At 42.1% G+C, this 144179-nt stretch overlaps 1 protein-coding gene and 2 pseudogenes across 1 annotated transcript; 1 reads left to right on the top strand and 2 right to left on the bottom strand.

Annotated features, from left to right (window-relative positions):
- Window positions 1-16132: 16132 nt before the first annotated feature.
- LOC126274922 (U2 spliceosomal RNA) lies at window positions 16133-16299 on the bottom strand (annotated as a pseudogene).
- A 3518-nt stretch (window positions 16300-19817) lies between these two features.
- LOC126272823 (cytochrome P450 6k1-like) lies at window positions 19818-93067 on the bottom strand. The gene is made up of 8 exons (XM_049976019.1): window positions 93016-93067; window positions 82650-82879; window positions 67094-67332; window positions 62001-62263; window positions 52221-52411; window positions 35364-35585; window positions 28921-29172; window positions 19818-20749 (listed from the first exon to the last, which is right to left on the bottom strand). Exons 2-8 carry the CDS (start codon window positions 82867-82869, stop codon window positions 20577-20579), a joined length of 1560 nt encoding a protein of 519 aa, XP_049831976.1. The 5' UTR covers window positions 82870-82879; window positions 93016-93067; the 3' UTR covers window positions 19818-20576.
- Window positions 54467-54584, top strand: LOC126274370 (5S ribosomal RNA; annotated as a pseudogene).
- Window positions 93068-144179: the final 51112 nt, after the last annotated feature.

Below are 144179 nucleotides of genomic sequence, written 5' to 3' on the forward strand. Positions count from 1 at the left end.
AGGTTTTTTAAATTAAAGTACAGAATGTAGGTACGTTTGAACACTTTATTTCGGTTGTTCCAACGTGATACATGTACCTTTGTGGACGTATAATTTCTGAGAACGCATGCTGTTACAGCGTGATTACCTGTAAATACCACATTAATGCAATAAATGCTCAAAATGATGTCCATCAACCTCAATGCATTTGGAAATACGTGTAACGACATTCCTCTCAACAGCGTATAGTTCGCCTTCCGTAATGTTCGCACATGCATTGACAATGCGCTGACGCATGTTGTCAGGCGTTGTCGATGGATCACGACAGCAAATATCGTTCTACTTTCCCCACAGAAAGAAATCCGGGAATGTCAGATCCGGTGAACGCGCGGGCCATGCTATGGTGCTTCAAAAAATGGTTCAAATGGCTCTGAGCTTTATGGGACTTAACTGCTGTGGTCATCAGTCTCCTAGAACTTAGAACTACTTAAACATAACTAACCTAAGGACATCACACACATCCATGCCCGAGGCAGGATTCGAACTTGCGACCGTAGCGGTCGCGCGGTTCCAGACTGTAGCGCCTAGAACCGCTCGGCCACTCCGGCCGGCTATAGTGCTTCGACGACCAATGAAATATGCTATTCAATACCGCTTCAACCGCACGCTAGCTATGTGCCGGACATCCATCATGTTGGAAGTACATAGCCAATCTGTCATGCAGTGAAACATCTTGTAGTAACATCGGTAGTACATTACATAGGAAATCAGGATCATTGCACCATTTAGATTTTCTGAAATAATTCATGAGAAGCTTTAAACGTGAAAACCCCTTCCAGCGGAGGCAACAGTTACTGTCAAGTTTAGCAAAATTCTGTAGGCAAAACATATGTTGGTAAATGGATTTCCAAAGTCATTCAAGTATTTGAATAATAAAATGCCGTGTGGCTAGGGCCTCCCGACGGGTAGACCGGTCGCCTGGTGCAAGTCTTTCGAGTTGACGCAACTTCGGCGACTTGCGTGTCGATGAGGATCAAATGATGTTGATAAGGACAACACAACACCCAGTCCCTGAGCGGAGAAAATCTTCAACCCAGCCGGGAATCCAACCCGGGCCGATAAGCATGACATTCCGTCGCGCTGACCACTCAGCTGCCAGGGATGGACTTTTGAATAATAAAATAGGTTTTTTCACGTTCTCGGTCGCCATACCTCTGAACACTTTGATTTCTGTCAAAAGGTCTGACGCAACAATGTCTTTCGAACATTCTCCATTTATGTTTACACTTAGCTCTTTCTCAAGGTGTTTACATAGCATTCTCTAACTATTTTAAACTTTCTGGAGAAAACAAAAAGCCGAATATTATGGAATACTTAGCCATTTGACCAAACCTTTCTTTCAAACTTTTTAACACTGTCTCAACGACAGGATAGCAAAAATCGATTTCTCCTCTGAAGGTTGAGCTCTGCAAACCATGTCTCCTTCAAAATATTCCGCTTTCTAGCCAGTTCTCTTTCCTCCAAATTTTGGTTCAATCTGTAAACTTTCAGCTATCTCTTTCGCTGTAATCTGCGCATTAATGAAACCTTCTTCACGGAAATTCTCAATAAACTTCATCAGATTTTCGAGGGATTTGGTTGCTATTTTCGAGTGCATGTTTTCAGCTTGAAGTGCCTTACTTGCTGAGTAAATGGCAAAGAGGACGTCATACCGTATGACAACGACTAGAATAAACTCGAAGCTTTCTAATTCGTTCAGAGCAAGCGAGAGTGCTTCGCTCTGTGTTTTAGGTTTAACAGTGCTGTTGCGCACCTCAAGAAAGACGTCTCTTGTCTGGTACCTTATAGCTTTGACACTCTCCACCCTAATCTCCCATCGAGTATCTGAAAGCTACTTCATTCTTTTAAAGTTGGTACCCTGTTCAATAAAATTTCCCATCTCTGAGTGGATGCACTGAAAATAATGTATATTCTTTGATTTACACAAAAAGTGTAACTGCTTTTACTGTAGATCTTTCTCTCATCTGGTAACACAAGATTAAGACTGTGGCTGGCACATGGCATATAAAATTCCCTTGGATTGCACTTCAGGATTTTGGCTTGAATACTACTTCGATAACCTTTCGTATCAGCGCCATTATCGTAACTTTCGCCTCTGCAGTCATGAATGTTGAGTCCTAGCTGATCTAGTTTCGACAAAAGGGTTTCAGTGAAACTTTCCCCTGTTGCTGAAATTATGTTCAGCAAGTCGAGGATGTGACCTTCTACAGTCACTGCGTCTTCCGATAAATTTACAAACATAACAATCAGTCTCATTTCTTCATTGTGGCTTGTGTCAGGTATGCTGTGTTTTACTTTGTTGACAAGCAAGTTTATGAGTTCATTTTGAATGTTTTTCGCAGGATAATGAGCATGAATTTATTGAGTTTTTACCCGCTTGAAATGTTCCTGCAAAACAGGGTCAAATTCTGCTATTATTTTGATCAAACCATGAAAATTATTATTTCTTGATAGAGCTTGTCGCGCCCCTTAAGGCCGTATTATGTTGAACTGGGTACCTGACGGTGAGTATAATTCTTTTTAGAACCGGACGCCAGTGTTCCTTCTCTTTTTACAGCGGTTCCAGGTCAATTTGGTCAACACCACTTTTTTGTTTCAAATGTAGCTCACACTTTATCCACTTTTGTACACTTTAGTTGGTTAAATGATTGTTCATGCTCTTTAAGCAGATTTTCCAAATGAACCCAGTCACAGAGTCCATCATTTGACTACTTGTTAGGAGGAGATCCTAAAAGTTCACAACAAAAACAAAAGAACTTTGTCGTTTAGGTTTCGAATATACAACCCACTTAAGAGCCATTTTTTCTCCATTTGGTTAAGTTCTTAAATAAAAACGAGCTGAAAATTTTCTTCTGTTCTCATTTAAGGGATACGCAAAATATGCAATTTCTGTAGAGCCTTTCTGTACAATTACATTTATCGTGGAGGGTGTTAAAGTATTAGGCCAAGTGCCTGGGTGATTACTTCACAACTGCTACTACTAGGTCGACCTGAATGTGGGGCAGCAGGAGGACCGCACTCAAGTCCTTTATGTCCACTTGTAACTAAAGCGCCACATGATGAGAGGGTATTTTTAATTCCACGTCCTTTAAGCACACTTTAGTCTCACTATCTGAAGTTGTTGGCCGAAGAAAATTTTCGAAAGCGCCTTTTTGTGGGTTCAAAAACTGTTTGTGCTGTAGCTTTTTCTTGATCTTTTGAGCACCTGAATTTTCCAAATTTGTCCCTTTCTAGAGACATTTCCCTGTTGGCTCTTTGAACTTCACAGGACAGACAAAAACATTGCATCTTCAAAAAAATGGCTCTGAGCACTATGGGACTCAACATCTGTGGTCATCAGTCCCCTAGAACTTAGAACTACTTAAACCTAACTAACCTAAGGACATCACACACATCCATGCCCGAGGCAGGATTCGAACCTGCGACCGTAGCAGTCGCGCGGTTCCGGACTGCGCGCCTAGAACCGCGAGACCACCGCGGCCGGCCATTGCATCTTCACACAGAGTGCACACAGAACACGGGAAACGACGTGACTGAAAAAGTACCATACGTTTAAATTGACGACAATTAGCAAATAATTCTGCGGCAAAAATCTGCTGATGGAGGAATGTAATGCTCGATTGCTAGCAACACCAGTGAGTAGAAAGGGTTCCGAGAGGTACTGAGAAAAATGAATCGCGTACCTCTTGATTTACTCATGAACAGTAGTCATGTGTTGACAATATGTGGTGTCACCGCCAGACACCACAGTTGCTAGGTGGTAGCCTTTAAATCGTCCGCGGTCCGGTAGTATACGTCGGACCCGCGTGTCGCCACTATCAGTGATTGCAGACCGAGCCCCGCCACACGGCAGGTCTAGAGAGACTTCCTAGCACTCGCCCCAGTTGTACAGCCGACTTTGCTAGCGATGGTTCACTGACTTCTACGCTCTCATTTGCCGAGGCGATAGTTAGCCTAGTCTTCAGCTACGTTATTTGCTACGACCTAGCAAGGCGCCAGTATCCGTACTATTGATATTGTGAATCATGTACCATAAAGAGCGACGTTCGTCATTAATGGATTAAAGTTAAGTATACCACCAGCTACGTCCGTTTTGCTCAGTTCTAATTCCCTTGTCATGTTCCAGACCTCACGCCAGCCTGCGTGAGCTAAGACGCGTGCATTTCGGCCTCCTTTAACCATACGGTTGGCTCTCCTGCCAACCACAACACAATAGACGTTGCTATAGCACATCAGTACTATAGCCCCTGGTTCCCTCGACTCTGATGCAGGCGTAATTTTCTGAGACGCATTCCTGTGGCCACAGTCGTGTCACAACGGGTATATAACTGAATTACATTATATTAAAAATTATCTTAGAAACACCTTCCTTCATTTTTTAAATTTATGTGTGATGAGAAAATTTTGGGTGACAGTTTTCAAACAAACTTTCAATATTCAGTGCGGGTCACCTAGAAGTGTGGGGCCGCTAGAAGCATGGGGCCCTGTGCGGATGCACCGTTTGCACATGGCTAACGCCGGCCCTGCTGGTTGTGTATGAGGTCAGTTCAAATTACATTGATGGAGACGGTTACAGAAATACAGAAATGCATTTTCGCACCGTAGTTGTAAGGTGTCAGGCAAATCCAACACCTTACATGAAAACCCTGACATAATAAGCAAATCTACTAGTATGTCACATAGCTCCGAATAAATCGTGACATTAAATTAACCAAAGTAATACAAGTAACGAGTGAGCAAATGGAATACCACAGACTAACACAAGAATGCCTAAATGCATGTCGTACCTTCCCACCGTGAGGCAGACGCAGTTCCGAGGGGAGAAACGAGGACAGAAGCCGAGAGCAGAACCGTGTTAAGCTAGAAGGCCCTACGATAACGGACGGAGGGACGGACACCCACGTCTCCAGCTAACCACTAGGGCTCACCACCCGCACGTTTTAGCGTGAGACTTTTTCGCGTCTCAGGTACGTCAAGGACAACCCCCAGCCCATGTTAAAAGCTAGAGCCCTCCAGAAAAACAGTATAGATCTTACGATAACACAAAAAGGCTCACTACCACCCGCAAGTTTTAGCGTGAGCCTTTTCGCGTGTCTGTTACATTAGGATCACTCCCCAGCCATGTTGAAAGATAGAGCCCTGCACAAGAGCAGTATAGATCTTACGATAACGCTAAAAGGACCACACTAGCTGCAAGTTTTAGCGTGAGACTCTTTAGCGTCTCTGTTACGTTGCAAACTTTCAAAAACATTGCCCCACCACGAAAAGTATAACGTTTCTCATTGGATAGACAGAATTTTTGTAGGCGGAGCTTAAGGTTAACATTGAGACCCTGATTGGTCAGATGAAAACACAGCCAGATAGTTTTTTTAAACCAACTTCGGTAAATTGTAGTAACGAGAAGTTAGAGTAGAGTTGGTTCCGAGACGGCGAGCTGGATGGCAGCTGCGCCGGCCGCTGCCGCCCTGACGCTGCTTAAACACCGACAAGGTAATGAACGCACGCGATGCCGCATTTTTGAGCGCATAAGGCTTCACTCAGAACTGCAGAAGTCTCATCTGTTACATCCCGTTTTTTGCGTAATACTAGTGTCGATCGTTAATTAAAACTCATGGTGTTCACATTTGCCACTTGAAGAACAGATCTGAAACGCGATGATTTTTCTTTTATATAGTTATTGAGAAGCCACATCAGCCACTGTAATTTACGACAAGTTAGATAAGTTATTAAAGATAATTGAGGGTCACTGTAGACCAATTTGATAGTTCTCTCTCTTGTGAAACTTAAATTAAACCTTGATTATAGATGTGATATGGCATAGGTCATCCTTCGATCGATTGTAGAACTTGGAAAACCACTCAGGGAATATTCGTTCACATTTTTGTTGAACGCAGTTGGTTTTTACCATCCTGTATTGAAACATTTCCTTTTATCTATATTGCAATTTATAAACGATGTTTTGTGAGTAGAATAAAATTTCCAATGGTAAACTTAACTGCTTTTTCGACGTTATTTTACCAGCTAACTAAAAATAGGAAAGCCTTGACCCTTTCCACTAAATTTAGTTAGTATTAAGATTCTTTTACAGGGAGTGCAGTGGAGCTGACGCTGAGATCATTTAATATTTGGTTATATCATCGCTAGTCTCACTGAATTCTACATGTCATGTGTGGTCTGGCGTCTCCTTACCAGCAACAGGTCCCAGGTTCAAACTAGTTAATTCCCTAAAAAAACACGCTCAGAGCGTCGTTGCGCGAAAGTGGTAGGGAGAGACGATATAGTACAATCAGACACCACCATGGATGTTTAGAAAGTGTTCAATCCTCGTTAGTCGCTTTCATGTCGTCTCGCTGCCTCTGCAGAGCTGTACCATGGAAATCAAGGTGAGTATGTTGTTCGGTAGCAGGTATCCTCGTTCATTAACACAAACTGCAGGCAATTATTAACTGGGTTCTTTGTTAAGGGGACCACACCGTGGTTCAGATCCAAAAAAAATCGATTTTCGGTTTTCATCATAGTTCGATAGATTAAGGTTTTATTTAAGTACTCTGAAAAGAATTTTGCTGAAAAAAAATTTTTTCGAGCATTAAACAGCATTTTCCTGCAACGTTTGTTTATGTGCCACGCACACTTTTCTGTCACCCACTTTTCCGCATATATTTTAGATCTTTATATCCCTTACATTGCACGTTAGGGACTTTTTTACTCCTGAGTGTGCTGGCTATCCTTGGAATCCAGCGTCGGTATTCTTTTGTTTCTGCTGTTTGTAAACAACACGCGGTTAGTTTTGTTCAAGTGTGATTGCGAGTAGTTGTTACAGAAAACTTGCAGGTATACTATGGGCAGAAAATCTGGAGGCAATGAAGAGAGATGTTTGGGCTATATTTTTCCATAAGTCCTCTACTGATGATAAGCCATGTCATGGATTGTGTCCATCAGGAGAAAATTCGTGGTGCAAATACAATAGGGCTTAGGCAACTGGAGAATCTTATTTTCACCAGCATTCTCTTCCTGCTGCTGTTATTGCACCAATTAAACCTGTCTGCAGAGACTAGGTTCATCCTGACCTTCTAAGGAAATGTCTGCATGGGCAGACACAGAACCCAAATTAATGTTTCAACAGCATAATTTGGAACCGCCTTCCTAAAACTGTATTTGTAGGCATGCATACAATGAAAGAAGGAGTTCATGATGCTGTTATTACCTTCAGTTGTGGTAATATAGGAAAGTGTTGGGAACTGAAAAAGCTGGGAATTAATCCTGGTGAAAATATGATCATTGGGCTCTTCATAATATAAGAAGCCACTTCTGGTACTACATTCATTAATATTCTCCCATTAGGAAGTCCACAAAAAAAATATTTTCTGCAGAAAAAACTTAATATTTTTTGCTAAACAATTTAAAAAAGTATTTATTAAAAACTATAAAGTGGATAAAGTAGATTTTAGGACAGTTGACTCCATTAGCATCATGTAATATACAGTAAAAATATTAAGGTCCTGCATCAAATAGATTTTTCAGAAATGGGTCAAATACTTGCCTAAATTAACATGGGTTAGATAGGAAGGATGTGGTCGCCATCGTTGGTTGGTTGGTTGGTTTGGGGAAGGAGACCAGACAGCGTGGTCATCGGTCTCATTGGATTAGGGAAGGACGGGGAAGGAAGTCGGCCATGCCCTTTGAAAGGAACCATCCCGGCATTTGCCTGGAGCAATTTAGGGAAATCTCAGAAAACCTAAATCAGGATGGTCGGACAAGGGATTGAACCGTCGTCCTCCCGAATGCGAGTCCAGTGTGTGGTCGCCTTAATATAAGCAAGAGCTACTTGACTTAAACTTCCATGTGATGTGGTACAAGCTCTCTTCTGTATAGTCCACGTAGCCTGAATGCTGTTGAAGTAGAAGTCTGCTACGTTCACTACTACGTTCGCTATGTGCTGCCTTATTCTAAGGCCCTTGTTATACTAGGCCGCCAGGCGACGCAGCCAGCCACGCCACCCGTGGCGCTGCTCGTCATTGGTAATAGATTGTTATGGGGCTTATTAGCCAGAAGATGGCTGCCTTGCCCCGCCGCAATGTCGGCCGCCATTGGACGCGGAGAGTCTCGGCGGTGCATTGTGTCAGAGCCTATTACGAGGTGCATTCAAGTTGTAAGGCCTCCGATTTTTTTTCTCCGGACTGGAAAGAGATAGAAAGATGCTCATTGTTTTAAAATGAGGCCGCGTTCATTGTCAATACGTCCCAGAGATGGCAACACCGTACGGCAGATGAAATTTTACCGCCAGCGGCGAGAATGAGAACTGTTTTAAATACTTAAAATGGCGACGTTTCCGTACTTGAACAGCGTGCAGTCATTCGTTTTCTGAATTTGCGTCGTGTGAAACCAATTGAAATTCATCGACAGTTGAAGGAGACATGTGGTGATGGAGTTATGGATTTGTTGAAAGTGCGTTAGTGGGTGCGACAGATAATGAAGGCAGAACACCGTGTGACAACAAACCGAAACAACCTCGGGCTCGCACAAGCCGGTCTGACGACATGATCGAGAAAGTGGAGAGAATTGTTTTGTGGGATCGCCGAATGACTGTTGAACAGACCGCCTCCAGAGTTGGCATTTCAGTGGGTTCTGTGCACACAATCCTGCATGACGACCTGAAAATGCGAAAAGTGCCATCCAGGTGGGCGCCACGAATGCTGACGGACGACCACACGGCTGCCTGTGTGGCATGTTGCCAAGCAATGTTGACGCGCAACGACATCATGAATGGGACTTTCTTTTCGTCGGTTGTGACAATGGATGAGACGTGGATGCCAGTTTTCAATCCAGAAACAAAGCGCCAGTCAGCTCAATGGTAGCACACACATTCACCGCCACCAAAAAAATTTCGGGTAACCGCCAGTGCTGAAAAAATGATGGTGTCCATGTTCTGGGACAGCGAGGGCGTAATCCTTACCCATTGCGTACCAAAGGGCACTATGGTAACAGGTGCATCCTACGAAAATGTTTTGAAGAACAAATTCCTTCCTGCACTGCAACAAAAACGTCCGGGAAGGGCTGCGCGTGTGCTGTTTCACCAAGACAACGCACCAGCACATCGAGCTAACCTTACGCAACAGTTTCTTCGTGATAACTTTGAAGTGATTCGTCATGCTCGCTACTCACCTGACCTGGCTCCTAGTGACTTTTGGCTTTTTCCAACAATGAGAGACACTCTCCGTGGCCGCACATTCACCAGCCGTGCTGCTATTGCCTCAGCGATTTTGCAGTGGTCAAAACAGACTCCTACAGAAGCCTTCGCTGCTGCCGTGGAATCATGGCGTCAGCGTAGCGAAAAATGTGTACGTCTGCAGGGCGATTACGTCGAGAAGTAACGCCAGTTTCATCGATTTCGGGTGAGTAGTTAATTAGAAAAAAAATCGGAGGCCTTAGATCTTGAATGCACCTCGTACACTGGATCGCCAGTCCTGCCACCACCACTCGGTTTGGTCACCATGCCGTCAGTTAGCTGTGCACTAGAGACCAGGGAACATGCCAGACAACAGCTATACATACATGATGCTCCTAGTACTTTTAATGAAAAGGGGAAGGCACAGGAAGAGAAATATGCATGTACATCCTATGTTATCGTTAAGTAAATCTAAAGGGCTGTATTACACTCTTTTTGATGAGCTGTGTTTAGACGACAACAAGTGTTTTAATTACCTAGTAATGTCTAAATCGCCTTTCTTTGAGTTATTGTCGTTAATAAAGGCTGATATTACCGGGGAAGAAACGAAAACCAGAAAGTGTGTCTCACCAAAAGGATAACTCGTAGTCATTTTGAGACAAGTAAACTGATAAATTGTATTGAAAATTATTGAATTTACTGCTTCAGGAAATACTAATTGCTTTTTAAAACGGTAACCATTTTCAAATATATGAATATTTTAGTTCAAAATCTTTATCTTATTATGTCAAAACGAAATTGATTCAAACTATGACTAAAAGTATAACATTAATTAGAACATTTATTTCCATAGGTTTTGTACATTGTATATGTTGAATATTTGTGTATACACACTACGTATTGAAGTGCAAAGGTTCACTCATTTTACTATCAGAATCTTCATTTGGTACGACTGAAGAATCTGCACATGGCGGAGATTGCAAGCGCACGTTTGCATTTGGGCATTGTTGAAACTGAGTCTGCAAAAACTGAACTTTTGCTTGTTGATCCTATAGTCATGGCTGAGACGTTGTTTTCTGTTGCATAGGATGTTGTTCCATCGGCCGTTGTGGCATGCAGTGTATTTGCATAGGCTGTGGTTGTATGGGATACTGTACTACTGATGGTGATGGCAGATGAGGGAAGTGTCCAACATAACCCATTTGCTGCCATTCTTACTGTACAGGTTTTTGGGCAGCAGCGACGAGGGAAATCATATCTGCCCAGAATTTTAATTTTTTTCACTAGGTACTTTATGAATCTCAGTTAACATAGACAGGAGAAACAGCTTATCCTCGTCTGTTTCATCGAAAGTGGGAGGTTACTCTTCCGATGCAGTCTTTTTCTTTAGAACTTCAATTAGCTCAGTCTTTGCTGGTTATTTTCATAGATTTGTGCTGAGAGATCCTACATGTAGGTCCATTATCATACGAAATAGAAGTTTCATTTTCTTCTTCATTCACATTCTGCGTCCAGATGTGTTGTTTATTTTTTCATCGCAGTTTCTAGAAAACGTAGTTGTTCAAAATAGGTGTACTGTTTTTTACTGGTTGCAGCTGAATCACGTTTGACATCCTTTACCCGAAGAACATGGGCGGATAGATTTCCTCTTCTTCTGAATGAGTGTCACTGAAAACTAAGTACAGTAGAAGGTGAGAGAGAGAATAGTCGCTAAGTGCTCTCACTTTTAGTTATTGGGTGCATCAATCTGGGTATTTTCGCGCGGTGGCATCTCATTGTTTAGGACATCATATATCCTCAATAATGTGTCGTATTTCAATTTTTTGGTTAGAGACTTTCGCAGGCATACAGAGAACAACTCAGCAAAATTTTATCGCAGTTGGATGAATGGTTTAGGAAAGCGTAGAGGACAAACACACATACATTCACTTTCATATATAGAGATGTTAAAGTGATTGAACTGCTTTCTTAATTTTGTTTCAGATATCTGGGAACGGGAATTTCGAAATAAAATCTACATTACCAATACAAAATAAATCAGTCTACAATCTCAGTGTTTGTAAGACAGGTTTTAGATGCCATTCGGGAAAAACGTTAGACGAAAATGCTTTCCATACCTCATCACGGATTTTTGGCTTAAGACAGCTGCTTATTTTTCCGAAAAAACCAACTTCCCACACTGCATTGGAGTCATTGGCGGAAAACATGTACGAGTGATCAAGCCAACTGGAAGTCGTTCATTGTATTATAATTACAAAAACTTTCTCTCAGTCATGCTGCTCGCTTTGTGTGATGCCAACTACAAATTCATTTTCGTGGATGTGGGTGCATATGGTAGGTCTGCTGATCCTTCGATGTTTAAGGACAGTGTTTTTAGAGAAAACTAGATGAGGTCTCCTTAAATATTCTTTAAGCTCTATCTTCTTTCCAGGGTTTCAATGAACCTTGCCCTTTGTGGTTGTGGGGATAAAGGTTCCTGTTTGACAACAAAGCTACTTAGACCTTATGCAGGTACATGTTTGAGCATAAAAAAATTCATGCATATAACTACCGATGTAGGAGAACACGAAGGAATATAGAGTGTACGTTTGGAATCTTAGCCTATAAATGGAGAGTTTTCCACCCACCATTGAATGTTGACCTTCATTTGGGTGAATCCATAATACGAAGTTTTGTTTTGCACAACTTTGTCAGAGAACGTGATGGTTTCAAAGTTGAAGATACCTTGTCAGTCGAAGGTTTATATGAATGGACTGAAGACCGTCAACCGCCAACAAATAAAGCAACACAGTTTAGAGACAAGTTTTGTGATTATTTTGTCTGTGAAGCAGGAGCTGTACCTTAGCAAATTAACAGAATCTAAATAAATGAACTCAACGGCATGACCGCTGAAGCGAGAACGTGTACCTACTATTTATCATAATTATAGTTTAGTGGATGTAGTCTGTTTAGTGTTTTAACACCCATGTGAATATTAGCAAAAAAGTAAATAAGTGGCAGCTATTTTAAAAATTCATAACCTTTTGAATTTTTTTCCTGTTATAGAGAAAAACGACGGTTATTCTTCCAAGCTTAATGTAGAAGAATAAGGTTATTATTTAAAAAAGTAGAAGTACAAGCATTCAGTTTTCTCTGTAGTCGTAGTGGTAACATTATACTTGCTAGGATTTACGAATAAATGTGTTGTTCTTTTTGTGGTCTTCAGTCCTGAGACTGGTTTGATGCAGCTCTCCATGCTACTCTATCCTGTGCAAGCTTCTTCATCTCCCAGTACCTACTGCAACCTACATCTTCCTGAATCTGCTTGGTGTATTCATCTCTTGGCATCCCTCTACGATTTTTACCCTCCACGCTGCCCTTCCAATCCTAAATTGGTGATCCCTTAATGCCTCAGAACAAGTCCTACCAACAGATCCCTTCTTCTAGTCAAGTTGTGCCAGAAATTTCTCTTCTCCCCAGTTCTATTCAGTACCTCCTCGTTAGTTATGTGATCTACCCATCTAATCTTCAGCATTCTCCTGTAGCACCACATTTCGAAAGCTTCTATTCTCTTCTTGACCAAACTATTTATCGTCCATGTTTCACTTCCATACATGGATACACTCCATACAAATGCTATCAGAAACGATTCCTGACACTTAAATCTATACTCGATGTTAACAAATTTCTCTTCTTCAGAAACGATTTCCTTTCCATTGCCAGTCTACATTTTATATCCTCCCTACTTCGTTCATCATCAGTTATTTTGCTCCCCAAATAGCAAAACTTCTTTACTACTTTAAGTGTCTCATTTCCTAATCTAATTCCCTCAGCATCACTCAACTTAATTCCACTACATTCCATTATCCTCGTTTTGCTTTTGTTGATGTTCATGTTATATCCTTCTTTCAAGACACTGTCCATTCCGTTCAAAGTCCTTTGCTGTCTCTGACATAATTACAATCACATCGGAGAACCTCAAAGTTTTTATTTCTTCTCCATGGATTTTAATACCTACCCGAATTTTTCTTTTGTTTCCCGTAGAGCTTGCTCGATATACAGATTGAGTAACATTGGGGAGAGGCTACAACCCTGTCTCACTCCCTTCCCAACCACTGCTTCCCTTTCATGCCCCTCGACTCTTGTAACTGCCATCTGCTTTCTGTACAAATTGTAAATAGCCTTTCGCTCCCTGTATTTTACCGCTGCCACCTTCAGAATTTGAAAGAGAGTATTCCAGCCAACATTGCCAAAAGCTTTTTCTAAGTCTACAAATGCTAGATACGTAGGTTTGCCTTTCCTTAATCTGCGAATAAATATAATATTGCTTAAATACTTACAAAGGTTATTCCTCATAACCAAGGACTGCTGCTCAAAATCCGGTCGGAGTGAACAAATAATTTCACTCCAAGCATTTAGTTTTAACTGCTAAGTACTGTAAGCTTCAGAACTGGTGTCCCAAACTGCTGGATGTTGTTCAGCTGCACAAATGTAAACTTCAGTATTCACTTGCATGTCCAATAACTTCTAGCATTCTTTCAGTGCTTCTTCCAGCTTCATGTTTTTATCCATTTTCTCGTGTCCACACTTTCACTCGAAAGGCACACACAAGGCCACTTCTGTCTCTAGGATAAGGTCCACTGACAGACATACCTAGTGCACATTGTCTTTCTTTCCAGCCCTACCTGCCTGTTGGAGCTCCTGATACATGTAAAACCCTCTCCAGGTGTGTCTGCTTGGACCCTACTGAAGGAGCGGCCCCCCTTTCCACTCACAGGGGGAATGGGCGTGGTGGCCAGGTGACCAGTCTCCACGTTGGTCATCCGCCTCGAGTGACGCGAAAAAATACCACCCGCCACTCACCCTGCAGTGAGGGTGATCCACCGCATTGAATACACACAGAGGTGACTCAGAAGCAGAGCCTGTGGGGCTCACCTGAGGTGTCCCAGATTCTACACCACCGCTACACCCGAGGCAGCAGCCTGAAGGTGACTGACCATAGCAAAAAGCACATTGAGGTATTTGTGAACTGTGGCCAAATCTTCCTGCGTCTGCACACAGCATGGACACATCCAGCTTAACAAGATTAACTGAAGAAGTGAGGTATAAAAGTATACTATTCGAGATATATAACTTGAATTAATTTCGAAATGAGATCAGCTTATGATGAAAATAGAGCCCAAACAGCAAAGCAGTGCAATTAGACATCTGTAACATAGCTAAAAAAGGTATGTCAGGGCCATTTAAGTAAATTTCTACTGTGTGTGTGGGGCTTCCTCCCATCATTACCAAATATGCTATTAAAACTAGTCTTCCACGGTGTATACATGCATATAAATCTCCTTCTGATTTCGAAATGTAATTTTCTTAGGAAGAAGAAAAGATACCTAGTGACCCCGAGGTGCAATGACACGAGATGCACACTACCAAGAAGGTAGGTTTCCAACGAGATGGTGAGTAGATGTTTGAAATTCTAAGAATATAAGCATAAGCTATAGGAAAAAGAACTGGTAGCTACTGCGATTTTCCAGACAGCTGCTCCATAAGAATAGCATTTTTTAACGTCAGCCATTTGCAACATATATGGTTTGACTTCGAGTCTTTAGATGCTTTGCTTCTACCACATTTTACATGCGGTGGAATTTAATAGTTCAGGAGCTACAACGACAGTCAGAGGTTCACTTTTTCTGGCGTGCTATTCATACGCGACATTCCTACTACTTATTCGAAGCATGCTATTTCTGACTTACATCTACCCCCATCACGCTCCCCACATGGTCTTTACGTGTAAAGGATGTTGGCGGCGGTAGAATCCTTCTGGTGTCAGCTTCAAATGCCTGTTATCTAAATTTTTTCAATACTGTTGCTCGAATAGAACATTACCTTCCCTCCAAGGATTCTCACTTGAGTTTTCAAAGCATCCACTCTCACGAATTTGACAGGAACCAATAGGAATGCTTTTGCAGGGCTGCAGTTTGAGGGAAACCCAGGTGTGCAGGCTCACACTCGTTTCGGATAGGCTGGACAGCAGCCAAATATTTTGCCATTGTTCATTGGGTCGGCCTTTCCCACATGTTCGATTTGCAGATGGGAGGAGGGGAAGCATATTGTTCGATATAGTGATGTTTACGCCAGTGACATTTAAGTGTTTAGCCTTATGTGAAGGATAAGACTACTTTTGTGAGTCTGGAATCGTTAACAGCTGTCCGGCATGGTGAGCAGTGTGTTGTCCATGATCAGTACAGCACTGACGTGTGGGCGGAGGTCTGCGACACAATGGTGACAGTGGCTGCTCTTCGCATGTGGACTGGTGCTGGCGGCGGGGATGGAGGCCGAGGCATTGCAAGGGTGGAGAAGAGAGTGAAACATCCTGCTCCACCCATAGACCGACAGATATTTGCAGGATTATTTCGGCAGCAGTATACAAGAATTCTAAGTGACTTACTTCCACAAGGCAACCGACAGACAGTACGTAATTACCATTGGATATCTTCAGCGATTTGACGACGGCTACCGCCCATTTTGACATTGGAGGAAGTGACCACCCAGCCTGTGAGAAGACCCCAAAGATGTCACAGAGATGTCTCTAAAGGTTTTCTGGCGAGTGTGATCCTACTGCCGAAAAAAGTTACGCGCCATGCAGAGGGACTCTCAAGATCAATGTAACTAATTAGTCAATCAATCTGATATCAATGATGTGTCACCAAGCGGATGGGAGAGAGGGTGAGAGTGCCACAGATATGATTCGCGAATTGGCGCAGTAATCAGGCGTTTTCTCGTTGAAGCGAGATCTTTTAACGAAATTTCAATATCTCACAGGGAGAGATGACCATTTCAATAAAATGAGCTATATTACCGAATATACAAAGTGATACGTAGTATCAACCAGATATTTACACCTCAAGAGACTTCAAAAATGATGAGGCATTTTGCTACTTTAACAGAGTTCAAGAGTGGGGAGATATCCTGTGACAGATGTAGAACATGCTCTTAGCACTCTGTCATGAGTCAAAAATGAGTTTAATATTCTAGTCCTGAGATACAGGACTAAACGGATATTAAGCTGATGAGAACCGATTATTTTTACCTGATGAGGGAATACTTAGAGGAAATATAGCCTGCGCCATACTGTTGCACAGTATTTTCACAACAAGTAACGATACTTTAGCGTTGTGTAAATGCGTGTATACTCTGATTTCTTCTGTCTTCGAAAATCACTCGTATAAAAGGCTCGAATCTACATGTCGCATGAGAAATTCGAGGTGTATGGACAACAACATCTCCATTTCATACTGGGTAAAGTGGATTTTTTGAACTGGGAACCTACGTCGGGGGTGCAATTGTAGTTAGAACTATATGTTCAAGCTGTACCTTCTTCTATTGCAATGTGTTGCAGCAAGTGACATGAGTTATCGCGAGGCTTTGGCATACCAAAAACTGCGCCTTAGCTTCGCGTGAGTGGTAGATACAAATCGCCTGCGACTGTGTGCGATTAGAAGGCTTTTTGGCCAGATATGTTTAATGTAAAGTGGAAATGTTATGACGGAGGACAGTGCTTGTACTCTCAAACATCAATGCATACAATACCTCACATATAAAAAACACTACGAATTATATGTGACGGAGATTTAATTACTTCATTTTCAATGTATGTGTGTGATCCTCAACTGTAGAAAATGTGTTTTATTACGAAGAAGAATCATTGTAAGGTGTTGGTGAATGTTTTCAGCAATCTATTTGACTTACACCTTCCGGAGTTTTTCCCCTACCTTGTCTCCCATAAAATTTTAAACAATTAATTCGATAGGGTAGTACAATTTTTGATATCACAATTGTGCCAGCACCCACTTTGTCCCCAACATTAGGCAATAGGAACACAGTATTCTGAGGAGGGATGAAAAACTCGGTCTGTGTTTTTGGACACATTGGTTCATGCAGCAGGTGTTCACACATACAGGAAGTCACCACTTCAGAGAGGAAGGATGCTAACCTGGAATGTGCAAGTTATGCCTCCTCCTAATGCTTTGCCCTGGGGCCTGCAAGAACAAACTGATGTCCCTTCGGCAGGTAGACACACAAGAAAACGAACCAGTATCAGTACACGTGGTTCCTAGTGGCTGATGTGGGCTATATGGTCTCCAAGAGCAGTTTATCTGTGGTGTGCTGTACAGACCCCAAGAGTGGTTTCTCTGCATGCAGTCGGTATGGAGTACAGGAACCTAGCACATACACAGTCTCGCTGCAGTTCCACCGGCCATCGTGGAGCTGTCAGCATTTGGTGATCCACCCAGTGCTGGTTGTGCCCAGCTGGCAGATGTGGACGACAGGGCCCCTGGTGCCTGGCTGGTTGACACAACCATGGGCAACCCAAAACTGCACCTGTTCCCATTCTTTGGTGCTTACAGTTATTACATCATGGGAAGTGCAGGAGGGGAGGAAAGGGGAGGAACCCTGTCTCCAACAAACTGATTAAGGAGAGAATATGCAAATTGAGTCGAACATATATATTATTACATCAGTTGACACTGATTTCAATTTCATACTTTCAGATCCTTCCACACCAAGAGCTCAGGACTGCTGAGTCTTTTTCCTTCCAATTTCCAGGTGGGGAGGGCAGAGGGAGTGGGGGAGGGGAGAGGAGGGTTGGAGGATTTCCCAGCAGGATAAAAATGGTTCAGAACTGAACTGTAAGGGGAGACAAAAAGTATTGTCCCATTTCCCAGGGGGGTGGGGGAGGACAAGGGAGAGGGGATGGAGTGGGTGGTTTCTCCGAAGGACAGATTATTCTCAGGAGACAGAAATCAACACCCAAGGGGTCATAAATCAGTCCCAGGGGATCATAAACCACTTAGCAGAACAATAGGTTAAGGTAGGGGGAAGGAGATAATTTTTCCATTACTGTATACTTGCCCCTGGATGTATGCAACATGCACAAACAAAATGCACCAGGTCCTTTGCCCTACCACTATCACCCATCAGCTATTAACTGACGCAGGGTTTAAGTCGTCACATGTCACGCCATCAAACAACAGATCTGTTCGCTTCATGTTGACAGGAGTTTGAATAAAATACCTCGACTTTCTCCACCTCTGAATGTAGGAACATTTTCTCATTACTTTCAGCTGTTCCACAAGATATTACCATCCATAAGCTCCAGTTGGCTGATCCCAATGATGCAGAGCACTAGTGCCCTACAGAAATTCTTATAGGTGCAGACCAGTACTGGAAAATAATAAAGGACTACACACCAATATGCCTAACTGGTTCAGCATTTATTTGTTTAAGATTTGGTTGTATTCTTAGTGAGTGCAGGTCGGGTACTATTCTCATACGTTATTAACCATGTGAACCTCATCAAAATTTCTTAGACATGAACCGGCCGGGGTGGCCGAGCGGTTCTATTCGCTACAGTCTGGAACCAGGTGACAACTATGGTCGCAGGTTTGAATTCTGCCTCAGGTATGGATGTGTGTGATATACTTAGGTTAGTTAGATTTAAGTAATTCTAAGTTCTAGGGGACTGATGACCCGAGAAGTTAAGTCCAATAGTGCTCCCATTTGAACAATTTTTCTTAGACTAGAGTCACTTCTGGAACTTAGAAATGATGACGATAAAATAACAATAAGAACGATTGCTCTCTCCAAAACATGGCTGTTTTACAGAACTTTAGTAACGCATTTCAAATGGCGGAGGGCTGGACGGTAGTTCCAGAAGTAAGAAAGATATCCAGGAAATTTAACGTCATAGCAGGGGCGACACTACCCAACCACAACCAATCGGGAAGATTTGCTGTCATGCGAAACATCAATAAAGAGAAAAAGACTCTGCCATTCTGTATTCCTGCTTTAGTGGGATTATTTTTGTTTTATATATCTTATTCCAGTTATTCTTTGTATTGTGAAATACTCTGGAGGAAGTGTTAGTAGTGCTCCAGTTTCGCATCAACGTTTGTATACCATTGCACTTAATTGTTTTTCTGTCCAATAAACAGTTTTACACAAAAAATAGCCAGGTAGGTTACAAGCAGCTTCCTGGGAGGTACCCCGCTACTGCATGGAATTTACCTAGTAGGTGAGAGACAAGAACCAGTGTGCCAATCAGTCTGGGATCGATTTTTAGGCAGTTTCTCATATCTGACTAGGTGAATACCAGACTGGTACCCATGTTGCGCGTAGTTTACGCACTTCACAAATATTTCGAAAACATTCTCACACTTCCACATGGATAAAGCTACGTAGGTGGAGACGTATGGGATACACAAATTCCATCCCTGGAGGGATGAGGTGGCGACAAGAAAGGTATTTGTCTAGCCTTTACCACTAAATAATCCAAATTCAGTTCACCACGCTGAAAACATGGGATAAGCCCAGGGAAAGAAAGAAGAGGAAGACATTGTGCAATAAGAGAATTACCTATACCCAAATTGTGACCTATTGAAATCTATTTCCTTGTATATTTTGAAGTATATGTTATGGTTTTAATGTACTGGATGATAATAACTCTGAACGATAGATTGCTCTGCTGTTTTCCATGAATACTTCTTCACTTATTGTGTTCCTCTGGGGCTCTTTGTATATAACATGAAATTTTTATATGCTTTAAGATTCTAAAGGAAATGAAATGTAAAACAACTTTATATGGTTCTACATTGCTTTTATTAATTCTGTCCAGTCTGTCTTCCAGAAAATGGAGCAAAATTACTCACTACAAAACTTATTTTAGAATATTAATAAAAACTCTTTTAAACATCTAAACTGAAGCAAAATTTATACTACTCAGTACGATGATACATTGCATGAGAATGATGATAGTAATGGTGAAAGTAATGACACTCATAATTGTCTATGGTACATGTCATGTAGGTTTTGAGATTTAATGGTTGGTAAGCTGTGATCAAGAGTGGAAATGAAAGTAGTGGCTAAAATAATGATCTTCAGAGGCAGTTTTACTGCTTTGCTACCAATTTATCACATTCTTATATCAAGAGATGTAATGATGCTATATGAGAAGACCTCTATATCTTAAGAAGATTGAAACAAGTGATATCAAACGAAAAGTCATGGAAAAGATGGTTGACATAATTTTATTGTAATTAAATTTAGAAACTGTGGATGACATATTCTGCCCTTAGTACTCATTTCAAAATAGCCTCTAGTAGAATTTCGTACATGTGCTTGTTCAGTCACCTATGTAATTGTGATATCATGTCTGGACTATGAGTTATTATGGCACAATTATTCATTACAACAGTTGGTTGTCTCTCATTCTATCCTACACATTAGAAAGAATATGACAACAAACACAGCGAAATATCTATTACACAATATGTACAGTTTTGAAGGTTTTTAAATTACAATGATTAGTCAAACGTTCTATCATAGTAGATGAACACTATACTTTGTTCCTCTTGCTCAGTCTCAATTGGATACCACCCTTTGGCGTAAGGATAAACGCTCTGGATTCGAAGGAGAGATTTCGAATGGTCTTCTCGCATGGTTCTATGTTATACTTCGCGAGAATGTGCGTAAGCCCAACTTTCGTTTGCAACAGGCCAAATCTCATCCCTGAAACAAGAAAAAAGTTGTTACTCTTCACTAATATACTCCCTTATACTGAGATAAGAAACAAAGACGAGAACTAGGATGAGACTTAACAACCTGTTATGCAAACTTATCATACTTTCGGAGGTATTAGAGCATACACTAATATTCAATAAGTTTTTAATTTTGTTTTAAATATCTCATATAAATCTGTAAAATTTTTGTAGCATTTTCTTGCTTTTGAACAAGATATGACATCTGAAACTGTTCTTGTTGAATTTTCATTTTTACACTAGCTCAATTTTTTTTCAAATTTTCTATTCAACCACGTGTCTTTCTTTTATATACGTTGTTCTTTCTTTATTTTGATATTAATTACAGTATTTTACCACCCAACACTCTTTCCCATTTATTACGCATAAGATTACAGCAGTTCATCAATCATCCATCAAAAACTGTTGACTACGAGAATGTAGAGTTTTCTGTTCAGCTCTAGATAAAGGTAATGGAACCCACAAGAGCTAGTGTTCATTAATCAATAACATAAGAACAAACTGTGAAAAACAGAGGTACTTCCATAAAAGAAATGTAGACACTGAGAAATTCCTCTGACAACGTCAAGTTGCGGTTTTGAGATTTTTCTGTCGCTAATAACAGTCAACAGATGTTAGGTAAACTTCTTTATTACATTATATACACATCAAAAAACGTTTTACATCACCCCAGTCCCCAGAACTCCTGAAGATAGACGTTGATTGTGGATATCGTATCACAGACGCAATCCATTTGACTGTTCAGAGATGTCACTAAACCCGCCCAAAGATGTAAATAACCATGCATGAGCAGCGCCAATTAGACGGGGGGAAGGGGGTGGGGGTGGGCCGACAGCCGATAAGTTCCAGCCGTTCCACCAGGAAAGAGATACAAAGCTCGTGTTGTCTGTAGTTCAACCATGCCTAGATGCGTAGACAGTCAATATCGCGGTCCGATCGCGTCCGCATTGTTACTTTGTGCCTGAAAGGGCTCTCAACAACGGAAGTGTCCAAGCGTCTCGGGGTGAATCAAAGCGATGTTGTTCGGACATGGAGGAGATACAGAGAGACAGGAACTGTCAATTACATGCCTCGCTCAGGCATTAGTACTGCAATGGTTAACCGCTACCTACGGATTATGGCTCGGAGGAACTCTGACAGCAACGCCACCATGTTGAATAATGCTTTTCGAGCGGCCACAGGACGCCGTGTTACGACTCAAACTGTGCGCAATAGGCTGCATGATGCGCAACTCCACTCCTGACGTCCACGACGAGGTCAGTCTTTGCAACCACGACACCATGCAGCGCGTGCAGATGGGCTCAAAAACATGCCGAATGGACCCCTCAGGATTGGCATAACGTTCACTTCACCGATGAGTGTCGCATATACCTTCAACCAGACAATCGTCGGAGTGTTTGGAGGTAACCCGGTCAGGCTGAACCCCTTAGACACACTGCACAGACAGCGAAGCAAGGTGGAGGTTCCCTGCTGTTTTGGGGTGGCATTATGTGGGGCCGACGTACGCCGCTGGTGGTCATGGAAGACGCCGTAACGGATGTACGATACGTGACTGCCATCCTCCGACTGATAGTGCAACCATATCGGGAACATATTGGCGAGGCATTCGTCTTCATGGGCGATAATTCGCGCCCCATCGTGTAGATCTTGTGAATGACGTCCTTCAGGATAATGACATCGCTCGACTAGAGTGGCCAGCATGTTCTCCAGACATGAACCCTACAGACCACGCCTGGGATAAATTCAAAAGGGCTGTTTACTGACTAAGTGACCCACCAATCACTCTGAGGGATCTACGCCGAATCGCCATTGAGAAATGGGACGATCTGTACCAACAGTCCCTTGATGAACTTGTGGATACTATGCCACGACGAATACAGACATGCATCAGTGCAAGAGGACGCGCAGCTGGGAATTAGGGGTACTGGTCTAAACAGCAATCTGGACTACCATCTTGAAGGTCTCGCTGTATTGTGATACGACATGCAATGTGTGGTTTTCATGAGTAATAAAAAGGGCGGAATGTTGCTGATGTTCATCTTTATTCCAGTTTTCTGTACAGGTTCCGGAACTCGGAACCGAGGTGATGCAAAACTTTTTTTGATGTGTGTACATTTAGGGTATACCCCATAGCAGATGATCTAACAAAAAATATTTTACAGAACTATCATAAGAACATGATAATCCAGATCAAGTCGTGATTCAGAAATACATGTCACACATTACAATGTAGGTAGTAAAATGACACATACCAAGTAAAATAATTGACGAAATAACATCACGAACAAAATCATAATTTTAAGCTACTAGTGCTAAGTGAACAAGAACAACGTCAATACAGATTTGAAGGAAATAATGCAGTTTTCATTTCTTCTGAATAGCCAGGTATCATTAAGACATCAACGTCCATTGGTGACATATCAAGAGGGTAGTAAGCTGCTCTGCTCTCACAGATTACTTCTTCATTTACTCTTGCTAGCATGGGTAGGATGTGTGCATGTTCTGTGTGGACGAAGGAGAAGCTGGCTGCAGTTCGCGAACAGGTGAATGCACTTTTGGCTACTGTCACTCACCTTCAGGCTGCTGCCTTGGGGAGTAGCGGTGTTGGAGAATATGGTGCATCGCATGGTACACTCCAGGTGTCGCTTGTTTCGCCCAGAGGCTCTGCTTCTAAGACCACTCCTAGTGTACCAGACGCAGTGGAACTGCACCCACAGCAGAGCGAGTGGCAGGTGGTAATGCGTTAGCGTCGCTCGAGACGGAGGTCAACGTGAAGACCGACCGTCTGGCCTTGCCCATTCGCTCTGTGAGTGAGCAAGTGGACGTTCCTTTAGCAGGATACGAGCACACATACCAGCAGAGGGGTTTACTAGTTATTAGAACTCCAACATCAGGTGCGTTATGGGGCCCTTTAGGCAGATAGGGCTGGAAAGAAAGCCAATGTGCACTAAGTGTGTCTGCCGGTGGACATCATACGAGAGATAGAAGTAGCCTTGCCTATGGCTATTGAGCGTTCAGGGTGCAGTCGCCTGCACGTTTTGGCTCATGTTGGCACCAACGACGCCTATTGCACTGGTTCTGAGGTCATATCAGTTTCTAAGGAGGCTGGTGGAGGTGGTGAAGGCAGCTGGCCTCAAGTGCAGGGTGCAGACAGAGTTCGGAATTTGCAGCATTGTTCCCAGAGTTGATAGGTGTCCTTTTATTTGGAGCCGAGTGGAGGGTCTCAACCGACTGTGACGGTCTTGCCAGCAGATTTGTAGACCTCTGTTATTGAGTGGGAATTTGTAGGTCAGGGCTGCACTACACGAAGGAAGCAGCTACTCAGGTAGGAGCGCACTTTTGGAATGAGCATGGGGGTTTCTTAGGCTAGGCGGTAGTCTGAAGTATACTGTGGAACGCCGCGCGGGATTAGCCGAGTGGTCTCAGGCGCCGCAGTCATGGACTGTGATGCTGGTCCGGGCGGAGGTTCGAGTCCTCCCTCGGGCATGTATGTGTATGTCTGTCCTTAGCATAATTTAGGTTAAGTAGTGTGTAAGCTTAGGGACTGATGACCTTAGCAGTTAAGTCTCATAAGACACACATTTGAACATTTTGAACTCTGAGGAACGCTCACCAATCGATATGCGGAAAGGGAAGTCAGATCACGGTTAGAGTAAAGACTCCTCCACTTTCAAACTTTTATCAGTAAGTTGTTGAGGTATTCATAGCGAAGCTCCCAAATCTACTGCTCTCCAGGAAAGCACTCGCGCTCAAATTATTCTTGGGACCAAGAGCTGGCGGAAACCTGAACTAAAAGGATCTGAGCTGTTTATAGAGTCATGGAACGTATATCTGAAAGACAGATTAGACACCATAGGAGGGGGAGGGCTCATTGGGGCTGGAAAAATATTGTCTGCGTTGAAGTTGGAAATGAAAGTGACAGTGAAATTATCTGGATGCGTATGACAGGTCTAGAAGAAACCAAGTTAATTTTTTGATGTTTCTACCCGCCACCCGATTTCACAGTGACATTTCTAGAACCATTCAAAGGAAGTTTTTGGTCAGAAGTGAGTATACAGGTAGGAGCTACTCAGGTCGGAGAGCACTTTTGTAGTGTACATGAGGGTTTTTAGGCTAGGGCAGATCATGACCCAGATCATGCAATACTAGTTGGAGGCGACTTTAACCTACTGGGTATGGAGTGGGAGGTCTATGGATTCATTGCAGGGAGTACACACAGACAGTCTTACGAAGCATTTTCGAATACGTTTTCTGGAAACTGTCTTAAGCAGCTAGTTTGGCAGCACACACGCTATAGAAATATCTTTGACTTTGTAGCTACAAACAGACAGGTCCTTAGCGAGAGCATCAGTATAGAGACGGGGATTAGAGATAATGATGTCGTTGTAAGTCGAAAGTTAATAAATTCATCAAGAGCAGAGAAGCAGTTGTTAGTATCTCACTTAGGCAGTGAATTGAATCTCTTAGATCCAGTAAGATCTAGTTTATCACAAGCTGGGAAACTATGTGCCTAATAATTCGATTAAGGACGGAAAAGACCCACCGCAGTTTAACTACGAAATTCGGAAAATGCTGAGGAAGCAAAAACTGTTGCACTCCTGGTTCCAAAGCGAACGCGCAAACGTCGACAGGCAGAGGTTAATTGAGGTCCACGCCTCTGTAAAAAGATCTATGCGTGAAGCATAAAACAACTACAACCCTCATAACTCAGCAAAAAATCCAGTCAAGTGACGAAAAAATTCTGGTCCTGAGTAAAATCGCTTAGCGAGTCTAAGGCTTCCATTCAGTCACTCATAGACCAGCTTCGTGTGGCAGTAGAACATAGCAAAACTATAACCGAAGTTTTAAGTTTCACATTTAAGAAATCTTTGACACAGAAGAATCGTGCAAACATACAGGTATTCGAGCATTGCATAGATGCCCGTGTGGAGAACACAGTAACAAGCATCCATGGCGTAGAGAAACAATTGAAAGAGTTGAAGACAAATAAATCACCAGGTCCGGATGGAGTCCCAATTCAGTTTCACAGAAGTACTGTACGGCATTGTCCTCTTACCTAGCTTACATTTATCGCGAATCCCTTGCCCAGCGCAAAGTCCCAAGGGACTGGAAAAAAGCGCAGGTGGCTCCAGTATATAAGAAAGGTAAAAGTACGGGCCAGCAAAATTACAGAACAATATCCCTGCTGCAGAATCCTTGAACATATTCTCAGTTAGAATATAATAAACTTGCTTGGGACTGAGAAGCTTATATGCACGAATCAGCATGGTTTTAGTAAGTATCGTTCGTGCAAAACTTGGCTTGCCCCCTTTTGCGAATTATGAATGGAGGCCAACAGGCAGTTTTTATACTTCTACATTTCCAGAAAGTATTTGACAGTGTCCCATTGCAGACTGTTAACAAAGGTATGAGCAATGGAATAGTTTCCCAGACATGTGAGTGGCTCGAAAACTTCTTAAGTAATAGAACCCAGTATGTTGTCGTCGACGGCGAGTATTCACGAGAGATAATGATATCGGCAGGTGCCCACTAGGGAATTGTATTTTCTGTATACATAAATGATCTGACAGACAGGGTGGGTAGCAATCTGCGGCTGTTTATTGTTAATGCTGTGGTGTAGAGGAAGATCTCGAATTTGAGTGACTATGTGGTTACAAGATGGCTTAGAGAAAAGTCAATGACTCGTAGTTCCCAATGTAAAAAAAAAAAAAATGTAAGTTAATGCAGATGAGAAGGAAAAACAGACGCCTAATGCTCGGAAACACCATTAGTAGTGTTCTGCTTGACGCAGTCACGTCGTTTAAATATCTAGATACGACACTCGCAAAGCAATATGAAATGGAATAAGCATGTGAGAATTGTGGTAGGGAAGGTGAATGTCAGACTTCGGTAAGGACTGCGAGAAATTAGGGCTCATACGGAAGTATATAGACATTCGTTTTTCCTCTTGCTCTACTTGCGAGTGGAACAGGAAGTAAAATGAGTGGTAGTGATACAATGTATACTCTGCCACGCACCGTACGCAGCTTTTGGAGTACATATATAGATGTAGGTGTAGATAAACTACCGAATTGGCTCGGCGGTGAGCGTAAATTGTCCTAAACTCTCTTCAGACGGGGAGAGATTTAGCAACACGATTCAGAGAGCGCACTTACAAAAGCTATAGTGCACTTGTTTTCCATTTGAGGGTGAATGGTCATCTTTTGCTTCTCATCAATGATGATTTGGACATTGTGCATGATGAACCTCTTTATTCTCGAGAAATTGTAAATTTATGTGCATCGCCAACCCGGTCCGGAAAGTGTTATCAATGAGGAATTCGCAAGTGGCATGCACTGGCTTTCCCAACATTTTTCACGATTTGATGGTTCATTAACCTGTCTCCTTTCGCGCTTACTTACTTTTTTTCTTTACATCGAATAATAATTTTATTTCATTTTTATTCATCTTTCGTTTCCATTACAAGTAAAATAAAATATTTGACTATTGTATTAGCTTGTTTGGAAACCGATTGCATTTGTTATTATTAATATTTCTTTTAGAATGTATTTAGAATGTATTTGCATCAATCACTATTGTTTCTGGAATTCTGAATGTAGATAGCAGATCTGTTTACCTTTAGCGCATCTCTGTGCATTTGTGGAAGTGACACATGACTGCGTTCATTTATGTTTTAGAAGATTCCTGTTGTTTCATCGATTTTATAACTTTGTATCATTTTGTAATACATTTTTACATTTTGTACTTGGTCATAAGGCTTTGACACCATCTGGTTTTTATTATTTTAGTTACTTTTCTCATTTTTACTATTTTAGTTGCATTTTTCATCTATTTGTTGTTTGCCACACATTCTTTCATGTTTTTTTCTTAGTTTCTTTATAATTAATCATGGCATTGTGACATCGAACGTGACGAATAATCTAAATAAAAACAAAAAAGTTTCTCTCGTGGGCTTAAGTAGTCCAATGGTCAGCATGTCATCTGGCGTGTTCAGTTGTTAATTTTTGGATGCATTATTTCCTTCAAATGTCTGTTGACGTTGCCACTGGTAACTTACAGTTGTGACTTTGAACGTGCCGCACTGACTACATTTAAAATTATTTCATCAACTATGTTACTTGGTATGTATCATCTGGCATCAAGTCTTGATCTGGATTACCATGTGTTAATGATTGTTTTGTAAAATATTTTTTGAGAGGTCATCTGATGTTGAACTACACCCCAAACATAAGGTCAACTAACATCTTTAGACTGTTATTAATGACGTAATAACATTGGTTGTAATTTTCACATGGTATGGAGAAGGCTAGAGCTTTTTACCAATGGCACTTAACAATAAGCTGAAAGAAGGTAGAGAAATTATGTAAACTTGCTTGTGTAGCAGTAATAGTAAGCTCAGTTTCATGTTAAAAATAGGCAAATCGTAAGTTCTAAATATTACAATTACTCCAAACCTAGAAGGGTAAAGACCCATTGTCTCCTAGAGGATTACGATATTGGGAGAACACATCACCACAGCTCCATTTAAAAAAAAGTGAAGTTTATACCGACGTCTCTGTAATTATGGCTATTGGTCTGTGAGAAATTTCTCAGAAATAATTTGGGCGAAAACAGAATAAAGATAATGTAAATGGGTCGGTAAATATTTGTGGTAAACTCTTTATGTGAATCATATCAAGTTAATAATATCTAATACCTTATTTCTGTATGTTATGTACGCTGTATAAACAACATAAACAGTTTTTTGTACTATCCTTGATTCCAGTACATTAAGAATTGTCTTGAGCACATTAGTATGTATACATTTAAGTGACTGTGATATGATTTGAAAGAAATTGTAACTGAACATGTATTTTTGTCTCTTATTCCACTTTTTTAAGTGTCTGTGTAGAGAAATACAAGTGTATTATATATATTCTGAAATGCATTACACAGTTTTGTTTTTATGAAATGTTCCATATCCTCGACATTTCCTCCTTGTACATAAGTTTGTCCAAGCTTAACTTTGAGGAGCATTTTTTGTTAATATGTGTGATACTACTGAAACAGGTCAAAGTTGAAAGGAATAAAAAAAATAGTGGTGAGGTGGTTTCAAGAAAGAAAACGAGATACGACGACATGCGCAACAGTTCTCTCACTCACCTATGCAGATGCGTGGTCCTTCTCCAAACGGCAAGTAAACGTAGGGGTGCCTCTGGGCCTTCTGCTCCTCAGAGAACCTCTCAGGGTCGAAGCGTTCTGGGTCTGGAAAGTACTCTGGGTCATGGTGGAGACCATACGCAGGTATCAAGATCTTAGTACCTTTCTCCAGGACTATATCAGTGCCAGGGATCTTATACTCAGTATTGTTTTCCCTGTTGAGTATAACAACTGGTGGATATTTTCTCAGCGTCTCTGTAACACGAACAGTGAAACGATTTTCTTTCAATATTCAATTACGTAGTGTTATCATTTCAGGTTGTAGAATCATTGTAAAGTATATTTCTGTGTTTTTTAAGTAGACTGTTGGATTTTATGGAAGAATTCTATAGACATGCCAAATGAAATACCAGCTGTGAATTTTCTTGAATATAACTAATGTAGTTCATAACATAGAATGAATTTCGTGTCAGGGAATAAGTATCGATTTTTATACAGTTCTGACATGAGTAATGAATACGTTAGTATTACCCAGACAACTGTTCTGTGTAACATAATGTCAAGAATTTAATAAACTGATGAAATTCAAAATCCCACTAAAAAAATTGAAATACATAACTTGTCAAAAATGTCTATATAACAAGACATAGTGTGTTTCATACTTTTATATGTCATTTTAAGATAATTTAGGTCTACATATGGCCCACAGTACCAAGGTAGTGGTTATGTCGCTGACGCTATTATGGTGTTACAGCAGGGTCACACTAAAATTACAACCTGTGAGTGAAAATTGCACTGTGGTCTTATTAGAAATTCAGGAGAAATTCCAGTAGCTCAGGCTGAGGGATGAAACCTTGAAATGTGGTATGATTTTAGTGAAATTACTTGTGATTATTATTTTGCCCCTCACTAACTGTCAAAATAAACTTAGCAACGACATCATTATTATTTGCGACTGTTGACCTATTTCAAATTATTTTTTACACACTTGCTTCATGCATTGGCAGAACGCCAAACCTCAAAAATCTACTTTCAAATGACCACATTCTATTGTTGTTATATGTAGTTTCTAAAATATTTTGTAGCTATAAATCGTTATATGCATTTCAACTTCCAACGAAAACGTACATGACAAATTAATGACTGAGTGTTTAAATGCTATTTGCTTTCTTTCATTTAGGAAGGGTTAGAGCATTACATTAAGAATTCCAAACCACTGTTCATGAGTGATAACGAATTACAAAGAGCTGTTTTCAATTTAATCCCCTGTCCTCAATAATTATTTCATTTGTTACATATCGATGTTATTAACTCTCTCTCTTTCCCCCAGCCATATACTCACTTGCACGTAAAACAAGAAAATGGCACATTTCGGCTGATGTCTAAAAATAAGCCCGCGTTCCATAAAATTTGAATTGGACGCTGATACTAAAATTCATCAGACTGCGGCCTTCTCTGTCAACCTTTCCTAAGTAACTTTATCTAGTGCCCTCTTTCATAACAAATATATTGTATATTCTTGTGTGAGAAACTTCGTTCTGGGGAAAATATTTAGTGTTGGACCCATACCTAGTCGGCAAATAAATAAACTACTCTAGTGGTGAATAACTGTGCAATGTGAAAATAATTGTTTTTGGAAACAGAATCGATATACATATATCAATAGACTGGTATCACTCGTACAAAGTTCAATATCGAAGAATGGATCTTAATATACACGGAATGTTGAAACTAGTAGCATGAGGGATTCAGTTTCATTTCCTCTACCATGAAGCTGCAGTCATCAATATACACTAAGGGCGCAATTGGATGTGCCTAAAAGTTCATAATACCTGCATGACGCCACATGTCCCATATCAAGGACCCGTCGCAGAGCAAGATACTAATTAAATGCAGTAATAAAATTTTGTTAGAACAGGCTGGGACAGCGCTGAGTGGAACACTTCCGCTATGTACATAACGGTGGCATAAGACAGGTCAACACTCGGTACAACCATAGAGTACAAATATCTATGGAGTGAGCATAGCCTACTGCGCATGTTCTCAACATCAAACCGGGCTAATCGCGTGGTAATGGAACGTCGCTGCTACTCTGCAATTTGTGGTAACAGCGAAACTTTAATATTGCACAGTTACACATATTCACCTATTTTTACATACGTTTCTACACGTTTTAGTATTAATAACAGCCATGGTGCAGTATCGTTGTTGCTACGGATGTAAAGAGAAGTACGAGAAAGAAGGACCAGTTACTTTTCATAGTTACGTGCAACAAATATCTAATAGTGAATATCATATTAATGTGAGGCGCTTTATATGTTTAAAAAGAAAGAGACGCGGTATTATAATGTCTTGTATCGTAGAGCAAATTTCGGCGATTCTTTTTTTTCCCCATGTGTTTACGAGAGAAATGCTAGATAAATTTGCAAGTCCGTTCACGCTGCCAGTCAGTGTTTACGTATTCGTTCAAATGGCTCTGACCGAGCGAGGTGGCGCAGTGGTTAGCACACTGGATTCGCATTCGGGAGGACGACGGTTCAATCCCGCGTCCGGCCATCCTGATTTAGGTTTTCCGTGATTTCCCTAAACCGCTTCAGGAAAATGCCGGGATGGTTCCTTAGAAAGGGCACGGCCGATTTCCTTCCCCTTCCTTCCCTAATCCGAGCTTGTGCTCCGTCTCTAATGACCTCGTTGTCGACGGGACGTTAAACAGTACTCTCCCCCCCCCCCCCCCTCAAATGGCTCTGAGCCTATAGGACTTAACATCTGAGGTCATCAGTCCCCTCGAACGTAGAACTACTTAAACCTAACTAACCTAAGGACATCACACACATCCATGCCCAAGGCAGGATTCGAACCTGAGACCGTAGCGGACTGAAGCGCCTAGAACCGTTCGGCCACATCAGCTGGCTTCGTATTCGTGCTACGTTCATCCGCAGAAAAAAATTTATATAAGACAGCGTGATTAATTTCCTCCAGTTTATTCAGGTCCTGAAACCATTGTGTGTATCTAAAAGCTAATGCATGACACACTTTCCGGCATATAATTTTTGTATTTCTAGTTTCCCGAAAGATGAACAGAGATTCGACAGCATGAATAAGTCCAATAGAAAACCTAAAAGGGTGTTGTGGCTACCATTGTTTTCCCCTGCCCGAAAAAACGTAAGTAAAGTGGAACTGAGCTATGATACTGTGCCGAAAAGCACAATACTCTTCCTCTTCACAGCTTTAAAACTATTTCAACTCCAGGTATAAAATTGTTAACATGTCTATAAAACGCATATACAAAGTTTCAGGATACTTCCAAAGGTAATCTATCTGTTCTAGAGAAGTAATACCACTCAAAATACGCTAAACGCTGCACGGACTAACACGCGCCGGCCCAATATCACGTGACTTGAGCAGCAGCAGATGTTGCGCACAGATTTCGTTCTGCGCATCCGAATACTCACTCCATAGTATTTATACTCCATGGGTAGAACTGAGGTGCAAACAGATTGAGAGCTTACTGCCTCATAGTCTGCGAGAGAAGACGCCAGGAACCGTCGATTCATCACATAGACAACAGTGCAGAGCAGAGACAACACTCTTCAGTAACAGGGCTACGTGTTTTAACTCCACCTAGGGATGACATAAGAATGGCTTTTAGCCTGCAAACTTTGCATGAAGGAACGCTCTGAAGGCCTGAAGTTAAACATTAGGCCAACCAAGAGCGCTGACTAGTTCAGAAAACGGGAGCACATATAGTCACCCGTATGGGTGGAGTCACGTGATTGACTGCTATAAAATGCTCTTCTTACTTCCACTCAGAGTTTGGCCATTCCATGTACGTCACGGATAGCGATGGAAGGTCGGCCCTCCTAGCTGCAGGAAGCCCTGGTGAATACGACTAAGTGTCTATAGCGACCACCGACTTGGGTTCACTGAGATGAGTCCACAGTTACCTGGCTGTGGAGAGAACTTCGACTCTGGGAGCTGCACTTCTGCCGGTCATGGTGGCGCTAGCAGCAGTCCAAATACGCAGAGGTGTGTTGGTGCATGTCAGCGTACGGTGCAGCGAGTCAGTGTGCAGACGTTTTCAGACATGCTAATGGTGACTGTGTCGAAAATGGCTCAAAGAACACATATTGGTGACGTTTTGAGGTGTAGAATACTAGGGTGTCTGGAGGCTGGTCAAACACAGCATGTCATAGCACGGGCCCTCCGCTTGCCACAAAGTGTGATCTCAAGATTATCGCAACGATTTCAGCAGACAGGAAACGTTTCCAGGTGCTGCAGCTAGCAGAGCCGACCTTCCATCGCTATCTGTGATGTACATGGAATGGCCTATCTCAGAGAGCGAGTGGAAGGAAGACGAGCATTTTATAGCAGTCAATCGTGTGACTCCACCCATACGGGTGACCACATGTGCTCCCGTTTTCTGAACTAGTCAGCGCTCTTGGCTGGATAGTTCAGACTGGTTCACAATAATGCATTAATCTTGAATGCAACACATTGTGATTTATCATGTGAATTATTTGATATACCTAGTGTATTGCCAACTACATTTCATGCAACTGGACATTTGCCATTAACGAAAATGTTATCTGTTTATTACTTGTACAATGATCCATACATATTAACATATGGAAAGCATTCCTTATCAAGTTTTTCTGAAGTACTCAGCACTCCGCCTTCAGGCAACAAGTGGCCCTTAGGGATCATCCGACCGCCGTGTCATCCTCAGTTGAGGATGCGGATACGAGGCGCGTGTGGTCAGCACACTGCTCTCACGGTCACTATGGTGGTTTTCTTTGACCAGAGCCGCTACTATCCGATCGAGTAGCTCCTCAGTTGGCATCACAAGGCTGAGTGCACCCTGAAAAATGGCAACAGCTCGTGGCGACCTGGATGGTCACCCATCCAAGTGCCGGCCCCACCCGACAGCGCGTAACTTCGGTGATCTGACGGGAACCGGTATATCCACTGCTGCAAGTCTGTTGTCAAGTTCTTCTGAAGACAATGATTTAATTAAGGATATCCATGAAAAGGATATTTCTTCCAATAATGAGTTAAACTTAATTGAAGCAGCAAATAGAATTAAGTCCTTCGATTCATCCAGTGATGTTAATCCATACTTGATTGTCAGTACTGAGTTTTTATTGCTTTTATTAATTTGTCTTTTGCCAACAGCATTTGTCATGTATGAAACTGTCATCTTGAAGGCATGCTTCTCTTTACCGAGTATTACTGTGTCTGCAGATGAAATACGTGTTGCAATGCTTTCTGATGCCACAAATGGCGAAGTAGATTCATAACACCCAGGACATCGTTATGAGCCTCCTATGGTTGCTCTTTTTCTCTGGAGAGAGTGATGTAAGGGTCTACAGGTTGCATGCAGCCGTATAGTACGTAACACGCGCTCGCCAGCCGACCTGTCTGGAATGCTGACAATTTGCTTGGTCAGCACACGCGCACCCGGTCACATTGCAACAAAGGTAGTAAGCATCTATCTGCCGTCTGCAGCACACCGTATTAACTATCATGGCCTCGGGCGCGAATATGTCTCTTTTCTTAGCTCATCATGGAGCCTTTCGATACGACCGTAATTAGGATCTGAGACACAGTGATGATGAGCGGTGCGTGTAGTGTGTGTGTTTTATAATCAGCCTTTGTTAATAAAACTGCATAAACTTACTTCTCGTGTACTCGTATTGCCGTACTTCAACGACCCACTGCTTATAAATCCTCACAAATATTTTGTCTAGTTATCATCCGGGGCAACAACACAAACAACCCCCTTATATTTATCAGAATCATGGGATACTTCATTTGTGGCTTGAGTGTCACATAATTAGACAATGAAAGGTATATTGCTTTCACAGGCTCTTGCTGGAGGTTGAGCACTTTTCTGTTGGCAAAAACTGTTTTAGACAAAGAGATGTTGACTGCCATAGGAGATGCGAACGTCATGCTGTGTATGGCAAAATAGGGTACACGAACAATGTCTGGAGAAGTTTTAACAAGATATCTAAATACAAGAACGCGAATTAAAGTAGGAACGCCATTATTGAAACAAATTCCTGAGGAATTGTTAAAAAACTAAAACGCTGCACAATAAACTGTAGTAAAATATTTCTTTCAAGTTGAAAGGGAAAGAAGCTTTGGTAAATAACATTTAATTTGAAGACAGTTTTGCACTATTCTTCAAAGACAAAAGCAACCAAAAATTTACGATTAGGTTCGATTCGTACTTAATGGGTTTTTCCCTCTTTATTTCCTCTTTTAATTTTGTCTGTAAGATGAATAATATTTACTACGATCGTTTCCTTTCCATTAGAATTGGAAACAATAAACACAATTCTTTCATTGACTTCGAATTTAAAGTAGGGTTTCTTCACATACATGAATGACAGTCTAAATTGTGAATAAAATATCAGGGCACGAAACTATATGTTCGTATATACCTGAGACTACTTTATCGAGGTAGTGCATACTGTTGATCACATCGTAGGTGATTTGTCCATCACTTTGCTTCAGAACTGAGTCGATCTCCTCCTGGAGACGTTTCTGGATGTCACTGTGATGAGCCAGCTCGTGAAGAGCGAAGCTTATCGTGGTTGATGAGGTCTCGAAGCCCGCTACGAAGAAGACAAACGCCTGGGCAGCGACGTCATCAATTGACAACTCTGAAAAAGATAGCTGGCTCTTATATTTCCTCCATGATTGATCGGAGTACCCACCAAAATCTGTTACGCAATAATATTTTAAGACAGAATTTTGTTTCCATACACAATTTTCTGATACTGTCAACAAATACGTCACACGGATCACTGCTGAAAACTATTTTTTCTTTTTTTTTGGTACATGGTACTGTACAAGTGTCGAATTTTTAGAGATAAACAAGTACCAAACGATAGTGACTCATATCCACAGAAAGCACTAATTTCATAAAACTCTCTATGACGAAGATAATACACTGAGGTGACAAAAGTCATGAGATAGCGATATGCACATATACAGATGGTAGTAATATCGTGTACGCAAGGTATAAAAGGGCAGTGCATTGGCGGACCTGTCATTTGTTCAAAATGGTTCAAATGGCTTTGAGCACTATGGGACATAACTTCTGTGGTCATCAGTCCCCTATAACTTAGAACTACTTAAACCTAACTAGCCTAAGGACACCACACACATCCATGCCCGAGGCAGGATTCGAACCTGCGACCGTAGCGATCGCGCGGTTCCAGACTGTAGCGCGTAGAACCGATCGGCCACCCTGGCCGGCTGTCATTTGTATTCAGGTGCTTCATGTGATAGTTTCCGAAATGGTTATGGCCGCACGATGGGAATTAACAGACAATTCATTTCTGAAACCGTTAAAAAATTCAGTATTCCGAGATCCACGATGTCAAGAGTGCGTCGAGAATAAAAAATTTCGGGCATTAGCTCTCAGCAAGGACAACGCTGTGGCCATAGACCTTCGGTTATGGACCAAGAGCAGCGGCGTTTGCACAGAGTTATCAGTGCTAACAGACAAGCAACACCGAGTGAAATTGCATCTGAAATCAATGTGGGACGCGTGCCAAAAGAATCCGTTAGGATAGTGCGTTGAAATCTGGCGATACGGACTGACCACCGACGCGAGTGCCTTTGCTAAGAGCATGGCATCGCCTGCAGCACCTGTCCTTGGATCGTGACTATGTCAGTTGGACCCTAGACGATTGGAGAACCTTGCCCTGGTCAGATGAGTCCCGATTTCAGTTGATAAGAGCTGATGGTAGGGTTCGAGTGCGGCGCAGACCCACCAACTCATGGACTCATGTTGATGGCAGTGTGCAAGCTGATGGTGACTCCATAATGCTGTGGGCTGTGTTTACATGGAATGGACTGGGGCCTCTGGTACATGTGAACCGATCATTAACTGGAAATGGTTGTATTCGGATATTTTGAGACCATTTTCACCAGTTCAATGATGTTACTCCCGACTAGTTTTGAAAAACGTTCTGGACAATTCGAGCAAATGATTTGGCCACCAAGAACGCCCACCCCTGAATTCCATCGAACTTCTATGGAACTTAATCGAGAGCTCAGTTCGTGCACAAAATCGTACATTTGCCACACTTTCTCAATTATGGACAGCTGTAGATGCTACACGGCTCAATTTTTCTGCAGAGGACTTCCAAAGACTGGTTGATCATGTTATGTCTAGTTACTGTACTATTCCAGGCAAAACGAAGTTCGACACAATATTCCATGACTTTTGTCACCTCGGTGTATAAGTAAAACAGAATTCCAATGCCAGGTAATATCGCTGTCGTCCATTTTGTTTCAATGACTTGGGATGGTTTCATGGACACTGGTCTGTCAGAGGTCAGTGGTGTTGGTTGGAACATCTTTGATCAGGAGGCTGGTAGACACGGTTCAGTGGCATGTACTGTGCCTTACAGTGTGACATTCTTACCATGTTTCAGTTAAACCCGGTGACCAGTATTAGAGTCAAAGCAGATAAAATTATATATTTAAACGAACTACATGTATACGCTATTGTAAAGTATTTAGCGACATGTACTTTAATATGTTCCTCAGATATTAGCTGCAGTGTTTCATGTTTTTATAGTGTCCTCCCTGGAACTGAGAGCTGTTCAACATGTTCACTATTTCGGTATTTGATTCAAGAGTGTAATGAACCACAAGTTGAGTCGATGATACCCTCTTCAGATCTCTGAGAGCACGTCTACACATTCCTTACATAACACTTCATGTATGATATCTCACTGACCGTTGTTGGAACATTATATTAATTGTTGATAAGATTTTAACATAACTATCTAATACATATTTGAGCACACAGTTCAAAGACGGTCATGATCGATTGAAACTGATCATTATTACAGTCGATGATCAAATACCAGAATTAAAAAAAAAAACATTTTTAGGCTGTAGCTGTTAGAATAGTATGGATATCCATCAATATAAGTGCTGTTATTTCAAAATATAGTGATGCAGTGAACAACCACAATGTCTGTTGCAGCTCTAAAGGTCGGTTACAGGGAACGGCTCAACTTAGTCTGTAGGAAGGAACGGAATGTCTGCTGCATAAGTCAATTGTTTTAGTGCCCTCAGCGATAATGACCCAGAAGACTGAGGTCAGGGAAACGTGAAAGCCAAGAAACTGATCCTCGCCTACCTATTCATCTGCCATGGCAGGTATCATCAGTTGTATCTCCTGTAAGATATGCTGAAGAACGTATGGACTTGACAGGCAGCCGCCCACAGTTCCATTCTACGTGTTGCTCATACAATGCTGCTTGGGTTGTTGCATCAACAGTATTACAAAGCTATTAAACCGCTTACAAGTATTGCGGAACTGCATACATGTGTAAAAGCAAGCATACGATCTTAGTGCATTTTGAACATTTGCTGTGAGTTTATGACTTCAGAACGTTCTAAACTGTTCTGATATTGACTTATCTTCTTTTTCTGCTCTGAGGAATCTGTCCACAAAATGTGAAACGTATTTCTGATACACACTGTCTACACAATCTGATGGAAACTATCCAGACTGCTCTATATTATGCGTAACTGACCACTAGACGGCACGAGAGACGGATCCACCAGCATAAAAGGAGACTGGGAGTATTGTGATGTGAGTGGAGATGCAGTAACAACAGAATGGATTGATCAGGAGAGCTCAGAGACTTCGAATGGGGCTAGTCATTGGATGACACATGAATAAGATATGTGTCAGGGGCATTACAACCCTCTAAATCTGCCCAAAGTCGACTGTTGGTGATGTGATAGTGATATGGAAACGCGAAGGAACCACCACAGCTAAACAAAGACCACGCAGACCTCATGTACTGGCGGAAAGGGACCGTCAAGCTTTGAGGAAGGTGGTTATAATTATTTGTTGTTGTTAAAGTACAGGGAATCATTTGAAACAGTAATTTAGGTGAGCAAAAGCGCCACCAACAGCTCATCTAGGGCAATGGCTTATATATAGTGAGTCGCTACAGGTCCAAAGAGCGACGCCACTGGACAATGGATGACTGGAATGAGCAATCTGGCGTGATGAATCACACTGTGTCCTGTGGCAATCCGATGGAAGGCTATTATATGGAGCGCCAGCAATGGAATATGGTCCGGCCTGATAGCTGAGTGGTCAGTGTGACGGATTGCCGTCCTACGGGCCCGGGTTCGTTTCCCGGCTGGGTGCTGTGTTGTCTTCATCATCATTTCATCCCCATCCGGCGCGCAGGTAACCCAATGCTGCGTCGAATGTAGACCTGCACCAAGGCGGTCGGACCTGCCCCGTAATGGGTCTCCCAGCCAATGACGGCAAACGCTCGTTTCATTTCCAATGAAGTACGGAGGAGGTGGTTGTTGGCTTCTCTACTGATTATTTTATTTTAACTTGGTGCATTCGCCCAACATCACACACGACCTAACCTTCGTGACATATGGTAAATGCTAATGTGGTTGTGATAATGTGAAAATTCACATTATCACTGTGATACTTAACTTATACACTGTGTGATCAAAAGTATCCGTAGGAGAGATTTCCACAATCCTAAACTCTCCTAGGTCCACAGTTTCCCATGTGATAGTGAAGTGGAAACGTGAAGGGACACGTACAGCACAAAACTGTACAGGCCGACCTCATCTGTTGACTGACAGAGACCGCCGACAGTTGAAGAGGGCCGTAATGTGTATTAGGCAGACATCTATCTATCCAGACTATCACACAGGAATTCCAAACTGCGTCAGGATCCACTGCAAGTGCTATGACAGTTGAGGGGCGAGGTGAGAAAACTTGGATTTCATGGCCGAGCGGCTGCTCATAAGCCACACATCACGCCGGTAAATGCCAGACGACGCCTCGCTTGGTGTCAGAATCGTAAACATTGGACGATTGAACAGTGGAAAAACGTTGTGTGGAGTGACGAATCACAGTACACAATGTGGCGATCCGATGGCAGTGTGTCGGTATGGCGAATGCCCGGTAAAAGCCATGTGACAGCGTGTGTAGTGCTAACAGTAAAATTAGGAGGCGGTGGTGTTATGTTGTGATGATGGTTTTCATGGAGGGGGCTTGCACCACTTGTTGTTTTGCGTGGCACTATTATTACAGCACAGGCCTATATTGATGTTTTAAGCACCTTCTTGCTTCCCACTGTCGAAGAGCAATTCAGGGATGGCGATTGCATCTTTCAACACGATCCAGCACCTGTTCATAATGCACAGCCTGTTACGGAGTGGTTACACGACAATAACATCCCTGCTATGGACTGGCCTGCACAATATTTTGAACTGTTGCGCTCTTGTTATTGGACTTCCACAGCAGCGAACCTCTCTGACCTTAGTTATCTCTACCTAACCAGACTGAAATTTAAAAAAAAAAACTAAATCCACTTTGCCTGAAAATTACGCATTTTATTATTCTTTCTGTAAATCTATTACGCATATTTGAATGAATTTGATTTTGCTATAAAAACGAGAAAAACTCTGAGGTTTCCGTACCAAATAATATATTTCTGTGAATCGTTAGTGGTTATTTCATTAATAAACCTTTTCTGAATATGATAAGACAAATTGTTCTAAATTTACTTTTTTCATTTTTATTTCTTCTGGTTAAACAAGATTATAATCGGCAAGCAAACTATCTTCATTAATATTTTCTTCCTACATTTGATTGTAAAAGTAAAAGCGTTAGATTTCTCTTTTACTTTCAATTGTAGAATGAGCCCAAACTACAATTATCTGCCCACATTGCCGAAACGTTTCGGTGATAAACAGCCAAGGTTGCTATCTTCATTTTAAGTAGTCGTATTATATATTTCAAACCAAAAATACGTATTTATACTTCCGTGGCAGCCATACCACAGAAATGCATGGGCGACAGAAGTACAGTTACAGCCAGCCCACCCAGCATCCGCCGGCGCGTAGATTTACCGTTAGGCATAATTCTGGCAAAGGTGTGGCGGCCACGGGAGCGAAGAAAACAAAGCAGTTCAACCTTGGCAGCGGTACCGTACAGACACATGTTGCGCAGTCTGATCTGGTAGCCGTGGACCTTGTGGGTCGAGTTTAACATGCAATGATGAACACTCATTGGTGTGAGTGTCCCGAAATCGTGAGTGGATTAACACTTACCTCTTGGACGAATAGTGCCTGGTTAGTGGACAAACCATTGATTTTTTTTTCTTTTATACGATTATTTATCTTTTTTGTGTGCTTCACTCGAGAAATTTCTAGTGTTATCTTTTGTGTATTATATTATTTTTGGTATTTGTTTTCCCCCTTGCATGAGAACTTTATTGTAAAGGAAGATGTCGACCTTGGAGCGGTCTAAGGCGCTGCACACATGGACTGTGCGGCGGAGGTTCGAGTCCTCCCTCGGGCATGGGTGTGGGTGTTTGTCCTTAGGATAATTTTGGTTAAGTAGTGTGTAAGCTTAGGGACTGATGACCTTAGCAGTTAAGTCCCATAAGATTTCACACATATTTGAAGAGACCTGCTAGTGAGCAATCAGAGGCTGGCGAGCGAGTTCCAGGCACATCCCGTATGCACGAACTCTGTCCACCCGGAGCCAATTAAAAAAACTGCTACAGACAAGGTGTCGCTGTACTGATACTTCCTACTATTGCTGGAGTTGCGACAAGTAGAGGACGGGTGTTTGTTATGCTGCCACCTTTTTGGCCCATGACCCATGCATGTGGAGGCGGTTTCCCTGAACAGTAACTTCACCTGCGATCCAGCAAAATTTGGACATGTTATGAGCCAGGTTGATCAAACTACACTGCCAAAGTGTGGGACATAACCACTGCCCCGCACACCCAGTCCACATGCAAAAGGCTGAAGAAGAAATTATCTGGAGGATCTCATCATCAAAGCATCAATACATGCTTCACTTGCTGTGCCAAGAGGAGTGTAGCGACAGGAGGCCAAGTCAGTTCATGCACCATCTGCAGAGCCTCACAGAGTCCAATATGGTTCTTGACTCTCTGTTGCATGTTATTTTAGTGCACAGACACCCTTCCCATGTGCAGGTGGTCATTGCAGCACAGACAGAAGCGCATCCAGACACCACTGCACACTCAGCCGATCAGGCGCATATGTGCTAGCGATCGTGCCCAATGACAAACTGGCCACGGTGACACATGCCTTCTGCACCTCCCACCTTGGCCAGCAACCTGCACCACCTAGCCCAGAATCTGGCCACTGCGATGGCAGCATTAAACTTGCAAGTCGATAAGTTGGAACACTCATGGACAGAGAGCACCAGGCACTATGGCAGCAGCAGATACAGCCACTGGCGGCCCAACTCATGCAACTGGCAATGCTGCACAAGCGTTCTAAAAGTGCTGTGCCAACATTAGAGCAGCTACCAAACTGGTTTTGCTGGTACGATATCCACTTTGTCAACAAACGCACAAAGTGCTATCTGTCCTATGTGAACCCAGACATCAGCTGTAACTGAGCCCAGACCAACCTGACTACACTGTTATACGAATGTGCCTCTTCATGGCAGAACGGGCTGGCAGTGTCAAGTACATTGTTGACACAGGTTCTGATCTGTCACTATTCCTACAAGCTGTGCTGGGGTACTGCCGGCACACTGTCTCTTACAGCTGCAAATAGTTTCACCACATATGACACACGTCTCGAGACTTTGGACCTTGAACTATACCACACATTTGCATGGACATTCATTGTTGCTGACCTCAAAAAGCCAATCCTGTGTGAAGATTACCTCAGGCATTACAAGCTGCTACCTGATACAAACACCCAGCTGATGGACTCAATAAGACTGAAAATAGTGTGACAGTGACAGCAGGCCACTTTCTTTAGAGCAAAAACTGTGAAGTGCCCTGAACCATATGCAGACATTCTGAACAAATAAAACCAGTCTATCTTGCAATTAATGAGTGTGGCATTCCGGCTGGTCGATGAATTGTAAAAGTAATATTGCAACAGCCCTTTTTATAGCTTTTTATTTAGGCAGTGTGTGATACTGCTCGTGAAGTCTTCAACGGAAACCAGGCAAACTCATTGGTTTGCTGTTACATATACATACTGGATGATTTTTGTCATTCACGATGCTGGGTCTGAAGATGACACTATTGAGGAGTGGAAACTGGTATCCTAAATAAAAAGCAAATTGCAGGAGCTTACTCACCCACCTGGTGTTCCAAGGTATGTCAACCATTTGATGGTCCATCAAATCATAACTACACCTGGTTCACCCACCTCAAGGCCTCCACATCAACTAGCACCCTATAGACTAAGTGCAGCAAAGGCCGAGTTTGAGGCCATTCTGCGACAGGTCATCGTTCGACCATCGAGCAGGCCCTGGTCTTCTGCCTTGCACAAACTCCCGAAGAAAGACAATTTTTGGTACCTATGTAGGGACTATCATGCCTTAAATGCATGAACGGTACCAGACCAATGACTAGAACTGCACATACAGGATTTCTGCGACTCCTTGGCAGGCTCAGTTACGTTCAGAAAAATCTATTGAATGAAGGCACTCACGCGGATTCCTGGGGTGGCTGAAGACATACATAAAACGCCCAAAATCACGCCCTTCGGCGTTCATGATGATTGGCCTTTTGAATGCCGGACTTAGTAATGTTTGACTGCACACTGCACACTGTTGACACAAGTCGCCCATATGTGTGGGGTGTGTTGCGTATGACTTTGTAAACGATGGTAAGGTCAGGCTGGCTGCAGAGTGGTGCAGTAACTGTTGTCATAGGAAACCTGTACGGGAGGAGGTGTAATTAGTGATAAAGTTAATCACAGTAAACAGAATATTTACTTAACTTGTATATCTCGAAATGAACGAAGGCTTATGACAACTAATGCAGCAAGAATTAGAGTCCAGGCTCATACAATAGCGACCAGAATGAGGCTCGCCGTTCTAAACATTAATGATGGTGTCATAGTGGAGAGGCTCTAAGCGCAAGTAGCTGAGTGGCTGGCACCAGCCATCCCACATTGTGGCAGCAGAGGGCACTCATAGCCCAGAGCCACTGCAGGCGTGGCTGAGCAGGCACAACACTGGATCTGCCAGAACGTGCTCAACCTCTACTGGCATCGGAAAGAAACTTGTTATTCCGTTGCCAACTGGAAGCCTGTGGGGTGGTATCGATATGTGACACCACAGTTTGCAGTTGCACAGAACTACTAACTGCCACCTGCTGCCTAACAGCATGGTCAAGCACCTCCAAAGGACGCTGAAATTCTTCCTAACATACCACGAAAACACCTCGACTGAAGCACTTCCAGTAGTACTTCTCAGACTGTGAGTGACACCAAAGGAAGAGATCAGGGCTTCGCCTACCAATCTCTTTCTACAGACAACCTCTTGCCATCGCTGGTGATTTTGGGAGGAAGTAACACTGCCTCTTGACAACTTGGTCCCACCACTGACAGAATGACTACACACCCACATGGCCAGCCTTTAACCACACACACCATCTTGGTACAGCGCTGACAAAGTACTTGTACACACCAATCTACAGTGGTGTGCATACCTAATGTTGTACACAGATGCAGTACAACAACAGCCACTCTACTTGGATCCTCACAGTGTCATCCTTGTGGCAACAGAATACTCATTGTCGAGTTCAATTGTGAACCAGCCATAGTCTGAATTGATCGAGTCAAGCTGGCCTTCATTCTGACCGCTCCAGCTGCCATTCATTTCTTTGATCCAGTGAAAGACCTTCCAATGGACAATGCTTCCTCTGACACCGGTCAGGCAGGGCCTGCAAGTGGAGCCACGAATGATGTAAGCAGCAGCTGTCATCGTACTGCAATGTGCAACTAAGAGCCATCTCACCCAGCCACAGCTGCCCAGACAGCATCCACCACAGATACTCAGGCCACCCTCAGCAAAGCCGTCAGCAGGCCATGCCATGCACACCAGTCATCATGACCACTTCTAATGCCCATGCTACGTCATAACAGCTTCCTGCCTTCTGATGCAACTCGCATCCACCGCAGCTAGAATCTGGCACACCAGCCACCAGATGCTGTAGAGACCATGTCTCCAGCAGGTTGGATAATCAGCTAATCATCTCCAGTCGAGCTCTGGACATCACCTATCACATCACCAGTTGCTTGTCCATTGCAGTTCTTGGGCTCGCATTCGCGTTACGATATCTCCACCGAATCTGGCATTGAGGCAGGTTCGACATCTGAGCTGGGCTCCATGTTGTTCTCCATTGGAGTCTGATGACCCACTCGGGCCACTGGGCTTGTCTATCTCATTTCTGGGATCTGTGTTCGAGTCATTATGGCACTGTACTTGCATTAGCACAGACTCACTCATCCAGCCTTAAGCAATGACTTCAGAGTCCGCGCATGACAATCGTGTATAAAAGGAGATGTAATGAGAGAGAGAATCAGATGCGCCAGCAGTCGCAGCATGTTGACGTTACCTGAAAAGGCGCTTTTAGTGAAGCTGTATTATCAAAATGGGGAACGTGTTAGTTCAGCGCTACGATCCAGTCGCCATAGGAAGGGGATTCGAACGGGTAAAGGTCCGTTGACGCAGCTGTGGCGAGAATGATTTCGAAGTTCGAAGCCAGAGGTTGTTTAGACGATAGACCCCGTAGTGGCCGCCCGAGCACAATGGCCTAATGCTGCTGAGACAGTTCAGGAAGAAATGCAGACTAGAGCGGGTTCGTCTATGCACGGGGAAGTCATCGCTCGTGCAGTCGCACGTCGCACCGGCATTCCATACACTAATATTTGGTTGGCACTGAGGCGTACTCTCCGATGTTATCCGTACAAAATCCATCGGCATCATGAACTGTTACCTGGCGATTTAGTGAAGCGGTGTGGGCGGTGTGGTCGTTTCAAAAGATGGTGGAAGATGACGATTGGTTGAGTAACGTGTTGTGGACCGCCGAAGCTCATTTCACGCTCCGAGGGTCTGTCAACGCCCACAACTGCAGAATTTGGGCTGCCAAAAATCCTAGAACTGTCGTGGAAACTCCATTGCACGACGAAAAAGTCACGGTATGGGTTGGATTTACCACATTTACCGTTATCGGGCCCTTTTTCTTCGAGGAAATGGATGATTCTGGTTTTGTAACTCCTACGGTGACGGGTGAGAGGTACGCCGATATGTTACAGAATCGCATCATTCCCTGCCTGGCTGATAAATGCCTGCTGGAACGTACGACGTTTATGCAGGATGGCGCTCCACCCCATATTGCTAGACGCGTGAAAGATCTCTTGCGAGCGTCGTTTGGTGATGATCGTGTGCTCAGCCGCCTCCCAGGTCCCCAGACCTCAGTCCGTGCGATTATTGGCTTAGGGTTTACCTGAAGTCGCAAGTGGACCGTGACCGACCGACATCTCTAGGGATGCTGAAAGACAACAACATCCGACGACAATGCCTCACCATAACTCCGCACATGCTTTACAGTGCTGTTCACAACATTATTCCTCGACTACAGCCATTGTTGAGGAATGATGGTGGACATTTCCTGTAAAGAATATCATCTTTGCTTTGTCTTACTTTGTCACGCTAATTATTGCTATTTTGATCAGATGAAGCGCCATCTGTCGGAATTTTTCTGAACTTTTGTAGCCGGCCGCGGTGGTCTCGCGGTTCTAGGCGCGCAGTCCGGAACCGTGCGACTGCTACGGTCGCAGGTTCGAATCCTGCCTCGGGCATGGATGTGTGTGATGTCCTTAGGTTAGTTAGGTTTAAGTAGTTCTAAGTTCTAGGGGACTGATGACCACAGCAGTTGAGTCCCATAGTGCTCAGAGCCATTTTTTTGAACTTTTGTATTTTTTTGGTTCTAATAAAACCCCATATCATTCCAGGCATGTGTGTCAATTTTTACCTCTCTATCTACATTATTCCGTGATTTATTCAGTTTTTAAATTTATACTTTCTTTTTGATCACCCAGTATATGAGGGATGGAACTTAAATAATGACAATTATTTATTCACAGCCGATACAAAAGAGTTGTTTCCACCTGTTACTGTCCTTCAGAGTAGTCATCAGCATTGTATAGAACCCGTTGCCAGCGATGTGGAAGGCGTAGTATACCGTTAGCAGAGCCTGTTCTGTTGATGATGCGAATGGAGAAAGCTACTGCTTGTCGAATCTCTGGAACAGTTCTGAAGCGAATGCCACGAAGTGGTTCCTTCATCTTCGGAATCAAATCAAAGTCACAACTACTTAAGTCCGGGGAGTATGGTGGATGGTACAGTACTTCCCAGTCCCATCGACCGAACAGAGCAGCCACAGCTTGCGCTGTATGCGTTCGCGCACTGTTGTGCAAAATGATGGGTGGGTTGTGCAGAAAGTGTCGCCGCTTCTTTCACAAAGCTGGTCGTAGGTGATGCTCCAAAAACGAACAGTAATACTGTGCATTGACGGTCTGCCTAGGAGGAACGTAATGCGTTAGGATAACACCATCACAGTCGTACACGAGAATCACCATAACTTTCACCAAACCGGAGCTCTGAGGCACTTTGACTTTAGTGGCGACCCATAATGACGCCATTCGTTGGGACGCTGGAACGATGTGGCCCATGTCTCACCCAGTGTTACGATACGGCGTAAGAAAACCTCTCCTTCGCGCTCATAGCGCTCCAAGTCCTTCTAAGCACCGTCGTAACGCGTCCATTTCTACATTTCCGTCAAGTCATGTGGAACCCATAGTGATGAAATCTTTCGCAAGCCCAGACGTTCCTTCAGGATGCGAAGCACAGTCCATTTTCGTGTGCGAGCTCACGTATCGTATAGCGTCGATCACTGTCCACTAACGCGGCAGCAGCATGCACTTCTTATTCAGAGACGCTAGGACGACCTGCCCGATACACGTGTGCCACAGTTTGCCGACTTTCGTTGAAGGTTTTTACCCAACATGCCACTGTACTGTACGGCAATCCCTTTTGAAGACCTTGATGACACTGTCGTGCTGTACAACATTTGGCATATTCAATCTCGATCCAACTCCGTTGTTCCTGTTTCGAAAACATAGTGATTCCGTTACGTTAAACCGCTCACTCACACGTGACCTTGTTTCCCTCGACTGTGCTCACGCCGGTGACGTGAGACGGGTGAGTCTATTTGTTCGGAGGTAAGGTAGGTACACTCCTGGAAATGGAAAAAAGAACACATTGACACCGGTGTGTCAGACCCACCATACTTGCTCCGGACACTGCGAGAGGGCTGTACAAGCAATGATCACATGCATGGCACAGCGGACACACCAGGAACCGCGGTGTTGGCCGACGAATGGCGCTAGCTGCGCAGCATTTGTGCACCTCCGCCGTCAGTGTCAGCCAGTTTGCCGTGGCTTACGGAGCTCCATCGCAGTCTTTAACACTGGTAGCATGCCGCGACAGCGTGGACGTGAACCGTATGTGCAGTTCACGGACTTTGAGCAAGGGCGTATAGTGGGCATGCGGGAAGCCGGGTGGTCGTACCGCCGAATTGCTCAACACGTGGGGCGTGATGTTGTCGCCAGTGGTCGGCGGAAGGTGCACGTGCCCGTCGACCTGGGACCGGACCGCAGCGACGCACGGATGCACGCCAAGACCGTAGGATCCTACCCAGTGCCGTAGGGGACCGCACCGCCATTTCCCAGCAAATTAGGGACACTGTTGCTCCTGGGGTATCGGCGAGGACCATTCGCAACCGTCTCAATGAAGCTGGGCTACGGTCCCGCACACCGTTAGGCCGTCTTCCGCTCACGCCCCAACATCGTGCAGCCCGCCTCCAGTGGTGTCGCGACAGGCGTGAATGGAGGGACGAATGGAGACGTGTCGTCTTCAGCGATGAGAGTCGCTTCTGCCATGGTGCCAATGATGGTCGTATGCGTGTTTGGCGCCGTGCAGGTGAGCGCCACAATCAGGACTGCATACGACCGAGGCACACAGGCCCAACACCCGGCATCATGGTGTGGGGAGCGATCTCCTACACTGGCCGTACACCTCTGGTGATCGTCGAGGGGACACTGAATAGTGCATGGTACATCCAAACCGTCATCGAACCCATCGTTCTACCATTCCTAGACCGGCAAGGGAACTTGCTGTTCCAACAGGACAATGCACGTCCGCATGTATCCCGTGCCACCCAACATGCTCTAGAAGGTGTAAGTCAACTATCCTGGCCAGCAAGATCTCCAGATCTGTGCCCCATTGAGTATGTTTGGGACTGGATGAAGCGTCGTCTCACGCGGTCTGCACGTCCAGCACGAACGCTGGTCCAACTGAGGCGCCAGGTGGAAATGGCATGGCAAGCCGTTCCACAGGACTACATCCAGCATCTCTACGATCGTCTCCATGGGAGAATAGCAGCCGGCATTGCTGCGAAAGGTGGATATACACTGTACTAGTGCCGACATTGTGCATGCTCTGTTGCCTGTGTCTATGTGCCTGTGGTTCTGTCAGTGTGATCATGTGATGTATCTGACCCCAGGAATGTGTCAATAAAGTTTTCCCTTCCTGGGACAATGAATTCACGGTGTTCTTATTTCAATTTCCAGGAGTGTATGTCAACAACTTGTGCTATCAGCGACAATAGTAGATTACATTGACTAGTGTCTCCACAGCAGTGTTGCCACTATTTAAGTTCCAACTTACGTACAATCAAAGGTGAAAAGAATATAAGTTTTGAATAATGCAACTTTTATTGAAGAGAAGAAGTTTGAGGCAAGACTGCAGCACTGCGGACCTAATTTGTAGAAATTATTGTTGGCAGCTAGTTAACTTTGTTCATTTGCTCACCACCCCATTTCCCTGAGTCATGCATTAGCATATTATCTGATTAAGCTGCTTGGTTTTTATAGAAATTCTCTGTTAAAACTGTACCCTTTTTAAAGCCCGCCCGGTTGGCCGTGTGGTCTAACGCACTGCTTTCCAGGCGGGGATCGGCCCGGCGGATGTGTGTCGAGGTCCGGTGAACCGGCCAGTCTGTGGATGGTTTTTAGGCGGTTTTCCATCTGTCTCGGCGAATGCAGGCTGGTTCCCCTTATTCCGTCTGAGTTACACTACGTCGGCGATTGCTGTGCAAACAAGTTATCCACGTACGCGTACACCATTATCACTCTACCACGCAAAATAGGGGTTACACTCGTCTGGTGTGAGACGTTCACTGGGGCTTCCGCCGGGAGACGGACCCGCACAATAACCCTGGCTTGGGGCGTGGGGCGGCGGAGGGGTGAAGTGGACTGCGGCAGTCGCCGTGGGGTTGTGGACCATTGCGGCTGCGGCGGGGACGGAGCCTCTCCGTCATTTCTAGGTCCCCGGTTAACATACATACATAACCTTTTTTAATCATTGTTAAGCTTAGTATTTTTCAGACCGATGTTATGTGTGAAGTTCACGCGAAGTTTTACTCTGTCTCTTTGTATGCATACATTGTTCTAAAATTGTTGTCTTGGAATATCATTTCATAGGAATAGTTACTCTCCCCACCCCACTTTTTATCATTACGGATTACCACATTTCACTATGTGTATACAACAGTTTGAATATAGTTTGGAAATTTTATTTAGAAATAGAAATCTAGCTTATCCTCTGTCTGCTTCCTGTTTGCTGTTGTGCTTTCGGTGATGGTTGGTTTGTGGGGCGCTTAACTGCGCGGCATCAGCGCACGTACAAATTCCCAATCCGTACACAGTCCAATCTAGTCACATTCACGAATGATGATGGGATGATGAGGACAACACAAACACCCAGTCCCCGGGCAAAGAATATCACCAATCCGGCCGGGAATCGAACCTGGGACCCTGTGATCCAGAGGTAGCAATGCTAGCCCCTCGACCACGAGCTGAGGACTTGAGCTTTCGATGAATCTGCAATAATGTTTCCAGAATGAGATTTTCACTCTGCAGCGGAGTGTGTGGTGATATGAAACTTCCTGGCAGATTAAAACTGCGTGCCGGACCGAAACTCGAACTCAGGACCTTTACCTTTCGCGGGCAAGTGCCCTACCAACTGAGCTACCCAAGCACGACTCACGCCCCGTCCTCACAGCTGTACTTCTGCCAGTGCCTCGTCTCCTACCTTCCAAACTTTACAGAAGCTCTCCCGCGAACCTTGCAGAACTAGCACTCCTGAAAGAAAGGATATTGCAGAGACATGGCTTAGTCACAGTCTGCGCTAAACCATGACTCCGCAATATCCTTTCTTTCAAGAGTGCTAGTTCTGCCAGGTTCGCAGGAGAGCTTCTGTAAAGTTTGGAAGGTAGGAGACGAGGCACTGGCAGAAGTACAGCTGTGAGGACGGGCGTGAGTCGTGCTTGGGTAGTTCAGTGGCTGGGAGTTGTGGTGCACTCCTGTAATCCTTGCGACTCGGAGGCCGTTGTGTGGGAGACTTCCTGGAACCAGCAACAAAATGGTCGTTTCGTACTTGCTGATATCCATCATAAAGAACTAATTATGCTTCTGTAATGATTGGAGCTCATGTAATTCAAAGTGCAGATTTTACTTCTTCAGGTTAAAGTTTGAATGTCTTTTTAAAAAAAATTTCTTGATGTTTAGCTTGATTCTTTCTGGTAATTTAGTCAGTAACACAATCTTCTGTTGTCTTTCCTTAACGTTAGCGTAATTGAAATGATCAAACCGTTCTGTTTAAATAATTTCATGTATGTATGACTTAGTATGTATTTGGAATGTGTAACATTGTTTTTTTAATAAATGTTTTTATAAAAAAAGTTGGTAGGGCACTTGCCCGCACAAGCTAAAGGTCCCGAGTTCGAGTCTCGGTCCGGCAAGCAGTTTTAATCTGCCAGGAAGTTGCAATAATGTTGTCAAGGCGCGAGGTAAGTGGAAATTTTTATTAGGGCCTGATAATTGTTTTACTTCAATTGTGCATTTAATATAAAGACAAGTTACATTAGGGCCAATTTCAGTCCAATTCAAATTAGGTTCTGTCTAGGCAAACGTTAGTATACGAGTTTAAGTCGGATAACAGTTTGTGGGTACATAGTTTTGGTAATACGTAATCTTTTATAGGGTGGGAGGTAAAGTTGGCCTAAACTCCATACAGAAACAAATATGGTGGGAAGGTTGCAACGTCCCACAGTAATGTCTACTAACTGGTGTCCAGACCCTTTTGATCAGACGGTGCACATCGCTCCCCAGGAGTATTACAGTTGGTTCGGACGGCACAAGTGAGTGCTGACATTATGCTAACAAATTCTTATATGAGTGGTGTATCTGAGTTGCATTTTTTTTTAAATACAGTGCGGTCCATGTGTCAATAACGTGGTTGTGAATTTGGTTAATTTAATTTTTCACTGGCGCGAACATTAACAGGAACAGCCGTGGCTACTCACTCCATGTGTCGTCTTCATCGTGCTCTTTCTGCACCCCCGGCTTGTCACTGTCCACACACCCCTTGTTCTTCAGCTGGATGAGCAGCTGCATGAAGTCATTCCTCGTTACGTTGTTCTCCTCCCTGTACGCCACCGTGTCCCTCACCATCTTGCGGAAATAATGCGATATCTCTGTTGCGTTGCTGCGTAGCCTGCACAGAGGTAGACCGACCAGCCTGAATGCAGTGCAGTTTTTTTTTTATTTTCATGTAGAAAATGCTAGGTTAGTCTCCAATCTCTGCCTCATAAAATGCAATACACAAGCAGTTAAAATACGATAACACACAGAACAAAGAGTAAACAAAGAGTACACGATTCACAGACATATGGAGCTCACGACTTCTCTTCCTCAGGTTGAATGACGACTACGGCAACTGGAAGAACCTCCGGCAACAAAGCTGAAATTAAATGAATTTGCCAAATTATGACTACGTACTATGGTATAGACGCTGGATAATACAGAGAGCGAACGTAATGTGATCTTTACCTGTCGCAGATGTATTAAGCGAAGCTGGCCGCTGTGGTCAAGCGGTTCTAGGCGCTTCAGTCCGGAACCGCGTGACTGCTACAGTCGCAGGTTCGAATCTTGCCTCTGGCATGGATGTGTGTGATGTCCTTAGGTTAGTTAGGTTTAAGTAGTTCTAAGTTCTAGGGGACTGATGACCCCAGATGTTAAGTCCCATAGCGCTCAGAGCCATTTGAACCATTTTTGTGAAGTGAAAAGTAGCAACACCCACTCACATTCGAGACTCGTTGTACAAAGTGGGCTGCCGCAGTGTCTGTAGTTTCCAGCAGCAGGCAGAATGTCCTCGTCAGTGTTCAAATAGCAACTACATTGCGTGCTTATGCAAGATAAATATTGTAATATTATTTGGTCGATCGTACGATAACCTAAATTCTCATATCGGAACACAAAAAGCGCAAGAAAAAGGAATCTAAACATCATTCGCACAAATCCCATGTAAATCTAATGATTTTGAATAAGGGCACCTGTGTGAAGGAGTGTAAAAAGATAATATTTTCTGAGATGATTCATATCAATGGCGAAAGGTTGTTTTTATTGTTTTTGTTGTTGTTACTGAGATCTTTAGTGTAAAAACTGGTTTAATGCAATTCTCCACTCTAATCTGTCCTCTGCAAGCCTCTTCATCTCCGTGTAATTACTGCAACTTTCACTGAAGGGAAAAAATGGCAACACCAAAACATAAATAATGTAGAGTAATGAAAATACATTTGCCTAGGTAACACATTTAATTGTTTAACGTCGAAAGATCACAGATTAATGTAAGCGCGAGATAAGTCATTAATAACAGGTGTAACCGCCAGAATGTTAATGCAATTATGCAGACATGCTTGTATTGCGTTGTACGAGTACCGGATGTCTGTGGGATGGAATTCCATGACTGTTGCTCGTGGTCGGTCAATATAGGGACGATTACTGCTGGTTGTGGATGACGCTAGAGTTGTCGTCCGATGATGTCCCATACGTGCTCCATTGGAGACATATCTTGTGCTCGAGCAGACCAAGGCAAAGTGTCGACATCCTATAGAGCATGTTGGGCCACAACAGCGGTATGTAGCCCAGCGTTATTCTGTTGGAAGACACCACTTGGAATGCTGTTCATGAATGAGATCACAGCAGGTCGAATCACCAGACTGTCGTACAGATTCGAGGTCAGACTGCGTGGGATAGCCACGTATACGAAATCGCACCCGAGACCATAACTTCAAGTGTAGACCCAGTGTGCCCGGAACGCAGACAGGTTGGTTGCAGGCCCTAAAATGGCCTCCTTCTATCCAACACCCAGCCATCACTGGCACCAAGACAGAAATAGCTTTCAAAAAAATGGTTCAAATGGCTCTGAGCACTATGGAACTGAACATCTGAGGACATCAGTCCACTCGAACTTAAACCTAACTAAGCTAAGGTCATCACACACATCCATGCCCGAGGCAGGATTCGAACCTGCGACCGTAGCCGTCGCGCGGGTCCAAACTGAATCGCCTATAACCGCTCCGCCACTGCGGAAACAGCTTTCATCAGAAAACACGACAGACCTCCACCCTGCCCACCAATAAGCTCTCGCTTGACATCACTGAAGTCGCAAGTGGCGGTAGTTTGGTGTCGGTGAAATGCAAGCTACAGGGTGCCAGGTTCGGAGCTGTCTTTCAAGTAACTGATTTATAACAGTTGGCTGTATCACTTTGGCAACGGCCTTTCCGCAGTGGATACACCGGTCCCCGTCAGATCACCGAAGTTAAGCGCTGTCGGACGTGGCCAGCACTTGGATGGGTGACCATCCCGGCCATCATGCGCTGTTGCCATTTTTCGGGGTGCACTCAGCCTCGTGATGCCAACTGAGGAGCTACTGGACCGAATAGTAGCGGCTCCGGTCAAAGAAAACCACCATAACGACCGGGAGACCAGTGTACTGACCACACGCCCCTCATGTCCGCATCCTTACATGAGGATGACACGGCGGTCGGATGGGCCTGATGGGCCATTTGTGGCCTGAAGACGGAGTGTTTGTATCACTTTGGCTCTAACTGCTGCTCAGATTGCTGCTGACGCAGTACTACGCGCCAGAGCCACACTCTGAACACAATGGTCTTCCCTCTCAGTACTGCCACGTGGTTGTCCGAAGCCCAGTCTTCTTCCATCGTACATGCACCTGACCACTGCCGCCGCCAATCATGTACAGTGGCTACATTCCTGCCATGTCTTTCTGTAATATCGCAGAAGCAACATCCAGCTTCTCGTAGCCATCGTTAAAACTCAGTGAAGTGTTCATAATGGCCTCTTTGTCGCCTTAAAGACATTCTTGACTAACACCACGTCCTCTCCCAAAGGTAACTAAGGCCCACGACCGTTACAGCGTGCATTTAAAGCAAACCTGATTTGAATGCTCATAGTGAGGCTACTACCGCCACTCTTATGCCAATGGTGCAAAATTTGAATAGACGTCATCTTTCAGATGTAGAAATACTCCCAACAACTTCCATTTACGTCGCGCTATGTGCTTGCTATAGTGAAGGCTTGGTCTCCCTCTGCAATTTCTAAACTCCACGGTTCCCACCATTACCAAATTTACGATTCTTTTCGTTAGGTTATACCTTAAATTTCTTATCTCTCCAAACACTTTCAATACCTCTTCAGTAGTTTTGATACACCCATCTAATGTTCAGCATTCTCCTGTAGCACAACGTTTCAAAAGTTTCTGTTCTCCTGTCGTCTGAATTGTTTATTGTCCGTGTATCACTTCTGTACAAGGTCTCCCTCTACACCAAAACTTTGAAATGAGACTTCGTAACACTTAAATTTATATTCAGGGTCGACAAAGTTTCTTGCTGATGCAAGTCTGCATTTTGTATCCTCTCTACTCTGGCTGTTGTTGTTATTGTCTTCAGCCCTGAGACTGGTTTTATGCAGCTCTCCATGCTACTCTATCCTGTGCAAGCTTCTTCATCTGCCAGTACCTACTGCAACCTACATCCTTCTGAATCTGCTTACTGTATTCATCTCTTGGTCTCCCTCTGTGATTTCTACCCTCCACGCTGCCCTCCAATGCTAAATTTGTTATCTCTTGATGCCTCAGAACATGTCCTACCCACCGGTCCCTTCGTCTAGTCAAGTTGTGCCACAAACTCCTCTCCTCCCCAATTATATTCAGTACCTCCTCATTACTTATGTGATCTACCCATCTAAACTTCAGCATTCTTCTGTAGCAACGCATTTCAAAAGCTTCTATTCTCTTCTTGTCCAAACTATTTATCGTCCATGTTTCACTTCCATACATAGCTACACTCCATACAAATACTTTCAGAAACGACTTCCTGACACTTAAATCTATACTCGATGTTAACAAATTTCTCTTCTTCAGAAACGCTTTCCTTGCCATTGCCAGTCTACATTTTATATCCTCTCTACTTCGACCATCATCAGTTGTTTTTCTCCCCAAACAGCAAAACTCCTTTACTACTTTAAGTGCCTCATTTCCCAATCCGACTCCCGCAGCATCACCCGACTTAATCCGACTACATTCCGATACCCTCGTTTTGCTTTTGTTGATGTTCATCTTATATCCTCATTTCAAGACACTGTCCATTCCGTTCAACTGCTCTTCCAAGTCCTTTGCTGTCTCTGACAGAATTACAATGCCATCGGAGAAACTCAAAGTTTTTATTTCTTTTCGTTGGAGTTTAATACCTACTCCGAATTTTTCTTTTGTTTCTTTTACTGCTTGCTCAATATCGGGGAGAGGCTACAACCCTGTCTCACTCCCTTCCCAACCGCTGTTTCCCTTTCATGCCCCTCGACTCTTATAACTGCCACCTGGTTTCTGTACAAATTGTAAATAGCCTTTCGCTCCCTGTATTTTACCGCTGCCACCTTCCTATCGCCAGTTATTTTGCTATCCATTTACTACTTTTAGTGTCTCATTTCCGAAACTTATTCCCTCAGCTTCGCCTGATTTGATTCGCATTCATTCTGTTGCCTTATTTTACTTATGTTGATTTTCATGTCACAACCTCTTTTCAAGACTCTGACCATTCCATTCCACTCATTTTCCAAGTCCTTTACCATCTCTGCAAGAACTACAGTATCATCGGCAAACAACAAAGTTCTAATTTGTTCTCCTGAACTTTAATTCCCTTTCTTGGCTTCTTTTACTGCTTGATCAGTGTTCACACTGTATAACACTGAGGATAGGAAACAACTCTGTCACGCTCATTTCTCAACTATTGCTTTCCTTTCATGTTCTAAGAGCTAACGGCCTTGCCATAGTGTTAACACCCTCAGATCACCGAAGTTAAGCGCTGTCGGGCTGGGCTAGCACTTGGATGGGTGACCATCCAGTTTGCCGAGTGCTGTTGGCAAGCGGGGTGCACTCAGGCCTTGTGAGGCAAACTGAGGAGCTACTTTATTGAGAAGTAGCGGCTCCGGTCTCGGAAACTCACATAGGGCCAGGAGAGCGGTGTGCTAACCACATGCCCCTCCATATCCGCATCCAGTGACGCCTATAAACTGAGGATGACACGATGGCCGGTCGGTACCGTTAGGCCATCCAAGGCCTGTTTCGGACGTTTAGTAGAGTTTCATGTCCTATGACTCCTACAACTGCAGTCTAGTTTGAGTAGAACGTGTATATAAGCTTCTCTGCATTTTCTACCCGCAACTTTCAGAATTAAAAAAAATTTTAATCAATTGAAATTTATAGAAATGTTTTGTAATTCTACAAACGTTGTAAGTGTACATTTGCCTTCTTTCAGTGTATCATCTAACAAAGAACCCCTTTCCTTGAGGGCGAGATCGCAAGTTCGATCTTTAGTAAGACACATTTGAAAGCGTTATGTTAACAATCATGACAAGAAAAATATTAGCTGCTAATGACTCGCCGTGTGTACCCGGAGGGCGACATAAAATGAGTGTCCGGGAGATGCAGAGACCAATCTTCCATGAGATATATGTATTACACTTCTCGAAATGGACATCGTCGACATTCAAGAAATATTCAGAACGGACCGGTAACTTGCACTTGAACACCAAATGAAAAGTGGCTCTACTCAGTGGTCACAAAGGTTTGCACCATGAAGATATAAGGCGACCATCTTGGGAGCTCCACACCTTGCAGGACCTTCAGCTATATACCCACTCTTACAGAGTGCATGTAGAATAGTGTTGGTGTAGTGAGAACTGATGGAATGTGATGGCACGCAGCAGAATGCGGTACAGTCTGTCGTCGAGCTCATCGTGAAACTGGCTATCCCTTAAGGCGTAGCTGCAGATAGTGCGATACTATTTTTTATAGGTACGGAAAAAACAAATATCGAGAGACTGATTTTGTCCAATGGTTCCAGGTGGTACAGGTGGTATGAACTGCCATATCACACACTTTTCGGGGAGGGATAGTTTTCACTAAAAGAGCATGATTTTAATATGTAAGTAGGCTGTTTAGGATTTTTTATTGGTAACGCCGCCGCCACGTAGCGCTCTGTATGAAAATCACTGGTTGTGCTGTGCGCAGTCTGTGTTTAGTTTGCATTGTTGTCTGCCATTGTAGTGTTGAGCAGCGGCAGCTGGATGCTAACAGCGCGTAGCGTTGCGCAGTTGGAGGTGAGCCGCCAGCAGTGGTGGACGTGGGGAGAGAGATGGCGGAGTTTTGAAATTTGTAAGAATTGGTGTCATGAACTGCTATATATATTATGACTAGTTAGGTAAATACATTGTTTGTTCTCTATTAAATTCTTTCATTTGCTAACTATGCCTATCAGTAGTTAGTGCCTTCAGTAGTTTGAATCTTTTATTTAGCTGGCAGTAGTGGCGCTCGCTGTATTGCAGTAGCTTGAGTAACGAAGATTTTTGTGAGGTAAGTGATTTGTGAAACGTATAGGTTAATGTTAGTCAGGGCCATTCTTTTGTAGGGATTATTGAAAGTCAGATTGCGTTGCGCTAAAAACTATTATGTGTCAGTTTAAGCACAGTCGTGTAAAATTTTTCTAAGGGGACGTTTCATATAGACCAGTCTTATATAATTGTTCTAAGGGGACGTTTCAAATACGCAGACCAGGAAGCAAGCAAAAACAAGTTATTTTAGCCTGCTTTTGGGCGAAAGCAATGCTTATACCATATTCGTACTTCTCTTACGCCCGCTTTACCGTCCTTGCTTGCTGTGACGTAAATATTCCCTACTACTCTCGGAAGACCACGCACACGATAAAGAATCGTAGGGAACAGAGCACCTCCTACTTCTCGCAGCACTATAAATAACTCTTCACAGGATTTACCTTCCAAATAACAGTCGGCATAATTGTATAAGAATGCGTTAAAGCACTGGTGTTAGTTGATATTGTCCCAATTCTCTTGCTACCTCTGATTGCCAGGGCTCCTTTCATATGTATTTCCCATTGAAAGCCTAAATGGTCGGAGTTGGAAACAAATTCCTTGCTGAACGGAGGGATACGTTTGTTTATTTTCTCTATAAATTTTAGAGTCGATTCCGTAATTTGGTGTGCATCGTCTAGTTGGCACTTTCTTTGGAATTTCTTTATCTTACGTCTTCCAAAACTTTAGCACTTGCTGAAGTAATGCAATCATCCACTAGTTCCCTTGAAATCACTGTAATCTATGTGGGGCGCTGTTTGATGGGCATAACTATCATGCCCACTCTGAAGATTGTATAGAGAATCCTTGAAACGCTGAAACACTAGTTTTTGTAACAAGTGTGCCTTGTCCTTCACTGAATATCCGTAATTATTCTTATATATTACATCGTCATATTGCTCAGGACTTACTCGAAATCCGTTCACAATTTTTTTTTTACTATGCTGCTGATGATCTTCCAGGTACGTAAATATGTCAAGTACCCGCTCCTTGGACAAGGATTCTCCTTTACTACGTTTCTCTGGATGATGATGATGTTTGGTTTGTGGGGCGCTCAACTGCGCGGTTATCAGCGCCCGTACAAATTCCCAACCTTTGCTCAGTCCAGTCTCGCCACTTTCATGAATGATGATGAAATGATGAGGACGACACAAACACCCAGTCATCTCGAGGCAGGTGAAAATCCTCGACCCCGCCGGGAATCGAACCCGGGACCCCGTGTTCGGGAAGCGAGAATGCGACCGCGAGACCATGAGCTGCGAACCGTTTCACTCCAGAGGGGCTTTGTGGCTCCCTGCCCGACATCGATGATGATCCATGGCTCTACACCTGTTTCAACATCGCTTTGACTTGTGAAGCACATGTCGTCGTCAATGTATCTTCCGCACAGTCGAGGATATACGACACCACACACTCCATAGACTCACCTTGCAGAAACGCTAATACACTCCTGGAAATTGAAAAAAGAACACATTGACACCGGTGTGTCAGACCCACCATACTTGCTCCGGACACTGCGAGAGAGCTGTACAAGCAATGATCACACGCACGGCACAGCGGACACACCAGGAACCTCGGTGTTGGCCATCGAATGGCGCTAGCTGCGCAGCATTTGTGCACCGCCGCCGTCAGTGTCAGCCAGTTTGCCGTGGCATACGGAGCTCCATCGCAGTCTTTAACACTGGTAGCATGCCGCGACAGCGTGGACGTGAACCGTATGTGCAGTTGACGGACTTTGAGCGAGGGCGTATAGTGGGCATGCGGGAGGCCGGGTGGACGTACCGCCGAATTGCTCAACACGTGGGGCGTGAGGTCTCCACAGTACATCGATGTTGTCGCCAGTGGTCGGCGGAAGGTGCACGTGCCCGTCGACCTGGGACCGGACCGCAGCGACGCACGGATGCACGCCAAGACCGTAGGATCCTACGCAGTGCCGTAGGGGACCGCACCGCCACTTCCCAGCAAATTAGGGACACTGTTGCTCCTGGGGTATCGGCGAGGACCATTCGCAACCGTCTCCATGAAGCTGGGGTACGGTCCCGCACACCGTTAGGCCGTCTTCCGCTCACGCCCCAACATCGTGCAGCCCGCCTCCAGTGGTGTCGCGACAGGCGTGAATGGAGGGACGAATGGAGACGTGTCGTCTTCAGCGATGAGAGTCGCTTCTGCCATGGTGCCAATGATGGTCGTATGCGTGTTTGGCGCCGTGCAGGTGAGCGCCACAATCAGGACTGCATACGACCGAGGCACACAGGGCCAACACCCGGCATCATGGTGTGGGGAGCGATCTCCTACACTGGCCGTACACCTCTGGTGATCGTCGAGGGGACACTGAATAGTGCACGGTACATCCAAACCGTCATCGAACCCATCGTTCTACCATTCCTAGACCGGCAAGGGAACTTGCTGTTCCAACAGGACAATGCACGTCCGCATGTATCCCGTGCCACCCAACGTGCTCTAGAAGGTGTAAGTCAACTACCCTGGTCAGCAAGATCTCCGAATCTGTCCCCCATTGAGCATGTTTGGGACTGGATGAAGCGTCATCTCACGCGGTCTGCACGTCCAGCACGAACGCTGGTCCAACTGAGGCGCCAGGTGGAAATGGCATGGCAAGCCGTTCCACAGGACTACATCCAGCATCTCTACGATCGTCTCCATGGGAGAATAGCAGCCTGCATTGCTGCGAAAGGTGGATATACACTGTACTAGTGCCGACATTGTGCATGCTCTGTTGCCTGTGTCTATGTGCCTGTGGTTCTGTCAGTGTGATCATGTGATGTATCTGACCCCAGGAATGTGTCAATAAAGTTTCCCCTTCCTGGGACAATGAATTCACGGTGTTCTTATTTCAATTTCCAGGAGTGTATTTCATGTGCCATTTCTTTCTCACTCTGCGAAACTCCCTGGGTTCCTTTATGGCGAAATGTCAACTTCGGCAACTGTTGTAGATATACTGCAATGTTTGCATTGTTCATCGTTGCCATTGTTCTGCTTTGTATCAACACCACTAGCACCGTAGCGTTGCGAGTTACTCGTCGTCGAAGCAGTTCAACCGTTGGATAACTACTGTCCTGCCCCCTCTTGCCATTAGCAGCCAATATTAGGTTGCATGGTAGGCAATATGTGGGGCGTCGAATACCGTAAACAACATTGGCCTTGTCAAGGGTTTCCTTGTAAAATAAGCCGTAACGTCAGTATTGCCTTGCGATTTTCTAAATTTCTCCGGCACGCAAACCTATCTTCCCGCTCAGGCCGCTCTTTCCATTCTTGCGAAAATAATTCGTGATTTATTAAACTGATAGTTCTGTAATAAGCGAATACGTGACATAAGAGACTTCTGCCGGTCGCGTACTTACTTGAAAAACGAAATTAGCCTGGGATTTATAGCGTTGACGAGTGCGTTAATGGTGGCCTGGAGACTCGGCTGGAAGATCTTGCGCCCCCACTGTCTGAAGGCGGCCTCCGGGTTCCGCTGGCAGTTTACCTCGATGCCGAAGGCGACGGATGCGATGATGTCCGTGGCGTAGCGCGCGCCTATCTCTCGCATCTCCATCACCTCTCCTCGTGACGCAGGCTCCTCCAGAATGTCCGCCATCTCACGGCCACAGTCCACCATAGTCTGGAAACGAAACACAATACAGCTCTAGTGCCTCGACTGCTGCGGAGCCTTATCATAGGATGCAAAGTCAGCTTAATAATATTTAACAGGGATGTAGTGATCGATTTCTAAATAAGCTGTCCGTCTAAGTAGGTAGAGTAGAAAGAGGAAACCACTGCTGTTATCTGTATTGGGACTCAAGTGTTAATAGTAAGTAAAGACCTAATCAGCCCGTCCGGTTGGTCGTGCGGTCTAAGGCACGGCTTTCCTGGCGGGAAGGAGCGTCTGGTCCACGACAAGAATCCTCCCGGCGGACTGGTGTCGAGGTCTGGTGAGCCGGCCAGTCTGTGGATGGCTTTTAGGCGGTTTTCCATCTGCCTCGGAGAATGCGGGCTGGTTCCCCTTATTCGGCATCGGCTACACTATGTCGGCGATTGCTGCCCAAACGAGTTCCTCACGTACGCGTCCACCACCATAACTCTACCACGCAAACATAGGGGTTACACTCGTCTGGTGTGAGACGTTCCCTGGGGGGGTTCATCGGGGGCCGAACCGCACAATAACCCTGTGTTCGGTGTCGGGCGGCGGAGTGGTGAAGTGGACTGCGGTAGTCGTCGTGGGGTTGTGGACCACTGCGGCTGCGGCGGGGACGTAGCCTCTCCGTCGTTTCTAGGACCCCGGTTAACATACAATACAATACAATACAAAGACCTAATCAGACAATATTTCAAAGAATATACTGGTTCCTATATTTATTACAGATGTCAGTAACTCTGAATATGCATTATCTATTTCTCATGATTGAGCTCCAATCAGTCAGTGCCCTGTCAAACTAAGCACGTTCCGACTCTCCAGGCGTCTTTAGCTGATATGGTCAATGGCTTTTGTATGGTACTGACAGCTAGTAACATTATTCTTTATTGAAACATAATGGGTCTCGAGGCCTAAAGCCGCGTCGTCAGGTGCAATCTACGGGTTGAAGAGGAAAGTACAGTGATTCCGTACATATTCCCATAGTCTCATATCTTTATGCTCTTCATAAAAATGCTGCCGGATATGATCGTCTTCACTGCTAAGTATTTCAGCCATCTATCTGGCCGCCATCTTCACGTGCGACCGCCATGTACTCAATCATGCTGGAACAATATGGACATTACAAACGGCGGTTACTTTATACCCCGAGTCCAGGCTACTGCGCCTGCGCGAGAAGCGGAAGAGCTGCCCCCTCCGGAGCGAAGAATTGCAGCGCCGCCGGCGGTAGAAACTCGCGAAAGTGATAAATAGCAAATTAAGATATAGCGGGCCGATAGCCAGACCGTTGTTGTTTTATATCAGATAAAATAGAGTTCCACGCCTTGCTTAAAGGAAAGCCTTTATCTCTATTAATAACGTCATCAGATAATCGTATTTCGATGGATTCCTTGAGCACACAATCCCAGTAACGAGAAGCTGGAGTAATAATTTGCGTCTCTTTAAACGACATGCTACGCCCTTTGTTGAGACAATGTTTGGCGACGGCAGATTTTTCAGGCTGGAGCAAACTTATGTGACGCTGATGTTCCACACATCGGTCATGAACAGAGCGAATAGTCTGTCCAATATAGGCCTTTCCACAATGACAGGGAATTTTATAAACTCCAGGCTTTGTCAATCCCAAATCATCTTTAACAGATCCAAACAGGATACTAATCTTGGCCAAAGGCAAAAGAACTTTTAATATCATATTTCCAGAGATTTCTAGAAATTTTTTGAAGAAATACTTCCAGCGTTGGGTAGGAAAGCAACTTTTTATTAGTGTCCGGCGCTGGTTCACTTAATGGTCCAAACTGAAAAGCACGATTACTTTGATGATCGGTATATCCGTTGAACTTGAAGACAGCCTTAAGATGATCCAGTTCCTATGCCAAATATTCGGAATCAGAAATGGTATAAGTTCTCTTGGCCATTGTGCACAGAACTCCCATGCGCTGATGTGTATGACAGCTCGTAGAATGAAGACAGTGGTCCGTATGCGAGGGTTTATCGTATACGTCATGTCCCAAGGTACCATTTTCTTTTTTATGTACCAGAACATCCAAAGAAGGTAATTTGCCATCTTTCTTCAATTGGCATCGAAAATTTGATGCTTGGATGAAGACAGTTAAAATGGCCTAACACCGATTAAGACCTTCGATTCCATGTGGCAAAACAATGTAAATATGATGCACGTATCTCCAGAAACATGTAGGTTGAAGAGAAGAAGACCTGAGTGCGATATCTTCATAATCTTTCATAAAAAGATTGACGACAATAGCGGAAAGAGGCCTCCCCATAGCCACACCGTCAGTTTGTTCAAAAAATGCGTCATTAAATAAAACATATGCCGATGTCATCACATGGCGACACAGCTCAGTAATTTTATCATCCAAAAGTTGACCAATTAACAACATGGACTCTTCCAAAGGTACCTCGGTGAAAAGAGAAAGCACATCAAAACTAACTAAAAGGTCAGATGTTCCAATGTATAAACGCTTCAACCGTTGAATAAAATGAGTCGAATTGGATAAATGATATGTATAAAGCCGTGCACAACAGAATGTACTCTAATTAAATCAGATGCTGCTGCCATAATTGGATCTGAAAATGAGGCACTGAACGTACTCGATAAGTTTTGCTGTTTGGGAAGTAAAATAACTGATAATGGCCGAATTAGAGAAGATGTAAAATACAGAATGGCAACAGCAAGAAAAGCGTTTCTCAAAAAAAGAAATTTGTTAATATCGAATAAAAATTTAAGTGTTAGGAACTCGTTTCTGAAGGTATTTGTCTGGATTGTAGCGGTGTTCCGAAGTGAAACGTGAATGATAAGTGCTTCAGACAGCAAAAGTTTTTGAAATGTGGTGCTACAGAAGAAGATTGAAAATTAGATTGGGATCGAATAATTAAAGAAAAGGTATTGAATCGAACTGGTGAAAAATTAATTTGTGGCACAAATTGAATAAAAGTAGATATAGTTTAATAGGACACATCCTGAAAGAAAGTGCAGAGGTATTGAAGCTTGAATACAAAAAGCAGATGCAAACTGATGTAGGGTGTGACAAGTGTGGAGAGATGAAGACACTTGCCCGGGGTAGACTAGTATGGAGAGCTGAAGTAAAACAGGTTTAGAACTCAAGACCACAACGACATATCGCACTATAGCTAATATTTCACCTTATGGTGGCATAACTAAAGGCGAAGTTTCATCAACTGCTGCTCACAGCTTAGCCATCATTCTGTCCAAAGTCATTTCCATAAACGTCGCACTCGCAAGACTTATTCGTCATAAATTCTTTTTAGCTATCATAGAATTCTGGTATGTTTTTGAGCTAATACGAGGGTCACTCCAAAAGAAATGCAGACTATTTTTTTTTAAATCCATCTTTTATTCTACATGTTTGAAAGTTTTACAGTGAGTAGATACATTATGTAGAAACGATATTTTCATTTCTCCATACGATTTCCATCCCTCTCAACTGCCTTACGCCATCTTGGAATCAGCGCCTGTATACCTGCACAGTAAAATTCTGGACCAAACTGTTGGAGCCACTGTTTGGCAGTGTGCACAAGGGACGCATCATCTTCAGACTTTGTTCCACGAAGAGAGTCTTTCAGTTTCCCAAAGAGTTGATAGTCACATGGAGCCAGGTCAGGACTTTAAGGCGGATGTTACAGTGTTGTCCATTTGAGTTCTGTGATCGCTTCTATAGTTTTTTGACTGACATGTGGCCGTCTATTGTCGTGCAACAGCAAAACATCCTACTTTTGCCGATGTGGTCGAACACGACTCAGTCGAACTTGAAGTTTCTTCAGTAACATCACATATGCATCAGAATTTATGGTGATTCCACTTGGCATGATGTCCACAAGCAAGAACCATAACTTTTCCAGCAGAAGGATGGTTTTGAATTTTTTTTCTTTGGTGAATTTGCACGATGTCACTCCATTGATTGCCTCTTCATCTCTGGTGAAAAATGATGGAGCCTTGTTTCATCACCTCTGACAATTCTTCCAAGAAATTCATCTCCACCATTCTTGTACTGTTCCAAAAGTTCGCTGCATACCGTTTTTCTTGTTTCTTTGTAGGCCACTATCAACATCCTGGGAACCCCCCTGGCACAAACCTTTTTTAACGCCAACACTTTCAGTATTCTGCAAACACTTCCTTCCCCTATCCCAACGTAGCGTGACAATTCGTTCGCTGTGACGCGTCTGTCAGCAGTCACCAATTCGTTAACTCTCTGCACAGTGTATGGAGTTTGTGCCGTACGAGGCCTGCCGCTGTGAGGATAACCCTCAATATTGCCGTGCTCGCTTTCATCACGTAATCTGCTTGCCCACCGACTAACTGTACTGCGATCGTGAGCAGCATCTCCATACACCTTTTTCAACGTCTTGTCGATGTTTCCCACCGTCTCGTTTTCACAGCACAGGAATTCTGATACAGCACGTAGCGTCTGAAAAAATTCAAGTGTAGCAGCCATCTTGAAGACATGTTGTGACGGCGCCACTCACGGGAACAGGTTGAACTAAGTTTGAAAACAAGCGGGAAGGATGTATGTACACACTGTAAAATTTTCACACATACAGAATGGAAACTGTATTTTTACAAAAATAGGGTGCATTTATTTTGGAGTGACCCTCGTATATGCGTTAATACACGTGTTTCGGAAAACAGGCAGAAGTTCATTGGAACTATCATTAATAAAATTAGATACTGTAACTAAATTTCAATTAACTTCTGCCTGCCATGTAAAAGTGAGCTGTTGTCCCTGAAGTAGAGTAAACAGTGCTTTGGACGTGCTTTTGCGGTTAGTAATCCGGTCAGCTCACCTGGAACATCATCCTCATCTTCCCAGACGTGAAGGTCGGCGTCAGCTTAACGCGCAGTCTCCGCCACTTGTTGCCACCCAGGAAGAAAAGGTGCCTGGCCAGAGGCTCCGACTCGTCCACCTGTATACCTCTATCCTGGAACTTCCAGAAGTCCTTAACCAGGATGGTGCGGATCAAATCGGGATCCACTATCAACAGACTCGGCCGATTGAAGAAGTACATTCCGCCGAAACGATTCCCTAGAACAAATGAACTCATTTTTTACAAGTACTCTCTCATATTAGAGTTATTGCGTGATACATTCAAAATTTAATACCAAAGGAGTTTGATAAAGTACAAGTTATTGGAACTGAAATTCACACTTTTAAATTTTGACGGTATTGGGGATAAAATACAGGAGGCGAAAGGTTGTACACAGCTTGCACAGAAACCGGGCCACAGGTACACTAATAACCAAACTGGTACACCTTGTAAGTAGGCTGTTTAGGTTTTTTTATTGGTAACGCCACGTAGCGCTCCGTATGAAAATCACTGGCTGTGCTGTGTGCAGTCAGTGGCTGGTTGGCAATTGTTATAATACTCGTAATTGTAGTGTTGGGCAGCTGGACGTTATCAGCGCGTAGCGTTGCGCAGTTGGAGGTGAGCCGCCAGCAGTGGTGGATGTGGGCAGAGAGATGGCGGAGTTTTGAAATTTGTAAGAATGGATGTCTTGAACTGCTATATATATTATGACTATTAAGGTAAATACATTGTTTCTTCTGTATTAAAATCTTTCATTTGCTAACTATCCCTATCAGTAGTTAGTGCCTTCAGTAGTTTGAATCTTTTATTTAGCTGGCAGTAGTGGTGCTCGCTGTATTGCAGTAGTTCGAGTAACGAAGATTTTTGGTAAGGTAAGTGATTTGTGAGAGGTATAGGTTAATGTTAGTCAGGGCCATCCTTTTGTAGGGATTTTTGAAAGTCAGATTGCGTTGCGCTAAAAATATTGTGTGTCAGTTTAAGCACAGTTATGTATAATTTTTCTAAGGGGACGTTTCATATGTCGACCTTTAGCCGAGGATACCTCACTGGAATCTTCTAATTTTTTTCTTGTAGTTTGTGTAATTAGTGTAGCTTTTGTTTATTGCTAGCGCGTAATTATAGAGAAAATTTCCTTTGTAGTTGTAGTTTTTCATTGTTGTACAGTAAAACAGTTCTGGCATGCATGTAGATTTTTTAGCAAGTATTTCGCAGTTGCGCTTGCAATTAACGAGATATTATTTTCAGTGCTACGTTAATGTGTTCTCTCATTTTTGCTCTTAAAATTGCGCTTTTCTGTGTTACCGTGTGAAATATTGTGACAATAATGGCGTGTGAAAAACGTAACAATAGGCTCCAAAGTAAACTGGGAAATAATAGTGACGACGAGCGTAGCTTTTCAGCACCACTGTGTAATGAATTAACAGACATTCAAAGTAGTAATTTGGTAGTTGTGCATAGAGAAATGGAGCGGGCTGCAAATAATGGTGTAGGCAGTGAAACAATTAGTGAACAGGGAAGCATTATCGATCAATCGGTCGGCAACAGCTCGCCTCAGGATTCCGAAATGACAGGACACAATCTTGCAAATACTGTAGATTCAGATTTTGCGTCCTCACCATTTCCTCAAATAAATCAAGACACATTTTCTGCTTTTCAAATGCGAATATTGGCGGTTAAAATGCACTGCCGAATAGCACTGGGGAACATGTTTCAGACACCAGTGCGCTGTTATTACAGTTAATGGAACAACTGGGACAAAGGCTACGAAAGTTAGACACAACGCTTGAACAAAATCAGAAACAAATGGGATAAAATCTTCAAAAGTTAGAGACAATGGAACAAAATCAGAGACAAACACAGCAACAGTTAGACACAATGGAACAAAATCTTCGGAAGTTAGACACCACACTTGAACAAACACGTGAAGATTTAACTACTGAGTTACATAACATTGAATCTAAATGTCAAAAAATCTGTAATGACGTAAAAACACAAATTTGTGAGAATTTTCAACCTATTTTTTCGCGGCATGAAAATGCATTACAGAATCACGAAGCAGCCATAAAAGAACTGCAAACTATTGTTCGTGAAAATCACGACACCTTGCAAGCTAAAATGGACCCAGTTGCATCCACCGATTCGTTTACGTAACTTGCAAGAACTCAGGAAAACTTAAAGGACACAGTAGATTCGATTTCAACACAAATGGACACTCTGAAACTTGTTTCAGAAAAACACACTGAGGAAATGTGTTCACTATCGAAGAAAGTAGCCGAACTTTCGGATCAGTTCACTAATTTATCTGCAAAGGTAGATGATGATCTGAAGACACAAGACCTGTAGCCATCACTGACACAGAAGAGTATGAACAAATTAAGAAATTCAAACAAAATCTGAATCAAATCAATACGCAACACCAAAGAGATATCCGGGAAGTACAAGATCAGCTGACACCGGTAATACAAAATTACGTATTTCAGAGGACACTCGCGCTCCAATACGGGAAGAGGGACATAGAAATACGGAACTGCCACAAAATAATAACAAAGGGCACTTCGGAAATTATGAAAGAAATTTGCAAGGTACACCGAATTTTGAGATGGAACCGCCGAAACGACGTAACAATGACCGACATGCGACTCGCCGACATGATGATTTTGACTATAAGCTTTTCATTACTACACGTAAGTTCAAAACATTTAAGAATTCTGGCAACGACATTCATCCACAAGCGTGGCTTCATCAATTCTCTCATTGTCCCCCCCCCCCAACTGGTCATTAGAGCACAGATTAGAATTTATGTGTGGCTACTTAGAGAATGAACCAGCTGTAAGAATGCGATCGGTAATTCACGATTGCCACAGTGAAGGAGAATTTTTCCATGCCTTCCTCTCAGCATATTGGTCTCAAGCCACACAAGACCGAGTAAAACATGGCATCATAATGATGAAACATTTCGAACAATCTGAATTTTCCAGTCTTGTGAAATATTTTGAAGACATGTTGCACAAGAATCAGTACCTGTCAAACCCATACAGCCCCTCAGAACTCATCCGCATTTGCTTAATCAAATTACCTGAACATATACGACAGATTATTTTAGCAGGACGATGCAAAGACGACATTGAAGCTTTTCAGGGGCTGTTACAAGAACTGGAAATTGACACTGACAATCGCGGAGCGCGAAAACAGTAGCACAACAATTACAGGTCACATCTGTCACAATTCCGCGATGACAGAAATAATACACGACATGGCTATTCGTACAACGTAAATCGTGACCAAAACAGACACCATCTGTATGACAACCATTGGCAGAATAGTAATTATTACAGGGAAAGATCACCTCTCCGCGGTAATGACTATCACAGAGACAATCAGAGAAACAGACAATATGGAAACCAAAATAATTATTATCAAGGGAGACAGAATAACTTAAGACGCAACGGTCCAGCGCGCAGTTACGATTCAGGGAGAAATTCTCCACCACGTGACCGACAAGAAAGAAACTATGGAATCTACTGACATGACGACAGACGTTATGATCGTAACGACAGACCTGAATTGCAGCAGAACTGGCGGGATTCAAACAGAGCAGGGCCCTCTCGTCAAGGTGAATTTGTAGAAGTTAGGTCTCCAAATCCCAATAACGACGCGCGCCAACAAAGACACAATAGGCAATGACTCATACCGCTGGCAGCCACAAAACGTACTTACGAAACTGACGACGCAGCTGCCATAGCTAGTAATTACGTAAAAATGGAAGACATTAGGGACATCTTACTCCAGGAACACGACGTAAAACATAACAGCATTGCATATCTTGTGATTCACATTACTGTAAATGACGTAAAATTTACGGCAGTACTTGACTCAGGCAGTCCCATTTCAGTAATTAGTGAAACAGCTTTTAGCAAATGCAACAAATCGAACGATTGCCCCATACTTCCGTTACGCAAGATTAAATTACAAGGAGCAGTCATTGGAAAAAGTGTAGATGTACGCCAACAAACCAACTTAGAATTCTTTTGCCAAAGCCACAACTTCTCTATGAACTTTCTCATTGTTCTATTATTGTCGGCGGAAATTATATTGGGAGTAGACTTTTTGAATGAATACAAAGCAATCTTAAACTCTCACGATGCTGAAATAAGTTTAGAGAAAGAAGGTAAGTCAATAGCTTTGAAATTTGAAGATTGGTTCTCAAACCATGACGAGGAAATTAATCGGCTTTACCTTCTGTTAGACAACAGTTCGGAATTTTCTACGGAACTAGACACTAGCAATCACTATGCAAGTACTGACAGGGATGATATCGACGACATATTTGATACTAATGAGTTAATTCAGAATAAAATTCGAACAATTGAGAATTGTAATGACACTGATAGGCAAGACCTTTTTGAGATTTTACAAGCACATTCCACAGTTTTTACTCACAAAACAGGAACAATCAAGGGATTTCAATATCAATTTCGTGTTCGTGAGCATACTAAATTTTGTGTTAGACCATACGTAATTCCAGCACATTATAGGGACCGTGTTAGAACAGAAATACAATCTATGCTTGACGAGGGCATTATTGAGCTTGCAGTAAGCTCATATAACAATCCACTACATGTTGTTGAGAAGAAAAATGGATCGATCAGGCTTGTCTTAGATTCGAGGCAAATCAATACTATCATTATTCCTGAAACAGACAGGCCGCAAACGTTGGAAGAACTTCTCCAAAATTTTAATGGTGTAAAAGTGTTGTCTTCCATTGATCTCAGATCCAGCTTTTATCAGATCGAATTTCATCCAGAATGTAGAAAATACACAGCTTTCCTTTGTATCGGCGTTTGTCATTAGTTTCGGAAACTTCCTTTTGGTTTAAACATTTCTTCGGCAGCATTCATTCGTGGACTAAATTCCATATTACCTGAGTTCTTAAAACGTAACATCACCTTATATGTGGACGATATTCTGATAGCAGAAGCCTCATGGGAACAACATAATCGCATCCTCAACAGCGTGTTACATATTTTTGCAGAATTTGGAATTACAGTTAACTTGGAAACGTCTGAATTCGGTAGGACAAAGGCGAAGTTTTCGGGACATATTATTTCTTCTGAAGGCATTCAGCCGGATTCTGAAAAGTTAGAAGCAATCAGAGCCATTCCAGTTCCATCCACAAAAAAACAAGTCCGAAGTTTTCTAGGTCTCGTTTTCTGAATATGAAAATTCTAGTTACACCAAAACTTTGTTCTCTCACTGAAAAAAATACTATTTGGAACTGGGACGAACAAGCACAGTTGGAATTCAATTTTTTGAAGAATCGCTACTTAACGCGCCAATACTAGCTCATCCAGATCTGTCACAAGATTTCTGCCTTAGCACGGATTCTTCTAAAGTCGGTCTTGGTCCCCATTTATTTCAAGAAGCCATAGAAAATGACACTACCGTTCTGAAAACCATTGCTTTTGCTAGCCGAGTGCTAACAAAATCTGAAAAGAATTATTCCGTTACTGAATTAGAAGCTTTAGCTATCGTTTGGGCATTTAACAAATTCCGTTTCTTTCTTTATGGTAAGCACGTAAAAGTATACAGTGATCATCGTGCATTACAATTTCTTATGTCTTCAAAATTAAATCATGACAGGTTAAAACGTTGGGCATTGTTCCTGCAAGAATTTCGCTTCACAATAGTCTACATTCCCGGCAAGGAGAACATTGTTGCGGACGCACTGTCACGCTCACCGGCTGGGCTTGAGAAAAGTAACACAGAAGGCAACCTCGAGAAAAATTTCAGTATTCTTTACATTCAGAAAGTCGCCTTTGAAAACTTCATCACCACATCTTTAAAGGACATCGCTCATGAACAAGATAAAGATCCGATTTGGAAAGACAATAAAAGTAAATGGCACGAAAAGCCGCACACTCAGATTCGGCATTATTATCTGGTTAGAAACAACATACTCTTCCAACGCTGCACTGTTAATGACAAGCTATAGGTACTTTGCATTCCAGACGATTTTGTTAATAAGCTCATTTGGTACATTCATTTCAGCTACGCCCATTTTGGTCTTCGAGCGACTTGCTACTTTAACAATATGGAAAAGAGAATTCGAAGAGTCTTGTCTATTTGTAAACTCTGTCAAAAGGCGAAACCATCTACTATTTCACATCGTGCTCCGTTGTTTCCTATCATCCCTTCTAAATTAAAAGAATTTGCTGCTGTTGATCTCTTGGGACCTCTTGTCAGAACATCGAATGGATTTTCGTACGTTCTAGTCGATGTTGAACTTACTTCAAAATTTGTTTCTTTCACTCCGTTACGTAAAGCCACTGGACGGTCTATATCCAACGCCTTTGTTAAAAATTTCTTACGTGAAGTTGGACACATTAGTAAAGTCATTTCAGATAATGGACCGCAATTCAGATCTGCTGTTTGGTCACGCATGCTTCGGAATCATAAAATCAAACCTGTTTTTATTTCATTGTACTCACCACATTGTAACCCGTCTGAACGGATTATGAAAGAAATCTATAAGCTTTGCAGACTTTATTGTCACAGAAAGCATCAGCATTGGGACAGATATTTACACTTATTTCAAAACGTGCTGAATTAAATGCCTCACAACTCCACTGCATTACCACCTACTCTTGTGCTAAAGAATGAAGAACCACCGAACAGAATCAGAGAGCTTGTACCTTTTCCGAATACACGTAAACTTCGACACAAAGACATAATTGATTTAGCTATTAAAAATATAAAATCTGCAGCAGACAAAAGGAGAAAACTACACGACAAAGCAAATGCAAAGAAATTATATACTGGTCAGAAAGTTCTAATTAAAGCTCATTCATTGTCACATAAGAAGAAACACTTGAGTCACAAATTCATTCTAGTTTACAATGGACCTTACAGAATCCGACGTATACCACATGATAATTGCGTTGAAGTTGAAACTCTGCGTACTAGGAAGAGTAAAGGTTTACACCACATTTCACATGTAAAACCGTTTATTGAAAGATAATTTGCTTTTTAACTTTGTCTTTGGCATAAAACTTTTCACTTCACATTTCTAGTATGCTTCGTCAGACATAAGAAATTGTTAACATGCAACAATGTTTGAAGTTAAATATCCAGTCTAGAACCTAGGGAACACTTTTAAACAGAAATTACGAATGCATTGTTTTAGTGAACAGACGACACACTGTTGTTATTTGTGCATTCTTGCTTGTTAGTTGTACGATTACGTAACGACTATAAGGCTTACATACTTAGAACATATACTGTTAATGAGATTTTAATGCAACATTTTGGTTTAGTTGAAAAGACATCCTTTATTAGAAGTACTTTCTGTGAGATCAAAGATGACTTAGCATTTGGTTTCTTTGATAGCTACACGATTATATCACGACGCTACTAATATGTGACACAATTTACAATGTTGCTTTTGAGGTGTTTCTGTTTTATATCTGCACAGTTTTTCTGAATTATTCTGGAAAGTAAAAAATGTTTTAGTAGTAACTTTTGTGGTATAGCTACAATGAGACAGCCTTCTCCGTAGCACAACAATACGGTACAGCACAGCACTTCCTTCATCACGGCAATAAGCATAATAACTAAAATATCTATACGCAAAGCAATTCACTTCGTTTATTACAAGGGAAGTACATTGACTTCAGCAGAACTTTGCTTACAGAGGACGATAACTACGACACTTCCACAGAATTATCTTACAACAAGACGCACATTTAGCGCTACAGGACACGCATTTGAGTGATTAATTTTGTACTTGAACCATTTATTTCTCAAGATTTTTAAATTACAAAGGTTTTCCGTGATACATTTCATTCCATTGCTGCAATCTGTAACACCTGAGGGTATAATTACATTATACTTTGTGTACCATGTATTTGGCAAGCACAAGGAGCCCTAACTAATATGGTATTTGCTTATACAACTTTACATATCGGTACCATATTTCTCTAACACAGAATTACACAGCTATCTGATTATTTAACTAAGAAACAATTTTTTTTCTACATCAGTGACACATGTTTACCCCATTACACAGTTGGATTACTTCACACATACGAAATTGTATTTTGTCTGTGCTTTGTGAACTGTTCATATTTTTTCAGAACCATTGTGATACTATGAGAGCTTTGAATGATGTATTTGGTATGGGATCATGATTTTTAAAGTACGTTTGAGGTAGATGACACTTTTGACATGAGCACAGAATTTTTTTTTAGGTTTTGAAATTATTGAAGGGAGCTGCGAAGATTTTGAGATTCGGCTGAGGTTTTATGATGTTATCATGACGATGTGTATTACGTTGTTGCGGTATGTTTATGATCAATAAGCTGATGCTATATGAGTTATTTGATTATGCTACGTATCTGTTATGATGAAATATTGAAGAAGTGTCGACGAATAAGGTAAGGAATAATGAGTAATGGTTAGGGACTCTGGTTTGTGAAAAAGGTTGCTGGAAACCAAGAATCGTACTTTAAGAGTTATGAAATGTATGTAAACGCGTGAATGTATTACAATGACGACGAAAATTTTTTGGACACTGTTATATCAATAGGATTTTGTTTCTACAGATGTGTAACGCAAATTCTTGGCTTGTGAAATTTTTTATAAGAGATTGCCACTGTAGCGGAAACTGGTGTCATAAATATTTCGGTAAGAAAGTTAAGTGACCACCTGCACGTAATGCGTCGTGGGCACCCAGCTGCGCGACAGCCACCTAACAAAAGAAAGCCATTAGGCGGACAAAAAAAAAAAGAGGCCATTATCCTCGCTATTGAAATTTCTTTGTCGAAAGCATCGCAAATACGACACGCTGAAACTTCAAAACATATTATTACACTGTGGAGCTCTTAATTTATAATATTTACTAAAATTCCTAATGAAATGATGAGAAACATTTTACATCTATTGTCTTTGCAGTTGACAGATTGCTCATTTTGTTTAATATCTTGTTTCTAGGTGCACTGCAGCATTGTTTAAAAATAAAGTTTAATATATGTACTAATATAAATATTTTATGCCTACAGATCCAGTAAATAATAATTTTATTATAACTTCCAAAAAACCGAGGGAGCACAAAAAGACATTTCCACTTCACAGGAATTGCATACATAATTTTTGTCAGTGACTTGATAAATTATCTGCTAGCATAAGTTCTCGTGATGCATCACCCTAGTGTTAAGATGTGACATAGGTATTAAACATATTTTTTCTGCTTGAGCTTTGTCATGTTTAGATATAAATTATTGCATTTGCTGCTGCTGTTTGCCAGGCATAGTGCTACTGAATTTCACTTTGTATTACTCTGTCAAGCTAGTTTTACTACTGATTTATTTTTCTTGTTGCTGCAGATAGGCTCATATTAGTGATAATGTTGCATTTTCTTTGCTAACTTATGTATATGTATATATTGCTACGTGCTTTGGCAATTTCATTTTTTTTATTGCTGTTTGTATCAACTGTTTTGTGCTGCTGCATTGCCTCGTCCTTTAGTTTAGCATCTGAGCTCAGTAGATGTAAGTTAGCTTAAGAGGGGGTAGACTACATAAGAGAATGAGTTGCGATGAATTGGAAGAAATCCATTGAGAAGTTATACGAAAAAAGTACAGAAAGCAGGTATAGATAGGACTTTTTGGCAATAATGAAGAACGAAGGGAGATCTCCAACAAGTAAAGAAAGTTTTGTTTGCAAAATACTGCAGTAAAACAAACGCTGTCCTTTCCTTGTGTTATCCCACTATGTGTTTGTGTACCCTTGGGTATTTGTGTTCTTCCTGTCTTTATGTGTGTATCTGATGAGAGTTACATTGTAGAATTTTTCTGATAACATGTTATTTACTTTGTAAAGATGTTTAGACATTATTTATCTGTTCTGTTTTGTTGCTCATATGTGAAGTTGATGTTTAAAAGTTATTCTGATCTTTTATGTATGTACTTATGTCATAATTTTTGTAACACTGATGTATTTGTTATTTCGATTCTTTTGTAAAGGCTGTATTACTGCAAATGTTATCTGTACTATTATGTTCTTCAATTATATATTTTGTACCTTTGTTATTGTATTCTCATGTTATAAAATTGTAATTGGCACCATTTCATCAAATTAAGTAACTTGTAAATTACATTTCACTGCACACGTTTCTGTTCAGCAAGGGACTGGATAAGAGCCTTGCTGGTTCTAAGGACATTTCAAACAAATTCTTTGTGAGTGGACAAGTGGTGGTTTATGGACTTGCTATATTCTCTGCAAGACTTTTCGATGGTGATTGTGCACCTGCACAGTTGCAACAGATGGCTGCTGGCCGTCTCTACCAGGACTACAGTGGGTCTGCTCTGTGATGACCAACCTACCAATGTTCTTCAAGACTTCGATTGCTCTGTTGTGACCCATTACCTGTCTGTATGTCAAGAGTCAGCACTGTCTTTCCGTTGGAAAGACAACTCTACTTCAAGACTGCATGGAAATCCACTACTTCCGTGTGCATTTTCTTTTACTGCTCAGACATTGAGAAAAACACTGCTATTTTATGGTGATGAATGATCAGGACTGTCTTTATGGACTGTGAGAAAATTTTAGCTTTTGACCAACATTGTATCAATAAGTGTGAGCATTTCATATCTTTGTTATTGTAATAATGAATTTTTTTTTCAAATCTGTATTGGCCACTGCCCAAAACAATTTGTAAAATTTTTTGTGGGGAGCGTGGGGCTATGTAAGTAGGCTGTTTAGGTTTTCTTATTGGTAACGCCACGTAGCGCTCCGTATGAAAATAACTGGCTGTGTGCAGTCAGTGGCTGGTTGGCATTGTTATAATACTCGCCATTGTAGTGTTGGGCAGCTGGACGTTAACAGCGCGTAGCGTTGCACAGTTGGAGGTGAGCCGCCAGCAGTGGTGGATGTGGGCAGAGAGATGGCGGAGTTTTGAAATTTGTAAGAATGGATGTCATAAACTGCTATATATATTATGACTATTAAGGTAAATACATTGTTTGTTCTGTATTAAAATCTTTCATTTGCTAACTATCCCTATCAGTAGTTAGTGCCTTCCATAGTTTGAATCTTTTATTTATCTGGCAATAGTGGCGCTCGCTGTATTGCAGTAGTTCGAGTAACGAAGATTTTTGGTAAGGTAAGTGATTCGTGAAAGGTATAGGTTAATGTTAGTCAGGGCCATTCCTTTGTAGGGATTTTTGAAAGTCAGATTGCGTTGCGCTAAAAATATTGTGTGTCAGTTTAAGCACAGTCATATATAATTTTTCTAAGGGGATGTTTCAACCTGCCTAATATCGTATAAGGCCCCTGCGAGCACGCAGAAGCGCCGTAAAATGATGTGTCATAGACTCGACTAATGCCTGAGGTAGTGGTGGAGGGAACTGACACCATGAATCCTGCAGGGCTGTCTGTAAATCTCTAAAAGTACAAGGGGGGGGGGGGGGGTGGGAGAGGAGAGATCATTTCTGGACAGCATGTTGCGAGGGATCCTAGATAAGCTCAGTAATGTTCATGTCTGGTGTAACACCTACAGCGCCTCTCGGTGTTGAAAAAACAAAAATAGCTCCCAAATTAGCTCCCATGTCCTTAAAATATCAATTCACAAAATGACCCAAGTCCCTCCACAACTAGTAATTACGAAAAATAAATAAAAAACAAATAGAGGGAAATATCTAGTATAGAAAGCAAAAGAAAAGAAAAAGAAAATTTAACTATAAATTTTAGAAACATGGGAAGGGGGAAAGACAATAGAAAATATTGGAAAAATAGTTATTTCAATACGTAAGAAAATCAATATTATAGTCATAGAACGTAGGTCTGGGACACCAAAGATAGTGTTTATTAAAGTATAAGTAGCCATACGTTGTAATTAGTATACTCCAGTATCTAGTCTGTTCTAGTTAGGAAGTTGTTTAGGACGTACAGTTTTAGAGAACAACAATTGGGACTTTATTACACTGGGATCAAGAATAGATCGTGATGAGAATGTTTTTGAGGATTGTCAGTTCAAGACTTTAATTTGGACATTTATCAGATTAGATCAACAGGAATGTGAATAGTAATCTCTTTGGCTTTAATCTCAATTCGTGTGAATATTCAAACGCTTTACTGAATTGAGAATTTTAAACGGATTCGGACTTTGAATTGTGATAGTGGGAAACTTAACTTCACGCGACTAGCTATCATATTTAATGACAGTTTGCGGATATTAAATAGAAATAAAATATTTACCGAAAGTGAGAGGATATTATCTAACATCTCTGATGCTAGCGGGAATCCTACTTAGACATCTAATTAAAGAACGTCTTTGAATGAGATCGTATGAGTGAACCTATTTATTAATAATTCTTGTCAATAAACTGACGTTGTTAATTTGAAACATAATACAACTCTTGAACATTAATTTAACTTAGATTAATAAACGTTAAGGTTACGTGATCTCTGCCAAGAACAAACTAGCGATTCCTAACTAAAACAATTGAACGAATGGTTAAAGTATCGTCGTCTGTAAACATTGGTAGTAAAGCTACTAAAGATTTTTTTCTCTCAGAGTTGGGAAGACTATACGTGTAGTGACCCACGTTTAACATTGGGTTTTAGAAGTAATCAAACTGATACTTAGCCGGGACATTATTAAATAAAAGTAAAACTCTTCAATGACAGTCAATGTGTAAAAAATAAAATCAAACTTTCACCTGTTAGACGAAGAAGCGAAAACAGAAAAAGGGCAGCTACACTGGGAAGTATGGTGCACAGCGTAAGTGTTTAAACTCAGAAGAGTGTTCCTTGAGCCATTCTGTAGCAACTCTCGATGTATGGGGTGTTGCATTGTCGTGCTGGAATTTCCAAACTCCGTCGGAATGCACAATGGACAATAACGCATTCAGGTGATCAGACAGGATGCTTACGTACGTGTCAGATGTCAGAGTCATATCTAGACGAATTAGGGGTCCCATATCACTCCAACAGCACACGCCGCACACCAGTACAGAGCCTCGACTAGCTTGAACAGACTCCTGCTGACATGCAGGGTACATGGATTAATGAGGTTGTCTCAATACACGTACACGTCTACCCACTCGACACAATTAGAAACGAGACTCCTACCGCGCAACATGTTTCCAATCATCAACAGTCCACTGTCGATGTAGACGGGCACAGGCGAAGAGTAAAGCTTTCTGCTGTGCAGTCATCACGGTTACACGCATGGGCCTTCGGTTCCGAAAGCTCATATCGATGATGTCTGGTTGAATGGTTCACACGCTGACACTTCTTGATGGCCCAGCTTTGAAATCTGCAGCAATTTGGCCGCGCGGGATTAGCCAAGCGATTAGCCGGCAAGGTAACTCATCGTGTTCGGTCAGAGGGTTAACTACCCTCTCTTATAAAAAAACGGAGTTAAATGGATCAACGACGAACTGAAACGGGTGTCTTGCGACGTCCGCCCCAAACGAACGAAAACGAACAAAATGAGAATTAAAAAAAAATCGGTCTAGGGCGCTGCGGCTGGTCCGGGCAGAGGTTCGAGTCCTCTCTCGGGCATGGGTGTGTGTGTTTGTCCTTAGGATAATTTAGGTTAAGTAGTGTGTAAGCTTAGGGACTGATGACCTTACCAGTTAAGCCTCATAAGATTTCACACACATTTGAACATTTTTTTGCAGCAGTTGGTGGAAGGATTACACTTCTGTCATGTTGAACGATTCTTTCCAGTCGTCTTTGGTCCCGGTCAATCAAGACCTTTTCTCGTCCGTAGCGATGTCGGAGATTTGATGTTTTACTGCAGTCTCGATATTGACGGTACATTCGTGATAACCTGCCATTGTGGTAGCAGTAACTGATCTAACAACTGCGCCAGGCACTTGTTGTCTTATATAGGCGTTGCCGACCGCAGCGCCGTATTCTGTTTACATAAACGTATCTCTGGCTTTCAATAGGCATGGCTATACCATTTTCTTTTGCGGTTCAGTGTATAAGAGTAGAAGAACATGAAAGGGAAGTAGTAACGGAGTAGACAGTGAAAAAACGTCGCAGGCGTAGCCTATAACGGATGTTATTCAATCCTCACATTTGGCAAGCAGTAAAGGAGACCAAGGCGAAATTTAGAGAGGGCATTAACCCTCTGACTAATAATTTCACGTCAAACACATTAATGTAAGGTTATTTAAATTAATGGAAATGTGCATTTGGCGTTATTGGCTGGGAAGGTCCAGCCACCGTGGTGCACGTCTTCTTTCATTCGACGCCACAATGGACGACCTGCGCGCCAGGTGGGGATGAAATGATGATGAAGACAGCACAACACCCAGTCCCTGAGCGGAGAAAATCCCCAACCCAGCCGGGAATAGAACCCGAGCCCGTAGGACGGCAATCCATCATGTTGACCACTCAGCTATCAGCGCGGACAGTTAAACTAATGTCTTTGTCAGAAGTAACAGTAAGAGAAGAATATTTCGTTTTACAAGGGTTTTGGGAGTGGAGAATAGGATATACAGTATTGTTCATAAGCACATCCATGTGCCGTTCTGAATCATTGATTGTTCACTCCTTTGAAAGATTCAACTCTATGAATCAGTTCAGGAGCGGATCCCCCATCTCTAGTACACAGACAGCATTCATCTGCTCAGCTGAGATCTCAGAATCTACACAGAGTTCTACGTAAATACTTGCACCAAGACTCCAACAATCCTAAAACCAATCACTGTGGAACAACAAGGAGAAGTCACAAGTCGACACACACAGAGTTTCCATAAGCAGCCGGTGAACAAATACACTTCTTCCAATGAGACGACCGATCGAACAACCAACTAAGGTCGCTCCCAACTCAAGTTATGTGTGTTGGCAACAGTCGAGCGAATCATGGCTGTCCGGAGCTCACTGCAGCTCCATCCCGACTCCCTTGATGTCCATTCGGAACTCAGAGACACGGCGACCCGGGCACACTGGCTCGGACCCAACCTTGCAGAGATAACTCTTGCCCATTGGCCACGACATCTCTGCAGAAGGAAGATACTGACCCATGTCCGGGAAGATGACCAACTGACGAGGCCCAGAAACGGTCAAAAGACCAAATAAACGTCGGCCATTGAGACGACCAACAGAGTGACCACCAGCGGTCGTTCCCGCTCCAGTCTCCTTCCGTCGGACAGTTCATGTGTGTGACCAGCGGTCGGCAAGTACTGGCTGTCTGCACCTTATTGGCACTCCGTCCCCCGACTGCCGCTCCATCCCCGACCGAACTGATGACACACCGTGACCCGGAAATACCAGCGGTCACTCCAGAGATAATACAACAGTGCACTATCGATACGCGCAGCTGATGCCACCCACGGGCAAGCAAAGCAGCAATTTAGTGACACCAGTAAATCGAATAAGGAGGACGCCACAGTACCGTAAAGACAAGGTGACAAGCAATAAACGACATGAACACGAGCCGCGCACGGCTCAGTAATGTTTTAATAAAAGTGATTTTTTTTGCATCCATTGTCTGTTAAGTGTTGTTTATATTTTGACTTACCTTTCAGCTTCCGGTATGCGTCAGTGACATCCATTGGCATAGACCGCTTGCCCACAAAACTTTCGTATACATTGCCAAAGGGGAACTGAGGTTCCAGGTAAGGCACTCCCTTCTTCTGCCAGTACTTGTACGAGTGGGAGAACCAGACGTACACTGCCACCACTGCCAGCGACACGACGACGAAAAGCTCGGTGAGCCACGATTCCGCGTACAAGCCCATGCTGATGGACCTGAAACACCAAAAAAACGGGCTCGCGTGAGTGCCACGAGCTGCTGGATGATTCTCATTACTACTTGCTACAGTGCATGGGCGATCTGTGACCTCTACGCCTTCCCCGCTCCCTATCTCTTTGTCACTATCTCTCTTTCAGCCCATCACTTTCTCTCACTCTCGCCAGTGCACCCTGAACCCCATTCCGTGGGCGATATCCTCTGCCGACGACCAAACATTTTAGCAACACTTACGTGGAATACTGTGATTCCCAGACAGTTTCATTGAAGATTCAGTATCTGAAAGCATCCCTGAGTCATTCATACACTTGAGATGTAATCGTTGGTGAAAGTAAAAGTTTTGGGAATGATGTCAAAGAAAACCGTCATTCTCAGACAAACAGGCATCAGTACCAGTAAGAGATACCTAATGTTTGATGATCCGAGGAACATGAACTGACATGGTTTTGATCAAGTTCTGCAAGGATATTCTATATTGAAAATGAACAGACACGTGTCGCTAGACACTCCCTAATTTTTGAATAAAACGAGGCCACAGATATTTTGGAAAAACATATTTTCAACGCTATACATAGAAATATGGTCTAAAAACAAAGATTTTTATTGACATAATGTCCGCAGCTCGTGGTCGTGCGGCAGCGTTCTCGCTTTCCGCGCCCGGGTTCCCGGGTTCGATTCCCGGTGGGGTCAGGGATTTTCTCTGCCTTGTGATGACTGGGTGTTGTGTGATGTCGTTAGGTTAGTTCTAGGGGACTGATGACCATAGTGCTCAGAGCCATTTGAACTATTTATTTACATAGTATTGGGTCCAAAGTTCATAATGATCAAGTTATTAACGTTTTTGTGTTTTCATGCTGTACCTTGAGTACCCGTCATTCGTCGGCGGTGGAGCGGTAAAAACACAAGACTACCAATGACTGGTCCGTATTAGAGTGTTGGTCGTTGTGTTTTTTCATTCGATCTTTTTGGTGTACCTTGTAATATTCTCATAATCAGAATACTTTTCTTTGCCTTTTTTTAAATTAAACTTATGGAAATATCATTAATAATCACCTAATTATAAGTAATGTATTGCCAATTTTTTCATAGCGAAGTTGTTGTTGTGGTCTTCAGTCCAAAGACTGGTTTGACGCAGCACTACATGCTAACCTATCTTGTGCAAAATTCTCTATCTCCTAGAAACTGCTGCACCCTACATCCTTCTGAATCTGCTGAGTGTATTCATCTCTTAGTCTCCCTCTACGATGTTTACCCTCTACGCTGCCCAATACTAACTTGGTGATCCCTTGATGCCTCAGAACATGCCCTACCAACCGATCCCTTCGTCTAGTCAAGTTGTGCCCCAAATTCTTCTTCTCCCCAATTCTATTCAATACCTCCTCATTAGTTATGTGATCTACCCATCTAAACTTCAGCATTCTTCTATAGCACCACATTGCAAAAGCTTCTATTCTCTTCTTGTCCAAACTAGTTATCGTCCCTGTTTCACTAACCATACAAGGCTACACTCCATACAAATACTTTCAGAAACTACTTCGTGGCACTTAAATCTGTACTCGATCTTAACAAATTTCTCTTCTTCAGAAACGCTTTCTTTGCCATTGCCGCTCTACGTCTTATATCCTCTCTATTCCGACCATCATCAGTTATTTTTGCTCTCCAAACAGCAAAGCTCATTTAGTACTTTAAGTGTCTTATTTCTTAATCCAATACCCTCAGAATCACCTTACTTAATTCGACTACATTCCATTATCCTCGTTTTGCTTTTGTTGATTTTCATCTTGTATCCTCCTTTCAAGACACTGTCCATTCTGTTCAACTGCTCTTCCAGATCCTTTGCTGTCTCTGACAGAATTACAATGTCATCAGCGAACCTTGAAGGTTTTATTTATTCTCCATGGATTTTAATACCCACTCTGAATTTTTCTTTTGTTTCCTTTACTGCTTGCTCAATATACAGATCGAATAACATTGGGGATAGGCTACAACCCTATCTCACTCCCTTCCCAACCACTGCTTCCCTTTCATGCCCCTCGACTCTTGCAACTGGCATCTGTTTCTGTATAAATTGTAAATAGCCTTTCGCTCCCTCTATTTTACCCCTGCCACCTTTAGGCTTTGAAAGAGGGTATTCCAATCAACATTGTCAAAAGCTTTCTCTAAGTGTACAAATGCTAGAAACGTAGGTTTGCCTTTCCTTAATCTTTCTTCTAAGATAAGTCGTAAGGTCAGTATTGCCTCACGTGTTCCAGTATTTCTACGGAATCCAAACTGATCTTCCCCGAGGTCGCCTTCTACTAGTTTTTCCATTCGTCTGTAAAGAATTCGTGTTAGTATTTTGCAGCTGTGGCTTATTAAACTGATAGTTCGGTAATTTTCACATCTGTCAACACCTGCTTTCTTTGGGATTGGAATTATTATATTCTTCTTGCAGGTATTTCGCCTGTCTCATACATCTTGCTCACCAGATGGTAGAGTTTTGTCAGGACTGGCTCTCCCAAGGCCGTCAGTAGTTCCAATGGAATGTTGTCTACTCCGGGGGCGTTGTTTCGACTCAGGTCTTTCAGCGCTTTGTCAAACTCTTCACGCAGGATCTTATCTCCCATTTCATCTTCATCTACATCCTCTTTCATTTCCATAATATTGTCCTCAAGTACATCGCCCTTGTATAAACCCTCTATATACTCCTTCCACGTTTCTGCCTTCCCTTCTTTGCTTAGAACTGGGTTCCCATCTGAGCTCTTAATATTCATACAAGTGGTTCTCTTATCTCCAAAGGTCTCTCTAATTTTCCTGTAGGCAGTATGTATCTTACTCCGAGTGAGGTAAGCCTCTACATCCTTACATTTGTCCCCTAGCCATCCCTGCCACTTGTGAAGAAGGCTATACAACTGGCAGAGAGAAATGACAATGAACGTCTTTTCAACGGCGAAATTGCTGGGAAAATGTGGATTAGTCTTTCTCTTAAACGTCACAAAACCAAACTGTCGGAGAGAAAGTCTCCAGGAACATCATATAACAGGGCTCTTGGGCTCAGGAAAGGAAATACAGAGAAATTCTGTAACCTCATGGAAGATGTTATGTCACACCTACTTTAAAACTAGGTTATGCTTTCTCTGATGTGATACCTTTTACTAATACTTTTAGTGTTATTTTAATTGTTTTTACAAGGCAGCCAATTTTCTCAGCTATTTTTGAAACTTGCTAAATATGAAGTTCCTTTTGAAAATAAATTTTTTCATAATAACTTTTCGTTACATTATCTGTTGCTGAAATGGTGCATAGCATTACATGCTTTTAAACTGTAATTTATTATAGTTTACTGTTTCTTTAGAAGCCAAAGGCGTTATGGAGGTCTGCTTTTAGTCATTTTCCTCTATAAATTTGTTGTAAAATTGTGGAACATGTTTTTTACTCAAGAATTAAGACATTTTTAGAAAATGAACATATCCTCTAAAAAGTCAACATGGATTTCGCAAACAGAGATCCTGCGAAACTCAGCCGCTCTGTTCCTCCATGAGATTCATAGCATACCGCACGGGGTAGCCGCGTGGTCTGGGCGCTTTGCCACGGTTCGTACTCGTCGGTGGTTCGAGTCGTCCCTCGGGCAAGGGTGTGTGTGTTGTCCTTAGAGTAAGTTAGTTTAAGTTAGATTAATTAGTGTGTAAGCCTAGGAACCGATAACCTCAGCTGTTTGGTCCCATAGGAACTTACCACAAATTTCCAAAATTCTACAGCGCAGTGGACAATGGCGCTCAGGCTGATGCCGTGTTCCTTGATTTCAGTAAGGTATTTGACGCCGTCCCGCACTGTCATTTAATGAAAACACTACGAGCTTACAGGGTATCGGAGCAGACTTGCGATTGGATTCAAGACTTCCTTGCAGATAGAACTCAACACGTCGCTCTTAACGGAACAAAATCGATAAATGTAAAGGTAATATCCGGAGTACCACAGGGAAGTGTGATAGGACCGTTGCTGTTTACAATATATATAACGATCTAGTAGAAAGCGTCGGATGCTTTTCAAAGACTATTCGCAGATGATGCAGTTGTCTATACCAAACTAACAACGCCAGAAGATAGTAAGAATTTGCAGAACGACTTGCAGATAATTGATGAATGGTGCAGACTCTGGCAGCTGACCCTGAACATAAATAAATGTAACACATTGCGCATACATAGGAAAAGGAATCCACTCTTGTACAGCTACACTACTGATGACAAACAGCTAGAGACAGCGTCTGCCATAAAATATCTAGGAATAACTATCTAGAGAGACCTTAAGTAGAATGACCACATAAAGCAGATAATGGGAAAAGCAGACAACAGGCTCAGATCCACGTAACTCATCCACGAAAGAAGTGGCTTATAATTCGCTTGTTCGTCAGATTCTTGAGTATTGCTCATCTATCTAGGATCCCTATCAGGTACGACTCATAGAGGAGATAGAGAAGATCCAATGAAGAGCGTCGCGTTTCATCACGTGATCGTTTAGCTGGCGAAAGAGTGTTTCGGAGACGCTAAAGAAACTCCACTGGCAAATGTTGTAAGAGAGGCTTTGTGCATCACGGAATGATTTACTACTGAAATTTCGGGACAGCACATTTCAGGGGGAGTCGGACAACATATACATTCCGCCACATACATCTCGCTTATTGATCACGAGGAAAAACTTCGAGAAATTAGAGCCAATACATAGGTGTACCGACAAGCATTCTTCCCATGCACTGTTCGCGAGCGGAACAGTGTTGGAGTAATCAGATAGTGGTACTGAAAGTACCCTCCACCACACACCATTAGGTGGCTTGAGGAGTATAATGTAGATGTAGATGAAGGATGTCATTAGTGCTCATCCACCCACAGCAATTTAAGCTGTACTCTTTGGTTCCTGCCTAAACACGCCCAAGGAAAGTGCGATATACTCGGCAAAAGGTAAAATATTTCAAATATTTGTGAAAGTAAGAAGAGAAATAACCATTGCTGGTCTCAGTACTCGTCAAAAACTAGAAGATAATACAAGTCACGTAACTGTTTCCCTTAACACGGCTTCAGTGAAAAGTGCAGACGTAACATATTTATTGATAACGTGAGGACCTCCCGATTACTTTTATTGTTGATGCATCGTTACCTGATATTTACGAGGTGCATTCAAGTTCTAAAGACTCCGATATTTTTTCTCCGGACTGGAAAGAGATAGAAAGATGCGCATTGTTTTAAAATGAGGCCGCGTTCATTGTCAATACGTCCCAGAGATGGCAGCACCGTACGGCAGATGGAATTTTACCGCCAGCGGCGAGAATGAGAACTGTTTTAAATACTTACAATGGCGACGTTTTCCGTACTTGAACAGCGTGCAGTCATTCGTTCTCTGAATTTGCGTCGTGTGAAACCAATTGAAATTCATCGATAGTTGAAGGAGACATGTGGTGATGGAGTTATGGATTTGTCGAAAGTGCGTTCGTGGGTGCGACAGTTTAATGAAGGCAGAACATCGTGTGACAACAAACCGAAACAACCTCGGGCTCGCACAAGCCGGTCTGACGACATGATCGAGAAAGTGAAGAGAATTGTTTTGGGGGATCGCCGAATGACTGTTGAAACAGATCGCCTCCAGAGTTGGCATTTCTGTGGGTTCTGTGCACACAATCCTACATGACGACCTGAAAATGCGAAAAGTGTCATCCAGGTGGGTGCCACGAATGCTGACGGACGACCACATGGCTGCCCGTGTGGCATGTTGCCAAGCAATGTTGACGTGCAACGACAGCATGAATGGGGCTTCTTTTTCGTCGGTTGTGACAATGGATGAGACGTGGATGTCAATTTTCATTCCAGAAACAAAGCCCCAGTCAGCTCAATGAAAGCACACAGATTAGCCGCCACCAAAAAAATTTCGGGTAACCGCCAGTGCTGAAAAAATGATGGTGTCCATGTTCTGGGACAGCGAGGGCGTAATCCTTACCCATTGCGTTCCAAAGGGCACTACGGTAACAGGTGCATCCTACGAAAATGTATTGAAGAACAAATTCCTTCCTGCACTGCAACAAAAACGACCGGGAAGGGCTGCGCGTGTGCTGTTTCACCAAGACAACGCACCCGTACATCGAGCTAACGTTACGCAACAGTTTCTTCGTGATAACAACTTTGAAGTGATTCCTCATGCTCCCTACTCACCTGACCTGGCTCCTAGTGACTTTTGGCTTTTTCCAACAATGAATGACACTCTCCGTGGCCGCACATTCATCAGCCGTGCTGCTATTGCCTCAGCGATTTTCCAATGGTCAAAACAGACTCCTAAAGAAGCCTTCGCCGCTGCCATGGAATCATGGCGTCAGCGTTGTGAAAAATGTGTACGTCTGCAGGGCATTTACGTCGAGAAGTAACGCCAGTTTCATCTGTTTCGAGCGAGTAGTTGATTAGAAAAAAAATCGGAGGCCTTAGAACTTGAATGCACCTTGTACTTGTAAGGAATCCTACGCAGGGTGACATGTTTGTGATAAATCGTCACGGAGCCAAAAATTACTTTGGCTAGGAGACGAACATAAACCTGCGCACGGATAAAACATAGCGCTTTTCGACTGGCCTTCCAGTTCTGACTTTTCACTGCTTGCTTGTTCAGAGCTCAGACGGCTTGGTGGGGATATGCTGGACCCTGTGTTGTTTCCGTTCTGGCAAACGAGAGCCTGTGTAGAGCACGCGCACCGCTACTCTTCACCAGTCAATAGTCAGTTGATGCTGATTTTAGTAACTCGTGTGTATGCATTGCCCGGTTAACATGTTTAGGTATGGATAAGTTTTGATTAAAATGAAAATTGTTGAAGATGACTCAGTGACAGAAACAAATAGCAGGAACAAAAGTGAGAACGAACAGACTCCAAACGTAAATCTCACGAAAGCAGTGTAACCTATTGGAACATTACATAAGTATCAAGAGAACTACTGAAACTTTGGATTTACGTTCAATGGACCTGAAAACTGTCCGTTGCCAGACTGTGTCGTTGGGTAGAAAAGATAAGCAATGGAATACTTTTCTTCGAGGAGATGATATGCAGACATGTAAGGAATAACTGTCTTTGCATTGCTGTAAGCACTGAAGAAAAGACGTTTTGGTACAAAAAGACAACGTAACATGCATTATACGAACCACGCTGCTTTCTGAGTTCCAAGCACAAAGTTCTGAATGTAGAGCACACAGGAATAAATTGGCCACACAGTTCCCACTAAGAACAGGTCGTCCGAAAAACTCCGTCTTCGCTCCACTTACGTACTTCGCGCGTCACGTAGTACATAAAATGATGTTGGCAGCAATATGCAAAAGAAGTCTATTTCGTGTCATGGACGTTCAGAGAAAGGCATTCAAAAGGACAGAGCGAGTCTAAAATTGCTTCTGTTTTCTCGGTAATTATGAAGGCATGAAATTTAACGAGAACTAAACTTCATAGGAAACAAACAAAACTTTCTATACCCCAAAAGGGTTTAGAGTTATCCACTCAATACTTATTATAGGTGCAGTACTTGATGATTAAAATGTATACATGATTTGTGTAGAACATCCTTTTATATTTTTAAAATGATTGCGAACTCTTTTTTTTTAATTTAACAATCTGAAATTTTATCCTCGTATACTTAAATCCTGGAAGTGTCTAACTAAATGACGACCAGTAAGTTAAGAAATAAGTCTAGAAAATGATCGGAAAAGATACAGGACGATTAAAAAATAAAGAACAGATTTCAGTTGTTTATTACAGAAACTCTGGAAGGTAGAAACATACTGGGCATGTCACTCTTCGCATTTGAAATTACTGTAGGACAACACTGGAACCGCCGCTTCGCCACCAGAAATTACATGAGTTCCCTTGAAAAGGCTCGCAACCAAACAAGCCTAAGTTATGCACTGACTTCTAAAGCCACCGTATTCGCTTGGTCCATAAGTTCCGTTATGTTTTAATTTTGCATGTTGGTATTCCGGTTGCTAAGGGTTTATTTATCGATAGTCATTTTTTATTTGTAGTTCACTGTGATATTGGCATTTTGTCATTGGGAGGGAGGGCGTGAGCTGTGGACGTTAGGAAATGGAGTGCCAAGTGGAGAAATCTGTACATTTCCGACATACTCTTCCGTTTGAGGTCAATAGACGAGTGAATGCAGCGGAGGCAGCCAGAAACGTTTGCGTTGTGTATGGGGATAGTGCCATTGGACAGAGCACGGCAAGAAAATGCTTTTCTCGTTTGAAAGAATGTCGTTTTGACGTTAGTGACTCCACACGTTCAGGAAGACATTCGGGGTTTAATGAAGATCGTTTACACGCAGTAATCCAGAATGATCCATGTCAGTGTACTCCAGAACTGGCACCTGGTGGTGAACTGTGATAATTCCACCATGGTGCGACATTTGTATGCAATGAGGAAGGTTCAAAAATCGGAGGTATGAGCACCGCATCCTCTAAGCCAACATTACAAAAATCAGCCGGTAGCTACGTGCACAGCTCTGCTTGCTCATCATTAACTGGTTCGTGAATAACACCGACCATTCCGATCCTCTATCGTTACTGGTGACGGAATTGGTGTCTTTATGCTAACACAAGGAAAAGAAAGCAATGATTGAGCCCAGATAAGGCAGCAACTCGCCATATAAGCACTGAACGCTCTCATAAGAGATAATGTTATGCATCTGAGGAACGACGTTGTGAAGTACTATGAATCGCTTTCCTGAGGTGTAACCATCACTGCTGAACGTTGGGAAGTTGTGGTACGTTCCTATGGGACCAAACGGCTAAGGTCATCGGTCCCTAGGCTTACACACAACTTAATCTAACTTAAACTAACTTTCGCTAAGGACAACACACATCCCATGCTAGCGAGAGGAGTCACAACAGTCGCAGTCGACGAACAACGACCAGAAGACTGCGTGAAGCAGTGGTACTTAACGATAACACCCGCCCGCATTCTGCTAGATGGATAGATATTCAGCCATCACAGGCCCTGCAGACCACGCGCTGCTTCCACAAACTGCCTGTTTTGTGCCCGGTTCCTCCAGGTGTCTTCAATCCCCAGGGCTGCTAGGTCCTTCGCCAGGTCTAACATTCTGCAAGACTGACAATAAACGCTATACAGGAGTTGGGTTGGGAAGCTATTCCACACCTGCCTTATTCACGTGATCGCACAACCTCAGACTTCCACCTTTTCCACTATCAATCGAACAAACTTCAAGGAACTTCTTTTCCCGATGAAAATGCGGTCCGAACACGGCTGGACGAGTTCTTCACGCCAAGACCACGTGATTTCTACAGTCGCGGAATGGAAAAGTTACCCCAGTGTTAGCAGACTGTTGTAAATGGAGAAGGAGAATAATAAGTAGAATAATATTATTGATGACTAAAGTCTTTCTTATGCGTATATGTTTTGTTTCTTAAACCGCATATTTTCCAGTCAGGCTCGGTTACGGACGAATGCAAGAAAGACTGACTTAAACTTGGGTTCACTATCACCAGAGACAAACATTTGCAGACAGGCCAGAATAAGATTTTCACTCATTCTGGAAACATTCACCAGGCTGTGGCTAAGCTATGTCTCCGCTAGTTCTGCAAGGTACGCAGAAGAGCTTCTGTAAAGTTTGGAAGGTAGGAGACGAGGTACTGGCAGAAATACAGCTGTGAGGACGGGGCGTGACTCGTGCTAGGGTAGCTCAGTCGGTAGGCAAAGGCAAAGGTCCCGAGTTCGAGTCTAGGTCCGGCACACAGTTCTAGTCTGCCAGGAAGTTTCATTTGTAAACATGCATTATAATTCTGTAAGGAATAAAAAACCTAGACTCACAATTTAATGGTCGAGTGGAAAGGGCAAAGAGGAGGGAGGAATACACAGCCCTTTTGGATATCTGTGCTCTATGTTACATGCTTTATGTAGCTTAATGTTAAGTTATCAGTCCACTGCCTTCTTATCCAGGAGATAAAGCGTGTGCACTACTTAGCAGAAACTGCACTGATCCTGCATACATTCCCAAGGTAATTCCATCGTGAAAGGGCTGTTAATCTTCGCTCACAGGTCGTCTTCACGTCGACAAAATCAGTACCTTAACAATAGATGAAGAAAGGGGGGACAGAAAGCAGAAGCGTTTGCAGGCAGCAGCAGACTTACCGGTTCTCTGACGCTCACCAACTGTTTATGACTGATGTTCACGTCTGTATATAAGAGGGCGCGCTCTTTATATCTCAGTGACTAAGGGAAACCTTATCAGGCGCATGAGTCTAACGCACTCTGCTTAATGATAGATAATATTTATCTCGGGGGAACTCCACAGAACACGTAGTAGTCACAAGACATCTCACACGTCAGTTACTTGTAACCTGCAGTGTTACTAATGGAAATAAGCTTTCCGCATTGTATAATAAATAGTTGGACACTAACTGAACTTTGTAATGAAGGTTCTTACCCGATCAGGCGCAATATTAGAACGTTGATGTGGAAGGGGCGTAGAAAGACACAGAAGGTTTATTGATGCCAGTATTCCCTCTATTGTATAATGTACCTTACCTCCATAAACGAAGGAAATGAAACGCTTCGTCTTTTTTTACTGCTTGGCTACATTGAAATCGTGAGCAATCATACTCACAGTGTAGAAAAACTAGCCGATAAAGCTATTAGAGCACATCAGACAGAACAGGGATTTTAAAAGCAACAACTACTGACAAGTAGAATGAAAAGTCAAATGCAACATAAATGAATCTCAGTAAATGTCGAAGTGTAGAAACATATTTTACATTTAATAATAATGCAAGCAGGTATATTTTGAGTACATTTATTAATCATTCATTGTTTCAACAATAATTAGTCAGTGGTTACCTCTCAGTATTCAACTTCAGCACCAAGGTTCGGTGGGCAACCAACTTTGCCGCTCTCGCAGCTAACGCCTCATGATCTGACAGTGCATGCACGCCGCCAGCAGTCCTGGCCTGGCCTCATGCCTCGGAGACTTCCTCGCTGCTCTGTCACGACCGACTGACCACCCCACACACCACCATCACCCGTAAATATTAGTGGTCACACCAAAGATAGTACGACAGTACTAGTATCGATAAGCGCTGCTGCTGCCACTCAAGGAGGCAAGCCAGAAACTTCGTTACGGCAGTAAGTAAGGAAGAAACAAGACTCCACTCAATGTGACAACATGCCAAAGTACAAACGGCATGAATGTGAGCCGCGTACGGCTCAGTATTCATGAATGAACATGAGCATTGGAGTAATGTACTTGTATGTCATGGGGCACTTTGATTAATGGCTTTTAATGCCAATGAGGTACCTCAATCAAGGTCAAGGTCAAGGTCACCTTCCCTCCCACACCCCCTCTACCACCCCTCCTTCCCCACCACCACCCCTTCTCCCCACTGACTTCACCCACCACCTGTCCCATAACCTCTCCTCCCTGCCCCCTTTTCAGGCAACTGATTAAGCTCAGTTTTGTCCTGCTCTCATTGGTGTGAGGTCAGAAGCATTATCATGATGGTCATTGCCCAATTACAGGCTAATAATTGTCAATGACTACCTTATTACTATGATTCATTCCCAGTTACAGTGCAATAAGTACCAATGATTCATTGTCACTACCATTCTATAACGATTAAAAATGAGGTGTGCGCTGTCATGTTATAACGATTCGGAAATGCTCTTCCACGATGGTTGAGTATACATGACATATCACAGTCACCATTCATTCAGTATTTAAATAAATATTGTCGAAAATAGACCATTTGTAGTATTCCTACTGAGTAAATGCAACAGACATGGTTTTACTACCCCAAAATGATTTCTACTTCGAAATAAAAACGACTCATAATAACTGGAAATATCACTAAGAGGTTAAGAAAACTCGACCCTCAGAAACTGAGTCACATTTTACATAAATAATAACACAGGAAACACTCCGGTTCACTATATTACGAGTAGTTTGAAACCATAAACACGTCATATTTCGCATCATAATAACAGACAAAGTCGCTGACAGTATAAAATATGCGTCCCCCCCCCAAAAAAAACCACGTCATTTCGGCGTAAATAAGAACACAGAAAACATTCCTGTTCTCTTTGTTACGTCTAGTTTTAAATTAAAAACGCGTCATATTTCGCATCACAATAACTGGCAAAATCACTGGCAGGTTAAAAAAACGCGTCCCTTCCAAAACCGCGTCATATTTCGTGTAAACAGTAACAGATGGCTCTAAGCACTATGGGACTTAACATCTGACGTCATCAGTCCCCTAGAACATAGAACTACTTAAACCTAACTAACTCCAGGGTTCGATTTCCGGCGGGGTCAGGGATTTTCTTTGCCTCGTGATGACTGGATGTTGTGTGATGTCCTTAGGTTAGTTAGGTTTAAGTAGTTCTAAGTTCTAGGGTACTGATGACAATAGCTGTTAAGTCCCATGGTGCTCAGAGCCAAACCTAAGTAACGTAAGGGCATCACACACATCCAAGCCCGAGGCAGGATTCGACCCTGCGACCGTAGCAGCAGCGCGGTTCCGGACTGAAACGTCTGGAACCGCTCTTCCACAGCGGCCGGCTAAACAGTAACACAGAAAACACCCCTGTTTATTAAATTACCAGCAGACCCGCCTCGGACATCACTGCTGGGAAAAAACGCATCATGATAACATTCTCTTATGAAAATTTCGTAGTAAAACACGTCTGACACGGTCTCCTGCAACACTGGACTTGGCAGAGCATATCCTTGCCTCTTTCACAACTACTGAAGTTATGGCATGCACTGTCCATTCTAAGTAGACTGCAAATAATAATACTACAGCAAACAAGATGACGTCTCAAGATGGTAGGATGGCAAACGGCGACAGGCCGTGGCAGAAAAATGACAAGTGAATGACAGAAAAAACTGTCAGTGAAACGACTGAAATGCGAAATCGCACTGTTACATGGCACTCAGTTTGCTAGTCAGGCACAAATCAGGGAATTTATATGCTGAATCACACGCACAGCTGACATTTTCCAATTATCTCTCATCTGCAAATGCCTGAGAACTGTATTTCAGTGAATGAGATATTTGACACAGAAAAAATAGGCAATATCAAATGGGGTAAGCACACTGGCTGCATGTTTTGCAAACATTTTCAAAGCGAGAATTTTAGTGACATTGTGAATGATTTCAATATTAGTTCTGTAAAGATATCTACAATATTTTATTGTAAGTGTATGTTCAGATACCAATTACATTCATGTGGGAAGGATCCTCTTAGATTAAAACGTGAGCTTGGTACTAGCAATACAGCCATTTGTGCTGGCCACAGTTGTGATCTACTTCAATTTTACATCTGTGGAATGTTAATATTTCAGAGAGAGTAAGGCAGGGCAATGTAGACTTTGACCCCCATTCATTTCTGTAATTCGAAGTGACAGCCTCATGCAATTTGGTTAGTCTCGACCAATTGCTTTCATCTCAACCAAAAGGCTCAGACAAGCGCCAATTTAAGCTCCTAAAATATGACACAGCTGCACTGTGGAACTTAGACTACCAGCTAAAACTGTAGAAATATGACGGCCTCATGTGATGATGAGAGCAGTGATAATAGTAAACGCTGTAGATTGGCAGATATTTTTTAAAGATTGTATGTACTGCGTTTGGGATAGAATCATAGTAAACGCTGTAGATTGGCAGACTTGTTTTATAGATTGTATGTAATACGTTTGGGGTAGGATCAAGCAGTATTCTAAAACACGCTTTCAACACGACCTGATCTAATAACCAATCACAAGCAGGCTTTCACTTCACTGCGTGTGTGTAACCTGTACCAACCATTGCCCATATGGTTGTATAAATTATGAGGCCTACTTCAGGAAAGATGGATTAATGTACAACTCACATGAGGCTGACATTACTATGTAACTGCCTCAATAGTGACAGCTACTGGATTGTGAGACTGCACGTAGTTTACATTTTAAAACAACTAAACTGTTTCGCGAAGTGTATATGATGCTGCGTATTTCACCATAGAGAAGAAATATAGAAATCATCGGACAGTATAACAATAACATGAAGTTCATGTAGGTGCTGAACACGATCACACACATACAGAATTTAATTTATGGTTTAGGAGGGTAACCTTGTAGTAGCTCGGTGACAGGCATTTAAAAATAATATGTAGGCTGCATGTTTCTACAACCTAGTTTATAAAGGTCAAAACTATTTCTTATTTCCACTCAACATGTCCGGAATGATTGTAGCATGTGTTTCCACTAGTAATGTTCATACAATTCCTAAATCTAAATGGAGGCTATGCGCATGTACCAGTCTGGTAAAAGCATCTCACATCTTCTCCTCAAGTCTTCAGACTCCATCTTAGGAAGAGACCATAGTGTCTAACTCAAGTGGAAGAACACAGAAAAGACTGCATAAAACAAAATGACCCACAGACTGTGGTAAGCATGGAAGCATTCATTTGCGACATCCATGAACGCAAGTAAAGAGCTGGAAGACATGAGAAAACCGATGTATGGGCTCACTAAAGCATGTAGAAATTTCATTAATCGTAAAAAAATGTCATACTGACAAAAATTAAGCTATCTCTTAGATGTAGTCAAATGTGTGATGAAATCTAGAGAAGACTGCAAACATTCGCAGTGTAAACAATATAACGTATTTACGCGAAAATGCTCACAGGCGCAAGTTCTCACCATGAGCTGTATTTGTCACTGTTGCGCAGACGTAGCTCCAGCACCCTGCTCGCTTGAAGGATGTGTGTTATCAGTCACTTCCACGCAATCATGCCTCCAAACTCTGGACCATTTCGATTATCAGTAATTCAGTGACAAGCAAGTTAAACTAACGCTATTCATCCAGAAGGCAAACAGTTCGATCAGAGACAACAATCCACCGCAGAAAAGATAGCAAAATCACTCCCCACCACATCTGGGAATATCAGAATACTACACTGAAGCGCCAAAGAAACTGGTATAGGCATGGGTATTTAAATACAAAGATGTTGAAATCGGCAGAATACGGCGCTGCAGTTGGCAACGCATATATGAGACAACAAGTATCTGGCGCAGCTGTTAGATCGGTTACTGCTGCTACAAAATAGCAGCTTATCAAGACGGTTCAAATGGCTCTGTGCACTATGGGACTTAACACCTGAGGTCATCAGTCCCCTAGAAATTAGACCTACTTAAACCTAACTAACCTAAGGACATCACACACATCCATGCCCGAGGCAGGATTCGTTCCTGCGACCGTAGCAGCAGCGCGGTTCCAGACTTAAGCGCCTAGAACCGCTTGGCCACAAGAGCGGCAGCTTATCAAGATTTAAGTGAGTTTGGACGTGGTGTTACAGTCGGCGAACGAGCGATGGGACACAGCATCTCCGAGGTAGCGATGAAGTGGTGATTTTCCCGTATGACCATTTCACGAGTGTACCGTGAATATCAGGAATTCGCAAAACATCAAATCTCCAACATCGCTGTGACCTGAAGAAGATCTTGCAAGAGCGGGACCAACGACGACTGAAGAAGTGCAACGCCTCCGCAAATTACTACAGATTTCAAAGCTGAGCCATCAACAAGTGTCAGCGTGCGAACCATTCAACATAACGTCATTGATATGGGATTTCGGAGCCAAAGACCCACTCGTGCACCCTTGACGACTACACGACACTAAGCTTTACGCCTAACTGAGCCCGTCAACACCGACATTGAACTGTTGATGACTGGATACATGTTGACTGGTTGGACGAGTATCCTTTCAAATGTATCAAGCGGATGGATGTGTACGGGTATGGAGACAACCTCATGAATCCATGGAGCAGGGGATTGCTCAAGCTGGCGGACACACTGTAATGGTGTGGGGCGTGTCCAGGTGGAGTGATATGGGACCCCTGATACGTCTAGACACGACTCTGACAGGTGACACGTACGTAAGCACCCTGCCCGATCATCTGCATCCATTCAAGTCCATTGTGCATTCCGACAGACTTGGGTAATTCCAGCAGGATAATGCGACACTCCAAACGTGCAGAATTGCTACAGAGTGGCTTCAGGAACACTCTTCTTAATTTAAACACTTCCGCTGAGTACCATACTCCCAAAAAAAGAACATTATTGAGCATATCTGGGATGCCTTGCAGCATGCTGTTCGGAAGAGAGCTTCACCCCCTCGTACTCCTTGGGATTTATGGATATCCCAGCAGGATTCATGGTGCAATTTCCCTCCAGCACTACTTAGACGTTAGTCGATTCCATGCCACGTCGTGTTGCGGCACTTCAAATGGCTCCGAGCTCTATGGGACTTAACATCTGAGGTCATCAGTCCCCACGATATTAGGCAGGTGTACCAGTTTCTTTGGCTCTTCAGTGTATAATGGGGTGCCTTGTAACACCATTAGACAGAAATATCAGGAATGACAGAGCAGATAATTTTTTAAAGTTTCCTCATCTAATATTATGCCAAATGAGGGACCACTGAGATAATGGATCTGCAGTTCATTAACAGGCAGCTAAAAATAACTTATAGGCAGCATTTTCTACCCATCCAGATAATGGGCAGTTCTAATTAGAGCTAGCATTTCTTGCAGAAACCAATCCTGCAATATCTGTAAATGTCATAATACTGTAATGGATGGATTCATAAATACCATTAGTGTCAACATGTCAGGAAATGTGCGAGAGCAGATAACTTTTAAAAACAATTTCGATTTAGCAGTTTTACTGGTGAGGGGCATCTGAGATAATATTTAGCAGTCCAGTGACTGGCGGCTAAAAATAACAGGTGGCATCTGCTTACCCTCCAGAAGGAGCAGAATCCGATATGACATTACATACGTTTTCGCTTCTTGGAATTGCCAGTGGCGGCCCGTTCGCATGGCAATACCTGTGATGGATGCTGGAGATAATTACAACAGTCGATGACAGAAGCTTCATCAGGTCTCGAGCTCTGCAAATGGAATCGTCGCCCAAGTCTTCAGATGGCCAGCGACCAGCAGCATGTGTGGTGCTCTGCGCCACTGACTCGCGGCTGACGGCATTGTAACATGGCAAACGGTCACTGAATGCCGATTTCTCGATTAATACGTTATTCCCCGTGTGTGTTTGTGTGTTTGTGGGGGTGCGTGTGTGTGTGTGCGTTTGTGTCGGATGTGTTTTACTCGTAACACAGTGAACAGAAGTGTTTTTGTGTTGCTACTTATGCGAAATATGACGCCTTTTTGGGGTGGGGGCGTTTTTCTTAACCTCTGGAGTACAATCAGTGATTTTGTTTACTTACATTCCTACATCGTCTAACGCACAGCAGTGTGCGCGTCAGACGTGTTTTACTACGAAATTTTTGTAACAGACTGTTGTTGTTACGATGTGTCTTTTCTCCCAGCAGTGTGTGTGTGTGTGTGTGTGTGTGTGTGTGTGTGTGTGTGTGTGTGTGTGTGTGGGTGGGTGGGTGTGCTTTTTCTACTCATAACATACTGAATGGGAGTGTTTTCTGTGTTATTATCCATGCAAAATATGGTGTGGATTTTTTTGAGGACACGTTTTTTTTAACCTCTCAGTGATTTTGTCAGTTATTGTGATGCAAAATAAGAAATGTTCTTGGTTTCAACTTACAAATCATTTTGAGGTAGTTAACCCACGTCCCATGTCCATTGCATTTACTCAGTCGGCGAATTACACATGGTCTACTTTTGACAACATTTATTTAATTAGGGACTAACCGGTGGCTACGATATGTCATGTATATTCAACCACTGTGGATGAGAATTTTAGAAACATTTTACCGCAATCAACTTCCAGTGCTCCCCTCACTTTTAATAGTTATAGAGTGGTACTGATGTTGCATTACTGGTAATTATTAAACAGTTTTTGGGAAGTAACCATAATAATTATGCAGTCATCGATAATTATTAGCCTGTAACAGGATAATCACCAGCGTGATAATGCTTCTGACTTCTTACCAGGGAGAGTGCGATAAAACTGAGCTCAGCCATTTGGTTTAAAAGGAGGACACAGAGGAGGGGAAGTGGTGGAGGCCACTGGGGACGAGGGATGGTGGTGGGGAAGAAGAGGCAGTGTCAAGGTGGGAGGTAGGGTGACCTTGACCTTAACCTGAGGGGAGAGGTACTTTATTTACATAAAAAAGCCACTAATCAAAGTTTCTTTCTTGATACAATAATTTACCAGCAGCTGTATTGTAGAAATTTATTTCATGAACTTCTTATATGGTTAGAAATACATGTCAGCTGTTGTCCCACAGTCCATAATGGATCAACAAAGATTAATCAAAGGAGTCCAGGACAAACATTGCTCTACTGCTAACATGAAATACAGTAATCCCTCCAAAAATATTCAGTATCAGCAGGATGCCTTGCAGTTCATGGAAGCACTAACACTGACTGTAAAATGCATGTGACAAACTGGAAAAACAATTTATGATACTCTGTCTCTATTTCAAATGGGTTCCAAGTAAAATGTCTTTCATAAATTAAAATTTTATTCTGCACTTTCTTTGCAACCCACACTTTCTAATATATTCGCCAGTGTACATTTTTACCTCTTGTTCGGATTTTTTAATCTCAGTGTGAATATTATGCATCTTAAACAATTTCAATCAGTCTCAATTTAGAGGAGCTTCTCACACAACTAGCATTCGTTATGGCAGCTATAAGGAAGATTCACAGTATTAAAACCATATTACATAACCCTTCTTCAAATTTCGACTCAAATGTCAATTCAATGAACCCAATGGGCCCGCATCAATAAGTTCTTTCTGGCACTCTATTGTAGCTATAAAAGCTCACAATGCACGCACTCAAGCTTAAAGTCTTCTCTGTCAATATCTTGAGAAGTTTGGTGGAGGCTGCATTCCTCATAATGAACGCCCAGCATTATAGCAGGCCTCAAGGAAGACATATTTTTCGGCCAAATTCTGGAGCCACTGGAACCTTTTTAGAGTTTCAACAGTTTCTCCACCTAATGGAGAAAACATTTTGCGTTTCAAATCGTCTGCACGGGACAAGCTGGCACCTCTATTTCCGTCGCCAGAAATGTACCTCCTCCTAATTCCTCTTGGCGGTTCAATAGAAATGCCTAGCTCTTCACAACATCATTTGGCATAACTTACCGCTTTCTCTACGAATTCCAATCGCTTCTCTTAGAACACCATCTGTAAGGCACTTATTTTCTGAACACACTGATCTAGGTGAAGTCCCACCATTTACAGACAGTTTTCGGCATCATGTACTTCATGCAGCACCACTTGCCAGAGAGATCCAGAAAACTCATAGAAACAAATGATTGTATTCCGACTACCGAAGTTCCTGCGTCCATCGTGTGTTCAAGCTTTCGTCTATTTCTGTTAGCTTCTCTAGCCCTGTCAAAATTTCTTTGCAATCATTCCGTGACATGTTAACTGCATCGCCTCTTGCGCTACAACGTGAGCCCGTAATCCTCTTCAAACTATGGCGCGGAAGCCAGTCAATCTATTGTCATAGCATTTATTGGCCGAAACTTCTGAAATGAACGTCTTCCAGACTAGAGACTTAGAGGACCCAATAAGAACCCTTGTGGAATGTGGAGCACAGGTAGACATCCTGTTGGGTGTGGGGAACAGATGGTAGATTTTTTTTTAAGTTATAATTTTCGAGTGTGATAAATTTAAGAAAGACATTTTATCTGGAACGCGATTGAAATAGTGACAAAGAATCACAGATTTTTTTTTTGTTTTCAGTTCGTCACACGCATTTTACAATCAGTATCAGATAAGTTAGTGCTTCTGTGAAATGCGAGATTTCCTGCTGATAATAAATACGTTTGGAGTGATTACTGCATTTCGGGTTCATCTGTGAAAACGTTCTAGAGTTTACAAAGTAAGGTCTTTCATCCTCGCATAATGTGAATTTTTTAGAAGGCAGAACACAGATATATTTGAAGATTTTGTCTGGAAATGAAAAGGTATGATTATAATCCAGCATTCTCTTCAATATACGTTCAGAATCCCCTTACGCTTTTCGTAGCTCTATGAAAATACTTCGTACTTCTAAATATAATAAGTAGATCGAAGTCAGATCACGAAAAATTTATTCTCAGGTAAAATTGGTTATAAAAGTGGAAAAATATTCAAAGCATTTTGACTAAGGTCGTATCAGTTATAAGCTCCATTTCGTTCAAAAAGAAGTGTGAAGCTTTTAGAAGTTAAATTCTATTTGCAAAATGCAGGCTGGGAAAATGTACACAACACACTTGGTGTTAATGAAAAATGTATTGTATTTTGTAAGATAGAAGTTTCTAACCAGCTGATTAAGTCACTCGAGAGTAGATTCGATAATCATTCTGCAAAAATGTTTTAAGTCGTTGGAAAAATTTACTCTTGGACATCCTACAGGCGAGATTAAATTCTAAAATTTTACAAAAATTATTTTGTTGGAGAGAAACTGATAAACAATAGAGACACGTTTTACAACCTTTGAAGAGACAAAATGAGCAAGAAAAGAACATGGGGGGTGTTTTGGGGTTCTTAAAGAAACATGCATTGACAAGAGGACTAGTTCCTAGAGTTTGTGCACTTCATTCACTTGTTTATTACATTTCCCTTATCATCCTGTTCAAATGAACGAAGTTTTCCGTGTTTACCTCCATTCGTTTCTTATTTAAGACCATCGATGTTGCGAGATCAAGTCAATCATAGTGTTATCTTACATACTGACTGTAATATTACCGATGATCTAGATTTAGATGATTTGCTAACTACATTTACTTCATTACACGCAAAGTGCAACACAGGTTTTATATCATGCAGGAGAATTTTTGTGCTGAAAGCATTTAACAAAGTAAATAACATTTATGAATAATTCTGAATTACATTTACGAGAGGACACACATTTTTGGACAGTTATCCACTCAATCAAAAATGACCCCCTGGCCTGATACGTTGTGCTTCAAAGTTACTGTAAAAAGAAATTTCTTCGCTAGTTCTGAAGATTCTGCCTCTCTAGAAATGTCTTCTCATTTATACAGCAAAACATCCTTCGATGTTGACCATTTACAGACCTTGTTGGTGGACTTCATGCATTCGATTACAGCGCGCTCGTCTTATACTTTGATATTACTCGAAAATCCCTGAATAAACTACATTTGTCAAACAGCAGTCACAGTGTGCAAATAAATGTATTTTATGGGCAACTTGAGCTTACAGTAATATCACGTTTTATGGTTAGAAATGGGATTTAGAGACACTTCAGCCCAAATCATGGGCTAAAGTTGCCCATTTTTGCATGTTATGTTCACAAGGTTTTAAATCACCATGCTTATGCAGTTTACTTTATAAAAACATTAAAATGCTTACAGATAAAGTTGTAAAAGATGTTGAAATTTGAAAACAAAAATCACTTGCCAACAATCTTTATCTTAGGTGGTGCCTGTAGATAAGAAAGTTTTTTTTATTTATGTTATTATTTAACCTGATCTGAATAGGGCTATCAGGCCCTCTCTTATATTGGACCAGGGTTTCACACAGACAGCACATGTTTCAATCATAGTTTTCAAACAAATAACCATTTTAATATGATAAATAGTATTAGAATGATTGGAGTACCTGAAGTGACAATGTGAGTAACTACTACTGAGAACAAATTAAGTCAGTACTGGCAGTACTTGTACTACTGCAGCTGCTGCCACTAATAGTGATAATAGTAACAATAACAATAATAATAATAATAATAACAATAATAATAATAATAATTTTATCAGACAATCGATAACACATACATTAAAATAGACAACCCACCAAACATAACAGACCTGGAACACTTCTGGAGCAACATATTGTCAAACCCAGTACAACATAACAGGCATGCACGGTGGATATAAGCAGAAACAGACACATACAAGACGATACCACAAATGTCCCAAGTGATAATTTTGCAACATGAAGTCCCCCGAGCAATTAATTCTATGCACAATTGGAAAGCCCCTGGAAAAGATAAAATAGTAAATTTCTGGCTAAAGAAGTTCATCTCAACACATTCACATCTAACTAAACTATTTAAGAGTTACATTGGAGACCCATACACATTCCCTGATACACATGGAATAACTTATCTGAAACCTAAAGATCAAGCAGACACAGCAAACCCAGAAAAATATCACCCCATAACATGCCTACCAACAATATACAAAATATTAACTTCAGTCATTACACAGAAACTAATGACACATACAACACAGAACAAAATTATAAATGAAGGACAAAAAGGATGTTGCAAAGGAGCACAAGGATGTAAAGAGCAACTGATAATAGATGCAGAGGTGACATTTCAAGCAAAAACTAAACAAAGGTCGCTACACTACGCATACATTGATTACCAAAAAGCTTTTGATAGTGTACCCCATTTATGGTTACTACAAATATTAGTCATAGTCATGAAAAACTGGAAACATCACAGCCAATACAGATTAAGCGTGGAATATACCAAGGAGACTCATTAAGTCCTTTCTGGTACTGCCTTGCTCTGAACCCACTATCCAACGTGCTAAATAATACAAATTATGGATACAATATTACTGGAACATACCAACACAAAATCACACATTTGCTATACATGGATGATCTAAAACTACTGGCAGCAACAAATCAACATCTCAGTTACTAATGATAACAGAAGTATTCAGCAATGATATAAATATGGCTTTTGGAACAGACAAATGTAAGAAAAATAGCATAGTCAAGGAATTACACACTAAACAGGAAGATTACATATTGGATAACCACAGCGACTGCATAGAAGCGATGGAAAAAACAGATGCCTATAAATATCTAGAATACAGCCAAAAAGTAGGAATAGATTATACAAATACTAAAGAAGAACTAAAAAAAATATAGACAAAGACTAACAAAAATACTGAAAATAGAACTGGCAGCAAGAAACAAGACAAAAGCTATACCAATATTGACCTACTCATTTGGAGTAGTGAAATGGAGTAACACAGACCTAGGAGCACTCAATACACTTACACGATCACAATGCCACAAATATAGAATAAATCACATACATTTAGCAACAGAAAGATTCACATTAAGCAGAAAGGAAGGAGGAAGGGGATTTATCGACATAAAAAACCTGCATTATGGACAGGTAGACAATTTAAGAAAATTCGTTATAGAACGAGCAGAAACTAGCAAAATACACAAACCAATCATTCATATAAATACATCGGCTAAAACCTCTGTAATTTCATAACCATTTCTACAACCCTTTAGATCACATAACATCAACAAATACGAAGAAAGCAAATTGGAAAACGAAAACACTACATGGCAAGCACCCATATCATCTAACACAGCCACACATTGATCAAGACGCATCCAACACATGGCTAAGAAAAGGCAGTATATACAGTGAGATGGAAGGATTCATGATTGCAATACAGGATCAAACAATAAACACCAGATATTACAGCAAGCATATTATTAAAGATCCCAACAGCACAACAGATAAATGCAGACTTTGCAAACAACAAATAGAAACAGTAGATCACATCACAAGCGGATGTACAATACTGGCAAATACAGAATACACCAGAAGACATGACAGTGTAGCAAAAATAATACATCAACATCTTGCCATACAACATAAACTAATAAAACAACATGTTCCCACATACAAGTATGCACCACAAAATGTACTGGAGAATGATGAATACAAATTATAATGTAACAGAACCATTATAACAGATAAAACAACACCACATAACAAACCTGACATCTTACTCACCAATAAAAAGAAGAAATTAACACAACTAATCGAAATATCCATACCCAATACAACAAATATACAGAAAACAACAGGAGAAAAAATTGAAAAATACACCCAACTGGCTGAGGAAGTCAAAGACATGTGGCATCAGGATAAAGTTGACATCATACCAATTATACTATCAACTACAGGAGTCATACCACACAATATCCACCAATACATCAACGCAATACAGCTACATCCAAACATATATATACAACTACAGAAATCTGTAAATATTGATACATGTTCAATTATTCTAAAGTTCCTAAATGCAATGTAACGTATACTGTACAGTTAAAAGGAAGTCACACTTGATCAAGGTCCGTGTCACTTTCCATTTTTAACCAAACATAACTTCTGAGACAGGAAAGAGAAATGATAATGATAATGGCAGATGTAAAAGGAACTGAAAGGTGTACAAGACTAACGTTTTCTGATATTGCTGGTTCTGGAGAAATGAAATTTGAGGAGACTGTCCCAGATAAGAACATTGTGAAAAGAGGATTATCTAGTCAGAAACAACACTGTACAAGGGTAACAAGTGCATATAGGGACAATGGTAATCTTCATTGTTTCTTTCGTAGATATGTCATTAACCGTCTTCTGAAACTGTAGATGTTACAGTATTCATTTCTATAACATAATGTGGAAGGTTATTCCAAAGATGGGTTCCTGCTACCGAGAAGGACTTCGAGAAAGTGGCTGAATGGAGGAGTGGAAAAGAGAGGATTTTGCTGTGATGGAAACAGATGTTTCTGTCCTGTTGTTCGGATAAGAGCGTTAAGGTTGAGGAGAGATATGAGGGTTAGCATTCGCTGATAAGATTGTACAGATGACTGAGGGTACCAAAACCTCTGCATACAGCCAGGATAGCTGTAATATGATGTGAAACATGATCAAAGAGTCGAACATCACACATATAATGAATATAGGAATTCATTACCTGTTACAGGTGCCATGAGCTTTCCTAAGAAAGGCTTTGTAGGAAACATCGCTGTAATCAATAACTGGAATTGTAAGTGTTGAGGAGTAAACGATACAATAATTTTTCACTGTGACAAAGGACCCCTAATGAGGACTCTGCTGGACAGTATATGAAGTAACAAATCTATCTGTACTAAAGATACTGATGCTACCCATCATAAAATCGTTGTTCTAACACTCCCATCAGTAAGTGTTGCCTTTGACAATGGACCGAAGCATTTTCCTCTTTGGTCTGAAGATAACACTGAGGGATCAACTAACGATTGTTTATGGTGTAATTGTTAAGGGTTACTCTGACAACTGAATTCTGAACCACTTCCATTTGTCCAATTACCTACAAATTCGGCGTATATATCTATGTAACTCCGATGATAATGCATTAACTGATCTAATGACCATGACCATTACCTGCCGCCATGCAAATTTGTGCCGTCCAGGGCACTCAAGCCCCCCCCCCCCCCCCCCCCGAACCCCTACATACCGCCAAAGAATAGTATAGGTCATTTTTTCCTCTAATGTAGTAGGTATGAACATTACTGTTCTTCTCAAATTGTGATGCATAATTTATGACCAATTTCATAAGCAATTGCATGTATTGTGATGGTGCAGTTAAAATACCTAACTCCTTCAAGAAGTGCCTACTTGATAATGGCGAGTGAACACTGCACATTATTCTTGCTGCTCACTTTCGTTCAGTCAGTATGACCCCATAAAATTATTCCATAAGACATTATTGACAGAAACATGCCAGACATGTCAGAAGGTTGATTTATTCATTTCTGAGAATAGCAAAAGTGCTCAGTGTAACTGTTTGAGAAGCTCAGTGATTTGCTTCTTCCAGTTCAAGTTCAAGTTCTCATCAATAAATGCATCCAAAAATTTGGAGTATTGTACTCTATTTACTGACTCCTATTCATGTGCATTGGTTGTTACAAGGAAGGAAGGAGGAAATATTGTGTTTAACGTCCCATTGATATCACAGTCACTAGAGATGGAGCACGAACTCATATTGTCTCAAGGACGGAGAAGGAAATAGGCTGTGTCCTTTTCAAAGGTACCATTCCGATATTTGCTTGGAACAATTCAGAAAAATCATGAAAAACCTAAATCCAGGACACTGGACGTGGGTTTGAACCGTCATCCTCCCTAATGCGTTACTTGTTAGACCTTTAGCATAAACAAAGTGGGGGAGGACAATTATGTCATGTCTTTTTATGATTGATTTATTCCCAAAATTTATAAAATTGTGTCCTTTTAAAAGAGCAGTCAGTAAAATCAAAATATTGAAAACCAAGAGGTGATACTTTGAAATGTGGGTTTCCCCAAGGCAATCATTTCTGATAGTGGGACTCAATTCATATCAAGAACGTGGAAAAGTTCTGTAGAGGGAAGGGAAATAGATCATATATTAATTTCAGCATACCGCCACTGTAGCATTATGGAACAAAGATATATCATGGAATCTGGGACATTATGTGGAACCTATTGAAACAAAAACCATTCTTATTGCATTGAAGAAGTCAATAATTTTGAATACGTTTCAAATTGTTTACAGTACTCTTCCACTGGGTTTTCAATTGACGAAATACTGACCCAAAACCTTCCAACTTTATAAATGAATTTAGATTATCCTGCTTGCAAGATACTTACCGCCCAGGAGAGAGAGACAAACTGTGGAGAAGCAAGGAAAAAACAGGAAACAAAAACATGATAAGAAACTGAAAGTAACTCAATTTAGTAACATCATTTAGTTCCAGCCAAATCTACTGAGAAGTTCAAAGCTAACTCTGCTGAACTTAATAGTTTTTTTATGATTTACATTGGACCATTCAAATTGATAGAAAATTCCCGCCTAAAGGCTTGCAGGCTAATTTACCAAGATCAAGAGAAGCTTATGGTTTAGGAAATAATGAAATGATCGTATGGCATAATGACTTGCTCTTGGCGGCCGAACCCGAATGGGACATCCCAGCCAACTATGCCATACGATCATCATTTTAATTGGCTTCACATCGGGCGACTTGCGGCCGATGATGGAGATGAAATGACGATGACAACACAACACTCAGTACACAAGCGGAGAAAATCTCCGACCCGGCCGGGAATAGAACCGGGCCCAGTGCATGGGAGACAAGCTCGTTACCACCAAGCTAAGCAGGTGGACTTGGTTTTGGAAATATGATTGAACTTTAACTTTACAGACAAGCTGATAATGTGGACAACTAACTTAGGCAGATAGAACAGTAACATTGAATTAATTGCTTTACCTTTTCCTTTTTATGCTGTTTTCCTCAGGAGTGTGTGTGCTCTTTGTCATGTATGTGGCGAACACAAGAACCTCTCAATTAATAAAATATTCCGAGAAATTATGCTGTGGTCTAAGATATTTCACTTCAAACTCGCGCGGCTTCCCCCCCGTCAGAGGTTCGAGTCCTCGCTCGGGCATGGGTGTGAGTGTCGTCCTTAGTGTAAGATAGTTTAAGTTAGATTAAGTAATGTGTAAGCTTAAGGACCGATGACCTCAGCAGTTTGGTCCCATAAGACCTTACCACAAATTTCGAATTTTTCACTTCAAAAACCGATGTTTCGACCCCGGCTGCGGAGGACATTTTCAGGAGTGATCGTAGCTTTGTTGAACGTCCGATTCACACCCTGGCTCGCTACTGGCTACAGCAACATTCCGCTTCCGCGAAGTGGCGTGACGACACATGTTTTGAATTTGCTAGCGCAACTGGCCGTGAAAAACACCATGAATTTTAATAGGAAGGAGGAGGGCGTGAAATTGAATGAAATTTGGATTCCGGTATTGAAGATGTGTACCAGTTTTCCACCATGGGATGATAGTAACAGCGCTCGCGTATTGAAAACATATGGCGTCATGCCACTGCGCGGAAGCTCGCGGAAGCGGAATTTTGGTGTAGTCAGTAGCAAATCAGGGTGTGAATCGGACATTCAACAAAGCTACGATACCTCTTGAAAAAGTCCTCCGCAGTTGGGGACGAAACGACGGGTTCTGAAGTGAAAAATTGTAAATTTGTGGTGAGGTCCTGTGGGATCAAACTGCTGAGGTCATCGGTCCCTAAGCTTACGCACAACCTAACCTTACTTAAACTAACTTACGCTAAGGACAACACACACATCCATGCCCGAGGGAGGACTCGAACTTCTGACGGGAAGGGGGGGGGGGGGGGGGTCGTGCAGTTTTCAAGTGAAATCCCTTAGACCATGGGATAAGAGCCCGCAATATTTTATTAACTGTGGCAATTCCACCATGAAAGTTTAAATTTTACACAAGAACCTCTTCCTACAAAACACTTTCTTGAGGGTTTTGTTCCCTTGTGTTACATTCCCTGTCTATTTCTTCTTCTAAATCAATATCTACATTTATATTATACGTGGCTGCGAGTACCCTCCTATTGTACCAGTTTTAGGGTCTCTTCCCATTCTACTCATACATGGAGCGTTGGAAGAATGACTGTTTGAATGCCTCTCTGTGTGTTGTAAATATTCTAATCTAGTCCTCACGATTCCCACGTGAGCGACACATAGGGGCTTGTTGAATATTCCTAGAGTCATCGTTTAAAGTCGGTTCTTGAAACTTTGTTAATAGACTTTCTCAGGGTAGTTTACGTCTAGCTTTAAGAGTCTGCCAATTTAGTTTCTTTAGCATCTCTATAACGCTCTCCAATGCATCAGACAAACCTGTGAACATTTATGCTGCCCTTCACTGTATACGTTCAATATCCGCTGTGAGTCCTATTCGGCACAGATCCCACACACCTGAACAATATTCTAGAATGGGTCATAAGAATGATATGTAAGCATTCTCCTTTGCAGACTGACTGCACTTCCCCAGTATTCGATCAATAAACCAAAGTCTACCTGCCTTACCCACAACAGAGCCTATGTGATCATTCTATTTCATATCCATAGAAAGTGTTACAGGCAAATGTTTGAATGAGTTGACGTATTCTGTGACTCACCGATATTGTAGTCATCGTATACTACGTTTTTACGTTTTGTGAAGTGCAAAATTTTACATTTCTGAATATTTAAAGAAAGCTGCAAATCTTTGCATGCCTTTGATGTTGTATCAAGATCTGAGTGAACATTTATTCAGTTTCTTTCAGACAGTACTTCGTTATACATAACTGCATCATCTGCAAAAAGTCATAGGTTACTATCAATATTGTCTGCAAGGACAATAGTGTACAACATGAATAGCAAGGGTCCCAACATACTTCCCCGGGGCCCACATGAAGTTACTTCTACATCTGAAGATGACTCTCCTTCCAAGATAACATGCTTTGTCCCCCCTACCAAATTGTCCTCAAATCACTCACAAATTTCACTGGATACCCCATACGGTAGTACTTTTGAGAATAAGTGTAGGTGTGGTACTGAGTCAATTTTTTTCAGAAATCAATAAATATTGCACCCCCCTGACTACCTTGATCCAAAGCTTTCAGCATGTCATGCGAGAACAGAGTTTCACATGCTCGATGTTTTCAGAAAACATACTGGTTGGTGTTATGTTCAACATGCCTCATTTTGTTTTAGCTCAGAATAGTTCTAAGATTCTACAACGAATCGATGTCAAAGATATTGGATTATAGTTTTATGGATTACTTCTACTACCCTTCTTGTAGACAAGTATGACCTGTGCTTTCTCCCAGCTACTAGGCATTTTTTGTTCGAAGGCTCTACAACAGATTATAGTTAGAAGAGGGGCTAACTCAGCCGCAAATTTAATACAGAATATGATAGAAACTCCATCGGGCTCTGAAGACTTGTTTAATTTTAACGATTTCAGCTGTTTCTCAACACCACTGACATTAATGCTGATTTCACTCGTCTTTACAGCAGTACGTGAATTAAACTGGCGCAATTCTCCCAGGTTTCATAGTTAAAGGAACATTTGAAAACAGAATTCAGCATTTCAGACTTTTTGCTTTGCTACCCCCAATTTCAATTCCTGTCTCATTCGCTAGGAACTGGACGTTATTAAATTTGGTGCCACTAGCAGCTTTTACATACATTCAGAATTTCTTTGGGTATTGTGAAATATTATTTAACAATATTCTGCTACGATAGTCATTAAAGGCTTCATTGCTTTCTTGACAGCCAAACACATTTCATTCAGCATTTCTCTATGTTTTGTTTTTACGCCTACTATGCAGTAATGTCTGTTCCCTTGAAGTTTCTTTACAGTGACTGTGTACTATCGACCGACCCTCCCATTACGAACTGTTGTATTGGGTATATATACTGCGAAAAATAAAATAAATATCTATTTGGGTCTTGTTGTGTTAGTTGCTTCAGTTTAGTTTAGTATCGCCCAGTACTATTTCACTTGCCTCCTGCACTGTGCGCCACAATGTGCTGTTACCGGATTACCTCTTTTTTGATGAACCTGACTTGTATATAACTCCGGTCCTCTATATAGCCCTGCCCTGCCCTGTTCAGATTCCTCACTGCGATATGACCCTGATGATTTTTGTATCTAGTTCACTGCACATACGTTTCTTTCTGCTTGTTTCAGTTGTCCTTTGTACTTTGGTAATCACTGTTGCTAAAATCACGTACCAATGATCACTGGTACAAGACACGATGTCGACATCCTCAAGGTGTGTGTGAGTTGGGGGCTTATGGGCGCTCAACGTCGAGGTCATTAGCGCCTCATCAAGGTGGTCACGTCTATTTGTTGCCGTTACATCCAATATATTTACATCCTAAGCAGTTTTCAGAGAATTCATTTAGTAATGTTTCACAGGATGTCTTATCACACCCTCCACTGCAAAATTACAATTTTTCCAAGTATTTGTTGTACTATTAAAGTCTCCACTGATGATTAAAGTATGATGGGGGGGGGGGGGGGGGGGGGAGGGACTTCAGTAAAAGCAAACTGAGGTTTTTTTCTAAACTCCTTGGTCACATCAGGAGATAAGTCTGGTGAGCAGGAGAAGGGTTTTATGCATACCCCTGATACTGAGTCTTCCCCAGACAATTTCACATGCAGCTTCAATTCCTACATCAATGGATTTTAGTCTGTATTTTCTACAGCTGCCATTATCTGGATTTTATGGAGTTCACCTAATCTAAAAAAAATCTTGCTTGTATCCCACACACAGTCAGCTACCTGGATTGCAGCTTCTGATTTGTAGTGCTCATCTGACCTATTTAGGGATGCCCTACAGTACTTATCCCCATGGTGCAAGTCCAGGAAATTGCAGCCTAGCTTCTGAAGCCTCTGATTCAGTTCTTCCACTCGACTCGGAACAAAGGGACCAAGATCAGCTCTGAGGGCAATACTGCAAATTGTGAGCTTTGTTGAAACTCCATGTGTAAGGCGGGTTTTTTCCACCTTCTCTGTCGCTGGAATGATCCAAATATGAATAATGAACCCTGAGGACAGGCATCATTTGTTCCAACATGCACTACAATCTGCAGTTGCTTGCACCCTATCAAGGCAGTTTACAACTTTGAGTTCCTGCCATTTGCAGTCCAATCTATTTCTTACCATGGGTTTGTGCATCACGCAGTCTAGTATATATCTTGATACAATGTTTCCTCTAGGGACATCTAAATCTTTCACGTCCTGTTTCATCTTCAATTCGATGATAGACATGTAACAATATGCCTATACATTTTGCAGAACATCATTTGCCAATCTCTATGCATACAGCTCATACATGTCCTGAATTTGCAAAACTTGCCTGGGTGAGAATTTTCAAGAGGCCTAACTTCATTCAAGCTCACCAATTTGCTATCCCAAAATCTGAGATGATGTCCATTCCTCATTCATTACTTAACTATGAATCATACAGATTTCCACACAAAAAACTTTTGATGTTTCAGTGTATTCTTGTATGGGGATTTTTTCCCTAATACTCATGCTTTTTTTTGGTGCTGCCAATTTTTTCCAGATTTTGACCAAAATAGACTCACATTGTAGTGTTCTTCTTCGGTACGCCAGTGTAGAAGCTGACAAGAAACATCTAAGTGAAAAATCCGTGCAAATCATTCGTTTCCGTTGTATGTAAAATCTGACTTTGGAATTTTCCTTTGTTAGAGACAGCACATGCATGATTCGTGTGCAGTTTCGAAATTCTAGAATCGCACATTTTACTGTTCGCATCGTTTCTGCATAACCTTTCAATGACTGTGTTAATATCCATTTGTACTAGGATATATCGTGAAATTTCGATCCATCACGTGTGCTGTGACGAACTCATATTGTTATCATCAACTCTAGGCTTAAACTTATTTGTGCTCTTTTAAAATTTTTGAAAAAGGTAGGCCTATCCTCATTCAAACAATCGTTCTCTAATTTCACTGTATAATTACGTGAGAAATGAATTATTTTTGAGAATTTTTGATGTTTACAAAACTATAATTTCCTAAATTACCAGTATGAGCGTTTTTGGATAGCTTACTTTGTAGCAAATCAGTGATTGTGATTCACAGTTATTGCCAAAGAGAAGATCAGCTTGTATTTCATTATACATCAGTGCAAATAAATGTGCATTTTGAGAATTTTCGCAAGTTACCATTGTCCTGTGTGTAATCTATTTCGCAGTAAATCAGCATTTGTGATTTAGTCTGTAGCAGATATTCTAACATATTGTGTTACATCTAGTTTTACCTCAAAGAGGAATATATATTATATACATTTATCGTAAATTAACTCTATTTTTGAGTTTTCTAATAACTTCAATTAATCTCAAAAACTTTTAGGAAATTAGTAATTTTTCCCACAGGTTTTCCTCTTGCCTTAATAGAAATCTCATTTTATGTATTTGCTTCAATATGTATAGGGAATTGGTGATTTTTTTAACTCAACAGATGTAAAAGATAATCAGCAGGCTTAAAGTTTTTTGCTCACTGTCCTGAAATACATTGCACCGGCCCAAATGCAACCCCTCTGTGAATGCTACTCTCAAACAGGGGATGAATTGGTTGACATTTGTAAGCCGTTGGAAATGACACTGACTACTGTAAAACGTTTGGCAGCTACTGCAAATCAGTGTGTTGGAAGAGCTCTTGAGAGTCGTGTACCTATGGTACCAGTACCACAGGTACCTAAAGTTCTATCCTCCCCTGTATCCTCTGCAGAAAGTATGTGACTGTCTTTACTCTTCCACTCGACTGAGTGCCATTTCAGTGGTAGATGTATGCGTCCTGTACAGTGTGGATGGGAACAGGGAGGACTCAGGGTGTTATACTGGTTCCCGTAACCAACAAGTTCAAGATGCTGTCTTTCACTGAAGCTGAATCAGTGGGACTCACTCTACCTGTGTTGTGAAACCCATTTTGTTCAGTGTCAAGAGGAGGCAAACGCAAAAGGGTAGGGGTATATCAATAATTGGCAGTTCAAATGTACAACATATGATGGTGCCCCTTAGGGAAATTGCAGCAAAGGTCAGGAAAACACAAGGTGGACTCAGTGTGTATGCCTTGAGACCTCACTCGACATATTGAAGAGGCTATTACAACAGCCACTGAGGGAAAAGGTTGCATACAATTACTGATTCTGGTGCACATTGAAGCAAATGATGCCTGCTATCTGGGCTCTCAGGTCATACTTGGGTCATACCAGCAACTGGCAAAGAAGGTTGAGAAGACCAGCCTTGCACATGATGTTTCAATGAAGCTCACTACTTGCAACATTGTCTTCAGATGTGATAGTGGCTCCTCGGTTCTGAGTTGAGTGGAAGGACTGAACAAGAGACTCTGAAAGTTCTGTGATAAGTTAGGCTGCGAATTTAACGACCTGCACCATAAGGCTGAAAACAGCAGGGTGCCCCTAAATGGGTCAGGTGCACACAACATATCAGAGACTGCTATCCAGGTAGCTGACTGTGTGTGTGTGTGTAGGGGGGGGGGGGGTGCAAACAAGGATTTTTTTTCTTAGATTAGGTTATTCTCCGTCCAATCCAGTAATGATAGCTGTAGGAAACCTAGAAGTATCAGTATAAGATCGAAAGAAATGTCTCCCATAGGTGAGAGTATATCAAAATCCTAGTGGTTAACTGCTGAAGCATTCACAACAAAACGCCAGAGTTCAAAGTGCTCCTGAAAAGCAGTGAAACTCACATAATACTGGGTACAGAAAGCTGGTTGAATCCTGAAACTGAAAGCAATGAGGGTTTTTTTTAACAATTAAAGGTGTATTTGTTGCAGTAGACAAAGAACTCAAACCAACTGAGAAAACTTTACATAAATTCTCAGTTAAGTTCCCTAGTCATGCTGTAATCATTGGCAGAGACTTCAGTTGTCCAGCAATCAATTGGCAAAATTATTGGTGGTGGGTGTGATAAGACATCCTGTGAAACATTACTAAATGCCTTCTCTGAAAACTATTAGAACAGATAGTTTGGAACACCACTCTTGATGGAAATATATTGGATCCAACGGCAACAAATAGACCTGACCTCTTTGAGGATGTTGACATTGAATCTGGTATCAGTGATCGCAATATGGTTGTGGCAACAATGATTACTTAAGTATAAAGGTCAACTAAAACAAACAAAAGGTTATTAATGTAACTAGATAAAAAAATCAATAGAGTCAATTCTCAATAAGGAACTTGAAATTTTCAGCACTGGGCCGGAGCAGGTAGAGGGACTATTCATTACTGTAAATGGACCAGGTACAGTTCTATGTCATGTTTTCCTTTTTATTAATGCTTTTTGAAGTGATGAAGATTATATCACTCTCATTGTAATGTCTGTGAGTATTTTGTTCCATTATGTGTATTGGTTGCTTCTAAAATACACATTTGACATATGCACAACAATGACACATGACCTACTCAGTTCCAGTTGTGTCTTGGCAGAGTTGCATGTGTAATTCTGATGCACGAGACTCAGAGGGGGGAGGGGGGGGGTTATGTGGCAGAATGTGAAACGATTTCATGAAATGAAATTACTGACCCATAACTGATGATCAACATGATCAAGTAGTTGTGTATTGTACATATATGATATAAATGACTATTAATTTGTTCCCTTCTGTTTTCATGTAGACATGAACTTTATACCTGCTTTAGATTAGATTAGATTAGATTAGATTAGATTAGATTTACTTTCATTCCAATTGATCCGTAGTGAGGAGGTCCTCCAGGATGTGGAACATGTCAGAAAAAACAACAATACTTGACAAAAAAAAGGGGGGGGGGGAAAAAAGAAATTTGCTAATGTACCATTCCACAGGTCCCAAGTGGAATGATCATTTTTTAATGAATACTATATGAAAGAGTCATTTTACAAATACTAATGCACTGAATTTAAAATAAGAAAGTTTTATTTATTTATTTGTAAGGTAATAAACATGTAATGCAACTACTATAGCAAGTTATTAAAAATGTGTGTTCCTGAATAATGCACACCTTTTTGTACAAGACTAAGTGACTTTAAATCCTTGTGAAGATTATTCTTATTTCTAGTATTGATTCCATGAATTGAGCTGTTGGTTTGAAAAAGTTATTTATTTTCAATGACAAACTTCATCAAGGAATAAATATATTGGGAAGCAATAGTTAGTATCCCTAGTTCCCTAAACAGGCTTCTGCAGGATGTTCTTGTGCTCACACCACATATAACTCTTACTGCACGTTTTTGTGCCTGGAAAACTTTGGCTTGGCTTGATTAATCACCCCAAGAAATAATCACATATGACATTATTGAATGAAAGTAAGCATAGAATGTCAGCTTTTTCATTTTTATATCCCCGATGTCTCACAAAATTCGCATTGCAAACAGAGATTTGTTAAGATGCTTCAGCAGTTCTGTGGTGTGCTCCTCCCAATTGAATTTATTATCAAGCTGTAATCCCAAGAATTTAACACCGTCCATTTCTTCTATCTTCTTGTCACCATATGTTAGACATATACTCGTGGGACACCCCTTACAAGTTCTGAACTGCATGTAGTGTGTTTTTTCAAAGTTTAGTGACAGAGAATTGGCTAGCAACCAGTGATTAATGTCCACAAATATTTTATTAGCTGATCTTTCTAAGACTACATCTGATTTGCTATTTATTGCAATGTTTGTGTCATTGGAAACAAAATGAACTTGGCATCTGGTAATGTTACTGATGAAAGATCATTGACATACACAAGACAAAAGTAAGGGCCCTAAAGTGGAACCCCACCTGTAATTAGTTCTCAGTTGGATGATGCCTGATACCTTGATACAGGTCTCTTTCCTAATAACACCCTTTGTTTCCTGCCAGAGAAATAAGATTTAAACCATTTTGCAACATTCCCTGTTACACTATAATATTCTAATTTACTTAAAAGGTTACTGTGATTTACACAGTCAAATGCCTTTGAGAGATCACAAAATATACCAGTTCCCTGGATTTTTTTGTCTAATGAATTCAGCACATTTTCACTGTAAGTGTAGATAGCCTTCTCAATATCAGAATCTTTTAGAAATCGAAACTGTGACTTTGACAGTATGTTATTTGAGATAAGATGGTTATAAAGCCGACTGTACATTACTTTTTCTAAAATTTTTGAGAATGCTGGCAACAGTGAAATTGGATGGAAATTTGATGCTATTTCTTTATCTCCCTTCTTAAACAGTGGCTTAACTTCAGCATATTTCAAACATTCAGGAAATATTTCACTGATAAATGACTGGTTACACAGACAGCTTAATATGTTACTTAGCTCAGTATCACATTCCTTAATTAACTTTGTTGATATTTCATCATACCCACTAGATGGTTTTGATTTTAAAGATTTTATTATGGACGTTATTTCTGTTGTGGTAGTGAGGGTCAAATTCATATTATGGAAGTTACTTGAAATTTCTGGTCTGAGGTATTCCATAGCAGCATCTACCAAACCTCACAACCCCATCTTTTCAGTAACTGTTATAAAAAGTTTATTAAAAAGTTTCTTAAGAAGTTCTGCAACACTATACACATCTGTCACCAATGTATCATTTACTCTTAGTGCTATTTGTTCCTCTTCATGTCTGGTTTTACAGGTCTCCCATATTGTCTTTATTTTGTTATCTGATATAACTATCTTTTCCTTGTAATATTTTTGCTTTTATGTCCGTATTACAGTCTTTAATATTTTGCAGTGTTTCTTGTAATGTGCTATAGCATCAGCATCGGAACTGTTTTGGATTGACAGATACAGTATTCTTTTTGTTTTACAAGATACTCCTATTCCTTGAGTAATCCATGGCTTCTTTGTAGACTTTTCTCTAACCTTGGTAAGTTTTGGGGGAAAACAGTGTTCGAATAAGGTAAGCACTTTATTAGCAAAAGTGTTACACTTTTCATTCAAGCCATCAGCACTGTAAACATCAGTCCAGTGCATGTCTCTGAGGAGTGTCCTAAAATAATTATTTTTTGACTTATTGATTACCCTCTTGAGCTCAGATTTAACAGATTTTATATCCTGTTCAGTATTAACATTTAACAGAAGGAACTGGTCTGAGAGGCCATTGACTATTGTTTTTTTTTTTTTTTTTAATATAATTTTGTTCATTGAACCTTTCTATAAAGGTATTATCAATGACTGTTTGTGTGCAAGTGGCTACCCTAGTGGGGAACTTTACAGTAGGAATTAAGTTGAATGACAGTGTTACTAACTCAAATAAGTTCTTTATTGAGAGGGTCTTTAAGGAAACCTACATTGAAATCACCAGCAACCACTATTTCCTTGTTTTGTTTGTTTGTTTGTTTGCTTTTTTTAAATGGGCCAAGCTTCAAGGTGGTTTACAAACAGATTAAAGTTACCTGCAGGTGCTTGATATTATGAAGGATTTTTTGTGAAATTCTAATTCTGTTCCACGTGCTTCCATATGCTGTTCTAGGCAAAATTTATGAATGTATATATTCTTAAATTTATGACGGTTCCTGATGAATGTGGCAACTCCTCCTTTCTCCATTTCTGATCTACAAAAGTGAGATGCTAACCTAAACCCTGTAACACTTAAACGTTCTATACCAGTGGTCACATGACGTTCATAGAGGCAGATTATGTCATCTGGGTTTGAAGACTAATTCATCTATGCAGATAGTTAATTCATTAATTTTATTTCTCAGTCCTCAAATATTTTGATGCAATAAAGATAGCTGATATTTCACATTGACTGAGTTAAAATTTGGTAGAGTTAAAATATCTGCTGACTGTTGAAAATTCTTGACCGATAGCTGTTTGTGCTGTGATAAGCTGGAATTATATTTTTTGATTTCTTTCAAAAACTGAAGGTTTGTCTCAGTTCTAACCGCTCTTAAAATTTGCTTCCTTTCTGTCTTCCCTACCCTAAAAAAGGGTATTTTCTGAACCCTATAACCACTGGTATTTTACCACTCATGACAGTGCCTCCCCCCTTAAACTTTCCTGCAATTCCCCAGCCAATTTACCCTTCCCCTTCCTATTGAGGTGAAGGCCATGCCTCGTATAATCCCACCTATGGAGAGAATCAATGGGAACCACACCAATGTGTGACCTTGCACCCGACATAAGCAGCCATTCAAGCTCCAAATTAACTCTCTTGATAGAAGAGTTCAAATGAGGTTGGTCATGGCGCCCAAGAACAGATACAAACTCAACACTAGTATGCTTCGATGCTCATGCAATCTTTGCCAGGTCACACTCTATACTGTACCCAGGATCTGTCAATACTGTTACCTGCCCCACCCACTATAACCGCGGTGTCTTCCTTAGTGAAATCTTTGCAAAGTGATCCTAAGTCATGTCAACATAATTCTGACCTACAACTTATTAATTCTGATGCGGATTCTCTTTCTCTAGCACATTCTAGAACAAAGTGTATCATCAGTTCATGGAATTTTGTATAATAGTAATTATTATTATTCTCAAAATTACTGAATGTATTATAATCCACAATACACACATGCAGTAAATAAACATTAGCAAAAAAAGTAACACTGTAATTAAAATGGTACTAGAAAAGATTATATGTTTGATGATATTATTTCTCTCATTTTCATCTTAATCATGTTACCTAATGAACATTGTAATTATATCAGAAGTTTTCTTTTGTCATATAAAATACCGCACTATAGCAAACTTTTTTATGAAATGTTTATGTAACTGCCCTAGCATTTTGTAAAAAACTGAATGTCAATATGTTATAAACGTCTGTATGGCAGAGACCACACAGGAAATGTTTGGACAATCATTTGTGGGGCAATGTTTTGTACAGCCTGTATGTGAGTAGGATTTAAGTTTCACACAATTTCAAATGTACAAATCGCTGAGATCACTGGAATATATAACAGAAGATTGATATCATGATTTTGCATTTATTTGCTGGAATAAATAAGAAGCTAAAAGGAATTAGCAGTTGGGTTACTGACAGTGAAAAACGTAACCATGTAACATTTAACTTAGTCCAAAGATAAGTAAATTTCCCTTGATAATCGATTTCATAGTTTCATTTGCTGTCCTATGCTATTAACTATGAGTGATGTACATCAGCTCATTCTAATCAGATCACTTGCAAACAACTATTTTTAGTTACCTGTACAATTTCAGTTTTGACTTATAATTGGATAGATACATCATCAAAAGACAGAAGTAACTACAAAACTCATCAGTGTGGAGATGTTAATCATATATATTATATAACAACTTTGGAAAGTAAGTTGCAGACGTCATCCCATGCTAAAATCATTGCACAACGAGAGTGGCATATTATTACAGAGAATATATGTTCCAGGTGTCCTGCAGCAAAAGTTCAGCTGTGGTACGGATAACATGTGCATCACAATGTGGGAGTGAAAGGGCATGCCAACTGGAAACTTACTCCAAATCTGAAGTATGTATAACAGTATGATTCCCATTGGCAAAAGTCTAAATTGCACACAATTTGCCATGAAATTATGGAAGTATGTGGACCAAGTGCAATGTCCTGTCCAGCTATAGTGAAATAGTGCCAATAACTTTACTAAGGCTGCACAGACACAGGTGAATCTGTTCAGGAAGGTCATTGATTTCCATCTTATCAGCAAGATGAGAGAGAATATGGGGGGAAAGACATTTTCCTGTAATGAGGACCCTATAGGGAGGTTATTGAATAGCTCTGTCACCAAGGAGTGGATCCCTGCCATCAAGGAACAGAGCACTTGATAGAACATTTCAATAGTTATTTACAAATAGTTGGTGACTATGCTGACAAATAGTATCATTTATCTACGTCACTTTGTAGTGTAGTGCAGCATTCAATAAAAGCTACTTAGGCTGCCATAATAATGTGTTAAATTTTGAAGTCCCCTCGTACATTCAGTAAAAGTGACCAGCTATAATATGTTAAACAGGCTATCAGTGACATCATTTCTTTCACAAAACATACACAGTCCTCAGAGCAGATAATGAAATCGACCTCCCTGCATTTAGGAACTTGCTGCATAATGCTTCTAAGAACTCTTCAGCATAGCTGTATCCAATTTGTAATTGCAGCACCGGAATGTGTTACTTGTTCTTCAACATTGGGATTTAGGTCAGGCTAATGCAAAGGTCATAAAAACAACTTCTATGACCAATTTATTTTGTGGGAAAGTGTTGTGATAGTGCCACGACATTTAACAGTGCCGCCACGACAGTACGCACAAACGGCGATAGAGGCGCTCCGCAAATCGGCTGAGCGCAGGAGCGCCACCTAGCTACGAACGGCGCCGGCCGCATGTCACAGCACGGCAGTCGAATACGAGAGACTGAGTTGTAATCATGTGATCAGTTATTGTTTCTAAGAGAGAGTGTGAAATCCACGCAATTATTGTGATTAAAGGTTATAACACTTTTTGGCGAAGAGGATGGGATATTTTCACTGTGTTGCGGATTTGCGTGTTCGTGACAGGGCAGACATGGAACAGCTTATGCAAGCGCTCATTGAACAACAAACACAGCTGACGGCTACTATTCAGGCTCAACAAACACAGCTGACGGCAGCGATTCAGGCGTTGTCGACGTCGCTTACTCATCGTCTGTCTTCCTCTTCTCCGCCTCCATTCCCTCCTTACGACGAGGCCGCTGAAGACTGGGAGGATTATGAGAAGCGTTTGCGGCAACACTTCTTGGCTTTCGGCGTTGTCGACGCTCCTATGTGTAAGTCGTTATTTCTATCTTGGATTTCTCCTCGAGTCTATCAGCTGCTATCTCAGTTAGCCCCTCTGCGGGAACCTGCCTCCCTGTCCTTCCAAGAAATGTGTGACTTATTGTCTGCCTATTATCGGAAAAACACCCACGTCGTTGCCACCCGCGTGGCGTTCTACCGGTGTCGTAAACAGCCCCATCAATCTTACCGGGCTTGGGCGGCAGAACTACACGGTCTGAGTAGGAAATGTCAGTTTGTCATGGACACACATCACGAGTCTTATGCTGACTCAATGGTTACGGATGCTATTCTACGGCTTGCTCCTGATAAAGAAGTTCGGCAACGTGCCCTCCAACTGCCAAACCCGTCGTTGTCAGAAGTTCTAAGCATCGCTCAATCCTTTGAAGTGTCTCACGCTGCTGGCGCGCAAATAGACGCGTTGTGTGATGTAGGCGCTGTACAGTCATGTCTCGACACGGGCAATTTGCCTGTTTCACAGGAGAACGACGATGTGGCGGCGGTTCACTCGCGTCAACATCGCGTTGGGCCGCAACGCTCGCAGCGAAACCAGCAACCACAGAAGTCGGTTCGTTCCGCACTTCCTTCTTGCCCCCGTTGTTTCGTACAGCACGACAGGGCAGCGTGTGCAAAACGTTGGGCCACGTGTAATTCATGTAGGAAAAAAGGCCACATTGCTTCTGTGTGTCAGTCCCATAAAGTTCCTGTCGACGAGGACGAGGCGTCGGACATGGATGTTCACCGTGTGCTTTCTCAAACAAATAAGTTGTTTGTTACTGTTCGTGTTCTGAATAAAGACATCCGCATGCAAGTGGACACTGGCTCTGCAGTAACTCTCCTTAATTCTCGCACGTATTTGGCGTTGGGCTCCCCTCCTTTGTCTCCAGTTACGCGAAATCTGAGGACTTATAATAAACAGAAAATTCCTATTATGGGCCAGTTTGATGCTTCCACTGCCTACAAGTCTGTTGTTCGGCCCCTCACGTTTTATGTGTTGAATCATGCGGGCACTGAAAACCTTTTCAGGTATGATGCTTTCCAGTTGTTCGGGTTCTCCATTGAGGATGATGTGCACCTCATATCTGAGGATATTCCGTATCAACAGCTGGATGGATTGGGTTCTGAATTTTCGTCCGTGTTCTCTGCTGGTGTGGGTTGTGCCAAGGATTTTGAAACCTACATTACTCTTAAACCTACAGCTCGCCCTAAGTTTTTCCGGGCACGCCCTATTCCGGTGGCGTTGCGTGCACCTGTCAAGGCTGAGCTGGACAGGTTAACAGCTGCAGGGATTCTCCTTCCTGTTACCTCCAGCGAATGGGCATCGCCGATCGTGGTGGTTTGTAAACCAAACGGGAGTCTGCAATTGTGTGACGACTTTAAAGCCACCGTCAACGCTCAGAGCCTCATTGACACTTATCCTCTTCCCCGTCCTGAGGAGTTGTTTACCAAGCTCGCTGGGGGCCAGTTCTTTTCCAAACTTGATTTATCGGAGGCGTATCATCAGTTGCCATTGGACGCTACTTCAAAGGAATTTCTCGTTATCAACACACCTTGTGGGTTGTATCAGTACCAGCGATTACCATTTGGCGTCGCTAGCGCACCGGCCATTTTTCAGCGGTTTTTGGAATAGCTCATGGCTTCCGTTCCCGGCTGCATTGTTGTCACGGGAGCCTCCACTGAGGAGCACCTTCGTAATTTACGTTCACTGTTTCGGGTTTTGCATTCGGCTGGGTTGAGGTGCAATCTGGACAAGTCACAGTTCTTCCAACCCTCCATTGAGTATCTTGGTTTCCATTTGTCCCGTGAGGGTATACGTCCTCTCCGTCAGCACGTTGCGGCCATTAACGCTCTACCTCGGCCGTCTACGGTCAAAGAACTTCAGGTGTTTCTAGGCAAGATTGCTTATTATCACAAATTCATTCCATCCGCAGCGGCGGTAGCTTATCCTCTGCATCAGCTGTTACGCAAAAACGTCCCCTTCTGTTGGTCCGACGAGTGTGAGCAGGTTTTTATCCGCCTGAAGGCTCATTTGCAGTCGGCGCCTTGTCTTGCCACATTCCATCTGGGTCAGCCCTTGGTTCTGGCGACTGACGCGTCACAGTATGGCCTAGGGGCTGTTCTCGCCCATCGGTATGAGGATGGGTTGGAACGACCCATCGCCTATGCTTCCAAGACCCTCAACGAGGCGCAACGGCGTTACTCTCAAATCGAAAAGGAGGCGCTCGCTATCATTTATACTCTAAAAAAGTTCAGCGTTTTTTTGTATGGTTCTAAGTTTCACCTCATCACCGACCACAAACCGCTGGTCTCTCTGTTCAGCCCATCAGCGTCACTTCCGGATAAGGCAGCTCACCGCCTGCAACGTTGGGCCTTATACTTGTCTCGTTTTCATTATGAGATTCACTATCGCCCCACGGCCCAGCACGCCAACGCTGATGCATTGTCGCAATTGCCGATGGGCCCCGAACCCTGTTTTCGATCGTGATGAACTCCGCTGTTTCCACATTGATGAGGAAGAACGTCGTGCGGTCGAGGGCTTTCCACTTACAGGTTCGCAGGTCGCGTCGGCTACTGTGCGGGACCCGGTCCTGCGTCGGGTGATCGGTTTTGTTCAACGAGGTTGGCCGGACAGGACCAAGGGCCAGGCATCGGATCCCCTTCGCAACTACCATGCCTTGCGCCTTCGTCTGTCTGTTCGTAATGGTGTTGTTCTTCTGGCCACAGATGGCGCATCTCCACGGGTCATGGTGCCAGCCTCTCTTCACAAAGATGTTCTAAAACTGTTGCACGAAGGCCATTGGGGTATTTCTTGGACTAAGTCCCTGGCCTGCAGGCACGTTTATTGGCCCGGTATTGATTCGGACATCGCCCATATGGTTGCTGCGTGTAGCCAGTGTGCTCAACAACTGGCGGCACCTCGTACAATGCCCTCTCCGTGGCCTGATCCAGCTCAGCCATGGGAACGGGTGCACGCCGACTTTGCTGGCCCCTTCCTCGGTACTTATTGGCTACTGTTGATTGACGCCTTCTCGAAGTTTCCACCACTGCGGCGACGACGCTGGCTTTGTCCAAAATCTTTGCGCTAGAAGGTCTTCCATCAACGATCGTCACGGACAATGGCCCTCAGTTCTCTTCGCAGGCCTTCCGTGATTTTTGTACTGGACAAGGGATTCATCATGTTACAGCACCTCCCTTCCATCCGCAATCGAATTGGGAGGTCGAGAGCCTTGTCCGCACTTTCAAATGCCAGATGAAAAAATTCCTTAGTGATTTTTCCACAGATGACGCCCTGCTGCAATTTTGAGTTCTTATCGCTTCACGCCTCTGGGTGATCGCAGCCCTGCTGAACTCTTGCATGGCCGCCAACCGCACACTCTACTGGACCTGCTTCACCCTGTCAGGCCTTGTACTGTGTCCCCTAGTGCGGGAAAATACACGGTGGGCGCCGACGTGTGGGCACGAAGGTATGGATCTCGCCCTAAATGGATTCCAGGGGTGGTCAAGGCTCTTCGCGGCTGCCGGCTTTGTGAAATCCGTACAGGCGACGGCACGGTTGTTCGCCATTACGACCAGATGCGCCCACGAGTGGTGGCCACACCGGTGCCACCGCCCTATCCTTTGCCTCCACCAGCTTGAAACGCCAGTCCTGTCGCTGCTGCCGATCTACCGTCCGTGTTGATGCAGCCGACGTCGCTGCCGCTTCCGAGTATGCCGGAACTGGCCCCAGTCGCGACGCCGCCTTCTCCGGGACCCATCTCGCTGGAGCACACTCCCAGGTCCATGACACCTATGGATGCTGCTCCGGAGTTTTCACCCATTATCTCATCCAGGAGGCACGTTCCACACACAAGCTTCCGTCCTGGACATTTTCGACCATACTCTCGTGTGTCTGCGCGGGATCTCCTCGGGACCTTACAAGAGGCCATGGATGTCTCCACGCTGTCCATGTCTCCAAGGGAGTGAGGGTCTTTGTGCTTGTTTTTTTTTTCAAGGGGGGGGGGGAAATTGTTGTGATAATGCCACGACATTTAACAGTGCTGCCACGACAGTACGCACAAAACGGCGATAGAGGCGCTCCGCAAATCGGCTGAGCGCGGGAGCGCCACCTAGCTACGAACGGCGCCGGCCGCATGTCACGGCACGGCAGTCAAATACGAGAGACTGAGTTGTAATCATGTGATCAGTTATTGTTTCTAAGAGAGAGTGTGAAATCCACGCAATTATTGTGATTAAAGGTTATAACAGAAAGATTCTGTTTAAAGACCAGCACCAATTTATTCCATAATGTGCAGATGACCCATCATGTGGGAACTTAACTGTGCTGAGACTGAAGTGGAGTATCTTAAGGCAAACTATTTGTCATAAATGCACAATCCATTCACTCAGTCAAATTGTTTGGCAACATGAATGGATCCAAGATACTACCTCCAAATATCCTGGGCCATACATTGATGCTAACACTGACCTGATATACACAGCTGTGGGTCCATTCACTTCACACCAATCATAGGCATTTTTCATATTGAAGATAACCCTGCTGCTTCAATCAGACCTTTTTACAATTTTAAGAAGGTATCATAGGCTTCCTGTTGTTTTTGGAACAAGTCACAAAAGAGCACCATCAGAAACTGGCCCTCATTGTGATGATGATGCACTAACGAATGATGATAGAGGTGCAGCCCTTCTTTGTGCAAGATGAGACATGCAATGCTGTGTTACCTCACATGTACTTTGCTTCTATAAATATTTCTTCACTAGGAGGACTACTGTTAGACTGTGAACAACCTCTATTCATTGATCGTGGAAGGAGATAACTTTTATAACAAGGCGAAGCTACAGACAGTAAAACACATTTTTGTCTGGATGATGTTGACCAGGATACCTAGCAGCCTATTTATGAGCAGCAACTCTAGTACCATGATTAGATGCAAAAGCATGTTGATGTGCATGAAAACATTTCATTCATCAAAGGGGCTCATTGTCTTGAACATGCATCATCTCTCTTACAGATTGTTTTGGTGGCATTTTTACATACAGATATGTAAATCAACTTTCAGTTTTTTAAACTGAACTTTTAAGTAGCAGCACATTCCCTGACAATGCCAGTCATAAGAAGATTTTCGGAACACTTCAGGACAGTTTTGCAAGAAACATTATAATGCTGAATAATCAGTTGTTTGCAAAATGAGTTGCCTGGGATACGATGTTCTCACACACAGTGTCAACAATTAGTTGGCTGTGAGTGTAATTCACAACTTTTAGAAACATAACTTCTGTTTTGCATTATTCAACCCAACACTGCAACTTATGAAAGACATAAGATTCCAATTATGCCATTTCCCTAGTGGTAATAGACGAAATTTTTCCAGGTATCCATTGCTGTGGTCCATAATAATAATAATAATAATAATAACAATAATAATAATAATAGTGGTGGTGGTAGTAGTAGTAGTAGTAGTAGTAGTAGTAGTAGTAGTAGAAGACTGAAAGCTGAAAGGTATAAGAAGTCATTACACAATGTAACAGACCTTGATAATTACTTGTTAAGAGGGTTGCTAGCCCTACCAGTGATGCAATGTTCTAAAGAAATTTAACTGACATGAAAGTGGTAAGCATAATAGTTGGTACTAATAAGACAGATCCAATTTCAGAGACCTTACCGTAAACTCATTTTGAATGTAGTTGATGAAGTAGCTATGTGATTTTTATGGTAATAGGATAGACTTTTTATTTTCTATTTTTATTTATTTATTTAGTGCAAGGCACATTGCAAATATTTTTTCTTTGAAGGAAGAAGCATGACAAATAACTGAGGAAAAGAGAAACAAAGTTGACAATAAACTGGAAAGTATGAAGGAATGTAGTGCACGAAAGAGAAAAGAGTTAGCATTACATGACAAAAGGGGACTTTAGAAGTCGAATAATGAAAAGGAATGGACTCTTATTTCTAAATAACTGCAACAAATTTCTAAATAAGTACACTGCCCAGTTAAAAATACCGATACCTTACCACACAGTCTAAAAACAGGAAATTAAAAAGATTACTGCTAGACCAGGAATCAAACTCACAAACTCGAGTATTTTAATCCAACTTCACCCATGGTACTATAGTGGTGTTCACGTTTGAAGATGGTTGTATAATGTGTTCTGCACATAGAGAAAGTTGGGTAATGCTTGCCAGGGTGTCCTGGTTCTGTTTCACATCCAAACACCAGCTGTTGCATACCCTGGGAACTGGGAATGCAGGGGGGGTGGAGGGAGGGGGTGGGGGAAGGGGGGGGGGGTGAGCAGTACTCTGAGCCCCTGTTTCTGCTTCTTATTTTAATGCCTTCCCTTTCATCCTCAACTATTGTCCTCAATACATGTAGGTCCCTTTCATCCATGGCTCTGACTTACTTGCCTATCCTTTTAACAATACCTGTCCTATTCCTCTAACCTCACTGAGGCAGGATCTACTAGGTCCAGAACAGGGTGACTACTGGCCAGTAATTTTGTCTCATACTTCATATTTACACATTTTTATTGTAGTCAGTTATGTTGGAATTAATTTTGAATGTCAGATAAAATGATACAAAACACACTGTAGGAAGCACTGAATTCTCACATATTTAAAAAAAAAATACAAGCAGAAAAACTAGTAGAATTCTTGAATGTCTGGCCAGGTCATGTCACAACTATTCCATGATATTTCGGTGAACAGACTTGCTCCCATATTCAGATTGTCCTTGATGACTGCTGCTCTGCTCCTTTCAGCATCCAATATATACTAGCTATTACCCTATCCACCACTCCACTCTCATTGCTATCTGTGTGAACCCCACAGTGGATGGTGGAGGTAGCAGTTTCTGGCTCTGAACTCTCCTTCGGGAGCAAGCTGAGGTCAAGATGAATGTGAACCGGAGCCTGTAGCCAATGTGGTGTCGGCCTCTCACCCTCTCTGAAGGCGATAGGGAGGGCAAAAGGCAATTGTCGAAGCAGGCGACAAAAGCGGACTCCAGGGGGCAGCAGGGCAGACACATACAACCCATACTGACGGTCGAGAGAATCGGCAGAGAAGGACTGAGGAGAGCGGTGGTCGGGCATTGACAACAGCCGGCAGGCATACCGACAAAGCAGAATGTTGTGCCAGTAGGTGAAAGGTAATTTGGCAGCTTCAGCATAAAGATTCTCGACGGGACTAGTATAAAATGCTTCGGTCGCAAGACGTAACCCCCGATGATGGATGGAGTTGAGATGGCATAAGAGGGATGGCTCGGCAGACGAGGCTCCCATAACCCAGGTTTGATCGGACTATTGACCGATATTAGCAAAGCAGGACAGTGCGATCTGCTCCCCAAGATGAACCACTAAGAACACGGAGGACATTAAGGGAACGTGTACAACGGGCAGCCAAATAAGAGACATGCGGAGACCAACTAAGTTTCCTGTCCAGTGTGAGCCCTAAAAACTTCGTTGTCTCCACGAATGGGAGAACAACGGGACTGAGATGTAAGGATGGTGGAAGGAATGATTTATATTGCCAAAAGTTGATGCAAACCATCTTCTCTTCAGAGAACCGGAAACCATTAGCCACACTCCATGAGTATAGGCAGTCAAGACAACGCTGAAGGCAGTGCTCCAGGAGGCATGTTCTCTGGGCACTGCAGTAGATCGTGAAATCATCGACGAAAAGAAAGCCTGAGACGTTAGGAGGAATCCAATCCATAATTGGATTGATCGCTATGGCAAAAAGTGCTACGCTCAAAACGGAGCCCTGAGCTAGTTTTTGTACTATGGTTGGCCAGGGCTGATTAGGTAGTATGACATGATTTTGTGTGGTGTCTATGTTCATGAGACCTCTCTTTCACTGTGTATCAATTTCCCCAATGTATGCTTCGCCAAATTGGTAAGGGATTTGGTAGACTCCAGGTTTGCAAACGTCTAGATCATCATTCACTGAGCCTAGTGGTGTCAATGTTTTAGGGGGGCGGATGAAATACACATTTAACATTATGTTGCTCCCTGTTGGCAGAATCTTGGAGAAACATGATGTTAAATGTGTATTTAATTGACCCCCTAAAACATCAACAATACTAGACTCAGTGAAAGACGATTTAGCCCTCACAAACAATGAGCCTACCAAATCCCCTGCCAGTGAGGCAAAGCATGCAGTGGGGAAACAATACACAAACTAGATGAGAGGTGCCGTGGACATAGAAGCCATGCTGAATCAAGCTACACCACCAAATCAGCCATGACCGACCATAGTACAAAACTGGCCATACTATGGATGACAACACCAAATTACTTAGTCAATCTGCCCTCCTGGGATTGTGTGATTATAGAGGCCACTGAAATCAGGTTCCAAGATGGTCTAATTAATAAAGGTACTGGGCTGCAATTGACTCAAAAATAGAACCCTGCTCTGAGCCTACAAAAGGAGAAGCATTCCTATACAGTTAGGTTTGCACCTGACAGAAATAGCTTATACATTGGAGACTATAGTTCGGAGTTGGGCACCGCCACCCTTATCAGCATCAGCATCACTATCCATTATCATACATGTAGCACCTATGGCCCTCTGAGATTACAGTCAGCAATACTACATCAGATAATTATAGTGAAATTTTGTTAGTGCCAAAGTATATGCATAATGTGAAGAATATCTGCTCCCTCATGGATATTGTAAAAATTTGGCATTTCAAGCTCCAATGGTAAAAATCCAACAGTACTGCCATGTTAAAGACTGGAGAGGAGTACTGCACAGAACTTTCATAACTATTCTTTATTAATTGTTAGTGCAGTACTGAGGCTTTTTCTATTTCTTTGATCTGCTTGATTACAGCCATGCGTTATTCTCATCGCATGCACTGTGTTTCATTGATCATTCCCACCAGAAGAAGTTTGGTGGTGGTGGTGGTGGTGGTGGTGGTGGTGGTGGTGGTGGTGGTGGTGGTGGTGAGGGGCGAGGGGGAGGGGGAGAGGGGGCCAAACAGAGAATCAGGAAGGATGCAGTCAACCAAGAAAGACGACAATGTCAGAACCGAACAGTCATCGGAGAGGCACTCAGAGCCTTGGATTCATTGTTATCTTTGATCTGACTTGCAAAGGGTGCTTAAGTAACCACAAGAACCACTAAAAGGTGGCTCAGATAAAAAGGACTGGGCTCACACTACCACTTGCACTGATTACCTTTGACCTCTGTACTCAACAAGCCTATATGCAGTGATGTTGGGCACATTTGGCCTGCAATCTCATTGACTGGAGTACAACTGACTTCAGTGATAAGATCTGTTTCGAACTGAACTGCAACGAACAGCGAAGACGTGCTTTGAGATGCTCAAGACAGTGCCAGGATACCAACCTGTCACCTGCCATGGTATGTCAATGATATGTTAAAACCCATTTTGTTGCCCTTTGTGGCAAGCCATCTTGTGCTTATGTTTCAGCAAGATAGTGCCTGCCCGCACATGGCAAGAGTTTCTGCTGCTTGTCTTCATGCTTGCCAAACCCGTCTTGGCCAGCAAGGCTGCTGGATCTCTCCCCAATTGAGAAAGTTTGGAGCCTTATGGGTGTGTGTGTGTGTGTGTGTGTGTGTGTGTGTGTGTGTGTGACCAACTTGGGATTTTGATTATGTAATGTGCTAATTGTGTGGAACCCCTCAGGAAGACAACCAACAACTATCTATCAATGCCAACTGAATAACTGCTTGCATGAAGGCAGCGGTGGTCTAACACACTATTGACTTGCTCAATTTGTGGTGCTCTCTCTCTCTCGTATTATCCAATTTTTGTGAAATTGTAATAATTTGTTTCTCTGTCCATGTGTATCACAACTACCAATTTCAACCACATCTGGTTAATTCCTTTGTGCTGCGGTGTTTTTCTTTGTCTTAGGGTGTACATTAATATTGCACAAGAGTTGTTCATCCTGTGCATTAATCTCTAACCTTAATTTGGGAAGAAATGTTCCACAGGATGCATATGCACAGAAGTACAAGTAACTTCCATACCACTCACAAGAATAATAATAATAATGTTTCCATCCTTGGCATACTGTAGATCTCTCAGAAAATTCACCAGCTTTAATACATTATTACGATTTCAATGCATCCAGTTTAAATTGTGTATCCAGTATGAGACCTGTCCGAAGCCTCTGCAAGTTGTACAAAAGTTACTAACTAAAGTAACTTAAAAAGAAATTATGACACCAGCTAACATCGTCAATATATGAATCTGTTGTACTGATTTCCTTACTGATGTAAATAATATAAGCCTGCACTAGCTATTGTTTTTCACATACAGCAATGTGTGTTTGAAGAATTTATTCCACGTTATAGAATACGCAATTTACAAGTCAAGTAATTGTTTTTGTACAGTGTGGTGGTGGTACTCAAATACATTACTGGTTCATGCAAAATTATGATGCTAACTTTCAGTATTCAATTACAGACAAAGACTTTCATTGGACTCTACTATCACAAACTAAGAAACAGTAGTTTAAAAACATCCTAAAAACTTGAAACGAAACCAACAGCTACTATCTGTAAGACGAGAAAAGTAAAGCATAAAATCACTAACTATTAGCACTAGAAGATGAGCAACACATTTTAATAAAATAATAAACATATTATTACAGCACTGACAAAGTGCTGTGGTCTGTAACATTAAAAAAAATTATAATACACAAACACGGAACAACATGCTGCACATTCACTACCTGGCCAAAATTGTCCAGACCCCACTCTGTACTGAAGAATTGACCACTAGATGTTGCAAGAAGTGGAGCTGCAAGTATAAAAGGAGTACTGTGCTACTACTAGAGAATCAATTACAGCAGAATGGGTCAATCAGGAAAGCTCAGTGATTTCGAATGTGGCCTAGTCATTGGTGTCACCTGATTAACAAATCCATCAGGGACATTTCAACACTTCTAAAACCGGGCAACTAGATTGTTGGTGAAGCAGCAGGATCAGTAGTAGTAGTAGTAGTAGTAGTAGTAGTAGAAGTAGAAGTAGAATAATTATAATTATAATAAATCTTTTTACAAGGATATTGGGAATATTTTGATATTACAATTTACGGACAACAAAAATAAAGTAATTCACATGCAGTGATTATAAAATGGAAACACAGAAGAACAAACAGTTAATGCAAGACCAGGCAGACCACATGTACTTACAGACAGGGACTGTCAATCATTGTTGAGTGTGGCTCTAAAAATAGTGCGATATAAGCAGAATGAGCTCATGAGTTCCATAGTGCTACCAGCAATCTAGCTAGCGCAATAACTGCACAGAGTATTAAGAAGAATGGGATACAATGATCAAACAGCTCTTCATATGCCACATACTTTCCGTAGTCAGTGCCAAACTACACTTGAGGTGGTGTTAAGAGTGATGTAATTGGACCGTGGATGACTTGGAATTAGTGATTCGGACTTTTGAATCATAACACTATACCCTGTGACAGTTCAATGGAAGGGTTTGCGTTTGGTGAATGCCAGGAGGAAAGTTACATGCCTTCAACTGTGAAGTGCGGATGAGGTGGTGCTATGGTATGGGGATTTTTGTGGTTAAGCTTGGGTCAGCTTACACAAAAGGATATGAATACATTTTGAAAGTATGTTTACTGCGTACGTTAAAGGAATATTTTGCAGATGATGATTTCTTGTATCAGAATGACAAAGCACCCTGTTATGAAGCAGCATCTGCCAGGCAATGGTTAATGGACAATAACAATCCTGAAATGGACTGGCCTGCCATGAATCCCAAACTGACTACAATGGAACATCTCTGGGATGAGCCAGAACACTGACTTCACTCAAGACTGAAGTGTTCAACATAACTGTCTTCTTTGGTTTTGACTCTTGGGGAAGAATGAACTGCCATAGTTCCACACACTTTCAGGCACCTCATTGAATGTATCCCCAGCAGAATTTAAGCCATAATAAAGGTGTAGGATGGACACAACCTATATTAATGTCCAATAATAGGTGTCTGGATTGTTTTGATCAGTTAATGTATTTATAACAAACTTGTGATTTGTCATGTACCTCAACTCCTAATGTACACATCCCCTGAGACAGTGGTTTATGCTCTTTCTTCTGTATATTTTAGCCCATGTATCAAATTACATTACCTGAGCACAGTGTGTGTGTGTGTGTGTGTGTGTGTGTGTGAGAGAGAGAGAGAGAGAGAGAGAGAGAGAGAGAGAGAGAGAGAGAGAGAGAGAGAGAGAGAGAGAGAATATCGATCTTGGTACTAGAACTGCACTGCAACATTACATTACATTATACCTGCAGGTCAGACATTAAAACACACAGCTGTAGATACTTCACAGTATTTTGTTATTAATTGGTGTCATGCTTATGGGACAACATATGCAATTTCACAGCTTTCTTCAAACTGTGTTTTTAACATGTATCAATAAGGTGCAGACATAAAAAGTGAACAGTAACTACAAAAACAACTACATTACAAAGTCTAAAAAAACTGTACAATAGGGTAGGACTAGTCATAGTTTTTCACAGTCTTGAACAAAGATATTACATAAACTAATACCGGAAGGTAACATTAAGTACAATTATAAGGCCAGTAACATAACAATGCATATTAGTAGTACAAGAGATCAGTTTACAAAAATTACAAAGCACCTATCAATTCAACACTAGTAACTCAGTAATAAAAATAACTAATTTGAGTATGTGTATGTATAACTAATTTGAGTATGTAGTACTGTATACTACAAAAAACCCAAGTAGTATGGTTTTCCAACTTTGGTTTGCAAACAGAATGGTTTGAGTTAATGGTTATCTGTCTGTTCACTGTGTTGTTCAAATTCTGTAAAAGATTTTACATTAGCATAAAACAATGAAACTGGTAATCATAATATTATTATTTATTTAACGATAAGGAAAACCTAGGAGGGATACAATACGTTAAACATAAGGGCAGACAACCCATCACTTCCAGACAAAAGCTAACGCGAATTCCTGATTTGTACTGAGTTTGTGAGACACCCACTGCTCATTTCCAAGTAGAAGCTCACCCTAATTTTTTTTTAATGATCTATTCTGTGATGAAGTGAAAAGCACATCAAGTATTCTAGAAGATAAGTGAGAGAGACGTAGAAACTGAAGCAGTAGCATGCCTTTTCATTAAATGCTGTGTTAAGTGATTTACAGTGGCTGTCGGGTCTTTTTAAGAACTCTCTTGATATTTTAACAATGATCAGCAATTATGCTTGTATTGTAAACTCACTCTTAATAAATGAATACAACTTCGTCATGTTACAAAACAGAAAATAAATGCTTGTGTCTACTTTTATCCTTGCTTCTGCTTCTCTTAATAGAGAATACCTCTTAACCAGTATCACAAAAAGCAGATTTGTTGCTTTACAGATTCCAGAAATCTTGAACAATACATTTGAAGTTAGAAAAAGGCAAATGTTAAACAAATCTTCTAAAAATATAAACCAAATTTTATTTAACACTGAAAAATTAATTCTAGTTAAAACTTACTCTCCAAATGTAATGACATGTTCATTTCATTTAAGATATTAAAGAGACTGAAGCCATCTCATTACAAATTTTATTCATTTTTTTTGCCATAAATCTCAGCATATATCGTCTGAGTGTATAAAACTATTAACATATTTGTGATTTTAGTGGCATCACTCCTCGTTTAGAGAAACAATATAAGGTGAAAGAAAAATATTGTGGACACCATATGTTAGCTGCATTTATAATATATTATTTTACTTAATTTATTGTAATATATATTAAGTATACAGAAAATATTCAGTGTGGTCACAACAGGCATACAAAATATATTCTAAAAGTCACTGCCTTCACTTTTGTGTCAACCTAGTTCATAGTTCATCGGAGAGAAATATTGCATTTCATGTAGTATATCTTCATGGTTACATAGTAAAATACCTTGCCCTGTACAGGTAGGAAAGTAATATTTCTTGTTGAACCACTACAAACACTAGGCGACACAATTACGAAGTCTCCTACATAAGGGTGTGCAATAGTGGGAGAAACTAACAGAGTCTTGTGCCCACTCTGTTGATGCTAGTTCAGGTCCAAATGCTCATGAAATAATTTTTAATTAACCAAATAGTCTGTCCTACACTCAGTTTAAAAACACTGTAAAGGTCAAACACCACCGTATACAACACACTTTGCACACAAATCCTGTCTGGTGCATACTCCACACACATTGCTAGCAGAAAATGGCAAACAAATGTTCATTGAGGAAGAGTGACACTGATGGCAACCATGTAGTCAACTCAATATATTGAAGATTTTTTTTTTTTTTTCGAGGCAAATGGCACACAGCTGACTTTTTTGTGATCATCGGATGTAAATTCCATTCAAGTTGGGTATCAAACACAGTTCATCATCAACACATTCACTTCATGGAGCAGGCTGTACAGCCTGTTCCAGAAACCATCTTGCACCCTGATGTCAAACACTTTGCTGCCCATTGGTGTCTGTAGTTCATGGAGATTTTAGGCAGACGATCTTGCTGCATTCTTTGTAAATAGCTAATTATTTCTGTGTTTTGTATTTTTTCCCCTCAGTGTGCTCTATTTTACACTGGCTGAATCCAAGAAGGACAAACACATGCCACAGAGCTTATGAATGGATCAAACTAGTGTCTCAGCAAGCCTCCACACCACACCACCATGAAGTGCTAGAAGATTGGATATTCCAAAGAGACGTCAGTAGCAAGTGGAACACACTTGCAAAATAGTGCCTGCAATTTGACATTTAATGCTTCGACAATGTACTGTATCTTCTCCATGTCCAAGGGTTTCCATCCAGCCTGCTACAGATTTGACATACACTGTTGGTGGCTCCAACTGTGTTGGCTATGGCACCGATAAACAGCTTCAGCATGAAGGAACATACAAACGCAAAACACTGTCATCTGTGCATGTAAGATTTTGATTAAGGTTGTTGGTCTGCCTGGTAACTATAAAATCAATTAGTGACACCATGTTATAGCTGTAACTTGTGGTGAAGTGAAAGTCACAGAATGTGACTTACACAACTTATAGAAAAGTGAACATGACCAAAACTTGTCGTTTGGTGGAAAGACAGACTAACAAAATCTGTAACAAGTATGACAAAAAGTAAACTCAAATATCAGAAGTGAAACAATCAATACATAAGATGTAGATGTACAGAGTTTCTTACCAGGGGAGCGGGATTGAACACAAAGAAAGTAATATTATCGGATAGTCTTGCTAGTTAATGAGAAATGGATGCCTTCCAGTAGTTAAAGATATCATTAAGATATTATGCGTAAGTGTATCTCTTTACACAATTAGTAACACAGGAACAAACTGTAACAAAAGGGATACTGATGTCCAGCTGCTCATTTTTTGTAAAGCAGTGAACCAGTGCTTAGGAGAAGAGACAAATTCACATACAAGTTAATTTTTAAATCTCTTGCTAATGCACGAAAGTGTGTATCAATCAGCAGCCCCTTTGTCACCATGATCTCAGTAGGCACATTACAGTTATCTGTATTGAGGATGGTTAACACAAAATGCTATAAAATATCTAAAAGTCTTATCAAGCAGCAAATGATCAACTGATGCATATAAATTTATTTAATATTGTGTTATTGACAGATAAACATTATCATTCACATAATTTATGTTGCTACATTACAGGTGTGTGCATTTTATATACTTTTGAGTCAATATGGCAGAGCTGACCCAATCAGTTTACTATGGAAGCTGCAAGAGTAAATGTTAACCTACACTCTACTATAGCACAACACCTACGCGAGCACCAATGGACTTCTTTCTGTGTATTGATATAAAATCTTAAAAACAAGAAAAAATATACAAGCTACTTGTTGGTGCCTTGATGTTTGCACTGTAACAGCCAGCCAGTGTAAACAAGATTACAAAAGAGTGTACACATTCTAATATTACAAATTTACTGTTGCTAAACTGTTATTTACCATGTTAAATGGATTTTAAGTAATAAACAAGAATTTGTAACATGACTGAATATAGAAAAATGATCTTAAAATAACTAATCATGACAAATGGAAATTAACAAACTAAAATTAGTGAGTATTAACAAGTATAATTGATGTCCAAAAACAAAACAACCTGTATTATTGATCTACACTTTTTGGCTCTTCAGGAACCACAGACTTATTTACAAGCAAATTGTATGTATTGTGTAAGAAAAAAGTAAAAATTTAATTTATCACTAAATATAGAGAACAGAATTCAGTGTACATATAGCATCATCTAATGCTAAAAGTCTTAATTTGCAGTACATATTAATGATTTCCTCTTGTAACACTATTCATTTTCTACTCTAAGATCTTCTAAGAGTCTAAATATGACTACAGGATCTGTGCAGTAATACAAAGCACAGGAAGGACACAATCACTTTCACTAAATTTTCAAAACTAATTGATCCTGATTCTTTTAAAACAAAACAAGATCAGTATCCAAACATATGAGACAACTTTCGTACAATTATTCACACAAAAATATGCACTATCTATAACCCCTTTTACCTATAGTATTTCAAAGATTCTATAAATAATATATTTTCCCATAATATTTGTCATTACAAATCTATATACTAACATTCCCATCCCAGAAACATTAAAATCATCAGGTCAAACCTCACAAAATATCAACAAAACTATCATTGCCCGAAAATATTGAATTCATGGACCTCCTTTAACTAGTACTAGCCTACAACTATTTTACATTTAATAACAAAAGCATGGATGGTACAATTCCATATATATATATATATATATATATATATATATATATATATATATATATATATATATATATATATATATATATACACTCCTGGAAATGGAAAAAAGAACACATTGACACTGGTGTGTCAGACCCACCATACTTGCTCCGGACATTGCGAGAGGGCTGTACAAGCAATGATCACACGCACGGCACAGCGGACACACCAGGAACCGCGGTGTTGCCCGTCGAATGGCGCTAGCTGCGCCACATTTGTGCACCGCCGACGTCAGTGTCAGCCAGTTTGCCGTGGCATACGGAGCTCCATCGCAGTCTTTAACACTGGTAGCATGCCGCGACAGCGTGGACGTGAACCGTATGTGCGGTTGACGGACTTTGAGCGAGGGCGTATAGTGGTCATGCGGGAGGCCGGGTGGACGTACCGCCGAATTGCTCAACACGTGGGGCGTGAGGTCTCCACAGTACATCAATGTTGTCGCCAGTGGTCGGCGCAAGGTGCACGTGCCCGTCGACCTGGGACCGGACCGCAGCGACGCACGGATGCACGCCAAGACCGTAGGATCCTACGGAGTGCCGTAGGGGACCGCACCGCCACTTCCCAGCAAATTAGGGACACTGTTGCTCCTGGGGTATTGGCGAGGACCATTCGCAACCGTCTCCATGAAGCTGGGCTACGGTCCCGCACACCGTTAGGCCGTCTTCCGCTCACGCCCCAACATCGTGCAGCCCGCCTCCAGTGGTGTCGCGACAGGCCTGAATGGAGGGACGAATGGAGATGTGTCGTCTTCAGCGATGAGAGTCGCTTCTGCCTTGGTGTCTATGATGGTCGTATGCGTGTTTGGCGCCGTGCAGGTGAGCGCCACAATCAGGACTGCATACGACCGAGGCACACAGGGCCAACACCCGGCATCATGGTGTGGGGAGCGATCTCCTACACTGGCCGTACACCTCTGGTGATCGTCGAGGGGACACTGAATAGTGCACGGTACATCCAAACCGTCATCGAACCCATCGTTCTACCATTCCTAGACCGGCAAGGGAACTTGCTGTTCCAACAGGACAATGCACGTCCGCATGTATCCCGTGCCATCCAACGTGCTCTAGAAGGTGTAAGTCAACTACCCTGGCCAGCAAGATCTCCGGATTTGTCCCCCATTGAGCATGTTTGGGACTGGATGAAGCGTCGTCTCACGCGGTCTGCACGTCCAGCACGAACGCTGGTCCAACTGAGGCGCCAGGTGGAAATGGCATGGCAAGCCGTTCCACAGGACTACATCCAGCATCTCTACGATCGTCTCCATGGGAGAATAGCAGCCTGCATTGCTGCGAAAGGTGGATATACACTGTACTAGTGCCGACATTGTGCATGCTCTGTTGCCTGTGTCTATGTGCCTGTGGTTCTGTCAGTGTGATCATGTGATGTATCTGACCCCAGGAATGTGTCAATAAAGTTTCCCCTTCCTGGGACAATGAATTCACGGTGTTCTAATTTCAATTTCCAGGAGTGTATATATATATATATATATATATATATATATATATATATATATATATAACAAAGATTCCACGACTTACCAAGCGGGAAAGCGCCGGCAGACAGGCACATGAACAAAACACACAAACAGATTCCACGACTTACCAAGCGGGAAAGCGCCGGCAGACAGGCACATGAACAAAACACACAAACACACACACAGAGTTACTAGCTTTTCGCAACCGATGGTTGCTTCTTCAGGAAGGAGAGGGAAAGACGAAAGGATGCGTGTTTTAAGGGAGAGGGTAAGGAGTCATTCCAATCCCGGGAGCAGAAAGACTTTCCTTAGGGAAAAAAAGGACAGGTGTACACTCGCGCGCGCACACACACACACACACACACACACACACACACACACACACACACACACACACACACACACAGAGAGATATCCATCCGCACATACACAGACACAAGCAGACATATTTAAAGGCAAAGAGTAAGGGCAGAGATGTCAGTCGAGGCGGAAGTGCAGAGGCAAAGAAGTTGTTGAAAGACAGGTGAGGTATGAGCGGCGGCAACTTGAAATTAGCGGAGGTTGAGGCCTGGCGGATATCGAGAAGAGAGGATATACTGAAGGGCGAGTTCCCATCTCCGGAGTTCGGATAGGTTGGTGTTGGTGGGAAGTATCCAGATAACTCGGACGGTGTAACACTGTGCCAAGATGTGCTGGCCGTGCATCAAGGCATGTTTAGCCACAGGGTGATCCTCATTACCAACAAACACTGTCTGCCTGTGTCCATTCATGCGAATGGACAGTTTGTTGCTGGTCATTCCCACATAGAAAGCGTCACAGTGCAGGCAGGTCAGTTGGTAAATCACGTGGGTGCTTTCACACGTGGCTCTCCCTTTGATCGTGTACACCTTCCGGGTTACAGGACTGGAGTAGGTGGTGGTGGGAGGGTGCATAGGACAGGTTTTACACCGGGGGCGGTTGCAAGGGTAGGAGCCAGAGGGTAGGGAAGGTGGTTTGGGGATTTCATAGGGATGAACCAAGAGGTTACGAAGGTTAGGTGGACGGCGGAAAGACACTCTTGGTGGAGTGGGGAGGATTTCATGAAGGATGGATCTCATTTCGGGGCAGGATTTTAGGAAGTCGTATCCCTGCTGGAGAGCCACATTCAAGGTCTGATCCAGTCCCGGGAAGTATTCTGTCACAAGTGGGGCACTTTTGGGGTTCTTCTGTGAGAGGTTCTGGGTTTGAGGGGATGAGGAAGTGGCTCTGGTTATCTGCTTCTGTACCAGGTTGGGAGGGTAGCTGCGGAATGCGAAAGCTGTTTTCAGGTTGTTGGTGTAATGGTCGAGGGATTCAGGACTGGAGCAGATTCGTTTGCCACGAAGGCCTAGGCTGTAGGGAAGGGACCGTTTGATATGGAATGGGTGGCAGCTGTGATAATGGAGGTAGTGTTGCTTGTTGGTGGGTTTGATGTGGACGGATGTGTGAAGCTGGCTATTGGACAGGTGGAGGTCAACGTCAAGGAAAGTGGCATGGGATTTGGAGTAGGACCAGGTGAATCTGATGGAACCAAAGGAGTTGAGGTTGGAGAGGAAATTCAGAAGTTGTTCTTCACTGTGAGTCCAGATCATGAAGATGTCGTCAATAAATCTGTACCAAACTTTGGGTTGGAAGGTTGGGTAACCAAGAAGGCTTCCTCTAAGCGACCCATAAATAGGTTGGCATACGAGGGGGCCATCCTGGTACCCATGGCTGTTCCCTTTAATTGTTGGTACGTCTGGCCTTCAAAAGTGAAGAAGTTGTGGGTCAGGATGAAGCTGGCTAAGGTGACGAGGAAAGAGGTTTTAGGTAGGGTGGCAGGTGATCGGCGTGAAAGGAAGTGCTCCATTGCAGCGTGGCCCTGGACGTGCGGGATATTCGTGTATAGGGAAGTGGCATCAATGGTTACCAGGATGGTTTCCGGGGGTAACAGACTGGGTACGGATTCCAGGCGTTCGACAAAGTGGTTGGTGCCTTTGATGAAGGATGGGAGACTGCATGTAATGGGTTGAAGGTGTCGATCTACGTAGGCAGAGATACGTTCTGTGGGGGCTTGGTAACCAGCTACAATGGGGCGGCCAGGATGTTTGGGTTTGTGAATTTTAGGAAGTAGGTAGAAGGTAGGAGTGCGAGGTGTCGGTGGGG

Source organism: Schistocerca gregaria, chromosome 5 (genome assembly GCF_023897955.1).
Source record: "Schistocerca gregaria isolate iqSchGreg1 chromosome 5, iqSchGreg1.2, whole genome shotgun sequence".
NCBI lineage: Eukaryota > Metazoa > Arthropoda > Insecta > Orthoptera > Acrididae > Schistocerca > Schistocerca gregaria.

What these genes read in the sequence shown, in the direction of transcription:
- LOC126272823 (XM_049976019.1), bottom strand. Translation starts at nt 82,869, where the DNA reads ATGGGCTTGTACGCGGAATCGTGGCTCACCGAGCTTTTCGTCGTCGTG. An exon ending in CCTCGATAAAGTAGTCTCAG is followed by an intron (nt 29,173 to 35,363) that starts GTATATACGAAC and finishes TTCGTGTTACAG; the next exon opens with AGACGCTGAGAAAATATCCA. An exon ending in AGGACCACGCATCTGCATAG is followed by an intron (nt 20,750 to 28,920) that starts GTGAGTGAGAGA and finishes TTCTTGTTTCAG; the next exon opens with GGATGAGATTTGGCCTGTTG.